This window comes from Vicugna pacos, chromosome 10, assembly GCF_048564905.1.
Source record: "Vicugna pacos chromosome 10, VicPac4, whole genome shotgun sequence".
NCBI lineage: Eukaryota > Metazoa > Chordata > Mammalia > Artiodactyla > Camelidae > Vicugna > Vicugna pacos.
This window is the reverse complement of record NC_132996.1, coordinates 61603202-61747380: the sequence shown is the minus strand read 5'-3', so window position 1 is coordinate 61747380 and position 144179 is coordinate 61603202. Positions and strand designations below refer to the sequence as shown.

General features: G+C 36.9%; 12 protein-coding genes and 3 pseudogenes across 15 annotated transcripts in view; 9 read left to right on the top strand and 6 right to left on the bottom strand.

Annotated features, from left to right (window-relative positions):
• Nucleotides 1–500, top strand: part of LOC102546097 (olfactory receptor 4A5-like) — a 948-nt gene extending 448 nt beyond the window's left edge. The window contains exon 1 of the mRNA XM_006212338.1: nucleotides 1–500. This exon is cut by the window's left edge and continues 448 nt beyond it. Coding sequence (XP_006212400.1) covers nucleotides 1–500 — 500 coding nt within the window.
• Nucleotides 501–10882: 10382 nt separating this feature from the next.
• LOC107034365 (olfactory receptor 4A15-like) lies at nucleotides 10883–11877 on the top strand (annotated as a pseudogene).
• Nucleotides 11878–18705: 6828 nt separating this feature from the next.
• Nucleotides 18706–19632, top strand: LOC102524711 (olfactory receptor 4C3D-like). Its single transcript, XM_015246121.3, has one exon. It carries the CDS (start codon nucleotides 18706–18708, stop codon nucleotides 19630–19632), a length of 927 nt encoding a protein of 308 aa, XP_015101607.1.
• Nucleotides 19633–29273: 9641 nt separating this feature from the next.
• On the top strand, nucleotides 29274–36807 carry LOC102524968 (olfactory receptor 4C6-like; annotated as a pseudogene).
• A 1882-nt stretch (nucleotides 36808–38689) lies between these two features.
• Nucleotides 38690–39576, top strand: LOC107034366 (olfactory receptor 4C11-like; annotated as a pseudogene).
• A 7519-nt stretch (nucleotides 39577–47095) lies between these two features.
• Nucleotides 47096–48025, top strand: LOC102544975 (olfactory receptor 4A47-like). Its single transcript, XM_006212236.1, has one exon. It carries the CDS (start codon nucleotides 47096–47098, stop codon nucleotides 48023–48025), a length of 930 nt encoding a protein of 309 aa, XP_006212298.1.
• A 10260-nt stretch (nucleotides 48026–58285) lies between these two features.
• Nucleotides 58286–59215, bottom strand: LOC102545235 (olfactory receptor 4A47-like). Its single transcript, XM_006212237.1, has one exon. It carries the CDS (start codon nucleotides 59213–59215, stop codon nucleotides 58286–58288), a length of 930 nt encoding a protein of 309 aa, XP_006212299.1.
• A 7975-nt stretch (nucleotides 59216–67190) lies between these two features.
• Nucleotides 67191–112646, bottom strand: LOC102545488 (olfactory receptor 4C12-like). 4 transcript variants are annotated; one of them, XM_072969961.1, is made up of 6 exons: nucleotides 77758–78008; nucleotides 76395–76516; nucleotides 75385–75441; nucleotides 72458–72648; nucleotides 71208–71257; nucleotides 67191–68268 (listed from the first exon to the last, which is right to left on the bottom strand). In XM_072969961.1, exon 6 carries the CDS (start codon nucleotides 68237–68239, stop codon nucleotides 67328–67330), a length of 912 nt encoding a protein of 303 aa, XP_072826062.1. In that variant the 5' UTR covers nucleotides 68240–68268; nucleotides 71208–71257; nucleotides 72458–72648; nucleotides 75385–75441; nucleotides 76395–76516; nucleotides 77758–78008; the 3' UTR covers nucleotides 67191–67327. The 4 variants fall into 4 exon arrangements, 2 of the variants coding, with proteins under 2 accessions (XP_072826062.1, XP_006212300.1); XM_006212238.3 differs by lacking the exons at nucleotides 72458–72648; nucleotides 75385–75441; nucleotides 76395–76516; nucleotides 77758–78008 and adding an exon at nucleotides 112510–112646; XR_012076736.1 differs by lacking the exons at nucleotides 67191–68268; nucleotides 71208–71257; nucleotides 72458–72648; ... (1 more) ...; nucleotides 76395–76516; nucleotides 77758–78008 and adding exons at nucleotides 106647–106828; nucleotides 112510–112646.
• LOC102525217 (olfactory receptor 4C46-like) lies at nucleotides 81740–82672 on the top strand. The gene is given in 1 exon segment (XM_072970806.1): nucleotides 81740–82672. A coding segment is annotated over 1 exon segment (912 nt). The 5' UTR covers nucleotides 81740–81760.
• On the bottom strand, nucleotides 87888–88956 carry OR4C12 (olfactory receptor family 4 subfamily C member 12). Its single transcript, XM_006212239.2, has one exon. It carries the CDS (start codon nucleotides 88922–88924, stop codon nucleotides 87995–87997), a length of 930 nt encoding a protein of 309 aa, XP_006212301.1. The 5' UTR covers nucleotides 88925–88956; the 3' UTR covers nucleotides 87888–87994.
• OR4C5 (olfactory receptor family 4 subfamily C member 5) lies at nucleotides 99711–100696 on the top strand. The gene has a single exon (XM_006212341.3). The coding sequence runs from the start codon at nucleotides 99773–99775 to the stop codon at nucleotides 100694–100696; it is 924 nt and encodes a 307-aa protein (XP_006212403.2). The 5' UTR covers nucleotides 99711–99772.
• Nucleotides 105677–106606, top strand: LOC102525717 (olfactory receptor 4C45-like). The gene has a single exon (XM_031690686.2). The coding sequence runs from the start codon at nucleotides 105677–105679 to the stop codon at nucleotides 106604–106606; it is 930 nt and encodes a 309-aa protein (XP_031546546.2).
• A 509-nt stretch (nucleotides 112647–113155) lies between the features above and the next one.
• LOC102525963 (olfactory receptor 4C3-like) lies at nucleotides 113156–114184 on the bottom strand. Its single transcript, XM_015246095.3, has one exon. The coding sequence runs from the start codon at nucleotides 114066–114068 to the stop codon at nucleotides 113181–113183; it is 888 nt and encodes a 295-aa protein (XP_015101581.3). The 5' UTR covers nucleotides 114069–114184; the 3' UTR covers nucleotides 113156–113180.
• Nucleotides 114185–121560: 7376 nt separating this feature from the next.
• Nucleotides 121561–122469, bottom strand: LOC102526209 (olfactory receptor 4C3D). The gene has a single exon (XM_015246140.3). The coding sequence runs from the start codon at nucleotides 122467–122469 to the stop codon at nucleotides 121561–121563; it is 909 nt and encodes a 302-aa protein (XP_015101626.1).
• A 20072-nt stretch (nucleotides 122470–142541) lies between these two features.
• Nucleotides 142542–143471, bottom strand: LOC116278500 (olfactory receptor 4X2-like). Its single transcript, XM_031673686.2, has one exon. The coding sequence runs from the start codon at nucleotides 143469–143471 to the stop codon at nucleotides 142542–142544; it is 930 nt and encodes a 309-aa protein (XP_031529546.2).
• Between the last annotated feature and the right edge of the window lie 708 nt (nucleotides 143472–144179).

Sequence of the window (144179 nt, the reverse complement as noted above, 5' to 3'; positions counted from 1 at the left end):
GTTTCCTGCATTCCATGGTTCAACTTCTCTTTGTGTACAACCTCCCTTTCTGTGGCCGCAATGTCATTAACCACTTCATCTGCGACATGTACCCACTGTTGGAACTTGCCTGTACTGACACTCACCTTGTGGGTTTCACTGTGGTTGCCAATGGTGGAGCAATCTGTATGGTCATATTCATCCTTCTACTAGCATCCTATGGGGTCATCCTAAATTCCCTTAAAACTCACAGTCAGGAAGGGAGGCGCAAAGGCCTGTCTACCTGCAGTTCCCACATCACGGTGGTGGTCCTCTTCTTCGTTCCCTGTATTTTCATGTATGTGAGACCTGTTTCCAACTTTCCCATTGATAAATCTGTAACTGTGGTTTACACTGTCATCACTCCCATGTTGAACCCTTTAATATACACCTTGAGAAATTCAGAGATGAAAAGTGCGATGACAAAACTCTGGGATAAAAAGTTAACTATGGGTAGAATTAGAATGTGCCACCCACACTGAACACATTTGTCACTAATCCTAAAGCAATGAACAGGCAGTAAATTCTAACCATGGATGATTTAGTCAATTCAATGGACTTCACAGAGATGCTTTTCTTTGTTTATACAAAATCATCCAAAAAGTAGAATAAATGGTCCTTTGAGGTTAGAATCAATCTAATAGAGAAGTTCTGCTGGATGAATAAGAGACACAGCTTTTTGTCCTATTACAAGAAAAAATAAACTAAGTTCACCCTGTAACTTTATTTTTCACAGTTTATACTAAAATGGGATTTTAGAAGGGAGAGTTGTGAAAAAAACAAGCTAACCTTTAAAATTCACTTTCACCCAAATTAATGGGAAAACAATTTGGCTAATATTTAGACAAATTTCTGAGGGCCAAAAAAGAGGTTTTTAAATTTTAAAGTGTTAATTTTTTTTTTTTTTTTGGCACAGCAACTTTCTGTAGCTGCATAATGCATTCATCTTTAAGATGACTTCTGTTCCTCAGGTCAATGTCTTTGAGTTTGTAGTGCAGGATATTCAGATGGGAGAGGTTACTGTGTTCATTTAAAGATACGATCAGTGAGCTATTTTGTTAGATGGGATGTGGCTGATGATGAAAACAGATTCTGGTTCTTGATTAGAGGATAGAAAACCACACTAATCCAAGTTATAATAATCAATATATTTTCACGCTCTTCTTCACTAGTTATTATGAACATCTTTGCCACTCTTCACATGGTAAACAGCATTTCTTATTTTGTCTTAAAGATACTGAAGATATGGGAAAGAGATGTGTTATTTTGCATAAGCAGTATATTCCCTAAAAGTCATATTCAACTTAAATACTTTTTACTTACAGACTTAATAATAATTTGTTTCTGTGTAAACAGAATTTTGTTTTTCAATTTTATGTAAAATTATCAGGTTTTTCTCGGTGTGTAGTCCCTTCTAGAATATCTCAAATTAGGAAGAAGATTATTTGGAGTTTCATATTCTTTATTAAAATTATGCTGTGCGGTATGTGGCTTTCTGGATCTTTTACTGACAATGTCAATTAACTTTTCTAAGATTTGATCATATGACTGCACATTTCTTTAGTCCCACAATTTCCCCTGCTGTATGTTATTCCACGTCTGAATAGACCATCCAGTCAGTGGTCATTTGGGTTGTTTCCAGTTTTTGATATTGCACATGGTGCTGCTATAAACATCCTGAAAGAATGTCTTTTGTGTTAAGTAGTGTTTACAAGTTCACAATCACAGATAGTTGCAATTTTCTTCTAAACCTGTATTATCAGGTGAATTCCTGTCAGCCATGTGAAGCAGATCCATTAGTCCACATCCCAACCAACACTTGATATTGTCAGATGTTTAATGTTTTTGCAAATCTAGTGAGCATAAGACTATGACTGTATTATGGTTTTATTTTTTAATCCTTGCTGCTACTGAATTTGAACATATTTGCATGTTTATTAAACATTCATTTTTTTCTCAGGTTCTACTCAACATGTATTCATGCTTTTGTCAATTTTTCTAGTAGGTTGTTTTTCTGTTATCATAAATTTATTGGAGTTCTTTATGAATTCTCTGTACTAATTCTTTTTTTGTTTGTATGCATTGCAAAAATCTTTTCCCAGTTTGTGGTTTTTCTTTTCTACATTTCTTTCATATATTTGGATGAATGGGAACTTCTAAATGTAATCAAATTTCTCAGTGTTTATGTGGATTTAAGTTAGCACTTCTATGTCTTTCTTATCATATCATTTCTACTGTATGGCCAGAAAAATGTCAATCTATATTGTCTTCTAAAGATTTCAAAAATTTTGCATTTTTTAGTTTCCAATTTTAATCCATTGAACATTGATTTTTATATATGCTGTAAAGTGCCCTTTTCATTTTTTTTCCAGTGACGATAGCCAATTGTCTAAGCATCACTTACTGAATAACCCATCCTTTCACATATTGAGTTTTCATTCATGTTTGATTCTAGTTCTGGTTTATTTATTACTGTCAACTGATTAATTTTTCTAAACTTGTGTTTATTTATCTAAGTTTATAATAATTTTTCATGTCTTATAGGACAAGTCTCTCAACCTTTTTTATGAAGTGAAAAAAGTCTTTGTTTTTCCACATACATTTTAATTCAGTTTGTCATGTTGAAAAAAAAGCCATTGGGATTTTTATACTGAAATTGCTCTTGAAGCCACTGACAGTTGAATCTTCCTACCCCATATATAACATAACTCTGCTCCCAATTAGGCCTTTGAAGTTCTTTAAATTTGAAAAAATTCACAAATATTCTTTCATATTTTTAATAAATGCCTTTCTATGTATTCTTGTTCTAGTCCACAGCATTACTGAACATAGATTTTTATAAATATTTCTAACTTTTTATAAGCAAAATTATATCTTATTTTAAGTCAACAATTTGCTTTATTTACTTAATAATGAAGTATTTTGCCATTGGTACATTTTTATGAATTGCTTTTTCATATATTTTATCTAATTTAATTGGCATGTTCAAAATGTTTTATTGGCTCAGGAAAGATCTTATATATTATAGCATAAAACAAAGAACTTCTAGACAGTGTTTTGGTAGTGTGAAAGTATTATACTTTAACTTTTAATGTTGTCGATCACTATTATCAGAGTTTGTGCCTTTTTAACATCAAGATTATACAACAATTTATAAATTTTTTTCTACTTTAATTATGTCTTTGTATTTTAAAGCATTAAGTACACATATATGCATCTATGTGTGTGGGAGATTTTACAGAAAGAAAATGTATGTGTATGTTTGTGTGTGTGTACATGTATAAAGAATTTAAATCTACTTTGCAAATGGTTATGTTACCTTAAAACAAAATTTTCAACAAGTTTTCAAAAATCTTACCTACTTACCTAATTTGATATGTCATGTTTACTATATTTAATGTCCAAATGCTTTTGTATTTATTTCTAGGATATTTTCCTTTGACCAGTTGCTTATTCCTAAGCCAATACTCCATTTTTTTTTAGTTCTTATAAGTAGGTTTTAATATCTGCTAAGAGGCTTAAAACTCAATACTCTTATTAAAGGCAAGTTTTTGTGTTTTGAACAATTATTTCTCATGTAAATGTTAGAATAATTTCAGAAGTTGTAGAAACTATGAAAATTTTGCCTGACAATATATTAAATGTCAAATTAATTAGGAAAATAACTGATGTCTTGTTCACATTGAATCATTCTCCATGGAAACATGAAAATATCTGTGTTTACTTAGGTCTTCTTTGATATTCTTCAATAATTCCTTTGTTTTCATCTTAAGGGTCTTTCACATCTTTCTTTTTTTACATATATTTTATAATTTGGATTACATTTATGAAAAACATTCTTTCCACTTTCTATTTTCTAAATAATTATAGCTAGCATTCAAGGAAATAACTAATAAATATTTATCAGTTTACTCTTGAAATCAGCCACTTTACTGAACTCTTATTTAGTATGAAAGATCTTCAGTTAACTCTTTTGGATTTGCTAGAAAGATAATGGTATCTTAATGATTTTTCTTTCTAATAACTTTCTTTAAATATTTTATATCACATTTCTCCTTAATATATTATTATATTACTTGATATAGGAAAACATGGGGTAATGACTGTGAATAGAGAAATCTTGATTAATTTTTAGCTTCAGTGGGGATGCCTTGGTATTTTCCCATAAAAAATTTGTTCATTAAAAATTATCATCCCCACCCTGTATGTCCGTGTCCTGACAGGAGCAGATAACACGCTTCAAAGGAACTACTGAAAACTATTTACAAAGAGTTTTCAAGATCAAAGAATTCTGGGTCTTTGATTTGCATTTTCCTAATATCTAATGATGTTGAGCATTTTTTTTAATGATTTAAAAGTTGTGTGTGATTTAATCTTTAGTAAATGTGAGTAGGGCTGTGCTCTACCTTCGTTGGGATTGTTACTTCCTTCTTCTCTTCCCCGCACCCATCTCAGGTTTACTTAATTCTCTCAGGCTTGGACCATAAGCTCCAGAGATCTCTCTGCTGGAATTTGATGTTTATTTCTTTCGGGTTAATTTGAAATTTGTGTATTCTCAGTGACTTATTTATGCTGTATGTGTTAGTTACGTGTGAACTTATGTGCCAATTCTATTGTATTGTATATTGTATTAGATTATGTATACAGAATATTGTCTATTCTGTTGTGTGTTTTGTTAGATAGTTTGTAGAGACATTCAGATTTAGGGACCTGCCATAGCTATATAAAAGACATCTAAATTTAGCTTTTAAGTTTTCCTTCTTTGATTAATTTATAATAATCTCTTTCAAATTATAAGTCCCAATTACTTGTTTCTGTATTTCTTTTTAAGAAAGATTGTTTTCTCTTGCACAAAGTTCTGAGTTGGAATTTTGTATGTGGACATTATCTGAGCTAAATTGAAATTTTATTATGTTGATTAGCCATAATCTCACTCAGTACATCTGTCATACACAAAGACTTCACCTTTTACTTCTCTCCAGTGCCATATTACATTTGAGAATTTCATGAATACACTGGTTAACTGAAAATAAAAATTCTTGTTTACACAACCTTATGTTTTTGCTCTTAATAAGTCACTTACTTTTTGGTATTAGAATGCAGTTTTTCCACTTAATTCCCCTAATGTGATTGGCAGGAGAAGCCTCTGAAGATATACAATGTGCTGGAAGGATCTTATGGAAGATCTCAGTTCTCTAGAGCATGAATCCTCAGTAAATTTAATCTTGAACAAGCAGCCTTGGGGACAAACTGTTTTGACAACTCTGAAGTGATTTACTGTTCATTGTTGATTAAGTGCCCAGTCATAGCTTCTCTTACTGGGGGGAAGATTACTCCTTGAGTAGTAATGTTACAGTCAAAATGTAAAACAAAAGCCATTAGTTTACTAGGCATGAATCATATTGAAATAATAGTATACATGCTTAAAAAATATCCAAAATAAAACTTATTTCTTTAATTATTCAGCTCTCTGCATTATTGACTGAAATAGTATTAAAGTTTTGTTCAATTAATTTGGTCAGTTCAACATAATAATGCTTTAAATTTGTTCTTGATATATATTTTCGGTGACAGCTTTCAAATTTGATGACTTATCAGTCATATCAACTATATATTCTTGAAGCCGGCTCTAAATAATTCTATAATTTAAATTGTAAAGTGTTTATAAAAGTTGAAGAACATGGTCATGCCTTGTTCAGGCAGAGAGTTATATGTTTATGTGACAAAGTGATTAAGCGTAGCCTGATCTCTCTGCAGTCACACCAGGGTTGATGTGGAAATCCTGCCTCACCTTCATCGAACTAAACCTTTATCTTCGAGGACCAAGGAGAATTGGTGAAGCCTGGATTTGGAACAACTGACTCAAGAGGAAATAGAAAACTCAGGTAACATATTCACAAAAGCTCTTCCCTTTGATAAGAATAGGGAAAACTGAGTTACTTGAAATAAATTTTGTATCTATCTTATGAAGCATGTTTTATCATTTAACCTTGAATATTTTATGCCAGAAGTTCCAGGAATAAAACAGTATGTATGTTTACTCCATTCTGTATAATGCTGTTGGAATAAATACAATGACAGTAATTTTCTCCAATACTTTGTATTACAATTGTTTAAATGCAAACTGAAATAGAGACTAAACATAGCCGAGCATAACAAAATATAATAGGACATATATATGATCTTCAGATAATCTTTTAGATTGCTTTATATAATTTAGAGAATCTGACATTTATTTTGTAACTTAATCTATTGAAGATAATAGTAAGGATTATGATAGCTCTTTACAAACTCTTGTCTTGAACATAGTGTTTTTGAATATTCTTGTGTTCAAGAATGTCTTGTGTAAACATTTTATTTCTTTTGGTAATGTTTTTTAGTTGTGGTAAAATATGCAAAACACGTTATTGTGCTTCCAACACCACTCTCCATCTTCAGAACTTTTTCATCATCTCAAACTGACACTCTGCATCCATTAAACTGTAACTCTGCATCTCCTCATCCCCCTAGTCCCCGGCAACCACTGCTGTACTTCCTGTCACTTAGAATGTGACTATTCCAGGTATCCCAGGAAAGGGAGATCATAAAATATTTGCCCCTTTGTTTCTGGCTTATTGCTCTTATTTCAATCTATTCAAGTTTTGTCCATGTGGTAACATATATAAGAATTTCCCTCCTATTTAAGGCTGACTGATATTCCATCATCTGTATATACCACAACTTGTTTATACATTCATTAGTTGATGGACATTTGGGTTGTTTCTACCTTTTGGCTATTGTGACTAGTGCTGCTATGAACATTGTTGTACAAATATCTGAGTCTCTGCTTCTTATTCCTTTGTGTTTATGCCCCAAATAACATTTTGATATATGAGTTAACAGCTTCTTATTATTAAAGGAAACTCAAAACTTAAAATGTGAAAGCTTGAGTTCAGAGACATTTACTTACCTGTTAGACTCATTGAGCTATACTTACACCTTATTGGAAAGTGAATTTTACTGTCCATGGAAATTCATGAATTGTGCTAGATACAGGATCTACAAAAATCTTAAGGAAAATACCAACATCTATTTCTGCCTGTGGGTTAATGACATGGATATTTTCTCATTTTTATAAATATTGTGAATAAAACAGGACACATTGCAGTACACAGACAGTTGATCTCTTAATTTATGGAAAGATTCCCTCAGATATAATTTAGTTTTAATGATACATTTCAGAGTGGAGAATGAGATATGGAGAAAGACACACAAGGGAATCTGGACACAGTAATGTGAGTGGTAAAACTGGATGGCTTCCATAATTGCTTATGATAATGACACACTCAATCCATTCATCCATCCCTCAGGAAATGCTCCTTTGGATAACTAGAAAAGAGAGGGGACATTGAGGAAACTCATGTAAAACTAATTGTAGAGGTGTGGCACCAAATTTATATGAGGAAACAAAAAGTAGTAAATCATATTTTTAATTTATTTAGTGCTTATTACTTATCCATGTTCGGAGAGCTTTATTTGCATTATCCTATTTAATCTCTAAAACCAGCCTATGTGTTGGATACTATTATGTTTCATTATAGAAATGCGGTTGAATGATTTTCCCAAGTCACACAGTTGGCATTTTGAGGCTCAAATTCCAAACTGGAATTTAGAACCTGAGTTCTCTTAAAATACACTGCAGCCATTAAGGGCCACCCCGGCAATATTTATAAAATAAAACAAAACAAAACAAAACAGACAAAGACTATGTGTGAGATAGGCAGTGTACCATCTCTGATAGGTATTTTTGAGTATTTGTTCCCAAAGTCTGTTCAATCACATTTAGGGTTTAGTGTTGGCATTTTTCTTTTACAATGAAGAAATTGACTTGGGAAATGTGATATTTCTTTAAAATTTATCTTTTTAAAATCTAATGAGCTAGTTAGGCATATATTAGAATCTCAAAATTTTTGCTACATCATTTTAATGGTCACTACTCACTCATTAAGAAAAAGCCATTGGTTACATGGGAAACAGGTTTTACTATATAAACAATTAAATATAAACATGGTTAGACAGGAACTGTGATCATATGTTTCAAAAGGATCTGCACTGAAACTCAAAATTTCAGTCTTTAACTTCCAATATCTGGCTGATTGTGTTTTCCACTATTGCGCACCTTACAAACCAAATGGTTTGCTTCCCCACCTTATGTTGTTGAATTTGGCATAGTGTAGATCTACTTGATATACCTTATTTTATTTGTCATTGTGGGATAGTTGTCATGATCTACATTTTGAGCATTCTTTAAAGAGTTACCATTTCTCATTGAAATTTGAAGAATCTCACAAATGTTTAAAGCAGATATATTAATTTTTTAACAACATCTGATATTGATAAAGTTTGGAATTTTGTATCATTCCCAGTCGAGATAATAGTTTTCAACAGTTTAGAGTAATAATTAGGTCACTTACATGCATAAGGCATGCACAGATTCTGGAGATACAATGATTAATAACACATGTTTACCGCCCCAATGGATCCAACAGATGATGGTGGAAAACCAGCTGTAAACACATAGGTGTTGTAAGTACTTACAGGTCCAAGGGTTAGGCTCTGCTACTAGACATTATCTATTGCATGCTCAGACAAATCCTATGGAAGGCGGGTATTTACTTTTCATCATAAATGCAGTTACAGCTTGGTAACTGTGAGTGGAGATATTTAGGTATATATGCACATCCACAGCCCTGAAGATGGAACTCCTCTAGGCAATTGGTTGCTCATACTCATGTATCTTAAAGTTGAGAATTTGATTTTCTCATTTTCCTTTGATCCGGAAGTATAAAGATTCTGAGAGGCAAATCCTGGAGCTAATGCTGAGTTACCCTCTAATCCATCTCCGAATCTATAGCTCAGGAAATCTGAAATTCCTCTACTCCCAGCTCAGCAAGCTCCCCAAACTCAAACTGTTGACCAGTTTCAAAGCATATTTTATTCAGCCTAAGATCTTTATCATTTCCGATCTGCCTATTCTCAGTCATCTCGCATTTTTTCTCTTCTACACTTTTATTCTCTCTCTGATGTTCGAGTACAAATTGGCTTGCCAGAGGCACAAATCTCCTGCTCTCCACAAATGACAGTCTATAAATTAACACTGAAAAGGGGCACATAATAATTTTGCCAAAATGAAGTAACCTACACATTATGTGTAAAATTGCCCTGGATCATATCTGAAAGACCCCAAAAGTTTTATTTTCCACAAGCAAGAATGAATGGCCTGTATTTCACACAGCCTCAGATAACCAAGAATTTACAATATGAACAAAATAACTAGTCTAATCTACTCATTACTTTAATAGCCAAATAACTTTTAATACATACTAATTCATTCTGGTTAATATAAAGGTGGACTACCAGCGAAAGTGTTCACATGCCACTTAGGATAAAGGTTTCAATGACAAGAATTCGGAAACTCACACATCTGGAAAGACTATCACCTTTCAGTAAGAATAGGAGTTGGGACATGATTTTTCCAGGATGCCTGCACAAAATTAAATAATATTTCTAGATTTTGGGTACAGAATTCTTTCCACTATACTGTGATTCTGCCTAAAATTTTTATTTTAGCACTCTTAATTGAGTTCTGGCTAGCAATAATTAATTCTAAGCAATTTTGGAAAGTAGGGAAAATGTCTGTGTAGTACCCATTCATTAAGACTTGTATTGTCTGTTTTTTCTTCCAATAACCTAAGTTGCAATTAATGTCAATTTAGTTGTGTGTGTGTGTGTGTGTGGTTTGTGTGTGTGTTGTTTGTGTGTGTGTATTTTTAAATAAAATATTGCTTTCATTGTACTTTATTGGGTAGGAAGAATTTTATACATTTATCTCTGCTCAGTTGCTCTCCTATAGCCTTGAAATTCATTTTACTTAAATAGAGTTTAATAAGCGTTTAATGAGCACTCATGATGTGCCTGGTTCCTTCACTGATGTGAGTGACTTACTCTGTTTCTGTAGCTCATAGTAATTCAGAAAGGCATCTATCTACACATTAGCCTGTGATTCTATGCTCCATGCCTGGGCATTGCTTTACATAAATATATAAGTAAAGATGTTAGGAATGGGATTGATCTCATGCTGGACCTCAGAGGCCAAAACACACTTAGGGAAAAAAGAAACAACATATAAAGTCAAAAAGGAGTCTTTGAATCGTGTTGCTTGTGGTGGAATCTAAAAAAAAATGACACAAATGAACTTATTTACAAAACAGAAACAAATTCACAGACATAGAAAACAAACTTATGGCTACCAAAGGGGAAAAGGGTTGAGGACGATAAATTAGAAGTTTGGGATTAGCAGCTACAAACTACTATATATATAAAATAGATGAACAACAAAGTCCTTATGCTGTACACCAGAAATTGATGCGATGCTGTAAACCAACTATACTTCTATTAAAAATTTAGATAAAAAAGGACTATATTCGTTAGCTTGCAATAACCTATAATGAAAAAGAACATGTGTATATTTATATATGTATGACTGAATCACTCTACTCTACACCAGAAACTAATACAACATTGTAAAATCACCAAACTTCAATTTAATAAAAGGAAAAAAATGTCATCTCTGTGAGAGAGATTCTGGAGAAAGCAGCTTTCTTATTGTGTGGTAGATCATCTCTCAGATATGCCTCCCAGTTAGAATATGGACATCTCATCGCTGTAGTTGAAGCAAGGAATTTGTGATATTGGATAGAGTGCTTGTGGGAGGAGATTCCAAAGTCTCATTGTGTGAGCCCTCGTGGAGCAAACACTGTGCAGTAAGACATCACAGTTTTGACAGAAAGCTTGCAATCCTCTCCAAGTCATTATTGGCCCTTTTGTTTGCAGACTCTGACACCTGATCAACACCTTCAGATCACCATGGAAAACAGGAACAATATGACTGAGTTTGTCCTGCTGGGGCTCACACAGAACCCTGAGATGCAGAAAGTTCTATTTGTCCCCTTCTTACTCATCTACCTCGTGACCATAGAGGGCAACCTGCTTATCATGGTGACCATCGCGGCCAGCCGGTCCCTGGGTTCCCCCATGTACTTTTTCTGGCTTATTTATCATTTGTAGATACTGTCTATTCTGCTGCCATTGCTCCCAGAATGATCACTGACTTGCTTCATGAGAAAAAGACTATTTCCTTCCAGGCTTGTCTGACTCAAGTCTTTATAGATCATCTGTTTGCTGGTGTTGAAGTCATTCTTCTGGTGGTGATGGCCTATGACCGATACATAGCCATCTGTAAGCCTCTTCATTATTTGGTCATCATGAATCGTGGGTATGTGTTCTCATGCTGCTGGTGGCCTGGACTGGAGGCTTCCTGCACTCATTGGTTCAATTTCTCTTCATTCATCAGCTCCTTTTCTGTGGCCCCAATGTCATTGACAACTTTGCGTGTGACATGTACCCCTTATTGAAACTTGCTTGCACCGACACCCACCTCATTGGACTCTCCATGATAGCTAATGGAGGCGCAATCTGCACTGTTGTGTCTTCTTCATTCTCTTAGTTTCCTGTGGGGTCATATTACACTCCCTTAAGATGCATGGTGTGGGAGGAAATCACAAAGCCTTCTACACCTGTGCATCGCACATGACGGTGGTCATTTTATTCTTTGTTCCTTGTATCTTCTTGTATGCAAGACCTAGTTCTACCCTTCCCATTGATAAATTCATGACTGTGGTTTTAACTTTCTTAACTCCCACGTTGAACCCCTTAGTCTACACCCTGAGAAAGGCAGAAATGAAGAATGCTATGAAGAAACTTTGGAGTAAAAATGTGACCTTAGCAGGAAGAGGGCTGTATCCTTCATGTAGGACATGATGTTCATTCTATTACAGAATCAATAAATGCTTTCATTATCAATGATTGCACTTAAAAAATCATTTCCTTTGGGTTATGTAGACTACTTATTGCTGAAACAGCTATAAAATCAATCTTTATCTAAGTGGAATGGTTTATAGTCCTTAGAGACCAAATGAATTGCATAGGTTTAATTCCTTGTAATATAATCCCTTGTATAAGTAATCATGCTGTATTTTTTTTCTGGTTGTTGTTATAATGTCCATTGAAAAAAATAGACTTTGTTCTTTTAAAGCAGTTTCAGGTTTACAACAGAATTGAGCAGAAAATATAGAGAGTTCACACATAGCCCTCTCCACGCACACATACACACTCCCCTACCCTCAACATCCCTCATCGGTGTGGCATATTTGGTACAATCGATAATCATACTGTATTAAGATTCTTTAGTGACAAAAGTTTTTCGGTTTTACTTCAACTTATTTTTCTGGAGCAATCACTGTCCTGGTATAGAAAAACATGACCTTATAGAACTTGTTGTATTTTTATCAAAGAGAATGAAATTTTAAAATTAAAAATTCTTATGGCTAAAAAATGTTAATCTAAAAATAAATGTCCTGGTCAAATTAAGTAATTTAAAATTTCACAGCACATGATCACAGCTGAGGATAAATCCTTAAGAAATAAACTTTGTTAAATGTAAACTGTGATGGTAGCATATAGTTGATTTTGTGCATTCTGATACAGTTTAGATTGAAAAATTAAATTATTCAACCCAGTTCTTTGCATCTGGATCAAATGGCCTCCACCAATTGATGAAATACATACTTAAGTCGTTCATATCACATATAGCTCCAGAGTCCGCCTAGATTAAATTAAACTGTCTGGGTTCAGGATTTCCTTTTTAAATGCAACAAATGTTTAACATTTGGGGTACAGATGATCTTGTTGTACACAAGGAATGCCTTTCTCATTCTCTGTAAACTATATGTTCTTGACTTCAGTGATGAATCAAAGGTGTCTTCTGTTTATAACTGCTCTATAGCAATTTGGGGGGATCAAATACTATATACATACATCAGTTTTTTAAGGCTCTGGCATTACATGTTTCTGAATAGAGTCAACCCACAACATAGATACTAAGGTAAAATATGTCTTCATCTTTTTCTCAATTTGTAACTGGATTCATTTAGTGTACTTAGCAATATTAATGCCTCCACATATTTGACACATATTAAATAAATGCCAGACACATATTGAATAAAGTTTCATTTATTTTTCAGTGAAGGAAATATAAAGTACTCTAGAAATTTAACCTGAGGGAAATCTGATATGGTAAATTAAGTATTTCAAAAATATTAGAACTGAAGGAGCTGACACCTGACTACTGGAGTGAACGAGGTTGGGATCAAGGACCTCCCCCCTACGCTATGATGCAGAGATGAGGAAGCTGGAATCACGATGAAAGATCTCTGCATCTACTTCTCAAAGTCCTTCCATGCTGTGCATTTAAAAAGATACTTCTCTTTAAATTTATAAAGTTTTTTCTTTTACATTCATGTTTCTAACTCACGTGAGATATGCATTTTCAGCTATGGTGTGAATTGGAAGTACACTTTCATTGTTATCATTAGAATAAATAAAACTTCCCAGAGTATTTATTGAATAGTCATTCTGTTTACAGTACCCTGCAATACCTAGATACCTATTATTCTATCTCTTAACTTTCTATTTTGTTCAGTTAGTATATCCATAAGCCAGTCCTACAATGTCTAATGTACCACAGTCTTTCAGATACTAGGGAGCTCCTTGTGCCTGGGTGTCCTCCAACAAAAGCTCGGGGACCAAATGTCAGAAGGTGTTGAAGAAGGATTTGAGTATCTTTGTAAGAAGCTGAAATAGATATCTTCAAAGGTTTACTTTTTTTATACAATAGAAAAAGTAGCATGTTTCTTCTCCTCTTATACACCATGAAAGAAAATATTTTATGTTATTAAAAAGCTATGGACTTATCTGAAATCCAAATACAAATTTCTCATCACCCATTCTATTGATATTGTCTTTACATGTTAATCAGAGGATTGATTATTCCACAGTTGATTAAGAAAATATTTCTCAGCTAAAAACTTACCTAAATTATAAGGCTTTGTTGTGAATTAATTTTGACTCTTTTCAAAAATGAAGTATGCTACCAAAATACAAACGTGTGTGTAGGTTGTAGACGTACTTACAGTTTCCTTTTTTAACAGAAAGATTCAGCCTCCCACTTCACAGGTACCATGTTCTGTTGAAGAAATCAATGGACTCCATGATGTAACAATATTTAGCAAACTTATTAGGGTTGTGAAAATATGATGGAGAATAAGAAAACTAGCTTCAGAATCAGGAGATATGGGTTTTATGTCACAGTATGCCCTCATCATATTCCATAACCTTTGCATGAGTTCTGCATTTCTATAAGTAGTTTACTTAGGTAAGTTGGAAGGTGCTCCCAGGTTCTGTGATTCTGCTCATGTCAATATTTACTTATCATAAATATCACCTCTCCAAACTTTTCTATTCCTGGTAAACAACTGCAGAGATATCCTTTTGGGGTAAAATTGCTCTGGGTTGGAATAAGGCAACGTGAGCTCTGCTCTTGAGTGCCTCTTTGTTTTGAGAACATATTCTTCTACCTAGTGAAATGCATTAAGCTGTTCTAAGAACACTTTGGTAGATATTTGGTTTTTGTGAAATTAGTCCCTGAAACTATCGAAGGTCAAACCATTCCTCACCTAATTTCTGATCAGCTGTGATAGGATTCATATATATTTTCTGATGCTTTCATTTGGATTTGCCCTTCTGCAAGTTTGAAAATCTGTGTTATTGTCTGTCTGGAGTTCTAAACCCTTCTGTACTTGGATTCGTATTTTGGAAAAGACTTTCCTGGCATGGCTCCAGGAACTCTTCTTTTGAAAAATTATTTTCATGAACAGCCTTCACTGATTTAGACCTAATTCTGTCCTCTTTCCATTTCATGCTACTCTCTGGAGCTTGGGGAGCTAGGCTAGACAGGGGTTGGGTTTCTAAAGCAATCTCTCTAGCCAGTACTGCAGCTGTTTAAGTGAGGCTGGATGACCACTTGATGGGCCATTATGAGTAGATTTCAAGCTTTTATCAGGTTGGGAATGATGGCTTTGTACATGCTAATTCTCCGATCTGATTCTGGGTTTCATTCCGGAGTTGAAAGACAAGTTCAAGACATTTTCATGATGACACTGAAGGAAAATCCATATTCCGTATAACCCTTTAGATAGTTTTAAATCTTCATTCAAACTATCTTTGGCATCTGCCATCACAGATATTATTATGGCACTATAATATTAAAGTGTCTAGTCAAAATAGGCTTAGTCATGTGGTTTCAGTTTTCTTAAATGCTTTTCCTTCATGACACATGCTGCTCATAATGACCACATTCTCTGTAGCCAATCCAGAGTTATGTTCAATTTGTTTTTCTTTATATTAAAGCAAGCATATTTGAACATGTGGTCATTGTGGTAAATGGGGAAATTAATGAATTGAATTGAATTTTTAAAATACTTTCAAAGATTGTTATTTATTTCTTTTGGTAAATAATTATAATATGCCTCACAGTTGGTGGCAGCATAAACATGTCATACCACTTTGGTTATAAAACAGTAACTTAAAGATAAGGATCTTGGCCCAGGATTTAGTGGCCTGGCTTCTTATTTTGCCTTGGCAAATGGCATTCTGATTCTGTCTTCTATTTCCTTGTAATAAATTGTGAATATTGATGCTTACTTTTTTTCAATTCCATAGGAATATTATGAGATCAAATTTAAATAACTGAAATAAATGCATTTTACCATCTCTGAATATAACTGGAGAATGGAATTATTTTTATCATTGTCATGAGAATCTAATTCCAGAATTGGCACATGAAACAACTACTTTGAAGAAATACTGTGAATTTTATCTGCTGTGAAGTGCTAGTATTATAATAGGGTTCATAATTTATCACTTAATCTGAAAATAATACTTAAAATTATGGTTACCATGAATGGTAGGTCACTTAAAAATTCAATATTATAATAAACATTTTAAAATCAGATTGTTATCCACCTAAGTGTTTAATTTATGTAATATTAAATATTTAGACTCCATATTTAAAATCATTTACTATCGAATAGCCAAGTTCAAAGTGATTAACTTGTTTTTCTCTTGTCATAGTGTTTTGTTTTCATGTAGACTTAAGGGTGAAATTCAAAATTAAAGAAGAATGCTATAAGAGTTCTCCACTGAAGTTCAGTTTCCTTTCTTGAGATAATTGTGTTTTTGGCAAGATCTACTAATGATGGTGAAATACTCCTGAGGTCCAATTAACCACAACTAATAGAATTTGACTACAAATGGGTTATGTGGTAGCACTTTTAAGGCTCAAGAGAAAGGTCTTATCCAGGTGCCACTTATAAATCAGGAAACACGCTTGGTAGAGATGAGCTAGTTGGCATTTTTGACTTCACAACTTTCTTGGTGAACTATCAGCTTCCTGGGGCCCTGGCCGTGGAGCTATGTCAGACAACATCATAGGTGAGATTTTTTTCCCCAGGAAATTGTATAATCATAGAGTTTTAGTGGATTTTACAAATCATATATCCCCCACCAGTCTAAGATATAAATCTCTTTTCAGCATATCAAGCATCAAGAAATTTAGAATCAACTATATTACCAACTTGGCAGAAAAAATATTTTGAGGTATTTTTTCTCATTGATATATATTTAACACCTGTGTTTAAAACTGCACATTATTCAAAAAGATGCAGGATACTTTATTAGCCATTTCTCCAATACTGAACATTCCATGTAGTTTCTAAATTTTCCACAGCTCCCAATAATTTTGTTGAACATATTTAAAAAAATAATTTTTCCATTTAAAATATGTTTTCCTTTAGGGTTTATTCCTAGAAAGAGTATTGTGGAGTCATAGAGAAAAGATGAATTAAATTCTGTTTTTTCATACTTATGTCTAAGTCAGTTTCACTAATTATGTCTAATTCTTACTTTATGTACACTCTTTTCTCGTCTGCTGGGGGAGTCAACCTGAGAACAAGGGAATGCAATGAATCTGCTGCCCTTTTTTCTAAATGTGTGTACAATTTTCATCTTGGATAATTTGAAAATAAAGCTCTTTATTCACTTAACTGTTTTTTTTTTAAAAAAAAAGGAATAGTTTTTGGAGAATATATTTTATTATATTTATGTTTTCTCTTTTCTTTGGGAAATTTATGTCCCTACATTTCTATTCTATTAGTAATGCAATGTCCTCTAACCAGGAATGACAGATGATGGATGCTATGGGAAGACAGGAGAAGAAGGCAGGAGAATGCCTGTAGCAGAAACATAAAGGGGTGGGAAGGTCATTCACATCATGAAGGGATGAGCTGCTGCTATTTGGTAATAAAATGTCAGGGAAGGGATTACTAAAGGCGCTTCACAGAGACACTTTCTGTAACTTTATGTGAACACACATACATTAATATACACAGTCAGGGTCCAAATAAGATTTGTTGAATGAATGAATTTGTAAAAAGGTATTTATAGTAAGTAATGGAGTTTATATGTGTTTGTCTATATATATATATATATATATATATATATATATATATATATATAGTACTTTATCTTATCTAGCAGACTATTCCTTCTATTTTCCACATTAAATTTCTATTTTTGCAACTTTGGAAATAGGGATTTCCTTTGCTTGATAGATCCTATTGTATTGAACACCTATGAAAGATGTTTTTTTCAATCTGGTTCTACAAAAGCTGTAAATTTACTGTATGTGACTATGTAAAGTTGTATGTGGAACAGAATTTTGAAGAATTAAAAAAATTAATTAACAAATACTATAATTACCTTGAAAGTAAAATGACCCAGTAATACACTCTTTCCTATAGGCAAGAGCATTTTGATACTTAGCTTATAAAGTATGTCAGAAATTAACCTGGAATGCAGCTTCCTTTCACAAGTTTATTTATGTTTCTCATAAAGTAGAGAGCAATGATAAACAGAGCAGGAGGATGAGAACACTTGAATTCCTGGTTCATTTAAGTTCTGGGGAAGCAGATGTATTCTCCCCCATGGAGAATGGCAATCCACCAAGAACTTCCTCATCAGCTAACAGGTTCCAGGCAGGGAGGACATTATGCCAGGCACTGTGGTAGGTGCAGTGGGGAAACACACCTGAACAGCTTATGTGTTCTGGTAGGTACCAGGGACAGCGTGTTGCCAACTACTTACATACATTTCCCTAAACTGCCTGCTTATGGGAGATACGTATTCATGGTGTCTTTCTTCCCACAGTTAGAGCTGAGGGTTCAAGTGTGAATTCTCATGGAAGAGGGAATACTTCTAATCTGTATGCCACATCTCTCAGCTTACAAGATCCATCTGAGAATAACAGTTTGTAACCTCACAGACACAGAGGAGGGCTCGGAATCATGGGACACAGACATGACTTAGCAGAGTCACATGGAGCTGGAGACAGAAGGGGAATCCAGATCTCACGAGGACAGCTTAGGGTTTTCTTAGTAAATGACTCATCAGATGTTGCCTTATAGATGTTATACAAGCGACAAGTACTGGGTGTCTGAAGAGATGGAAAGTATCATGGAGGAAGTAAGAGAGAATTGAAACAAGCACTGAGGCAAAGAAATGCTCCACAGGTACAGTGACTGCTCTGCTTTTGTGCCAAGAAATTCAAACCATGATCCTCTCATGATTAATGGGTATCATTCTTTATCTCTTGCTAGGTAGTTCAGGCCCCAAGAAGGGGCTGTCACTTGCTGAATGGCTCTTCTCACGCCTCCCAACAATGTGACTGAATTTGTTCTCTTGGGACTCACACAGGATCCACACTTGCAGAAAATACTCTTCTTTGTCTTTTTGCTCATTTTCCTATTTACCGTGTTGGCCAATCTGCTCATGGTCATCACCATCTTCCTCAGCCCTGCACTTTCAGCTCCCATGTACTTCTTTCTCACTTACTTGTCCTTCATAGATGCTTCCTACACATGTGTCACCACCCCCAAAATGCTCATTGACCTGCTGCATCAGAGGAAAACCATCTCCTGGGGTGGCTGCCTGACTCAGCTCTTTGTGGAACATTTCCTGGGAGGATCAGAAATTATCCTCCTCATTATCATGGCTTATGACCGCTATGTGGCCATCTGCAAGCCTCTGCACTACACAACCATCATGCGACAGGGGCTCTGCCAGCTCCTGGTGGTGGTGGACTGGATTGGGGGGATCCTACATGCCACTGTGCAGATTCTTCTCATGGTCAACTTGCCATTCTGTGGTCCCAATGTCATTGACCACTTCATGTGTGATCTCTTTCCACTGTTGAAGCTTGCCTGCAGTGACACCTACCTGCTTGGAGTGGTGGTGGCAGCTAACAGTGGGGACATGTGCTTACTCATTTTTTCCATGCTACTCATCTCCTACATAGTCATCCTGAGCTCCCTGAAGTCCCATGGCTCTGAAGGGCGACGCAAAGCCCTCTCTACCTGTGGCTCCCACTTTACAGTAGTGGTGCTTTTTTTTGTGCCTTGTATATTCACCTACATGCGTCCTGTGGCCACCTACTCTCTGGACAAATTAGTAACTGTCTTCTTTGCAATCCTCACTCCCATGTTAAATCCTATCATTTACACAGTGAGAAACACTGAGGTGAAAAATGCCATTAGGAGTTTGTTGAAGAGGAGGGTAACTTAGACTATTCATGATGCCAAGAAAGTGAGGATTTATATAAATATAGAGGATTATATCTATCATAAAACATGAAAGAAAATTAAACATTTTGCAGATCATTGACAGAAAAAGTAAAGCCCAGAAACTAACACTCACTGAGTATATAAAACATGGCTAGTCCCTTTGTTGATGCTTTTAATAATTTTTAATGTATTTTATTAAGGCTTCAACATTCAAGTGCCTAGATTCAGGGTATGCAATGGAAAGAACATCATAAATCCTTGGTTTGATGATTCTACAGTATGTATTTCTGCAGAGCCTCACCGCTACTTTACTAAATTCTTTATACATATGTTACTTGGATGAAACTGACTTTGCCATAGGTGTAGCGATCTATTTCAGCCGTACAGGATTTCCTCACTTTCCAAAAGTTGGCATTACACCACTTGTTTCTTTAACAAAAGACCTACATTTGGGCTTGTTTTCAGTAACTGAAATAAATCTGAAGAGGACTTCTGCCTTTGTGAAAACAAAAGCTATTACTACACTAATGTGGCATTTTTCCATGATACAATCTTTAGGAAAGCAGATGGCACCTGTAATGCTCCTCTACGCACGTGGGAAATACCAGGTCATTCTACATTATTACATAACTCTTCATAAGTCAAAGCTTCTCTGATTACAGCACGCCAACTTGTGTTACTTCAAACAGCTATCCCTTCCTCAAACTCACTGTTCCTCTGGGGCTATTTCTTCCATAATTTTACCATATGGTTATGATTGAGCATTGTACACCTGTTTTTGTGGTGACCATTTACTAGCTTATGTTTGTAAAAACTCATAATAAATAGAAGCTTTTCCCACAATGTCAAAGCTTGGAGGATGACATAATTAACATTTAATCTATTAAAATGATCACATTTGCAATGGATGGCAAGAATTAAACATAACAGAATCTAGACTAAATCATGTATGGTTCATTTTGCCTTATGCCTGTTAGATAAATGAGAGTAAACCAGAGGTAATGAGAGGAAAAGTATTAAGTTTCTACTCTAAGACAAAAGGGAGGATTTGAAGAGGGAAATTAAGGCCAATGGTTGTGTCTTAAGGGCTATGACAAGGGCTCAGTGGAGAGGTAAACAAATTAGCAAGGTACAAATTATAAATTGTCAACAGCAAACTTTGAAAGTGTAAGGACTGAAGAAGGAAATGTAAGGCATTCTGACCTTGGTGGATGAAGTTTTGCTGGTTTGTGAATAATTTAAAAGAATGTTAAGATGTTCCTTTGTATTCATCATCAAGAATCTCATGAGGATCTGCCACCTGATTATTTCTGATTCTTAAAAAATATATAAGGAAATATGTTTCTCCTAAAAATTAGTGAGATAAATAAAATTTGGTTTTGTTGTATAAGGATATTTTGGTTTAATCTGGACTTTTAATTCAGTGAAAACATTAGGCAATAAGTAAGGTGAGTGAGCTATTTTTGATGGTCGACTATGAGGCGTACATTTTGATACTCTCTTTAATACATTAACTCTTTTAAGGTAGCAGCGTTTATTATTAGATTTTTATTCCATGTTATACAAGAAGAAAATGAGACTTAATGAGATTAAACAACAATATCAAGTCTCTGAAACTCTACTTCCTCTACTTTTCACACTTCTTCACAATACATTTTCTTATCATGATGTGAAAATCCCAAAACACAGATCTGATTATTGGCTGTGTGAAGATTGTCATTGGGGCATTCTTCTTTTATTTTTGGCAACGGGGCACTTTCTCTCTTCAGTTCTTGCTTGACCTGCATTTCCCAGGCTCCTTGCTCTCTCTTGGTTCCCCTTGTGTCAGGGAAAAGCCATCTGATGATCTCTTTTCTGAGGATATATTACCCTCCATGGACATTATGAAAAGTCAAATGTCATGGGCTCAAGAAATGAAATTCATAGAAAGTGACACCTAGATGAAAGGTATTTGGAGGAAAAATAAACAACTCAATCACTAAGGAGATTAATATCCTGTTGATTCTGAGGACAGCACCTTGAAGAGCTAAATAGGTACTAATTCCACAGGGCTTTCTCATTGTTATCCCATAGTGTTAATTTTATTCCTGGAAAAATGGCTCCATAGTCAATTCAGTTTAGGAAATTTTGACTTACTTAATTTACTGAAAAAATACTGTTCAGTGCCCACAGTGGGTCATAGAGATAAGGGAGCTGTGTATTCAACATTGAATAATACAAACAGGATTGTGTTTGTGTGGAACTTACATTCCAGTGGGTAGCAGATGGATAATAAACTAGTAAACAAACAAATTATAAAATATAATTTTGTTAGTAATGGGTATGATGAAAAATATTTTGTAAGAAGATGATCCAGGAGACAATTGGATATAAATTTGTGTAATTGTTTGAGACACAGGTAGAATTTTATTTAGGATCAAATATAAATAACTACATTATTCCCCCTTCATTTAAAAAAAAAGTATGTTACTCTAACACATGTATTTTAAATGGGGACAGTATGGTCCCCAAGTAGGTAAAAATGGTTTCTTGAGGAGTGAAAATATCTTACTATTTTTTCTAAATAAATCTCTCTCTCACACACACACACACACACACACACACACACACACACATATAACACATAAAAAGTAGTGTAATTACAGTATTATTATTTTAAAGGGGGAGGTGATTAAGGGAGCAGAATGCCCAAGAAAGTGCCTTTGGAGGACAATAATATAAAAAGTTTAAGGCATACTGCCCCAACTACTGTCTAAATGGTTAGCTATGAGCACGGAGTAACTTTAGAATGTTAGTAAAGGTCATCCAAACACAGATGTTGGCCCATCACCTATGAGGATCATATTCAGTAAAATTGAGAGGTCTTCCTTCTCAGGAGACTTCCCAGAATGTATGGTCAATGATGCTAATGAATCAGCTGGAATCTGTGAAGTGTGTTGTAAATGTAGGAGATACATATATATATATATATACATATATATATATATATATATATATATATATACACATACATATATATATATATATTTTTTTTTTTTTTTTACTACTGAAAGCTGAAAAAGAATGAAGGCTATAACCCCAAATATTTCTAAATTGAAAACATGTCATTTGAGAACACTAATTGTTATGAAGTAAGAAAGACTTTAGTCCTTGATTTTTTCTGGCTGAGGAACATTTTTGAATTCTGTATAACGGCAACTCTCCTGCAGATACATGTGATACAACTTTAATAACAGCCTTAAAGGACGTGGAGAGCACCACATTAGGTGATAGAGAAATTGGGCCTGGAATGAGGTAGGTGGCCAAGAACAAGTCCTGTTGATTTTCTTCATGTATATTATCAGGCAGATAATCGTGTGGCCATTCTTGTATTGAAGAAGAACTTAGTTGTTGAACAAATTAATTGAACTGTTAATAGCATGACCTGGCTTTGTGAGGGTGGAGCTTCGGCTTGGCCTGGCTCCAGTGACGCTCTGCCCCTGGGAGAAGTGGATCGTTGCAGGGACAGATGGGATTTCACTGGCGTGGTGATTGGTGCCTCCGTCAGTACAGACACAGCCTCAAAGGGATGCCGTTGACATGATGCAAGTCTGCACATGATGAAATCCTGTGCCAATTAAAACTGGCACCGTGCCCTCTTTTAGCCCAAGTCTGCTACCCAAAGGAGAACATCTTAGTAATGATGTTTCTTGTAAGATGTGGACTGGAAAGTGTTTACAAAATAAACTCAAATACAGCTAACTGGCACAGTTCCATGATTTCGTAAACAGCTTATCTGTCTGCCTTTTTTGGGAGGGGGCAACCTTTCCTATTTTGATGAAATTTGAATTCCTTTGTCATCCACAAGAGTTGTTTCCTATATAAATCTTTGGACACTTAGAACATCTGTTTTAATTCTCTCTTTACAATCATTAGAAACTCTGGTCCTATCAAAATAACTCCTCATGTAGTGATTGAATGATCTGCTCCCACTGCAGGTCCTAATTTACCTGCCTCCAGGCTTAGATTTGCTGAGTTGATATCCTAATGTGTCATGATTCCCAGCTCTTTTGTAGGTGGAAGTCCGTGTAAGTATATCCTGGATGGGGCTGGAACTTCGGTTACCCGAGCATGATCCTAGAAAATTTAATTGCACAATGTCTGCCTTCTTCTTAGAGGGACCACCAGGTGACTGCCTTTCAGAGGTTACAGAGGTGACATGAGACTGAGTTTTGGAGTTGATGTTAACAACTTTTTTGAGTATATGAAACATGTTCTTTTTAATTTGAAGCACTATTTTGAAATCATTGAAATAGTCTTATTGAATCACTTACATGCATGCATGATAATGTTTAAAATGTGCCAGGAGTTCACCTGTTTTGTCTGTATAGGCAAATTGCAGCCTCAGGATGGACTGCCTTGAGCTATCAATAGATTTTAGCTTAACTTACTTTAATCTCTTTTGACATAACTGAAATTTAAATGTCTACCTTCTGGTTTCTATTCGGATCATGAGATTAGGAACTAAAATAGTGTGTTTACATTTCAGAGGCTGTGTCTTAGGAAAAGAAGGAACAGGAGCGTCTGGTCTGTACAGGTTAGTTTTAGACAGAGATTATATTTTTATGTATTTCTGTATGGAGTAAAACACATAAATGACTTTACATAAAGCTACACACAAATGCAGATCTGAAGAGCGTGCACTGAACTACTGATAGAGGGTCAAGTGAGCCCTTATGTTTGGGAGTGGTCCTTTGACTGAAAACTTTCTCTCATTCTATCTCTGTAAACTATTCTCCATTGACCATGTTTTACTTTTATAACTCTTAGAAATAAAATGTTTTTAATTAAACTATTCTACTTTGGTTAGAGCTGTGTTTTAGAAAATAGTTTTGGTAGATTTTTCTCTTTAAGTCAATTCAGGAACTTGCATCCTGCCAAGTGTTGAGGAGCCACTAAGCTGACCTCCTGCTCACTGGCTGAGCATTTGATTGGTGTGTATATAAACGCATGATTCAAAGGCTGGGGGCCTGTTTTTAAAATAGTGTGTGGTCAGTAGCAGTCTCCTCATGCTGGGATAAGAAATGAGGAGGCTGATCTAGGCCTTTTACATGTATAAAATCCTTTAATCTTTACAACAACCCTGTGGGGTAAGTGACATTACTTTCTGATCTTACATAGAATGAAACAAGCATGGAGAGGTTGTCTGGCGTAGCACGTGTCCTCAGAAGAAAGAACTAGCTTACTTCACTTAGAATGACACCCTCTAAGTCAGTCCATGTTGCTACAAATGGTGCTATTTTCTTCTTCTTTTTTTTTTTTTTTACAGCAGAGTAGTATTCTATTAAATAAATATACCACAACCTCTTTATCTAGTCACTGTTGATGGACATTTAGGCTGTTTCCATGTCTTGGCTATTGTGAATAGTGTTGCTAGGAACATTGGGATCCATGTATCTTTTCAAATTAGAGTTCCCTGCAGATGTATACTCAGAAGTGGGATTGCAGGATATGGTGAGTCTATTTTTAGTTTTTTTGAGGAATCTGCATACTGGTTTCCGTAATGGCCGCACCAAACAGCCTTCCCACCAGCAGTGTAAGAAGATTCCCTTTTCTCCACACCCTCTCAAGCATTTATTGTTCATGGACTTGAATGACAGCCATTCTGACTGATGTGACATGATACCTCATTGTTGATAATCATTCAAAGGGAGGTAAGCCAGAAAGAGAAAGAAAAAATAGCACATTATAACACTCATATGTGGAATCTGAAGGAAAAAAAAAGGAAAAAGAAGACATTACGAACTCATCTACAAAACAGAAACAGACTCACAGACATAGTGAAGAATCTTACAGTTACTGGGGAAAGGGGGTGGGAAGGGATAAATTTGGGAGTTTGAGATTTGCAAATGTTAGCCACTATATATAAAAACAGATTTAAAAAAGAAGAAAGAACTAACCTCTGTGAAAAATTAAGAATGTACACAGGTTTCTTTAACGATATAGTGCTTACTAATTACTTCCAACTGAACATTGGTCTGGCGAGATGCATCTATTCAAGACACCTCATACCTCAGGTTAATAGGGGTGAATATGACCAAGTTTTATGAGACACACAAAACATGCCAGGACATCGCAATGTTTAATAAACATTTCAGCTATAATTTAACATTTTAAATTACATTTCAATGTTTCTAAGGTTGAATATTAAATTTTAAACTCTAACACTAGGAACTTAATATAAATGCGCAACAACTCTGAAAAAGCAAGTGAGATTTAGACAGAATGTATGATTTCTAATTAAATATAACCCTGGAAGGTCTGTAATAAAATCCGGGTTTTTCTGATGTCAAAGTTCATAAATTTCAACCATATACACTAGGTCTCCCCTTCTTTCTTCTTGCCTTGTTCATACTCCTGTCCTTCTTGCTCACTTTCTAAATTTTAAATTTATAAGATTAGAATTGTCTGAATTCTTTTGTCAAGGGCTGGCTCATTTCATCTTTTTTGAAGTCTGTAAAGCATACTGACACTTCCCCTTCTGGAGCTTATTTTGCACATGCACTGTTTCAGGAGTGCTCGTTTGGACTCCCTCTTTATGGAGAGGGCATTGCCTTGAATCCCTTGTACTAACAGACATGCTATTAAATGAGACATACGTACAGTCTAGGTAATAATCAGGCAAATGAAGAAATGTAATTCCTCACTTCTTTATATGAGCAGTCTTTTGAGCAATGGCATTTCACAGGAACACTGGAAAGAAACAGACAACATCACAAAGAGGATCTGAAGGCAGTGATTCAACACTCAACTGGGAGTCCAGGTGTGGTCCAGCTCTTGGTTTTGGCTAAAGTGTGTCTAGGATTAAAAATGGTAAAGATGGAAGATGGTAAATGAGATTCTTGAGCCTGACTCTCAGAGGAAGAGCAGCCAGGCTCTGAGAACAGTGCTCTCTCAATTCTGGACGAAGAGGCTGGTGCTGGTTTGCCTGGGCCCATGTTCTAAGAAGTTTTCTTTGGATGAATTCAACTTCATGAATGTAATTAAATGAACTTAAATGACTAGTGTGTACACAGTACCACATTCAAAATTTGATGGAAAGAGAATCAATTAGCTCTCCCTAAGCATCCACATAGGAGTTAAAATTAACATGAAATTAAAAAAATTATCTAAGGAGCTAATTGAATGAAAACTGATTTGCAACCTATACACACACGTAGCAGTTATCCAGGACACCAGTTGAAGGGGGTCTTGGGGCATGAAGTGAGGCTGAAAGAGGAGTGGCAATGGATTTGTTTAACAGATGGCACAGGCATAGGAAGCAAGAAGTCAGGAGCTTATAGTAATAAAAAGATAATCATGATGAATTATTAGTGTTCTCCAAGCATTCTCATGCCTGCTACTTCCTTCAATCCCCAAGGAAGTGTTGTGAGGCAGGGCATACAATACTTGGAGGAGCTGAGAGGATACTGGTCAGTAGCCTGAGTGATGAACCTAATCCCACAGACACCAAGAGTCATTGGGCAGGTTACACAGGTTCTGCGAACCATATTCACTGCATTAGAAAACGCTAAATACAATGCTAGTTCATATCTCATATGGATTCTGTGGGAATTAAAAAAGAAAACCATGAAGATCTTAGCACAGAAACCTCAAATAATAACTCCTTGATACATACTGACTTTAACTGCTGCTGCATTATTTTATTTTCACAGGACTTGAAGACTCTGCAGTCAGTAAGTGGCCTGACTGCAGTGGAGAGCTAAGTCTGTTCACCCTCGAACCCATGGCCTTTCCCACCGTACAGAACAGACTGAGGTGTGTTCTGGCAGTAAGAGGTGGGCTTGACTGCACTGGGAGGGAATCATAAAAAAGTGTGAGTTTGACTACTCTGGGGGAGGGTCTTGAATTCAGACTGGGAAGTTGAGATGTGGACCAGCAGTCAATATAGTTCTGTGATGAGGTCACAGATTTTAATACAGAAGAGGTATTATTATCTATTGTGTTCTAGACTATTTTGCTTTTAAATATTTTAAGTCATGAGAAGGTGCAAAGGGAATCTTAATTTGAAGTGTAAACATTTAAAGCAGATAAGAGCCAAGTTGCTGTGTTTCAAAGGGACAGAGTCCCTAAAACAGCTCCTTCAAACTCCTCATTCTTGAAAACTCCACCACAATGGCCTGACTCTCCAGATGAGGAAACTGGGTTCCAGAGTGGTGAGCGATGTAACAACACATTCTAGGAGTTAGAAGGACAACCTGGAATGAAACCCCACCATCCTCATTTCCCAGAACGTGTCCCTTCTACTTCATTGGGGCTATTAAAGAATGTTTTAATTTCTTGGACTGGAAATGGGAGGGGTTCTGTTAAGCTATATTGTAGATTTGTGAAGAGCATCCTGGGAGCCATGTGCTTTATTTAGTAAGAGGAATGGTTCTAAGAATGAGCCTTTGTGTATTTAGAAGGGTTGTAGAGAATGAGTTGCTTACATCCCTGTTTAAAGCAATGGTCTCTATTATATTTTCACCAAGTGACAGACAGCCTCTGCTTAAGTACCTCAAGCAAAGAGAAGTTTGCCAATGATGTGGTTCTTTTACCACATCATTTGACTCTATTAACAATTGTATTTAGCCAGTTGAGGCCACTGCTCACTTCTTCAGCGGTAAAGTGTAACAGTGAAGGACTTGTATTTCAAAATGGGATTACCTCGATTCATAATCCCTGCTCAATATTATCATAGAAGAAACAACATACCTTGTTATCAGTATTGATTTTGATTCAGGAAAATCTGGATTTGCAATATTTACTAGCTGTGGTGACTTAGAGTCATTTTTTTTTTTTTGCCTCTTTATGTCCTAGTGTCTTATCTCTAAATGAAGAAAATAGAATACTCCATTGCCTGAAACAGTGTAGTGATTCATTGAATAGTCACAGTATGTAATAATAATCCACCTGGAGAAGAAGAAATGTAAATGGAAAAAGTATAGATTCTTAACAAGTGGAAAGTCTTTGGGATATGACCCTTCTGTCTTGTAGGCTCTTCAACTAGCACATTCTAGGTGCTCAATAAGTATATGGAATAAATGAAAGAGAATTTGAATGAGATGCTCTAAGTTCTTGGACTTGTGTGTGTCTAGTGATAGATTAAGGTCAGCTTCCCAGCTTGAGCTTCCTCAGGGGCAGTGGATGAGTGACAGGCTTGTGTGTAGGTAGTTTGTTGGGAAACAGAATGGAGGCAGTAGATGGGGTGAGTGAAACAGGGAAGAACAGAAAGTGAATCCAAGATTGTGTTAAGCTGGTTACCATTTATCCACTGGCTCCTGTCTACTAATGAACGAGGGTTTCCTGAAATTACATTAATTCTTCATAGAGCCAGGTGTATGTAAGTGATGAAGAAGGGTCTTCTAAGTGTCTCAAGCAGCAACTGTCTGGAAGGAAAGCAAGAGGTACACTGGAAAGAGATGTTGGGGGGATTAGTAGGATGAAGCTGCTCTTAGAATATAATTGTTAGCAGCTGGTTGCTGTATCCATAGCTGGAGAAAAAGTAGGTCAAGAGGGTATAAGATAGACTGCAAAAAATGTCCAACACACTCAATAATTACAAATCATATTTTTTGTAGATTTTCTAGCTCAGAGAGATAAGCTTATATCAGACCACAGTGAATGGAGAATCTCAACAATGTGACTGAATTCATTCTTTTGGGCATTACAAAGAATCCAGAGCTGAGGAAAATACTCTCTGCTGTGTTTCTAATCATGTATGTGTCCACCATCTTGGGAAACCTCCTCATTGTGGTAACCATGGTCACAGATCAGAGTCTGAGATCACCTATGTATTTTTTTCTTACCTCCTTTTCCCTCATGGATACAACCTTCTCTTCTGTCATTGCCCCCAAGTTGATTGTGGACTCCCTCTCTGAGAGCACTACCATCTCCTTCAAAGGCTGCATGGCCCAGCTCTTTGCAGATCATTTCTTTGGTGGAGTGGGGATCATCCTTCTCACTGTCATGGCCTATGACCGCTACGTGGCCATCTGTAAGCCGCTGCACTACATGACCACCATGAGGCCTCGGGTGTGCTGCCTGTTGCTGGGAGGGGCCTGGCTGGGGGGACTTTTCCATGCAGTTATACAACTTCTCTTCATGTATCAAATACCCTTCTGTGGCCCCAATGTCATTGATCACTTTATGTGTGATTTGTTCCCATTGTTGAAACTGGCCTGCATGGACACCCACATCCTGGGCCTCTTGGTCATCCTCAACAGTGGGGTGATGTGTCTGGCCATCTTCCTTATCCTCATCACCTCCTACGTGGTCATCCTCTGCTCCCTGAACTCCTGCAGCTCTGAAGGATGGCATAAAGCTCTCTCCACCTGTGGCTCCCACCTCACGGTAGTCATCTTGTTCTTTGTGCCGTGCATTTTCTTGTATGTGAGGCCTGTTGTTACCTACCCCATAGACAAGGCAATGGCCGTGTCTTCTGCTATCATCACACCCATGTTAAATCCCTTGATCTACACCTTGAGGAACACAGAGGTGAAAAACGCCATGAGGAAACTGTGGATGAAACAAGCAACCTTGTGTGGCCATTATCTTATATGCTAAGAACAAATCTTTCCTAAAGGACAATGAGGTTCTACACTCCCCATTCATTCTAATCCACTGGGGGCACAGCAACCAATTATGCAAATCTGGTTTAAGATGCAAATATGGTTAATATTCAAATCATGTTACTGTCTACCTCTCAAGTATATTTTATATTTTATCCTTTTTCTTGAGGCTCTGATAGCTCTCATTCTCTCCTCTCTGTCTCTCTTTCTTCCTCCATATTTAACTTATATTTTGAATAATTCAAACATTTCCCAGTTTAGGGCTTTTGTTTTTCTTACTCTGTGCACTGTTGGAATTCTCTTTCCCAGAGATTTTACTTCACAGATTCCATCTCATTGTTTTACACTTTCAGATGAACTCCCATCTTCTTCAGCAAGTCTTTCCTGATGACTTTCTGTAGTCATTCCCTCTCAGTTTTTCTCTAACTCTTCATCTGCTTATACCTCTAACATGAATGATTACAAGCTATACTTTAAAAATTATTTCTTGATTTTTATTTTCTCCATTTTCCCATAAAATCATAATCCTTGTAAGGCCAGGGAGTTTGTTTATTCAATCATGTTGTAATTAGAACACTGGTAGTCACCTAATAGGTGCTTAATAAATACTATTGAGTTAATATAAGTCTAAAAGAAACTTTTAAAAAATATTTGCAAATTCACAAGTTGGGTAAAAAGCAGGGGACAATAAATAAATATAAACTCTTGACGAGTCAGAATTTTCCCAGATTTCATGCTGCCAAATGTCCTTTGGGGAAGCTTTTGGAAGAAATGACAATTTCAAGTTAGTAGGTTGCTATTCAGTGTGGAAGACAACACTATCCAAATTTTCAACTTCCTCTTTTCTTCCTTTAGAGAAGTAGAGTAAAAATCACTCGTGTCAACGTAGTTACGAAGTGGTGTCTAAATCTTGAAACATATAGATGAGATACCTTGATGAGAAAAGAGCAGCTCTAAAGACCTCTATTTTTTAACAATGTGAGAAACAATTCCTGCTATTATGAAGTTGAATTTCTAAATCCAAACGATGCTTATTTTCTTCCATATTGTGCTTTTTCTGTCATTAGACAGACATTGATGCTCTTTAAAACTGCCTCCCTTGACTGGGTATATGGGAAGACTAGGGTTTTAGTCTAATTTAGTATGCTGTTCTGGTTTTCTTATTTTTTAAAATATATGATGTAAATGATAATAATTACAGTATCAGTTATAGTATTTCAAACAGTATAGCATGATATTTGAAAGAATATTTTTATCTGTAAATATAAGATGTGTATGTGTAATAAGTATTTCACATTAATTATCATCAACTCTTTTCAAGAACCAAGATATTCATTCATTTTTTTGAAGAATATCTGCTGAGTTTGTATGAAAAGCATCAAATAATCTTATAGGATTGGGGTATACTAGTGATGAATAAGGCAATAAATTTTTATTTTGTCCTGGAGTTGACTTTCTAGTGCAGGAGACAACATATAAAATGAAAATAAGGTCAAAGAATATGTAAAAATGAAAACAAGGCCATAGGATAACTGATTCTCTGAAAAGTGTAATGGAGTGGTGCATGGGTGACTGGGTAACCCTAGTTAGGTGGACAAAGGGGGCTTTTCTGAGAGGTTATTTCTAAACTGAGACCTGAAAGGTGAGATAGAACCATCCTTAAGCACATCAGTTGGAAAAGCATTCAAGGCAATAGAGAAAAAGTTGTGCAGAGACCCTCGGGTAGAAGTTCAGGGACGTCAGTGACAGGGGACTAGAGGGAATGTGGTGCAAGGTGACATGTGAAAGGTGTGCAGGGCCTTGAATAAGGAATCAATAATTTTTTAACCCTCAGGTTCAAAAAGTACTTGGGTATCAGAGTAACCCTTAGAATGAAAATGAAAAATCAATCCTTCATGAGCTTATAGATGACACAAATTGCTATCAAATATATTTGCACAGAGCTTTTTATAAAAACTTTTGCTATGTCAGTAGCAAAACATAATGTTTACTGCCTACAGCAGTTATCTTAAAGTTGAATTCCTGGATATGATGCAGGAAAACAGATATGGGGCATGAGAAGGGCTGTGTCCCAGGCTTCGGTTGAGCCCCTGGGATGTGCCCCACCAGGTGTGGGTCCTTGGCTTCATGCAGGAAGGAATTCAAGTGAGCCACAGTTGAGTAAAGGTAGATTTATTCAGAGAGATACATTGAAATGCAAGAGAATGGTCACAAGGTGTGGGGATTGGATGCTCAGATTAAAAGTAGGTACACACTCCATAGACAGAATGTGGGCCTTCTCTGAAGGGAGAGAGAGGGAAAGGCCACTGCCATAAGACACTGTGTTGCCAGTTTTTATGGGCTTTGGTAGCTTCATATGCTAATAAGTGGAAGGACCACTATAGCTAGCCTGGGAAAGGGGCTGGGATTCCCAGGAAGTCGGCCATTTCCCACTTTGACCTTTTGTGGTTAGCCTTGGGACTGCCATGGGCCTGTGGGCATGTTATTCACCATGTTAATATATTACAATAGGTGTATAATGAAGCTCAAGTTTTACTAGAAGTTAAATCTCCCATCATCTTGAGACTCAAGGCCCACTGGGGGTTGAATCTTCCACCGTTTTGATGTTAATTGCTGTAGCAATCCTTGAGTGGCTGTGCCCGCCCCCTTCCTGTCTCAGACTAACTTTACAACCCTTCACTCAGCTCCTGTCAAAGAAGATGAAAAAGCCCATGTAATAACTTTGATCTCTGTAAGAACCTTATGATAATTTTTTTTCAATTTTAATTATAGAATTTAAGAACTGGGAGGATCATAATGAGATCCCTAACCTTAAATATTTGTAATATTTTGGTAATTTTCCAGCATCAAAATTAGATATAGTATTCACCTCTTCCATTACACAGATTGTGAAGGAAAAGCTGGGCTGGTCTAACAAGACAACTCACAGATCTAGGAATGTGAAGGAGAGGCTGGGCTGGGCTAACAAGTCTAAGTATTGGAATACTGATCTGAGTTCTGCTGGACTAACTCGTAAATCTAAGTTAATTAGTGTTGGTTTGCTGTTCATGTTTTTTTTGCTAGCCAGCTGGATTTTCAAAGATACATATCTGGCTTTGGAATGTTGGTTTGCTGCCTCCCCGCCTCCACTTTTGTGATGATAATGCTGCTAAAGCTGTTCCATGCCTATTGGCCGAATACCCCAAGCTTGTACTTTACCCTATAAAACCTCATGTGCACGTCTTGAAGGTGCTCAGAGCTTCGGAGCAGAAGCCCCTCTGAGCCCGCTGTTGGAATACATCTGAGTACTCCAACCCTCCGAGTGGTGCTTGTTTCTTGACTGGCCTGTCATTTCCGTTACAAGATGAGAGCTGTTCTGGCCATTTATGCAGAATTTATCTTTCAGATTCCACAATTTTTTTCTCTGATCTGTTGCATAGGTCTCCCTAATTAGTACCTATGAAGTAGCTTTATTCATTAAACATATTACTTAGCAGCTCAAAGCCTGTCTTTATTTTTCTCTAACACTGTGATGTTTAAAATAAATCTTGATCTTACCTCTTTTTTATAGGAACTTGCTGTTGCTAATATTAGATTGTAATTCATATAATCTCTATATCAGAATTGAACTTATTCAATTCAATTACTGAATTAGTCAATACTATTCATGATACAAAGACATCGCAATATAAGAATATATGTGCAATGTATAAAGGAATACGTCTTTTAATTTGAGGGAGAGACTGGTCTAAAAATCATTTGCAAACTTCAAACTTATTGGAAAACATTGGATGAACTTGCTTCCTATTTCACTCAGAACTAGCTAACAGAAGAGAGAACTTATATTTACCAATTTGGCAGCACCCATTCAGTTATATGCTACCTCCCTCCTGAGTCTTATACATGCACTATCTGTACTCCAATCCAAAGGCAACCAACCTCGTATACACTGGACCTCATCTCCGTATATTTACATAAAGATGTGGGAGCCCATGACTCAGTTAACAAATTTGTAACTGACCCCAGCCACTTGTCACTTTTAAGAAGGACAAATGTGCTTAGTAACTGCTTTGCTAGCAGGTGCCTGTGCATCCACAATCCTGTCTCCTTGCAGTAAAAAGCAGGGACAATCCCTTATTTGCATATTTGAGGTTTTAGATAGCACCCTGCTCATTGCAAAGCAATGACCCAGGCCCTCAGCTATAAACGCTGGGAGTGCCTGCTGTTTAGATAGTCTGTTATGCTGGAGACAAGGACCTGGCTGGCCTGGTGGCCTGCTTTGCAATTAACATATCTAAAGAATGTACCTTGTTCCCCTCTCCCCATGACTTCCCTAAAGATACACTAAGCCTTTGTACTCATACAATCTCAGTCCCATCTTGTCTCCCTAAATTCCTGCATCCATCACACAACTGTTCGTTGTTTTTCCTTTGATTGTACAGGATATATGTGGGAGCATTTGAGAGGCTTGTGGAGTTGGTCCCTGACTCCCTCCGGCTCTCTTGACTTTCCAGAGAGTCTCGAGTAATTCCTTCCGTCCCAGTGGTGCTTCTGCTGGTCAGAACCCACATGAAGATATTGGTCAAAAATCTCTCCTATATCTCTTATTTCATCTACTTTTGCCTTTTCTCTGAATCGTTTTACATCAGCAAAAAGCAATCTGTTATCTCATTTATCCTTAAAATATAATCTTGCCTGGTTCCACTCCCTTTATCTTCTATGACTTCATTTCATCCTCTCTTCTTTGTAACAAAAATCAGGATGTTCTGTCATGCTTGTCTCCCATTTCTCTCCTTCCACTCTCTTTAACCCTATTCAGTCACACTTTAATTACTTACACTGAAAATGCTCTTTTCAATGTCACCAATGACCTCTGCATCACTAAATAGAGTTGTCATTGTTCACTTCTCATGTTACAGAATCCATCAGCAACATTTCACCCAACCTTCCTTGGCACACTCTCTTCAGATGATTTGATTCCCAAATTATTATCTCCAGCTCAGACTTTTTTCTTGGGTTTGAGACCTGGAAATCCATCTTCCTCCATGGTAGTTCCTCCCAAATGACTAATAGATTTCTTAACTAAGTCTGTGTCCTGGTTTTTACCTCATCCCCAAACTTACTCCACTCACAACATTCTCTGTCTTAGCTGATGGTACATTTGGTCTCTCCTTTTCATCCCACATCCAGTCTATTAGGAAATCCTTTTGGCTCAACCTTCAATATATATCCCAAATTCAATCACTTCTAATTTGGCATCCTCTGCCAAATAATACTCTATCCTCAACAGAACACTCACAATTATCTTTTAAACCCATTAGTCGGATCACATCACACCTCTGTTCAGTACTCGGCAAACAGTCTCCCTGTCACTCAGGGTAAAAGCGAAAACCCTCATAATTAGTAAAAATTGTTTCTCTTTTATTCCACTCTTTTGAGTGACCCCTTACTGACTGCTCTGGCACCATTCTGTGCCTCTGACTGGTCAGGTAGGTTGTTGCTGTAGTGCCTTTACGTAGGCTGTTCTCCCTACACAGCACACTTTCTCCCAGACATCTGTATGACTAACTCACTTCATATTGGTACATGGAAGTAACTAACTATGTTAGTTAGTCCTGACCTTGGACCTGGACAAGCAGAGACACTGTTCTTATCTCTACATCTTGAAGTGTCTTCTGAGAGATTTTCTAAGTTCTCTTTCAGCGTCAGGGGCTGGGAAGTGCCTTCTAGTGGGACACCCCAGCCAGGATTAGACTGCCTGGGTCTCGTCCCTGCTTTCCCCTCCAGGTGCTCTTCGCTGCTCTGTCCCTCGCCTGGGGTCCACCAGATACCCCTGGTTACTGGATCTGCCTCTGTGAGGTGATCTCTGTCCCTGAGGCCAGGACCTTGGTTCCAGGAGGGCCGTCTAGGAAGTAAATGGCTCCTGTGAGCTGGTTCATTATTTCTTTATAATATTGTACTAAGTTGATTACTAGACTGTTGTTTACATGCTGGTTTTGGGTGACATAGGACCTTTCAAGGATCTGGGTTATAAACGGTCCTCTGTTGACTCTGGCTTGGGTCAGGTGTCTGGGCCCTTCTTAGCTGTTACTTGTCTGAGACATCTTACATCCTGTGCATCTCTTCTGTGGATACCCAAGCAGGTCACCCCAGCCCTTCCACAAGCTCTATGCCGTGTGTCAGGCAGGTCTTCAGACGTGGCTGTGCTTAACTCTTGCAAGGCTTTGAAAGCATTTGTTCTTAATGAGGATTGTTCCTCTCTTGCCTCCACGGATGTGGTGGAATTGCGCTCTCTTGTGTTGGTTCTTGTTGCTCATCCCCAGTGAGTCACCTTGTTCTCTCTGAGAACCCATAGTCCTGAAGGGCAGTGGAAAGCCCTCTCTACCTGTGGATCTCACATGGCTGTTCTGGTTTTGTTCTTTGTCCCATGCATATTTGTGTATGCACGACCGCCATCTGCTTTCTCCTTTGACAAAATGGTAGCCATATTTTACACCGTCCTAACTCCCTTGCTCAATCCTTTGATTTACACTTTCAGGAATAAGGAAGTGAAAAATGCCATGAGGAAAGTATGGAACTGAATAATAGTAGTTTCTAATGAAAAATAAAGTGGTACACTTTGAGAAAAATTTTAAGTAAGAGTTTAAAAAGTCAAATTTTCTTAGACAGACACTTTATGTGGATGAGCCTCGTTTGATAAATCATAACACAATGCAATGACATTAACATGGGGCCCAACAAATAATGTTTTCACCCTGACATCTGGCAACTCAGTATCCTCACATGTAAATTAAAAAGAGTTGAATTTTATACTTATTTAAATTCTAAAAAAAAAAAAAAAGACATTACCTATTAGATCTCTTGCCACTCATTTGATGCTTTGATAAACTTTTGTTGGAGGGAAGACAAAAATTTCTTAGACATTAGAAAGAGAAACTTACTCAAACTGTTCCACCTGAAAAGAAGCTTATATTTAGGAGGCTGATCTCAGTGACTCATTAAAAAAACAAAAACAAAAACAATCAAGACTCAAAAATAGAAGAGATGAGAACATTCACACAACTTCCACTGTAGGGGTTCTTGTATCACATGTTTAGAAATAGCAAATCGTGTCTTGGATTTCAAGAAACTCTTCCCTGACTACTTTTTATTTTTGGACAGCACATCACTTTCTGGTATACTACATAAGTTATTTATTATTTTTAAATTATTATTGTTAGTACTTTTGTCTCCCTTCTCTTACAGGCAGTGAACTATGAGGCGGGGAATTTTCTTTTTTATCCATTGGTGTATCATTAGTGTCTAGACCAGCCTGATGTAGGAGCCGAGTAAATATGTGTTGAACAAATGAATAAATGAGACATCTTCCCATATTCAAATTTAAACCTGTCTGTTACATTAATTCACTAACATTTTAAGTTTGGCAAAGAAATGTAATTAACTATTGCTGATGTTAGACCTTAGATCTTAATGATAACTATAATTCATGCTTAGGTAGAATGCAAAGCACACTATTTAAAATAAACTCTATATTCCGGTTAATTTTCTCATATCTAAGTCTAAATATAATATATAAACATTCAAATTGACAATAAACCCATTGTTCTCTGTCTACATTTTTTGTCACTCTTTATATTTCATTCCTTTTCTCACAAAATTAAATCTGATGTATATTTTTAAAGCATTTCTGATCCCAATAAAATCATATACAGCTTCAAATTTAAATTTTATTAGTGGGATTAATCTGGCCAGAGTTGCCTAATTACTCACTGGAACTCTAACCTTTGGGACATATAACTCTCATGTATCCTAACTGGCAATGAAAGCCAAACTGTGGCCACCACAAGCCTAAAATTGGAGAAATTTTTTTTTTAACCATAACCCAAGCAAGATACTGAAGAGGTCAGGAATAATTGTGCAAACTGGTGTCCAAATCAAGAAATATTTTTGCTCAAGAGAGAATCTCCAGAAGCATTATTTCTAAATTATATAGGAGTATTATTTTTCAGTAATTGAGATGCACATACATTATGTGCATGTACATATCCTAACATATGCATGTGCTTAATGAAGTATCTTTAGAATGTCTAACTGTCATATGACGAAGGAGCTTCAAGACATTAAAGTGACCTGATTAAGATCATAAAGCAAAGTCAGTAGTGCTCACAACTTGGCAGAGAGAATAATCACTTGAGGGCTTTCCCCCACCAAAAAAAACATCTTAGTCCCCCTAGAAAGACCTTGAATCAGTGCCCATGGTTAAAGCATAAACATCAGCATTAAAAAATAAAAAAGCTTCCCAAGTGAGTGTAATATATGGGCAACTTTGAGAAACACTGAATTCTAGGTGTTAATGGAATTAGAAATCTGAAAGTTGTGATTCTGAGTCCAAATACACTGCTATTGCGAACTCACCATTTCCTCAGTTTTCTTTGCAGATGAACTATTTCTCAGCTGTGTCTGTCCTACATTCACCATAACAGCAGCATTATGAATAGCAGTGTGAATGAGTTTGTTCTGTATGGATTAACACAGGATGTTCTAAAGGACAAAGTAGTATGTGTGATCTTCTTGCTTCCATACCTCGCAACTCTGCTGGCAAACTTCCTTACTGTGATGAACATAAGACACGTGGGAGCCCATGTACTTCTTCCTTTTCTGTTTATCCTTTGCTGATGCCTGTTTGTCAACAACCACCGCTCCTAGGTTGATTGTAGATTCTGTATCTGAGAAGAAAGTCATCTCCCGTAATGAATGCCTGACCCAGATCTTTGTGGGTCACATCTTTGGGTGCATGGAGCTCTTAGTGCTTGTCCTCATGTCCTTTGATCACTATGTGGCCATTTGTAAGCCCCTGAGATACACAACCATCATGATCCAGTGCGTCTGTAGTGTATTGATGAATCTGACCTGGGTGGGGTCTTGTATCCATTCTTCAACACAGATCCTCTTGGCTCTGAAATTACCCTTCTGTGGTCCTAATGTTACCAATCACTATTTCTGTGATATGCAGCCTTTTTTAGAACTTGCCTGCATGGATTCTTATGTCATCAATCTACTCATTGTGTTTAACATGCATGGTGAGTTTCATAATGCTGCATATCTCCTATGTTTTCTTCTTACATTCTCTGAGTAATCAGAGTGCAGAAGGAAGAAGGAAAGCCCTCTCCACCTGCACCTCCCACATTATTGTTATCATCCTATTCTTTGTACCATGTATATTCACATACATTCACCCTCTAACTGTATTTCCAGTGGACAAGATGGTGGCTGTGATTCACACAATTGGGACACCCTTGCTCAACCCTCTGATTTATACTCTGAGGAATGCAGAAGTCAAAACTGCCAGGAGAAAGTTATGGTGCAACAAACTCTGACTTGAGGTGGCAAAGAGCAGAAGACACCAATTGCTAATTCTGTCACATTTTAAATAAAATTGGTTTTTTAGAAAAGGCAATGTTCTCATCTCAGTGTGGACAATATAATCCTCTTCCAGTGGGACATTGCGGGGAATAGGCAGACTGAGCACAGAGCAAAGATCTATATTATTTTAAGCCAATGTGTCATAGAGTGACAGACCATTGAGTACAGTCATATTTGTGGAAGCCCAAGCCTGTCCTCATGTCTGCTGTCTGTGTTGATACTTCTCCTCTTTTGAGGCTTGTGAGCCAGATCTTATTGTTTCTAAAGTTTACCTTCTTTATTTGTACATTATTTTGGTTTGGATTTTTCTTTTTCACGTTTCTTATCCAAATTTAACAATTTATCGCTGAGTTCTGCCATCCATTTTGTTGGCAAATCAGTTACTGTTGCCTAATGTTGCACATAATTTAAAAAGAAGAAACTTCTACACATAAAACATATAAATTATATGTTTGGAGAGAGAAGAGGTTTTTGACAGGAGACATTCATCCATAACTTGAAATTTGATGTTGTTATGGGTTGAATTGTTTCCCCCAAGAAAAAAAAATGTGTTGGTGTCCTGATCTGCAGTACCTCCAAATGTGACCTTTACTTAGAGGTAGGGTCTTGTGGTGTAAGAACCTGACAGCTTTCTGGAGTGTAATGTAAGCACCTGACATTAAGCTTTTGATTGTCCAGCCATTCATTTCAAAAATACTCATCTTAATAAATACATTGGCATGACTAGATGCAGAGCCAGGCCTCTCTGTCCATGAAGTCCCCTTTTACAAAGCCCTGGGTGACCTATAATTGACCATTTGCGTGACCTTACATTCCCCTTCCTATGATTTAGTCCTTCTCTTATGTTTTAAATCCACTAATAGGGAGTGAACCCAAGAAGATGAAGGCATTCCACCCTTAACTTCAGTGGAGGCAGAACCCCAGGTTCTCTTCTCTCTCTCTCTGAACCTGCAGCTTCCCTGTGTGACCTCAGGCATGCTGTGTACCCTTCATGACCTCTGAGGAATAAACCTTGTTTTTCCAAAGTTCCCTGCTGGGTGTCGTTGATCATAATAAAAAGCACAAGAGTCCATCTAGCGACAACATTGGTTCTGGTTGGGAAACTCTCTATAGGGATTCCCACAAGCAGTAGGCTCAGATGAGTGTGGCCAGGGATTCCTAGCTAACAACATTTCTCTCCGTAGACTGAGGCGGACACAAAACAGCTATTTAAAGAGATAATGAAGTTAAGTTTTTTCCTATCGGTGTGAAAAGATGACATCCTTTTAAGAACGGATACAAAAATTTTAGGAGAACCTTTGCTAGGCTTAAAGCAATGCATAAAAAAAGAAAAAGAAAAAACAGCACGCGGATGTCTCACAGAATCTCAGGTCAACTGGTCTGGCCATACAGACATAGTAAAATGAGAAGGGCTAAATAATCGAATGGTATTTTTCTATTTTGAAGTTAGTACAAAAACTTCCTTTTCTTCTCTGCTTTCTTCTTTGTTATATTCCTCTACCACTAACATATTTCAGAGGTTAAGGAATTGTAATGTGTATTTGATACCAAGTAGGGGTTTGTTCCCCTACTCACTGTTTTAAAAAGCTTCTTGCAATTCCTAAATATTTGTTTTTCCTGATAAACTTTAACATAGCTTTGCCAAGTTTGAAAACTTCCCATAAAATATATATTTAGAATGTCATTACTCTAAATATTTATTTTGAAGAAAATGCCATGTTTAATACCTTGTTTTCCCATGCAGAAAAAGACGCATATTATGAAGGATTGATTGATGTCTCAATAAAAATAATCTGTCTAGAGTATACATAACTCTTGCTTTTTGGTTTTCTTCTAAACATTCTCGTTTACATTTGGTTCACATGTTCAGTGAACTTATCCTAAAGGTCTTAATGTCTTGCTGGCATGAAATACAGTACACTTCCCCAAGCCATGGGGCATATGTCTTTATCCAAATATTCATAGGCCTGTATCCAACAATTCACAAGTATGTGTCTTACCACATATTTAGATCTGTATCCATTCTCATGTGAATCTGTATGAGCACCTATATGTGCATATTCGGTGACGGGTAAGACTGTATCCAACTGCACATATATGTCAACATGTGAACACACATGGGTCCGCATCTGACAACATATGGATCAGTATTTGACTGCTGATGTGAATGTATTTGCATATGTACAGGCATATGTATTTGCTATGGTCACACAGGCCTGGATCTGTCCGCCCACAGGGCTCTCTTGCCATTCACTGCTCTGTCTCTGACTGTACATGGATTTAGGCAGAACTTGACTGAACAATTCTTCTGTTCCATGTGGCATGAGCTGAGGTCACTCTCTGGTATTCAGCTTATTGCTGGACTTTTAAGGAGGGTCCAGGATAATTTCATGTGTATGAATCAAGCCTTGGCAGGAATGATGACAAGACCAGGCTCTTCTGGGTCTCTTTCTTCTCCGTGTAGATACAGGGCTGTGTAGGCATGGTGGGCCCCTGGTCCCATTGACAGGCTGCCTGCTGCTGGTGGGCAGAGCCAGGTCCTGGTGTGGCTGGTTGTATAACCCAGAAATCCAGGTCCTGGTGCAGGCCCACGGACGGGTGGGACTAGGTCACAAATTAGTTGCCTATGGAGCTCCAGGCTTGTGCTGGTTAACTGGTGGGCAGAGGCCAGTCTCAGGAAGGCTGGCTGAGGACCTCAGTGTGTCCTGGAGCCTGTGTCATTCTGCTAGTGACAAGGCTGGGCCAAGGTGTCTTGGTGTGGTACCAGTCTGATGCTAGGCAGGCCAGCTCTTGACAAGGCTGGCTGAAGGGCTATGGTGTTCCTAAGGCTGATGTCTGCTGCTGGTGAGTGGGGCTGTGGCTCAGTGAGTAGGACACAGATGGCTACCTGGCCAGGTCCTGGGGCTAGTGCCAGCCCACTGGTGGGCCAGGCCAGATCTTGGGGTCTCTAACTATGGGGCAGAAATCTCAGAGCTGGTGTTAATTCCCTGGTTGGGGGGCTAGGGCCCAGGTGGTCCTAGGGCTGGTGCTGTCTCACTCATGAGTGGGCTGCAATGGGACATGGCTAGCTGAAAGACCCTTCTGGTCCAAAGGCTAATGTCCACACACTGGTAGTCAGGGGCATGGCCCAGGGACCCTGGGGCAAGTATGAAGCCATTGGTGGGTAGAATTGTGTCCTGGTGTCTCTGGTTGCAGGATACAGGGACTCTGAAGCTGGTGTTGGCCCACAGGTAGATGGGGCCAGGGCCCAAGTGATCTTGGGTCTGGTAGCATTCTCTCCCCTTCTTGGTGGGTGCCTCTGGTTTTGGGACTGGTGCTGGCTAACTGATGGGTGAGCCTGAATCTCAGGAGAGTTGAGGGCTCAAGGGATCCTATGATAGGCAGCCCGATGGTGGATGGGGCTGTGTCTTTGCCCAGCTAACTGCTTGATCTGGGGCTTCTCAAGATTGGTGATGCCTTGCTGAAGCATGGGGTTGGGTCCCACCACTAAAAAGCTGAAAGGAGGATTTCAATATGGAGCTTGGCAACACCAGTGCCCTTGTTCTGGTATAACTGCCCAAAATGGCTGTTGCCTGCACATATGTCCCCAAGGTGGGTCCCAATTTCCTCCTACCTCTTTGGGAGGTTCTCCAAGATCAGCAAGTGGGTCTGACTCAGACTCCTTTCAAATTGTTTATCAATTTCAAGTTTTTGCCGTGGGTCTTGGACTGTGTGTGATTTTGCACTGACCTTGAAGGCTGGAGTCTCTATTTCCCACAGCCCTTTGGCTCTCCCAAAAGGATGCCCCACTGGCTTTCAAAGGCAAGTGTTTCAGGGGCTCATCTTCCCAGTGAAGGACACCTGTGGGTCTCAGACCTCTTTGCTCCTTTGGAAGAACCTCTGTACCTGGATTAACCTCCCATTTGTGTGCTGCTTACCCCATGGAAGTGACTAGACTATGTCCTGTATCCACCACTCCTACCTGTCTTGGTGTGGTTCTTTCCTTATATTTTTAGTAATAGAAGATATTTTCTGCTCATCTTCAGTTCACTCTCATCAATAGTTGCTCCGTAAATAGTTGTAATTTTGGTGTTCCCATGGGAAGATGTGGGCTCAGTGTCTCTCTTCTCCACCATCTTTGATCACTCCACCCTCTATGTCTCTGTTTATGCCAATACAACACTATTTTGAATGTCATAGCTTTATAGTATGTTTTAGAATTGAAGAGTTATGATTTTTTGACTCTTTAGACTCCCTTGAGATTTCATATTAATTTTAGGTTGGATTTTCCTCTTTATACAAAAGAACATCGTTGGGCTTTTGATAGGGATTCCATTGAATTTTTAGGTCATTTTAGGTGGTACTGATATCTTAACAATATTGAATATTTCAGCTCACAAATGCCTTTCCATATATGTGTGTGTTCTATAGTATCTTTCAGCAACGTTTTGTAGTTTTCAATATAGAAGACTTTTGCCTCCTCCTTGCTTAAGTTTATTTGAGTATTTTATTGTTTTTGATGCAATTGTAAATGGAATTGTATTCTTAATTTCCTCTTTTTGTTGTTCATTGATAGTACAGAAATTCAATGCACTTTCAGAGAGTAAAAAAAAAAAACAAAAAAACTCCCAGCAAATTGGGTCTAGAAGGAATGTACCTGAACATAACAAAGCTGCATATGAGATTTCCACAGCTCATATCGTACTTAACACTGAAAGGCTGAAATCTGGATCAAGACAAGTGCACGCTCTCACCACTTCTTTGTAACATGGTACTGCAATAAAATTTTATATTATATTTTTAGAGTTTTATACATATAGATCACATGATCTCTGGTGTGAGATCATTTTACTTCATTATTTTTTCCTTAACTTTACTGTCTGTAACAGTGCTTCAGTGGGAGCCACTTCCTGTCTTTTGGATCTCAGCTTAATCATCACCTTTTAAGAAACATCTTCCTTGATTACATTATCCATAGTAGCTTTTCCCCTCTTATTTCTGTCACAGCACCTTATTTCTGGTCTTATAATCCCTGAATAAAACTACAACTACTTTATTAAATTGTCTCCTTCTTTATTGTCTGACTCTATTATAAAAATATAAAATCCATGCAGAAAGAAACTTTTGTGTTTTTTCCCCTTTTATATTAATTCCTGTGTCCTCAACCATAGCATAGTTTGTGTATTAAAATAGATACACTAAGTTAAAAAAAGAATTAATAACTAGTTAAATAATTAGTTTTTATATCTAAGTAGGTGGTAAAAATTTATATATTTGACCAAACATCAAGATAGAATAAATTGAGTACTAAATAAAAAGAAAGAAAAACTTGTTTTGTCAAGTAGGAAAATATATGAGAAATTAATCTTCCCTGGAACAAAATGATTGTGCTAATAGTTTGTTCTTGACTGGCAGTAATTTGAATAAAGTTCTGAAGCTATTTTTTTCCTTTGTGTCACATCTCTGTGACCCTCATTCTGTGATGTGGTTTAATAGTATCTTTAAATATAGAGGTACTTTAACATTTAGTGGAAAATCCCAGTGAATTTAATTAAGCAAACATCAGTCTTGGACACATTCCAATTCTATGACTTAATGATAAATGTGGTTACAAGGCATAAATGTCCAGTGATCTTGGCCTCTATTGAGAAAAAAAGATGATATCCTTTTTAAGAGCTGATATGAATTCTTCAAGAGATCCTTTGTTAGGTTTAAAGTAATGCATTTAAAAAAGAAACAACAACAGAAGAATGTCTCGTGATCTCAAATCAGCTAATCTGGACACACCAACATGACAGAATTAGAACTAAACAATTGAAGGATATCTTTCTATTTTGAAGTTAGTAGGAAAAGAAGTTACTTGAGATGAATTTCCCTGGGAAAATGGCTAGTTGCTATCTTCCCATGTAAACAGGATTTTCTTGCATTTTTAATAAATTATCCTAACATAGTGAACTTTTGTTTTTTTGTGTGTGCACTGTGGAATTTCTTACAAAAAATTTATAGTGCAAATAAAAGTCTTTAAAATAATCCAGACTCCATGGAGAAATGAGCAAACAGGTGAATAAAATAAAATATTTCCTCAATAATGCAGCCTTTCACCCTCTGTTGCATGTTGGATGAAAGAATTCTAGAACTTTTTAAGTAACTTGAAAATTCTCCCTTCAGACTGTGAACAAGCCTCCACAAAGGTAAGACTAAGACTAAATAGTGAGAACCAGTTTTCACAATTGTGTGACTTTTTATATTATGTAAGAAATTGAGTCATTTTGGAATAAATAAAAGTTAGGTTCCAGTTCTAGTTTTATCACTTAAAAATATGCCCTTGGGAAAATTAATGAGATATTCTGATCTTCAGTTTCATCAACTATAGAAAGGTAATTACAGTCTGTTTATTGTAAAAGTGAATTGAAATGCAGTAATTTGTGAGAATATAATTGGAATTCACTGAAAGTTTTGAGCAGTTGAGTGATGTAATCATAACAACATTTAAAGAGTCTATTTTGATCTATTTCAGGGGAACAAATTGTTGTAGGCCAAAATAAAAGTGGAGAGACATGGCAAGAGGCTACTGCAGTGGGCCAGGAAGGAAATGGGAGGTAGGGAGGGAATGATCAAATTTGTGATACAATGTGAGAGTAGAGACAATAGAATTTGTTACAGATATGAATAAGAACTATGAGAGCAAAAAGGGAGTGAGTAACTAGGTGAGATTTTTAAAGGTAGCACTATTTAATGAGATGGGGAACACTTTATTTGTTGTGGAAAATTTTAAGAATTTTTATAATAGACACTACATTGATATACAACTGCAGATCTCTAAAATTGGAGATGTTGCTTACACGAGTGTTAAAATTAGAATAGAGATAGGAGCTAGAGACACTGCTTCAGTATGCATTGGTCAGGAAAAGGAGGAACATCTAACTACAGACCCTCAGTAAAAAGTCTCAGTGAGACTAAAGCAGTCCAGGACAGTGACCTTTTATTCATAGTTTGATCTACTCACACTGAATATGTAAGTTAATTTAACTGGGTCTCAATATTACACATTCATGGTTATAAATGGTATACATTTTCATGGAATTCCCCTCCCCATCTTTTTCATCTTTTTTGTTTTTTGTTCTTTCACTTTTCCTTTAAAGCTGACCTAAAGTGTTGGTTTTTCCAGGAAGCCTTCTCTGATTCTAGTTTGACTAATATATTCCTACACTGTGATCCTTAGCATTGTGTCAAAATTCTAATACTGCCCCTTATTACATGGATGTGGGACTTTCTGATCCTTCACCATGTATCATATCACTAAGGGCAAGAAGCTATATCTTATTCAGCTTGGTACAATATCTATGACATATTGAGCACAAATATATACTCCATATACGTTTTTTAATTGAATAGGTCAATAAAAGATGAAACGTACAACACGCTTAGAAGTTTTCCCTATTGTTTTTTAGGTAAACTGCTTCTAATAGTGACCTGAGCACCTGTACAGGCTAGATGGAACCAAGGAACAATGTAACTCACTTTGTCCTCCTGGGCCTCACACAGAATCCAAAGGAGCAGAAGGTCCTTTTTGTTATGTTCTTGCTCTTCTACATTTTGACCTTGGGAGGCAACCTTCTCATTGTCGTGACAATAACTGTCAGTAAGACCCTGAACTCACCAATGTACTTTTTTCTTGCTAGCTTATCATTTATGGACATGGCTTATTCCTCTTCTATTTCCCCCAGATTGCTTTCAGACTTGTTCTTTGGGGAAAATACCATATCCTTTGAATATTGCATGACTCAGCTGTTTATACAGCACTTTTTTGGTGGGTCAGAGGTCTTCCTTCTGTTGGTGATGGCCTATGACCGCTATGTGGCCATCTGTAAACCCTTGCATTACTTGGTTATCATGAGGCAGAGGGTGTGTGTTGTGCTGCTGGTGGTGTCCTGGGTTGGAGGATTTCTGCACTCAGTAATTCAACTTGGCACTATTTATGGGCTCCCATTCTGTGGCCCCAGTGTCATTGATCACTTTATGTGTGACATGTACCCCTTATTGAAACTGGTCTGCACTGACACCTATGTCACTGACCTCTTAGTGGCGGCAAATGGAGGACTGATCTGCACTATTGTGTTTCTGCTCTTACTCATCTCGTATGGAGTCATCTTGCACTCTCTAAAGAACCTGAGTCAGGAAGGGAGGCGGAAATCCCTCCAGACCTGTGGTTCCCACATCACTGTGGTTGTCTGCTTCTTTGTCCCTTGTATTTTCATGTATGCAAGACCTGCTAAGACCTTCTCCCTTGATAAATCACTGACTGTGTTTTATACAATCATCACCCCTATGCTGAACCCGTTAATCTACAGTCTAAGAAATTCTGAGATGACTAATGCTATGAAGAAGCTCTGGAGAAAGAAAAGCAGATCAAATATTAAGTAAGTTCTATATCAATCATGAGGAAACTCATTTGACATTAACTGGGCCAATCTCCCCAAACGTAAAATTCTTCATAAATCTGATACAACTTCCTTTTTCTCAAAAGAAATTATAATAATTAGAATATCAATGTACCTAGAAAGGTGGGAAGCATTTACAGTAGGGAATCCATAAATAATATGCAATTAATTAATTAATCAAATTTTTATAGTTATGCTAATCTTAAATTAATTCCTGTATTTACACTTATGACTTTTTCATCTTTAGTTTTATTTTGCAGTTGTACCTTTTATCTTCATTTTTTTGTACTAGTTGAATTATTTAATGCTATATAGGCTGTTCAATTTCACTTGCTTTATATATGAAAATTTTAGTCTAATATTTTAATTTTTAAAATAAAACTTGAAAGTATGATGGATAATAATAAATATTAGAAGTAGAACCCATGCAAAATGAAATACTGTAGAACAGAACTCCGTCCCAAATCATTGTCTCCCATTTCTCCCAGTTGCAGTCACTACTCTTTTCCTGAGATTTTTCAAGTAGTAATCCTTGCAAATACAAGCATGTTTTCATACCTGAATGTGTTTATTTCTCTGTGTATAAATGTTACATTTTACTACTGAGGCTCCTGAAGATCTTTGTGTACCTGTCTATATAGATCTAACTCATTCTGGTTTTCTCATACTGTTTAAAAATTCCTTACAAAGATTCACTCAAATTTAGGTGCCCAGTCCTCTTCAGGTTTTTCCGATCTTTTTCTAGGGTAAATATATCAGCAAGGTAATGTTTTTGAAATTTTATGAGTCCTAGAGGTGAAATTTTTGCATCAGTTGGTTTATGTATTTATAATGTTGATGTTCACAGTTACTGTCAAAATACCATACATGAGCTTGTACTAAACTCACTACTCTCTTCATTCTGGAAAATACACATTTGATGACATTCTCAAAAAACAGTGCTTGGTAAACATTTGTGGTATTTAACAATCTCATTAAAGAAACTATGTTTCACTTGTATACTTTAATTATAAATAAATAAATATAATTGAATTTGGACATCTATTGGCATGTTTAAAGTGATAAGTATTTCTTTTTGATGAACTGCTTATTAATGAATTTGATGTGTTTTATTTGATTGCTGACACTTCCAGTACTGATTTTATGATTTAATTATACATTAAGGAACTTATCCCACTTACCATATATGTGGAGTTATAGATTTTTCAGCTTGTGATTTGTTTTGATATATTTATACTGTGTAGATTTTTGACCATGTAGAAATAATTTTGCATATACATAATTAAATATATCAATATTTTCTCTAGATTTTGTCTTTCTTAGAAAGAAGTCTTTTATTTTAATGCCTATACTATTTTCTATAGTGGTTGAATCAATTTATATTCCAACCAAGACTGTACAAGGGGTCCAAAGTTTCTACATCTTTGCCAACATTACTTTTTTATAAGGATATTACTTTCACTCACTAGGGTTCTGCTCTCATTATCTGATCATTTCCCAAAGGCTCCATTTCAAAATATTACCTCTAACATACTTCAGTGATCAAGGAAGTTTAATGCATGTTTATACTTACTAGGAATAGACTCCACTAAATATTCACATTATTCAGAAGGTTCTTGCCTTTCCTAAATATTTGCATTTTATGATAAACTTTAGGGTTATTTTTCAAAGTTTGAAAACTTCCCATAAAATATATTAAGAATGTCATAACTCACATATTTGTTTAGAGGAAAATGACAGGTTTTAGTATCTTGTTTTCTCATTCTGCCTTAAGAGATATATTCTGAAGAACTGATTGATGTCTCAAAAAATATGTAACTATTTCCATAGAGTATAAGTGAAATTTGCCTTTTGGTTTTTTTATTTAAACAGAGGTCTCTCTGATGTACATCTGATTAACATTTTTAGTGAGTTGGTCAGAAAAGCTTTAGTGTCTTTTGCTGGCATTCTGAATTACGCACAGTCCCCAAAGTCATGGATATATGTCTTTATTTGAACATTCGTAGATATTGGCACATTGTAACTGATGGTACTTCAATTAAAAAATAAAAGAGAAAAAGAGGAAATAGATCATTTGAACAGACCAACCGCTAGAAGTAAAATAGAATTAACAATAAAAAAAAAACTTCCCTGCAAACAAAAATCTAGGACCAGATGGCTTCACTGAGGAAATCTACCAAGCATAGAAAGAAGAACTTATACTGAACCTTCCCAAACTCTTCCAGGAGGCTGGAAAGGATGGAACACTCCCAAAGTCAATCTATGAAGCCACCAACACCCTGATATTAAAGCCAGACAAACACACTGCCAAAAAGGAAAATTATAGGCCAATATCACTGATGAACATAGATGTAAAAATTCTCACCAAAATATTAGCAAACAGAATCCAACAACACATAAAAAAGCTTGTACACTATGATCAAGTTAGATTCATCCCAGGGACACAAAGATGGCTCAACATAAGCAAATCAATCAGTATGATTCACCACATCAATAGATGAATGGACAAAAATTACATGATTATCTCAATAGATGCAGAAAAATGCATTTGATAAATTCAATACTCAGTTGTGATAAAAACTCCTACTAAAGTGGTAGAGAGGGAACATGTCTCAACGTAATAAAAGTATTTATGGCAAACCCACAGCCAGCATAATACTAAAAAGTGAAAAGTTGAAAGCCTTCCCACTAAAATCTGGAACAAGACAAGGATGCCCACTCTCACCACTTCTATTCTGCATCATATAAGATGTCCTAGCTATAGCAACCAGATTACAAAAAAATGAATTTTAGGGTGTATTTTTCTTTTTCTGTGAAGGAAGCTTTGGGCATTTTGATACAGGTTGCACTGAATGTGTGAATCAGTTTAGGTAGCATTGACATCTTAACAATATTAAAAATCTAGCTCAATGTCTCAATAAACGGTCCTGGGATTATTGTTCACAGTTTCTATTGAACCATTGCCAGCAGCATATAAATAGACTCTATTATATCCTTTTCTAAAACAAAATAAAACAAAACACAAGACAAAAATTTTAATTTAAAAAATAAATAAATAAAAATCTAGCTCATAAATGTCTTTCCATTTACATGTGTCTTCTCTAATGTCTTTCAGCAACATTTTGCAGCTTTCAGTGTATAAGACTTTCATCTCCTTGCTTACATTTACTCAAGTATTTTATTCTTATTGATGCTGTTGCAAATGGAATTGTTTTCTTAATTTTCTCTTCACGTTATTCCTTGATAGTATAAAAATTCAACATCCTTTCATGATAAAAAGTCTCATTAAATTGGGTATAGAAGGAAAGTACCTCAACACAATTAGGGTCATACATGACAGAGCCACACCACACGTCACATTCAACATTAAAGTTTGAAAGCCTTTACAGTAAAATCAGGAGCAAAACAAGACTCTCATCTCTCCTTTGCAACATAGTACTGTAATAAAAATTCCTATTAAATTTTTGTTTTCTACATGTAGACCAGGTCACCTCTGAAATGAGATAATTTTGCTTGATTTTTATTTAATATAACTCTCTGTGAGAGTGCTTTGACTGGTAGTCATGTCCTATCCTTTAGAGCTCAGCTTGAACATCACTTTTTAAGAAAGGTATTTTCTGATTCCATTTTCCACAGTAAGTTTCTTCCTCTTTTCTCTGTAACAGCACTTTATTTGCTGTCCTATAAGAATGGCATTGGACTACAACTATTTTATTGTCTCTTTCTTTATCGTCTGACTGCATTATAAAAATATAAAATCCATGCAGATAGGAACTTTTATATGGCTGTATTTCCCTGTGTTATTCATTGATTATTAATTCTCACCCATAGCACAGTTGGTATATTAAAATAGGTACCCTAAAGTTTATATAAAAAACAATTCATAATTGTATAAATAATTAATAATTATTCTTGATTTGGTTATAGAATTTTAACATATTTGACCAAACATCAAGACATAATAGATCGAGTACTAAATAAAAAGAAAGAAGTCAACAAGAGAAAGGACAAAAACCACATGATCATCTCAATTGATGCAGAAAAAGCATTTGATAAAATTCAACACCCATTTATGATAAAAACTCTCACCAAAGTGGGTATAGAGGGAACATATCTCAACATAATAAAAGCTATATATGACAAACCTACAGCCAGCAGAGTTCTCAACGGTGAAAAACTCAAAAGCTTCCCACTAAAATCTGGGAAAAGACAAGGATGCCCACTATCACCACTCCTATTCAACATAGTCCTGGAAGTCCTAGCCACAGCAATCAGGCAAGAGAAAGAAATAAAAGGGATCCAAATTGGAAAAGAAGAGGTAAAAGTGTCATTATATGCTGATGACATGTTACTATATATAGAAAACCCTAAAAGGTCCACACAAAAGCTACTAGAGCTGATTGAAGAATTCAGCAAGATAGCAGGTTACAAAATTAATGTTCAAAAATCAGTTGCATTTCTTTACACTAACAATAAATCAACAGAAAAAGAAAGTAAAGAAACAATCCCCTTTAAAATAGCACCCAAAGTAATAAAATATCTGGGAATAAATCTAACCAAGGAGGTGAAAGAATTATACACAGAAAACTATAAACCATTGATGAAGGAAATTAAAGAAGACTTTTAAAAATGGAAAGATATTCCATGCTCTTGGATTGGAAGAATCAATATTGTTAAAATGGTCACACTGCCCAAGGCAATCTACAGATTTAATGCAATCCCTATCCAATTACCCAGGACATATTTCACAGAACTAGAACAAATCATAATAGAATTTATACGGAACCATCAAAGACCTAGAATTGCCAAAGCATTACTGAAGAGAAAGAAAGAGGCTGGAGGAATAACTCTCCCAGACTTCAGACAATAGTATAGAGCTACAGTCATCAAGACAGCATGGTATTGGTACCAAAACAGACATATAGACCAATGGAACAGAATAGAGAGCCCAGAAGTGAACCCACAAACTTTTGGTCAACTCATCTTCGATAAAGGAGGCAAGAATATACAATGGAATAAAGACAGTCTCTTCAGCAAATGGTGTTGGGAAAACTGGACAGCAGCATGTAAAACAATGAAGCTAGAACACTCCCTTACACCATATACAAAAATCAACTCAAAATGGATTAAAGACTTAAACATAAGACAAGATACAATAAACCTCCTAGAGGAAAACATAGGCAAAACATTATCTGACATACATTTCAAAAATTTTCTCCTAGAAGAAAGAAAAGCAAGAATAAACAAATGGGACCTAATGAAACTTACAAGCTTCTGCAGAGCAAAGGAAACCAGAAATAAAACAAGAAGAAAACCTACGGAATGGGAGAAAATTTTTGCAAGTGAAACCGACAAAGGCTTGATCTCCAGAATATATAAGCAGCTCATACGACTAAATAAGAAAAAAATAAACAACCCAATCCAAAAATGGGCAGAAGACCTAAACAAGCAATTCTCCAAGGAAGACATACAAATGATCAAAAAGCACATGAAAAAATGCTCAATATCACTAATTATCAGAGAAATGCAAATCAAAACTACAATGAGGTATCACCTCACACCAGTCAGAATGGCCGTCATTTAAAAATCCACAAATGACAAATGCTGGAGAGGCTGTGGAGAAAGGGGAACCCTCCTACACTGCTGGTGGGAATGCAGTTTGGTGCAGCCACTATGGAAAACAGTGTGGAGATTCCTCAAAAGACTAGGAATAGACTTGCCATATGACCCAGGAATCCCACTCCTGGGCTTGTATCCAGAAGGAAATCTACTTCAGGATGACACCTGCACTCCAGTGTTCATAGCAGCACTATTTACAATAGCCAAGACATGGAAACAGCCTAAATGTCCATCAACAGGTGACTGGATAAAGAAGAGGTGGTATATTTATACAATGGAATACTATTCAGCCATAAAAACTGACAACATAATGCCATATGCAGCACCATGGATGTTCCTGGAGAATGTCATTCTAAGTGAAGTAAGCCAGAAAGAGAAAGAAAAATAATATATGAGATCGCTCATATGTGGAATCTAAGAAAAAAACATAAATACAAAACAGAAACAGACTCATAGACATAGAATACAAACTTGTGGTTGCCAAAGGGGCAGGGGGTGGGAAGGGACAGACCGGGATTTTAAAATGTAGAATAGATAAACAAGATTATACCGTGTAGCACAGGGAAATATATACAAGATCTTTGTGGTAGCTCACAGCGAAAAAAAAATGTGACAAATAATATATGTATGTTCATGTATAACTGAAAAATTGTGCTCTACACTGGAATTTGACAAACATTTTAAAATGACTATTATTCAATAAAAAATGTTAAAAAGAAAGAAACAAAGAAAAGGTAACATTTTACCTGAAATCCAAAAAATGAAAAGAAGCTACCAGGTGAAGCTCTGTTACTTGTGTTAAGCTCCAACATTGGAAAGAGCTCAGCAAGTTCAAGACGCTGAAAGGTCATTGTGCCTGAAGGGAAATAGAAAAGGGAGTGGATAGAACAGTCTGAGGTCAAAGAGGAGAACAAGACTACAGATCTTGGTAAAGAATCTGAATTTCACTTAATGCTCCTTTAAGATTAGAGTAAGTAAAGTAAAGTAAGACAAGCAAATTTTTTTAGTTAAGGAAAACATCCATCTCATAAATAGACATTTTGCCAAAGTTTACATTGTAAGTGGCAAAGCTAAGATTTGAACTCAGAATTATCTTTTTAAACACTATGCTGTTTACCATCATAGTGTACTAAATTTTATCACCTATTCCTCAGCAACATATATATGATACATAAAATCCCAATCAATGAAGCAAAACTGGAAAAAGAGGTTTTTAATTCAAATATCTGTTTAAGATTATAATAACAATGAATTTTCCACAAATAATACAAGAAAAATACATGGTATACTTTATCTTTTGGAGGAAGAAATAGAAAAATAGAGAACCAGACAAGATGTGCCAGAGTATTAGAAAGTATCAAAAGAGAAATTGGAAAATAAATGCCCTAAAATTCCTATTTTCCCAAAATGCTTTATTTTGCCTTGCAATTTCATAGATAGTGAACAACTGCATTTTAACAAGAAACCAAGCTGGTTCTGACAATACTTTAACATTCGACCAACAAATGGGCAATAAATACATCTAAATAGGCTATTTTTATAATGATGATTTCCTGTTAAGGTCTCCTCAGATTGCCTAATGCCAACATCCACATACATTTGACAAATAGTGTGCCCTTGGCCCTGAAAATTAGGAATTATCTTCTTTAACCTGTAACCATTTAAGGAATAAAGTTATTTTACATTGTTTTCATTATTTCCCTGATGAAGTCATCTTTTGACTTGGAACTCCTCCATAGCATTTTTAACCTCTGCATTTCTGAGGATATAATAGAGTTTAACACAAAATTTAGCACAGTATAAAATATAGTCGTGGCTTAATTAATTGAAAAGATAATAATTTGAGGCAGATACATACATATGCAAGGCACAAAGAATAAAATGACCAGAGTAATGTGAGAGACCCAGGTGAAGAGGGCTTTGCACCTACCATCCAAGCTATGAGATTTCAAAGTGTATAGGGTCACGATTTAGGAGACCATCAAAAGGAGTAAGTTTAACAGGAAGATGACCCCTTTGTTGGTAGCAACAAAGAGACCAAAAGTATGAGTGTCCATGTTGATAAGTTTCAACAGAGTTCATGTCACACACAAAGTGATCTATGTCACTGGGGCCAAAACAGGGCAGCCAGACTGTGAAGAGGATTTAAACTGCTGGATGGATAAGTCTTCAGTCCTGGTGACTCCCAGAGATGACCATGTCTCTATCAGCTTTTGGTGGTCAGGTAGTACAGATGGACACATAGTAGTCACAGGTCGTACCCATCAGCAGAATGATCTCAGCAGCACCAAAAGATGTTCAGCAAAGTTTTAAGTCATGCACTTCCTAAACGATGGTTTTTCTTACAGCAAGAGTGTTAGGACCTTGAAGGGGTCAGGGAAGAAGAACAGCCGCTATCTATGAGGAATAAGTAACACAGAGTGAATACGTAAAGCATTACCGAAGAGCGTAAAAAGGACTAAATGAAAACACCTAACTCTCTTCATGGAGAGGAATTCTCAAATCTCTAAAAATATAAACCCTTCCTAAATTAGTCATCCTAAATCAAAATGCATTGAAAATAACAGAAATTTTTGTGACTAGCCTGGCTTATTATAAATTTAATTTGACATCATAAATATGCAAGAACAGACATAATGCTGGAAAAGAAGAGCAATGAGGGAGTGTTAGCTTATTATTCTAAATGTATTATAGATGAATTGCAACTATATCATAAATTAAATGGTACATCACTGAAAAGACCAATGGAACTGAGTCCTGAACTGCATTCAAATACTTATGGAAATTTAGAATACAGTAAAATGAGGGTTTCAAATTAGTAGTGAAAGATAATTAAGCAACTACAAAAAAAAGTCATTTAGAAAACAATAAAACACAATCCTCTTTAACTACATATAAAAATAAATACCTTATGTACCAAATTTTTGATGAGTCAAAATTTTCATGTAAAATATAAAACCACAAAAGTGCTATAAATATTAACTTCTTAAAAATGTAGAATATTATGGTTAGAGTGAAAAATCTTTTAAGATTGATGCAAAAAAAATCAGTATTCATAAACCAGGCTAGATGAATAACAAAAAAAAAATCTACATAGCCAAAAAAATTCCTCATAGCATAATCAAAATCAAATCACAGGCCAGGAAATTAAGTACATAAACAATGGTTTAAAAAAGATTGTTTTCTTAGTATATAATTCCTCATAAAAATAAGTATGGAAAAGACTTAGAAATCAAAGAAAATAGGTTAAAAATCATTAGACAATTCAGAGAGAAATATATACAACTTTACCTGTGAAAAGATGCTTAAATCAATTATATTTAGGGAATTTCAATTAAAGTTTGAAAGTGAATTATAATTTCTTCAATGAACCATTTTGTTATATACCAAAAAATATTCACTGGTTGTTGAGAATGTGGACAAGCTGACAGTCTCAGACTATGGGCAGAAGTGTAGGTACAACTTCATGAATGGCATTTTGGCAATGGCTATGAATATCAACATTTTAAATACATATTCCCTGTTGACCCAAAAATTCTACTTATAGCAACTGACATTTCTAGGAACACATACTCAAGAAGATATATACTTATTGCAGAATTATGTATCATATAAAAAGATTGAAATGACATGAAAAGTACTGGGTACATTAATTCAGGAATATTATGAGGGAACATCACATATTATACAAATAACTGAGAATGAGTTCAATCTGTATAGACTGGTATGGAAAGATGCTCAAGATGTTGAATAGTAAAATGTAAGTGTTTACATGCAGGCATATATCCACATACACATATGTAAATGTGCTTGTATGTGCAAAGATTGATACTTGAAACATCATAAGAAAGAGGCTTTGTAACAACAACTCTAGGTAAGAACACTGGGAAACACTAAAAAAGGATGAAAAAGAAGTTTGGTTCGGTTTGGTTTTATAGGATGTTTTACTAAGCTTTCAAGGCATAAATCACCCCAATTTTATATGAATACTTTCTCAATTCAGTTTGTAACTTGCCTTTTTGCTTTCTTTCAGAAGTTTTTGTTGAACGAAGGTTCTTACTGTGGTCAAATTTATCATTCTTTTCTTCTTACTTGCACCATTTCATACAGTTTCTATTTTTATATTCATTATTATTGTGTTTTCTTTTCATTTTAAACAGAAGTGTCATATTAAATATTTTATATGTTATGCAACTGAAACTGAATACAGAGGACACTATATATACAATTAAATATTTTCACTAGTAAAATTAAAAGAATGGACAAAATAAAAAGAACCTAACTAAAAAGATAAGACTAAGTCTCAGGAAAATATTTAAACATAAATACATTAATTGATTACAAATCACCGAAACTGTAAAAATTTCATATATTATATATTTTTATCAACTCCCCCTTTATGTGTATTACACCTTTCTAGGCAAAGAGATACACAAGACACTATATAGAGAGTTGACATTATAGTAGAGAAATATATTAATAACCCAATCACACAGATAATTACTTATTATAATTATGATAAATGCTTTAAAGGATAGAGATAGATGCATCAGTTTTGAGACTTTTGGTTTCCAAGGAGATAAGCCCTCACGTCATATGGCCCTCTTCACAGTGAATGTCAAATTTATTTACTATGAGATACAATGTTTCTTCTCCAGAGCTTCTTCATGGCATTAGTCATCTCTGAATTTCTCAGAGTGTAGATTAGTGGGTTCAGCATGGGGGTGATGACTGTATAAAACACGCTTAATGATTTATCAATAGGAAAGGTCCTAGCAGGTCTTGCATACATGAAAATACAGGGGACAAAGAAGCAGACCACCACAGTGATGTGGGAACCACAGGTCTGGAGGGCTTTCCACCTCCTTTCCTGACTCAGGTTCTTTAGAGAGTGCAAGATGACTCCATAAGAGATGAGTAAGAGCAGAAACACAATAGTGCAGATCAGTCCTCCATTGGCCACCACTAAGATGCCAATGACATAGGTGTCAGTGCACATGAGTTTCAATAGGGGGTACATGTCACAGATAAAGTGATCAATGACATTGGGGCCACAGAATGGGAGCCCATAAATAGTGCTAAGTTGAACCACTGAGTGCATAAAACCTCCAGTAAAGGACACCAGCAGTAGCACAACACACACCCTTTGCTTCATGACAATCAAATAATGCAAGGGTTTACAGATGGCCACGTAGCGGTCATAGGCCATCACCAGCAGAAGGAAGACCTCTGACCCCCCAAAAAAGTGTTCTGCAAAAAGTTGAGCCATACAAAATTTGAAAGATATGGTGTTTTCCCCAAAGAACAGATCTGAAATCAATTTTGGGGAAATGACTGAAGAATAAATGGCATCCATAAGTGACAAGCTAGCAAGAAAAAAGTACATTGGACAGCCCAGAGTCTTACTGAAAGTGACAGTCACAACAATGAGTGTGTTGCCCACCAAGGTCAAAATGTAGAAGAGCAAAAACATGACAGAAAGGACTTTCTGTTCATTTGGATTCTGTGTGAGACCCAAGAGGACAAAGTGAGTCACATTGTTCCTTGGTTCCATCTATTCGTTTTTAAGTACTGATTTCAGATGTTAGAAATAGTGTACCTATAAAACAAGGAAAAATATTTTAGCTTAGTATTTTCTTTATTCATTCAATCAAAAATGCCCATGGAAATTCTGTTATATCACACAACCTTCCGTGGAAATTGAATGTTGAATAAGATTGTTTCCATACTCATCAGTGATTTGTCATATAATGATGGGATCATACAATTTAAGATCAATTTAATAAGTGCCATTATAATTATATTTAAACAGTGCTGAGGAACATCTAAATCAAAGTGGGATCAGGCAATGCTTCCCAGAGAAAGCAATGCTTTAGTTGAATTTAGAGAACTGAGAAAACAAAAGAGGGTATGAAGGGAGTAACATGAAAAGATGCACCATGTGTAAAGTCACAAAAGTGTGATACTGAAGAGTCACTTAAAATAACCTACATATTCAAAGTCAGTAGAACAAATCTGAAAGTAAGGCCGTAGACTAGAGGTCACTGTATTAGTTGCTAGGGCTGCTTCTTTAGAACAATAATCACCCCTCTTCCAGTTTCCAGTAACATGTCCTTCATTCCATTTGAGACCTCAATCTTAACATCATATTTCTAGCAACGTTCTGTTCATGATGATATATATATATTCTCTCAGATGATAGATGCTTTCTCTACAGCCATACTTGTTCCCCTCTGGGTCCTCACCAAGATCACCTTTTATTATTCATATTTCTACAAACAGCCTTTTAAAGGCAGTTTAGGCTTTTTCTATCACACACCTCAAAACTCTCTCAGCATCTACCCACTACCCAATCCCAAAGCCACTTGCACATTTTTTGGTATTCATTGCAGCAACAGCCCCTTTCTCAGTATCCAAATCTTAATTAATTTGCCAGAGCTTGTATAACAAAGTAGCACAATTGGGTGGATTAAACAATAGAATTTTATCATCACACTACTCTCAATGTTGGAGATTCAAAATCAAGGTGTTGACAGTGTTGATTGTTTTTAAAGACTGTGAGGAAAGGAGCTGTTCCATGCCTCCTTCCTTGGCTTAAAGATAGCCATATTAAAGTTCTCATGATGTTCTCCACGTAAATGTGTCTACATCCAAATTCTTCTTTTACTAAGAATGTCAGTCAAATTGGAGCAAGATTTACTCTATTTTAACTCAATTACCTTTGTAAAGAAGCTATCTCCAAATAAGGTCACATTCTGAAGTTTGAGGATAAGGACACCAACATATGGATTTTAAGAGGACACAATGGAACCATAATTATGTCATCTGACATATCAGATAACCCATAACAATCACTGTCTTGGATATCCTGAGAACATACTAAAACCTCTTTTGTAGTTGGTGCCTTTACTTGGAGCCTCTCCTTTTTTGTAAACTGTAAATGCTAAACCACTCTAAAATTGTGCCTTCAGTCCCTCTCTCTCCCATAATTTTTAAACTTGAATATGCAACTATCTAATTGATATCTCCAATTAAATATCAACTTAGTATTTATAAAACTAAATATTTAATTTTCCACAATAAGCTTAATCCTTCCTAGATATTCCCTAATTAAATGGTACCACCTTACATATTATTATTCAGAATTTGTATCTGACAGCACCCGTCCCTCCTTTATTCCTCTCGCATTATTTATTGGACATTTTAATAAGTCCTATTGACTCTCCCTTTAAAATATATTGCATATTTGGTCATTAAACCTCCCTTGTCTATCGCAGTAGCCTCCTGCAAGTTCTTTCTGTTTTGGTTCTGGCCTTCAATAATCTATTCTCATGAAGCAACCCAAGTGATCTTCTTTAAATCTTACTCAGATTATGTTATTCCCCTGTTGAAAATCTCTACAGTAGATTTCTATCACAGTCAGTAAAATCCAATTCCCTGGTATACGTTGGCCTAAGAGACCCTAGATGTCTTAGAAGCTGGCCGCCACCCCAAACTGCCTCCCTAAACCCATACCCGTGTAAACTTATGTCTTATAATTCTCCATGTTCACTCTGCTCAGAACTTTATACTAATCCTCAAATATTCAAAGTGCTTTTCCATCTCTTTAGTTCCATTAATTCTTTTGTAGATGCTAATTTCAGAGATAGAAAGCACATTACCTCTGAAATAATGGGAAGTGTTGTAGAATGGTATATTGAAAGTTTAATCTTTACTTATTTATTCAGTTGACAAATATTTATCAGATACTTAACATTGTGGCACATCTTTTAGATAACACAGGCTCCCAGCCATCTCAGCGTGTCCACTGTCCATTAGCGGTTAGGGTCTCTGCTGGGAGTGACACCATCAGAGGACAGAAAAGGTGGTGGTGACTGAGGAAGCATCTTTTCACATCACTCTCTTACTTTCCCAGATAAGTAACCACTTGAGGTTGTAGAATGGCTGCTGATGTCATTTAATTTTTTTAATCTATTCACAACAAACGTCACACAAGTCCTGAACAGCCACTTTCACATCTTGTTCCATTTATTACTCAGTGATACTGAACTTCCCTGAGGAAGTTTCCATTTAGCTAATTGACTATCACATCTGATTATATATGCCTCTTCCTACTCAAGACACTTAGTTTATTTGCCATGAAAGCCAAAAATCCTTATGACACAAGGTTTCACATAAATCTTATATTAATATATACACAGAAACAGTTTTATATTACTCAAATGTCTATAAAATTAATTTTTTAGAAAACTAGTAAATTATATTTTTATAAATCTAACTGTAATATCTTGAATAACTGGCAGTCACCACGCTGGGTCATAATTTACATATTTATAAAATGAGATTATGATAGATAACGAGTTTTTGTGAGTATCTACTGGGCTAAAATATATAAACATATGTAACACAGCTCTTGGACCAACATGGATAATCAATCTTCATTTTTTTACAAAATATCAGAAGCTTCAAATTAAGCATATCAGCATGAATCACAGGTTATAACCCTCTGAAATGCAAAATAACATGGTGAGAAAACAAATATTTGTATTCTGTTATTTCCATTGAAATAGATCAAAAAATTTTAATGAAAGGAAATACTAACATTATAAGAACATCTATGTTTCATTTTCTATGAAAAATTATGTTCAGATGTTATTCTCTTGCATAAATACATGTTATAAATACACAATCAGATATATATGTGCATACATACACACATATAAATATATATAAAATTATATTTAATGTATCACAATTTATGTTCACAATAGCAAGAATTATTATATCCATTTTATAGTTGAAAAACTGAGTCTCATAATATTAAATGAACTTTCCCAAAGTTACCTGTTTTTAAGTGACAGACCTGGAATTGGAATCTAAGTTTGATTTACTTAAAAGTCTCTTCACGGCCAGAAGTTTTTTAAACTTATCAGTTCTTATAAACTCAAGTGATATCATTTCCTATGTATTATAATAAAGAAATTTACACAACTGCAAAGCCTGGTTTCCACTATTAACTATTAAAAGTCTTACCTTTTGGAAACTTTCTCATAATTTGAAAGACAAATTTTTTCTCACTCATAAAGATCTGGAAGTCTCTCTTCCATCCACTGTCCCCACAGAGGGCAAAAAGCTGCCTTATTATTTGAGTGTATATTTGATTTCATTTGCCTGTGTCTGTCCATTTTCTCCACAGTCTTCTCAATATTCCAGAAAATTATTACTTGCATTGTAGCTCTCTTTCAAAGGAATCATGATACAAAAAAATTAAAAATTTCTCATTAGAAAAATTTAACAGAAATGAAAAGAAAAAATCTTACATCTGCATGTGAAGATAACAACTAGCCATTTTACCAGGAAACTTTTTACCTAGTCAATTCTTTGACAGCAACATCAATAAAGAATAGTTACCATTCAGATGTTTAGCCTATCTCATTTTGTTGTACCGATATGGCCAAATATTTGTACTTGAGATTCAGAAAGGGCATTCTTTTGCCTCTTTTATATCATGATTTTAGCCTAGTAAAGCACTCCTGAAATTATTATATTAGCTCTTAGAAGGAAAGACAGCATCTCCTACCTAACACAAGAGAAGAGCATGAAGATTTTATACCTTGTGATGATGTGAATCATGGAGTCCTTCATTTGGAATGTGTCCAAAACTGACTGTTGCTTAATTAAATTCACTGGGATTTTCCACCAAATTTTAAAAGAATACCTATATTTTTAAAAAAAATGCCTGTTAGACCAATCATGTAACTAAGGTTAAGGAAAATGTAACAAGGGGAAAAACATAGCCTCAGGACCTTAATGGAACTACTGTCAGCTGAAAATATATACCCGCCCTGCCATTTATTTCTCCCATAGCAAGACATTTTTTCCTTTTATCTAATACTCAAAAGTTTTTTCTGTATAAGTGTGAAGTTGAATATGTAACAATTTTATTTCTAATGTAGCTATAATAACTAATTATTTATCAAATAACTTATTTTTTTAAATGTTTGAGCATCTGTTTTGTTCCAGGTTCCATGCTATGAATGATGGATATCATAGTTATTAAAACAGAAAAAAATCAGGATAAAAACTCTGCTTGCATTGACATTATACTCTCATATTAGAGTCAGACAATAAAAAATGGAATCACTTAGTAAGGTAATTATAGTTAGAGGCTTCAAAAATCCACTATCAGAAATGGACAAATCTAGAAGACACAAAATCAGTTAAGGACAGAGCTAAACTCAACAGCAATGTCAATCTATTGTATATAATTGACATCTGTAGACTACTTCCTTCAACAGCAGCAGAATGCACATTCTTCCAAACTCACATGGAATATTCACCAAGCTAGACCACATTCTGGGCCATAAAACACACCTTAACAAATTTTAAAGAATAGAAATTGTACAATGTTTTCTCTCAGACTACAATGGAATTAAATTAGAAATCAATTATGATAGCTGAGAAATCCCAAAACATTTGAGGAATAGACGAAACAATTCTAAATGACATGGGGTCAGGGAATAAACCTCAAGAAAAATTTTTAAATATTTTAAACTCAATGAAAGTGAAAACAAAACTTCTCAAAATTTGTAGGATGCACTGAAACGTAGAGATGATGGCCTTTTATTCATTAAATAGTTGTTAAGCATTTACTCTGTTCCAAGTCTATTCTCTGTACTTGGAAATGCATCAGTGAACAAAACAGACACTGCCTCTAACACATAGAATTTATGTTCTAATTAGAAGAGACAAAGAATAAACAAGCAAATTGGATAATCAGATAATGAAGATACTGAAAGAAAATGTAACAGAGTAATGTGATTGAGAGTAATTCAAGGAGATAGAGAATGGCTTAATATCGGTGGTTAAAGAAGACAGTGGGGATAGTGGCCCAGCCATAGGAAGATCTAGAGGAAAAGTATTTGGGGAATAAAGAAGAACTAGTTCAAAGGCTCATGGGCAAAAAGGAGGGCTTTGCAAATGGAGCTAGTGAACATGAGAAGGAATGATGTAGGATAATTCAAAAAGGCACATGTTTGAGAAGGGGTACAACTGGGCAGAGCCTGGTAAGCCAAGAAAAGGCCAATCATAATTTAATGTAAATTTGGTTAAACAGATAGCTTTCTTTCTACTGATCAGTTTAGCTTAGTTCCTCTAATGAATGCTTTTACCTGAGAAAAAAATTGTAGAAATTAAAATCTAAAAAGCCATGAAGAGGCGAAGTGGAGGTCAATGCTGTTGACGACACCAGAGTTCACCAAAGAGAGCAACCTGCCAGGAAGCAAATGCAAGCTCCGAGGAAAGAGGATTGCTTGAGTAGACATGTTTTATTTTGCTTTGTCCTGATTTTAATTGGAGCTTAATCACTTGTAAGTTTAAGGTTGCTTGGTGATCTTCGAGTTAGAAAGAAGAGAGTCGTTAATGATACTCATCCAAGTCAGATAAAAATCCCCTTCCCCTGTATGAGAACTCCCCTCTGGTGAGTTTACGCATAACCTTTAGCTCAGTGTCTCCTATGCTGGACATAGTTAAGTAAATGCTGTAAATTCGTGCTTTTGGGTCTTCCTTGAGCACATAATCTAGAGTGGCCCCCTGCCATCTAAGTCACCATCACATCACACCTTTCACTTTTTTCAGCACTTTTTTCTCTCAGTGTGGCTTGTTTATATGTTTACTGATTTGTTGCCTGTCTCCCTCCACTAGAAAGTGCTACGTGATATGTGTCATTTTAAGATGTGTACTGATACTGTAGTGTTTAAGAGTGCAAGTTCTAAAGCCAAACTACATGGGTTCAAGTCCGACCCCAGGCATTTTCTAGTTTTGTGACCTCTGGTAAGTTATTTACATTTTCCAAGCTTCAGTTAATTCTTCCGGAAAGCATGAGTAACATTATCTATTTTGTAAGGTTCTTATGGGTGTTAAATAATAACTTGCTTTTGTAGCACCAGCGAAGTTGTAATAAGTGGCAACAGTTCTACTACAATTACCAATTATTGTACTGCAGATTTATTCTTATTTGTCATAAAAATTTTATCAAATGTTGGGGGGCTTCCTGAACCTGATTTTAACTTTGGAGGCATTCACATTTTTAAGGTGAATTGTTTAGAGAGTGAATCTCATTCATCTTGTATTAATTTGGGGGCTTTACTCTCCGATTTCTGAAAGTTCCTCACGACCTCCTAATATAATAGCTATGTAGGGGTGAGTAACAAGTATATATTATAGAGTTTTTTTAAGTCAGAGAGAATGGAATACTGATGGAGAAATGAGGGAAGCAGCAAAGACAGGGACATTTGTTAAATACCCACTGTGTGACAAGCACTGTCCTGGATACTTTCCATGCAATGTCTCATCTGGTGCTTAAAACAACCCTATGAAATAGGGGCTACTATTTCATCGTACATATGAGCTAAGATTAATATAAGATCTTGAGACCTTATGAAATACATCCAATGTTACATAACCTAATGAGGTAGAATTTAACACTAGTTCTGTTAGTTCCAGGGAAAAGTTATCTGACACAGTATTGGTCATACAGGGAGCTGCCTTTTTCATCCAAGGGACCAAGGCAAGATCCACAGAGGTCCTGACCCAGACAGAATGAAGCTCTTGCTAGTTCCAGAAAAGATATAAGCCAAAATAATTGGTAATAAAAGATCTACAAGGATTATTTATTTAATCCTGATAACATCTCTATTATTCCCCTTTAACTCGAACTTAAAGAGGCATGGTTTGCCAAAGCTCACACTCTAATGACAAAACTAAGTTTGGATCTCAGAACTATCTTAAACAGTGACTGTTCTCTTAACCATTATTGTATATTAAACCCTACCACCCATTCCTCCAAAACATACATATAAAAATAATACATAAAGCCTCTTTCACACCGTAAAATCACAAAAAAAAATGTTCTCAATATGAATGACTAGGTAATATTACAATAACAATGAATTTTAGTGCAAATAATTCAACAAGAACAGACGTTAGATCTTCCCCTTCGAAGTACAGAAAGAAAAAAAGAGACCAGATGGAGCAAAAGATTAAAAAGTATAGACAGAGAAGATGGAGAATAAATACCAAAAACATCTTTATTTTCCCAGAATACTATAATTTTGTTTTGTAATTGCAAAGGTAGTAAGCTTGCATTGCATGATTTATGAAGAAATGAGTTTCATGATTCTCATAGCATCTGCTATGCAAGATAATCCCTAGGAAATGCCTTAATAAGGTGATCCATTCTTAGGCTGAGGACACAAACGTAATCTGTAGCACTGTTATTCTGAGCGTCTGCATAAATCACCTGCTTAGAAACATCCCGATAATTTGTTTAGAACGCAGAGATGCCAATCCAATAACAGTCCTGTTGAATTAGAATCTCTAGAGCTGTATCCTGGGAATGTGCATTTTTAACAAGAATTCCAAATAATTCTGAAAGTACACCAAAGTCTGACAACTAAATGGGCACTCGGTAAATCTAAATGGTATATTTTTAAATAATAAGTAATTTTCTGCCTGGGATTTTTCTCAAAGGGCTTGTATGCCAACATCAACATACTTTTACATATAGTGTTCACTTGTCCCTGAACCATAGAAATTATGTGGTTTTCTCTTTGCCATTTAAAAAACAAAGTCATTGTATACTGCTGTGATTATTTCTCTGTTGAAGTCACCTTTTGATCCAGAGCTTCTTCATAGCATTTTTCACCTCTGCGTTTCGGAGGGTGTAGATTAAAGGGTTTAACATGGGAGTTATCATGGCATAAAACACAGCCACAGCTTTATCAATGGAAAAGTTGATCGCTGGGCGCAGGTACACAAATATGCAAGGCACAAAGAATAGAATGACCACGGTGATGTGGGAGACACAGGTGGAGAGGGCTTTGCGTCTCCCCTCCAAGCTATAGGCCCTTAGGGAGTGTAAGATGACCACATAGGAGACCATCAAAAGGAGGAAGTTTAACAAGCAAATGAACCCACTATTGGCAGCAACAAAAAGACCAAGGGTATGAGTGTCCATGCAGACGAGTTTCAACAAAGGGTTCAAGTCGCACATGAAGTGATCTATGACATTGGGGCCACAGAAGGGCAGCCAGACTGTGAAGAGGATCTGAATGGTCGCGTGGACAAAGGCTCCAGCCCAGGCCACTCCCACAAGAAGGCTGCACACCTGTCGACTCATGATGGTTGTGTAGTGCAGGGGTTTGCAGATGGCCACATAGCGGTCATAGGCCATGACCGTGAGAAGGATGATCTCAGCAGCACCAAAAAGATGCTCAGCAAAGATTTGAGTCATGCATCCCCTAAAAGAGATGTTTTTTCTCACAGTGAGGGTGTCAGCTAGCATTTTAGGGGTCATGGAGGAAGAACAGCAGCCATCTATAAGGGATAGGTAAGACAGGAAGAAGTACATGGGGCATCCCAGGGCCCTGCTGGTGCTGACGGTGATCATGATGAGCAGGTTGCCTGCCAAGGTGACCAAGTAGACCATTAAGAACACAACAAATGAAAATTTCTGAAGCTCCATATTTTGAGACAGGCCCAGGAGGATGAAGTCTGTCACGTTATTCATTCTCTCCATCAATTCAATTCAGGTGACAAGTGACTTCCCTGAAAAGACAGTCACAGTCATCCTCAGTAATGACACCTCTACTTAAGGAATAAATATGTTCATGGAGTGCCTTATTTTCTTTTCTTCTACAAAAGGCAAAAGCAAGCACAAAACCATAACAGTTGTGGGGTTTTGGTATATTCGTACAAGTAACAGTATAAGTGGTCTTTATTTTGTTCTTTATAATTCACTCATTTGCTTTTAATTTTTGATGATAAAAATGCATAACTTTTAAAATCAGAAAAGAAAAATATCATACATCAAGCTTTAAGAGCCAATCCATGATATGACCATATAGGTGGCACATTCATAAATACACAAATATGCGTGTATTTTATCCCCAAAATGGCTGGGCATATTTACCAGTGAAAAATCTAATTTGTTCTATTCACTGAAGTCATACGAAAAGGCTCAAAGACATAAAGATTCTTGCATGAGTGATACCTGTTCCAACCTGGCCCGTCTGGAAGCTTCTCCACTTCCTCAAAACTGAAAAGTGATGCTGCTACCTCCCCCCAACCTCAGAGGATGTGGCAAATGTCCACTATACCACCTGCCACATTGTCTCGCATGCATATCTCTTTATTCATCAACGTGGGCCCCTGAAGACAAAAATATGCTTTACTACAATTGTAATCTTATTCATATCTGTATCCCCAGTGCTGGCCAAAAAGGAAACACTCATCAAACACTGACTGAGAGAGGGAGAAGAAAAAAAAGAGAGAAAGCAAATGGGAGAGAAAGAAAGGGAGAATTAGAAATGCATTAAAAAGCAAAGAAAGAAAAATGGGCTTAAAATCCCAAGACTTAGTCTGGAGTTCAGGATCTACCCCTTATTAACTATATAATATTAATTCATTTTATCTCCCTTTGCTTCAATTTTTTCATCTGTTAGAAGGATAAGTACGCCTATATTTAAGATTGTTGTAAAGATTAAATCATTTTAGACATTATTATTATTGTTGTTGAATGGTTTTTTTTCTCATGGCTTTATCACTAGAGAAAACCTTCAAAATTCTCTCCAAACATCTCCAAAAGGCAAGGATTCTGAAATTGTAAGCTAAGAAGAGAACAAGGTTAAATGTCAAAAAGGTAGGTCCTCAGATTTTTTTAAAGGTTTTTGAAGCAAGCTATTGTAAGAATCTTTAACATAAAGATTTAATTATTGTTCAGTTTGCTTACTTTTATGGGAATTCATTTCATTATTCATTTCATTAATTCACTTGCTAGTATTTCATATTCCAAAACATAAAAAAAAGTAGTCCTTCTAATTTCAACTCTTACGATTAAATGTGGAGTTTTCTGGGAAACAGGAAACTTTAAGCTCAGCTCATTATTCAAATAAAGGCTTTGTAGATCTATTCATTTTTGTATCTGCAGTGCTGGCCAATATGAAGCATTTTAAAGCATTTGGCAAGAGAGTGAGAAAAGAGATGTGGCGAGAGAAAGAGAGGAGAAGAGAAGAAAAAGAAAAAGGAGAAAAGGTTAAACAAAGAAAGGAAAAGAGGAAAAGGAGGAGGAAAATGGGCACATTACACCTACAGAGCCATCTAAGAAAGACATTTTTCAGGCAGATGTGTTGTAACATTTCCAACAAGTGTTGCCCTTAAATTCCGAACTTTTTATCAAACACCTTTGTTGATTGTGGCCCTTAGGATCGACATCACAAAAAATACTGACATATAAGAATCAGGTTGCTCTTACATACAAATTGGTCAGAAAAAAAGTTTCTATTGCCCAGCTCGGTACTGAGGATTTTAAACTACTGACTTGTCATCAGTTGGTCCTTTACAGGCTCAGCAATACTTAAAATAAACCCCATCAGGGTTTTCTTCAGTCTAAGTTGTGTGCAGCCGGAATCATGATCATGGTAATTTACTGTTAAAAAGAAAAGTGTTTCCAGAAAAGAAAGCCCTGAAGTAAAATCAAAAAGAAGGTCGTGTCTCTCCTATATACCAGTGCTCACCACATCCTGTCTAGGACTTCTCATCCTGGCCTGCCTTGTTCAAATAATAAACTAGACCAGAAAGAAGACGCATTCACTTTGCATTTGAAAGGAATTTGGGTTTAGGGGGAGGGGGGAGATTTCAGCAGCTCTTTCACATTTCTATTTCTATGGGATTCATAGATGTCTATAATTTTTTTTAATATATATATATAGAATTTAGTCTGCTAGGCCCTAAGAACATGGTTGCCATTTCTAACACTAGGAAAGTAAATCCAATTATGAAAATCAGCAGTGGATTAAAGATCCTCTTGATGAGAAATGTCCTGAAGCCAGTTCTCCCAGGCCTTTTTTCAGAGATTCTAGGCTCAGCGCAAAGTTAGATATTTTGGTCTTGGGGACTCATCCTTCCTCTTCCCATCTTTTCACTAAACTCCCCGGCTTTACCCAGAGGAGGTCAGGGAGAGACACTGCCTTTGTGGTTTACTCACCAAAATGTCCTCACAGCCCTGCCTTCTCAAATCCTTCAGTTCTCACCGTATAGAGACACCAGTTTTACGCAAGTGGGTGACTTACTTCTGTGCGATTTCCTCAAGGGAAGAGTAATTAACTTTAGTAGATTTTGCCAAAATAGCAACCAAATGCTTCTCCCTTCTGGCTACAGCCCTTCCAACTAGAGAATGACACTTTTGACAATGATTAGAATTCATCTACAAGAATGAGAGAAGCATCAGGCTACAGTCAGAGCGTGGATTCTTCATTTCTTTTTTTTTTTTAATGGAATATCTGAAATGTACCAGGCAGCTTTGTTCAATAATAAAAATGACAGCAACTAACTATCAAGTGCTATAGGCCAGGCCCTACGTTAAACACATATATGTGAGGTATGCTTCGTGATGGGCACCATTATTATTCCCATTTACATTGAGGAAAATGAGAAATTTACATGGGATCAGAATTGAGTAGTGGCAGAACTGAAATTTAAATACAAACCTGTCTCCAAAGCCTGGATAATATCTTTGCCCTCATGATGCAAGAATCAACTATTAAAAAAAAAAAAAGAACAGTGAGCACTGTGAAAAGGGGCATACATATCTTTGCATAATTGGGACATGGCTTAAAGTAGGGTGGAGGTGGAAATGCTCAGGTAAAGTATTCTTTAAAAAGTGATGTTAAAATTGAAGGCCTACACAAGGCCTAGATTAGATAAATTAAGCGAGAGCTTGGGAAGGTTAACAGGTTTCAGAATGAATCTGGACTGTATCATTTGGTGAATAGTGAAGAGGGTACCTGTGTGAGCCCACCAATGCACTGGTAATTCCATCCTCTTATGAGCTAACTCCAATCAATTGCACTTTTGCAAATATCATCTTCAAGTATACTATATGCTTTCCTTGTCACTGTCAGTTAGCTGGAAATTACTGCAGCCGAAGAGTTAAAATGCACTAAGCAACTGAAAAACCCAGTTATAACTGATTCACTCAAATGTGAACAAAGACAGCTTAAAGCACACAGCTGTCCAGGAAGCACAGACCCGCTCTCTATTCTAAGCTGGGCTATCATATTTTCCTACCTTGAATGAGCTATTTAAGCTTTCTTAGCCTGTTTTTATCATCCTCGTTGTTTTAAAGAATAAATAAAAATAATTTTTTAATATTAATAAAGGCACCCATATTTTCACTTTTTTAGTTTTATTAGGTAGAATTATGACAGTTTGCACATACACATTATATTGCATATAAATACATATACACAGTATAATGCACATTATTTTAGTTTACATATATGTACTGATTATTGTTTCTAGGAACAGATTAGAGCTTTCACTTTTTAAACTTATATAGTTATCAAAGGAATAAAGCCAACTACAAAATGAGAATCAACAGAATGTAGTAATCCAATCATAAAGGACAGTCAAATGTGCTTACACATATTCAAGAGATCAATCATCTTAGTTATAAATAATAAGTAGCTCATCTGTGTCCTTATTATTATTTTTTTTTTTAGATTCCTCATATAAATGATGTCATATGGCATTTTTCTTTCTCTTTCCAACCCACTTCAATTAGAATGACAATCTTCAGGTCCATCTATATTGCTGCAAATGGCATTATTTTATTCTTTTTTATGAAGGCAGCTATATTTTTACAAACTTAAAAAAAAAAAAAACAAGATCTCAAACTCAAGATGAAATTTCCACTAACATTTTGAGAATCTGTTTTCAAGTGACTGAAGAAACGTACCTTGTCAAACACTCTTCAGGAATGATTTCCCATCACACAACAACTAGCATGGTCGTCCTGTCTCCCAGGAGCTGCTTGCTCTGCAAGGCTCCAGTACTGAAGTCTGCAGTTGATGTATCTTGGGGTACAATTTTGGGGGTTCAAACAATGCTTGTGGTGGTGCTTCAGAGCTGATGTTGGTTGGTAGATTTCTAGGTAATTCCACATTTCAGTGTTACTGACAGGCTGTTGTAAAGACTAGAACACAAATCTAGACATACACATGCCAACTATTTTCTGACTAGAATCGAGGTTATGTGGTGTTCAGGATTACTAGATAGCGCCAAATTTGTTTCCAAAGTAGCTGTATCAATATATACTTCCAGCAGCAATGTGAAAGACATCTATTGGTTCCTATTCTCTACATTACATGGTAATCTCAAACTTCCTAATTTCTGCAAATTACATGGATACAGAGTGTTATCTCATTGTGGGTTTGATAGGCATTTCTATACTTATGAATTGATTATCACGTCACATGTTTATTCTTCACATCAGTCTTTCGCTGAAATGCCTGCTCATGTCTTTGGGCTATTTTCCACTTGTCTTTTTATTCTCAGTTGGTAGAAGTTTGCTAAGCATGCTAAACAGTAATCCTTTATGATTTAAAGTCTTGCAAATATTTTCTAGTTGAGGCTTGTCTTTTCACTTATTTTAAGGTTTTCTTACTAACAGCAGTTCATAATTTAAATATTGATGTTTATATGCTTTTTCTTTATGAAAAAAAGTATTTTGTGTTTCCTTTAAAAAATGCATATACTTCAAAGTCACAAACATATTCACCTATATTTTCTTTCAAAGTATTTGATGTTTGGCTTTTGATATTTAAATGCTAAAACTAACACAAACTATGAAATCTTTGTCAAGCTAAAGTCTTCAAAAATATACTCCAGGTTTCTTCTAGAAAATTTATACTTTTTACTCTTTTCTTTTGGTGTATAATTCATCTCAAATTAATTTTTATGTAATTTGAATTACAAGCTCAGGTTTATTATTATCAGTATGATTATCCACTATTACGGCATGTTTTGTTGAAAGGATATTCCTTTCCCCATAGTTGCATTGGCAGCTTTTTGTGCAAATCAATTAACCATATATGTGCCGGCCTATTTCTGGACTCTATATTCTGTTCCATGTATCTGTCTGCTTACTTCATGTTGATATCACACTGTCTTGGTTACTGCATATTTATATTAAGTCTTAAAATTAGATAGTGTAAAATTTCAAGGTGGAGCTCTTGTACATAATCCATTACATTTTTTCTTAAGTATTTTCATTTTTATCTAATGTGAACAGTGTTTGTCAATTTAATTTTTCAATATTTTTATTCTTGATGTAGAGGCATGGTTTACTTTTATATGTTGAACTTTTATACAGCAATATAGCTACATTCACTCATTAGTAATGATTTCTCTACATACAAAACCATAAATTTTCCAAATATACAGTTTAATTCTTCCTTTTCAAACTCTGTCATTTTTCCATCTTTACTGCACTTTCTACAAACTCCAGTTTTTGCAAAAATCATTTAGAAAAGTCAATAGACCAACAAACAACTACAGCCCACTAAAAAGTTTTCCTCATACAGTCAGAACAATACAAGAGTATCCACTCCTAATCCTTCCTATTTAACATTTTATTATAGGTTTCTATCCTAAAAAATTAGGTTTAAAGAAAAGAATAAAAGTCATCCAAATTGAACAGGAGAAAAGTAAAACTATTTTTATTTTCATATGAATGATCTCACATATAGATAACCGTAAAGAACCCACACCAAAAAAACACAAAAACAAAAACAAAAAACCTCTTAGAGTTAATAAACAAGTTCAGCAAAATTGCAGGATACAAAAATCAACATACAAAAAACACTTGTATTTCTATACACTAGTGATGAACAATCTGAAAACGAAATTGAGAAAAATTACTTACAATAGCATCAGAAAGAATAAAATACAGAAGAATAAATTTAACCAATAGGTAGAAGGCTTTCACACTGAAAATGTAAAATGTTTTTTAAAGAAATTAAATACCTAAATCTTCATGGATTGAAAGATTTAATATAATTAAGATCACTCTTCAAACTAATTTACAGATGCACTGAATCACTGTCAAGATCCCAATACCTTTTTCTGCAGAAATAGAAAAGCTGATCCTAAAATTCATATGGCATTGCAAGAAACTCCAAATAACCAAATGATGGCACATTTTTCACTCTCTGAACTTACCAAAAGTTCTAGTAATTAAAGCACTATAGTATTGGCATGAGGAGACACATACAGACTAAAGGAACAGAATTGAGAGTCCAGAAAAAAACCCGTACGTGCATAGTCAAAAGAAATTTTACAAGGTAGTCAAAACCATTCATTAGAGAATGAACATTATCTTCAACAAATGGTGCTGGAGCACCTGGATATTTAAATACAAAAGAATGAATTAAGACCCCAACCTCATACCATATACAAAAATTAACTCAAAATGGATACAGGACCAAAGTGTAACCTAAAATTATAAAATTCTTAGAACACATAAGAGCAAATCTTTATGGCCTTATGATTAGGTAGTGGTTTATTAAATATGGCAGAAAACACAAGCAACAAAAGAAAATTAGAAATTAGACTTTATCAAAATTTTAAATCTTCCCCCTATCAAATGTCAACATTTTTAAAAATGAAAAGGCAATACATGGGCTAGGAGAAAACTATATATACACATATAATTTTATAAGTTTTATATACATGAATTTTTAGAACTCTATTTTTAAATGTACAAAGGACATGAATAGAAATATCACAAAAGAAGATACGTAAATGGTCAATAAGAACATGAAGAACAGAGTACTCAACATCATTAGCAATAGGGAAGTAAAAACTAAAATCACAATAATTTACCATTCTTGGTGGGAATGTAAATTGGCATCACATTTATGGAAAACAGAATGGAGATTCCTGAAAAAATTAAAAATAAGATTTTTGATCCATCACCCCCACTTCTGGGTATGTGTCCAAAGGAACTGAAATCATTTATCTTTAAGAGATATCTGCTCATGTTCATTATGGCATAATTTACAAGAGCTGGGATATGGAAACAACATATATGTCCACTGATAGATGAATGGATAATGTGGTGTATATATATACAATAGGGACAACCAAGGGAAAATGGTCATCTGTGACAACATGGAGTGAACCTGGAGAACTTAATGCCAAGTAGAATAAGGCAGAGAAGAGAAACACTGCATGATCTTACTTATATGTGGAATCTGAAATAGTCAAACTTATAGCAGAGAGTAGAATGGTGGTTGCCAGAGACTGGGGGAAGGAGAAATAGGGAAATGTTCACCAGGGAGAACAAAGTTCCAGCTATGCAAGATGAATGATTTCTGGAAATCTGTTGTACAGCAATGTGACCATAGTTAACAATACTGCATTGTACACTTGAAATTTGCTATGAGGGTGGATCATAAGTACTAATGTCACACACAAAAAAATAGTTATAATGTGAGTGATAAATGTTAATAGCTTGATCGCAGAGATTATTTCACAATGTATGCTTATATCAAAATACAAAGTTATACACCTTAAATACACCCAATTTTATTTGTCCTTGATACTTCAATAAATCTGGGGAGTGGGAAGAAATACAAAAAGCTTTTAGAGTCAAGAACTTTCAAAACTCTGCCTTTGATTTTATGTCTCACTGATCTAGCTCTCAAGCAATTAACAGTGATTTCCAATGAAGGTTTAATATTGATAAGAAAATTAAACTCCCCTCTGGCACGAGTCAACAACAGAGAAACTACATCACAGGTCCACACGCTCGAATTATGCCACCTGGCTATTCACATGACATTCAGTTTTCGTAACAACCCCAGGGGCAGACAGAGAAAGGTAACTCTCACATGTTTACGTTCTAAGTGTAGGGAATACTGCTACTCATTGAAGAATGGGTGTTTCTCCAACATATCTCTCCAGAATACCAGCTTCTGGACAAAGTCTTTCCATCAAAGGAGACAATTAATTCCTAGGAGAGAAAGCAATTACTATAAGACAAGTAAGTTCTCTGAGCCTTATAGAATCTACTTTAAGTATCTATACAAGGGCAAGATGAATATGATTTTTGTTGCTGTTTACATGTCCAGAGCAAGATTCATGGGCAGAGTGAACCATCTGAATGTGCTTTCTCCACACTGTCTGCCTCTTGTGCTACAGGACCAGAGATATCTTATTTAAGATCATTTCTCCGTAGTGCTTCAAGTCAACCCATTCTAAATTCAGAATCAGAAAACATTTCAGATTTTCTGTGAAAAGCATTTGTCAGGCTATGTGGAAAGATTTAGATATGTTAGAACACTTTCTTTTTTTTAACAGGTTTATTGAGATATAATTGATATACCCAAAAAAGTGTACATGTTCAACGTATACAATTTTTTAACAATTGTTCATTTGATAGTTAATAAGCTCTTCTCAAGTGTGACATGTTTCATACTGCAAGTTGCTTACTGTAAGAAGTGGTCACTTTGAACATGGAACTGCTTCTGAACATACCCAGACATCACTTAAGATCATCTAAGACAGTCAAGGTAAGAGTTCAATAGTGCTGATGCTTATTTTAGATTGCTACTTTCCCTACACAGTAATCAGTATTTTTTAACATTTTTAAGATATAGTAATAGAATATTTCATCTTCATTCTAATTTTTCAAGAGATATGCATAAATATCATTAATCTAATTTGACAGTTGAATATTTTGAGGCTCATACAGGTTAAGTAAATTGTGGGAGCCAGCTCTCTGACGCCAGGCACCATGTTTGCCATGAAACACCTCCTTTAGCAATCAAAACTATTGATGAGGGTGAAAATAAAATTGAAATACACTTCACATACACAGGGAAGAAATTAAGAATATTGGTGACAAACCATCAGCTGTTTCATCAAGCACAAATATGGAGAAAACTGGGGAAACTGCTAAGCATAACATGAGTTTCCGTGGCTTCTTTGAGAGTAAAGTTGGTGGTGATTCTTCTGCAGCCTGTTCCAAGGTTAATTATCTCTCTGTATTGCTGCCCCAACTGGTCGTTCTTCCTATCCCACAAGTGCATACACAGTCATAAAAACCATGCAGAGTCCTTCCTGTGTCCACAGCAGTGTGGTGACTGTGTTCATACATATTCCCTCAATCGTCACAACAATCTCTGAGGTGGAGATTATTATTCTAACTTTACAGATGAGAAAACAAGGTTGTAAGGTGCCAAAGAGACGTACCTCAGGGGAAGGAAGTTGCAGCTGGAAGAACCATGATTCTAATCTGGTCTTTCTGGTTCTCAAACCAATCCATTTAATCACTTGGGATAGTCTTTTTCAACATTCTGCAGAGAAATCTGTGGTCCCATTCTTTGGAGTGGTATCGGAGAAGGGAGAGTGAGTTGTGAGGGAGAAGTCGAGATGAAAGGGCCATTCAGTGAATGCAATACCGCATTTTAATTACACTTTGAAAGTCCAAAGATGTCACTGTGTGTGTCAGTGTGTGTGAGAGAGAGAGAGACCTAATGAAATTGCTTCATATAAACTTGCCTCTAAAGTAATATTGAAGTAATTAGAACAATTTTGGTCATTTCAAAAAGAGATTACTAGTTCAATATTGTTTATCATAACAATGTTGGGTATAGGTTAAGAAGTAGGAGGAGAAAATTAATAAATAAGGATAACCTGAAACCTAGTCTTGACCCTGCCCTTCATTAGCTGCTTGGTCTTAGGCAGCATTCTTAACCTCTATGCTTCTATTTCCTAATGTGTAAAATAAGTATAAAAGTGATAGTAGTAACCGTCTCTGAGATTTATACTGAGAGTTAATTACCAAATGTCTCCATAAACACTTAAGCTGCGGTAAGTGTTCAGTTTTAGTTAATAGTAGCATTTTCATTCAACTATTAACATTAGTCTCTGAGGTTGTTTCCTCATCTGCAAAATGGGTGATACAATACCAACCACACAGAGTGTTACCACAATGAAAAGGAAGCGTGCGTGTGAAACATTTACTACCACGCCATGCACATGGCAACCAGTCATTGAAAAGTATATGTTATGGTGTATTACAATGATTAGATTTAGTCAACATACATTATAAATACTTTTAAAGGGGGGGATATAGCTCAGTGGGTAGAGTGCATGCCTAGCATACACAAGGTTCTGGGTTCTATTCCCAGTATCTCCATTAAAAATAAAAAATAAAAACCTAACTACCTCTTCTCCCATGCTTAGGTTCCAAGTGTAGAGAATATAGTTTCCCCACTCAAGAACGGGTGTTTCTCAAACACGTCTCTCCAGAATATCTGTTTCTAAGACAAAGCCTTTGACACAAAAGAGATAATTAATTCCTGGGAGAGAAAGTAGCAGCTTTGAGACACAGTCCCTGAACCTTTTGGAGACCTCTTTAAATATCCGTACAAGGGCAAGGTGAAAATGATTCTTGTTGCTGTTCACCACTCCAGAGCAAGCTTCATTATGGGCAGAATGAACCATTTGACCTCTGCACTGTCTGCTTCTTGCCCTGTGAAACCAGAGTCATATACTTCAGATCATTTCTCCGTAGCATGTTAAAAGAATCTGTTCTAAATTTAAAACCAGAAAACCCAAAGAATTTTTGAGGCTTCAAGATAGATGGAAAGATTTAGGTTTATAAGAACATTTCCCTTTTTAACAAGCTTATTGAAGTATACATGACATCCACAAAAAAACTGGACATAATGTATACAATTTCTTAAGAATTGTTCATTTGATATGAATTATCTGAATAGGCCCTTCCCAAGTGTGACGTATATTTCATATTGAGAATTACTTATTAAAAGAAGCAGTCAATTTGAAAGGAGGATTGTTTCTCAGCACCCAGCAGCGTCATTAAGACCATCTAAGACAGCTAAGGTAAGTGTTTCAGTAGTGCTGATGCTTATCAAAGATTGTTACTTACCATATATATAGGACTCACTATTTTCCAACACTTTTCAGATACAGTGATAGAGGATTTCATCCTCACCCCAGTTCTTGAAAAGACCATTTATAATTGTCATTAACCTAATTCGACAACTGAAAAATTTGAAGCTCATAGAAATTAAGCAGATTGTAGGACCCAACTCTCTGGTACCACGCTTTTGCCATTAGATGTCTCCTTTGATAATGAAGACTAATTGTAAATGAAAACAAAATTTGACTACACTTCACAGACACAAAAGACAGAAATATGAATATTAAATGACATAAATCATCAGCTATTTAGTGCAAGCACAAGCATAGAGAATCCTTCCAGGGATCGACTGTTATGGATAGTATGAGTCTCTGTGGATTCCTTGGGAGTGAAATTGGTAATGATTCTTCCTGAGATCATTGCATAGTTAAATGTTTCTCTGTATTGTTACTAAAACTATCAATTCTTCTTATTTCCTAGGTGCACACACAGAGTTTAAAATAAATAAAAGTACTCTGTGCGTCTCAAACACTATGGTGGATGTGTTCTATATGTTATCTCAAGTCATCCTCATAGCAACCTGTGAGGTAGGCACTATTCTCACCTCATAGGTGAGGAAACAAGGATGTAAGGTGCCAAAATAATGTAGCCGGATTTTTTTAAAAAGTGCATGTGGAAGAACTAGGATTCTAATCTGGTTTTGCTAACTCTCAAACCAATACACTTAACCAGTGGGATATTCTTTTTAGATATTCTTCAGGAGAGTCTGGAGGCCCATATTTTGGAGGATGATGGAGGAAATATTTGGGGCTGAGAGAGAGGCCAAGATAAAAGGGCTGTTCAGTGAAAGCAGCCCCACAGGTTTCCTCCACATTGGGGAGCTCCAGTATGTTATTGTGTGTTGTGTGCATGAGAGAAAGCGGATTAAATTGCTCCACATGGACTTGCCTCTGAAGCAGGAGTAAAGTCATTATAATTATCATGATCATCTCAAAACAAAAAAGATTACTAGTTCAATGCCATTTATTATAACACAGCAAAATGGGTCATGGGTTAAGAATTTGGAGGGAGAATTTAACAAGTATAAATCTGACCTAATCTTGGCTCTGCCTTTTATTGGCTGCTTGATCTTGGGCAGGATCCTTGACTTCTTTATGCATCTATTTCCTAAGGTTTAAAATAAGCATAGACATGATAGCAGTCACGTCCTGAGGTTTGTACTGAGGACTGAATACCAAATGTCTGCCAAATCACTTACAGCACACTAAGTGTTCAGTAAGTTAATATTATCATTGTTATTACAACTACTAACATCAGCCTGTGAGACTGTTTTCCTCAGCTGCAAAGTAGATGATATAAAACCGACCACATAGGTTGTTATCAGATGAAAAGGGATCATATCTGCAAAACATTTGCTATTATACCAGCCATATAGCAATCAATTATTTTAAAATATATAGCATTAGCTATTGTAAAGTTACTGGATTTAGGAAACGTGCATTATGATACTTTTAAGTGCCTCCTGTATCCATTCTTTACATTCCCATCACCAGTGCCCTGTTGCTCCTTATTCAACTCTTGTAAGTAGTCTACTACTGGGGTTCTTGTGCCTGCCTCCCACCCCTCACTGAACCTCAGTCCATTTCATTCAAGTCATACAAAGATCTTTACTAGAATAACATCTAAGATTCCCCCTGCTTCAGATTCCTTTCATTCCTAGTCATTCTTTCATTCATATTTTCAGTAACCTTTCATGGCTTTCTAGTTCCTAAATAGTAAAGCAAAAATTCTGTAGCTTTGCATTTACCGATTTTATGCCCAACTTGTACCTCTTTTTAAGAGTTCGTGTGTGACTGAAGCATTATGCTGTACACTAGAAATTGACACAACATTGTAAACTGACTATACTTCAATAAAAATATATATATATACAAAACAAGAGCTGGGTACACTATGTGTGCAATGTATAATGTCAAATTAGACTCATTCAACTAGGATGATTGCATGTGCACAAGTGGTCTCTTGCCTGTGTGTTTACAAAAGTTACTTTTATCTATAATCTTAACAAAGACTGCACCTGGGAGGTAATTTGAATAGTCTTTATAATCTCACAATCTCTTATTTCCAGTGTGCAGGCACATACACACACACATAAGTCAAAAGAATTCAAAATTCTATGGAATTTTGGAGTGTATTATATAGTATAACAGGAAGTTCAATAAATTCAAAGTTGCATTCATAAAAATTGTTTTCTTTTCAGGTAACGCAATTAACCATCGCATAAAATACACGGAGAATAGAAACCACATGACAGACTTTGTTCTACTGGGGCTCACAGCGAATTCGAAGATGCAGAGAATCGTATTTGCTGTATTTTTTGTCATCTAGTCCATCACTGTAGTAGGAAACGTGCTCATTGTGGTCTCCATCAATGCCAGCCCATCACTGGGGTCCCCCATGTACTTTTCCCTGGCTTATCTCTCCTTTATTGATGCCTGCTATTCCTCTGTCAATACTCCCAAACCGATCATAGATTCACTCCATGAAAAAAAGACCATTCTATTCAATGGATGCATGAGCCAAATCTTTGGGGAACATCTCTTTGGAGGTGCTGAGGGCATCCTGCTTACTGCGATGGCCTATGACCGCTACGTGGCCATCTGCAGGCCCCTGCGCTACACGGCCATCATGAATCGGCGGGTGTGCTGGCTGCCAGTGGGAGTGGCATGGGCGGGAGGCTTTCTTCATGCAACCATGCAGATCCTCTTCATCGCCCATTTACCGTTCTGTGGCCCTAACGTCATAGACCACTTTATGTGTGATCTGAATCCTTTGCTCAATCTCGCCTGCACTGACACCCACACTCTGGGACTCTTTGTTGCTGCCAACAGTGGGTTCATCTGTCTGTTAAACTTCCTTCTTTTGATGGTCTCCCATGTGGTCATTCTGCACTCTCTAAGAACCCACAGCTTGGAGGCAAGACGCAAGGCCCTCTCCACCTGCATCTCCCACATCACAGTGGTCGTCTTATTCTTTGTGCCCTGCGTATTTGTGTACATGAGACCCGCAGCTACTTTATCGATGGACAAAGCAGCTGCTGTGTTCTACACAATCATAACTCCCATGTTAAATCCCTTCATCTATACCTTGAGAAACGCCCAGATGAAAAATGCCATTGGGAAACTGTGTAGTAGCAAAGCTATTTTAGGTGATAAATAAATGTGCCTGTAGCGCAACATTGATTCAACTGAAGCAGTGGTCAAAAAGACATTGTGGATAATCTCAGAAAGGAATACTTAAGGGATGAATAAAAAATTAACTGCAATGAATCTTAGAGTGTGTTGTGTCGACTAAAGCAGAAATGGGTGCAAGAAAAGAGAGAAAAATGCCACCCAGGACCACTCTTTCCACATTTAGAAAATTGTTTTACTAGCTTCAACCACATATATGGATTTACATGCTACCCTTCTAATCACAAATTAAAGAAAATAATGGAGTTTATTGTTATTGGGCAGTAATCTCTATAGTAATCCAAGGAGATAAGCACTGTTTTCACTGCCATTTTTCAGATGGGAAAACTGACATAAAGGAGAAGGTATCAAAACAGATGTATTGGAAAGCCAATAACCAGAAGAGACTGATTTCCCAGATCAGGCTCTGAACTGCTATGAACTTCCCAGCAATGACAATAAAAAGATCAGAAAACTATACTAGTTACCATTAACTGAGCTAGGACCTTTGCTGGGCAGTGTATATATTAGTTCATTATCACTAAAAATCTAATGATTTTTCATTAATAACTGTGCTTATTTTCATATATCACAATTGATTGTCCTTGTTATAGTATGTAACTATTTTAGTAGTGATTTAGATACAAACTACTATATATAAAATAGATAAACAATAAGGTCTTACTGTATTGTACAGGGAATTATACTCAATATCTTGTAATAACCCATAATGAAAAAGAATATGAAAATATATATATGAATCACTATGCTGTACATCAGAAACTAAGACAACATTGTAAATCAACTACACTTCAAGAAAAATTTTTAAAAATAAAAAAATTTTTAAATAAAAATATGTGGCTCTTTCTACACATAAACAATGTTAGGATAAATATATTTATTTTTTCCCTTTGTCTTTAATTAATTAATAGCAAATATTTTTGAGCAAAAGGAAAGTATCAAGCATGTTGACAGTTGCTGGGGCTTCAGTGGTGAATAGAGAGACCTGGATTCTGCCTTCATAGAGCTTAAGAAAATGAAACACAAGCAAACTGAATTCAGTACATCTGAAAGATTATACACCATGACCAAGTGGGATTATGGGATGCAAGATTGATTTAAAATATGCAAATCAATTAATGTGATACACCACACTCACAGAATGAAAACCAAAACCCCATGATTATGTCAATAGATCCAGGAAAAATGCATATGATGAAGTTCAAAAACATTTCATGATTAAAAACTCTCAACAAAATAGATTTAGAAGGAAGTTTCCTTAACATAATAAAAGCCACTCATGAATAACCCATGGCTAGCATGATAATCAATGAGAGAAAACTGACAGCTTTTCCTCTAAGATCCAGTACAAAGTAAGGATTCCCACTCTCTCCTTCTATTCAACATGTTATTAGAAACAGTAGCAAAAGAGACAAGAAAATGTAGTAATGGGCACCCAAATTGGAAAGTCTGCAGGTGATATGATTATATATGTAGAAAACCCTTAAAACTCCACAAAAATACTGTTGAAACTAATAAATGAACTCAGTAAAAACATAGAATACATTATCAAAATACAAAAATTATTTGCATTTTTACAGCAAATTATATGAAAAGGAAATCAAGAAAACAATCCCATTTATGATAGCATTAAAAAGAATTAAATACCTAGAAAGAAATTCAACTGATGAGATAAAAGATCTCTACACTGAAAACTATTAGACATTAACAAAAGAAATTTTAAGTCACAATAAATGGAAAGATATCTATGTTTATGGGTCAGAATTAATATTTTTAAATTGCCCATATGACCCCAAACCATCAAAGATCCAATGAAATTCATATAAGAATTTCAGAACATTTTTTATAGAATTAGAACACAAAATCCTAAAATATATATGGAACCACCAAAGACCTTGAATAAGCTGGAGGCATCACATGTCCTGTTTTCAAAGCACACTTCAAAGATATAGTAACCAAAACAGTGTGGCACTGGCATAAAAACAGACACCTAGAACAGTGGAACAGAATTGAGAGCCCAGAAATAAACCCTTGCATATACAGTCAATTAATATTTGACCAGGGTGCCAAGACAACTCAATGGGAAAATGACAGTTTCTTCAATAAATAGTGATGGGTAAACTGTACATTCACATGTAAATGAATGACATTTGACCCATATCTTATACCCATATACAAAAATAAACACAAAATAAAGACTTAAATGTAAAACCTGAAACTGTAAAACTGCTAGAAGAAAACATAGAGAAAAAGCTTATTGGCATTTGTCTGTAATGATTCTTGAAAATTACACTAAAAGCCCAAGCAACAAATGTAACAATAAACAAGTGAGACTACTTGCTTATCAAACTAAAAAATCATCTGCACATCAAAAGAAGCAACCAAAAAAAGAAAATGCAATCAAAAAATGGAAGCAAATATTTGCAAACTGTGTATAATAATAAAGGGTTAAAATCAAAAATATATAAGAAATTCATACAATTAATTCAGTAGCAAAAAGTAAATAATTGAATTTTTAAATGGTTAAAGGACATGAATAGATATTTTTTGAAAGAAGACATAAAAATAGCCAACAGGCGTGTGAAAAGTTGCTCAACATCACTAATCATCAGGGAAATGCAAATCAAAACCACGATCAATATCAACTCATACCTGTTAGGATGGCCATGATCAAAAAAAGAGTAAATATTAGTGAGAATGTCTAAAAACTGGAATCCATGTGCACTGTTGGTAAGAATGTAAATTTGTCCAACCATAATGAAAAAAAGTATGGAGACTCTTCAAACAACTAAAAATATGTGAAACTTAAACAATGAAGTACAATGTGAGTAAATATCATCCTTTATCAAGGCTACTTAACTAATGATCATCTCTGGCAACATCTGAACATAAGTCAACAGAAACCTATTTGAACATTTTTAAACCAATAACACGAGCTTCACTGACCTAGTTCCTGTCCAAAATGCCTGTACATATTCATTATTTTTCTTACAACTCTAGATTGAGTCAAAAAAAAAAAAAAAACCCAGAGTTTTGTCCCAGGAATGTCTTCCAGGTTCCACTTTCTTACCACCACTCTAAAATGTCTTGGGTATCTTCATATCAGATATCTGTCTTGTGGCCTTTCTGCCAGATTGGAGTTTCATTTGTCCTAGGATGCTTATCTACTTTCAGATTTTTCCATAGCTTCACCTTCTGTAGACATTCCTGCCCCCATTCTGGTGCCAAAGTTTATCTCCCACAACCCCATCATAAACTCTTTTGATAAAGACTAGACCCTTCATTCATTTGTAAAGAGTGTTATACTTACTGAACCATGAAAATTTAAAGTTTAAATAACAAGGATGTTTAAATCTGTTGTACAATACCACCTACAGGTGATTGTTTATCTCTGTTTATGCATCTCCAGTGAAAGGATTGATGAGATAACAGAACATATCTAACAGTGAAGTTATATGAAATTATGGCAAATTAGTTGTACAGAATAATTCAATAAATTAGACTTTTACTTATTTCCAGACTTTACAATAAAAAAAAATTGCAGCTAATTACTACCAACAAAGAAAGGGAATTCTTACTTAAAGCTGTGAATTATATCTGACATGGAGTCATTTCTCATTTATAGTGCATTTCTAACACGAACTTGAGATTTCGTCAAATCAAGCCATCTGTCTGAGCCTCAGTACACTATAAAATGGGTTGTAAGAATTAAGGATAAAAGCTGTATGCCAGTTATCAATTAATTGTCTCTCAGGTGCAAATAAACCCTTTATTGCCTGCTCCATATTAATGAAAATGGACCCTGTAAGCATTCCTCCCCTGTGCTTTGCCTAACGATGTTAGACTTTGTCAGTAGGGGGCATTGAAAAGAGGCACCTCTTTCAGCTTTGAATGTGCTTATCTTTTTGTCTTGCTCTGCCTGTGTAGCTTCCAACATTGTGTATGCTGTGGAGGGTGGAGAAGGGAGACATCTACTGGTGTTTACTGCCACTGAGTTTCACTGACACCTCCATAGACAGTTTCCCATTGAGGTTCAGTGGCACCTTTGCAGGAAGATTCCAGTGAATTTCACAGGTCTATCTGCACCAGAGAGGGGTGTTTTCTGCCAGCCTTGCTCCACTGGCACCCAAGAGGGGTTTTTCAGGGCCGCAGTTCCTTTTCATGAGCCTGAGCCAACCAGCACTCCAGTGGGAGACTCCCATCTTGCCAGTCCCAGAGACCTTTAATGCCTACCAGCCTCTGTCTAGCCACCATGAACCAGCTCTGGCTCAAGGCAACCCAGTAAACTTCTTCACCCTTCAATGCACACAACCACACCCTATCCAAAAGATTGGAATTCCAGCCTCGGGGAGGATGCCCACATCTAAATGTGCTCCTCCCAAGAATGCTCATCACTCTGTCCCAGGGCCACCTTTAGAGTGCCCTTGACCCCTTTTTATAGTTAATTTCCCAATATTATTAATAATCTTATGTGAAGTTTTTCTGTTCAAATTATTCTGTGGTCTGTCTCCTGGCTGGATCCCGATCTATACAATATGGAAAATACCTAATGCAATGCCAGTCTTATAGGCATTTCATAAATAGCATCTCTTTTCATTGTACAACCAAGATTTAATGAACAAGAAGATTCACAAAAGAATTTATATTGAAACAGAGTTCAAAGTAAAAAAAAAAATTAAACTTGTTATTTTCAATAACCAGTAGTAACTAACATATCAATGTTACATAAGACAATGTTAATACCAATCCAATATTCTAGATTCATACTTTTTAGCTTCTGATTTCATATTACCAGGTAATAGATATTTATTTATTAAGAAGTTTTAATTTTTTCTTTTTATTGAAGTATAGTCAGTTTACAATGTTGTGTCAATTTCTGTGTACAGCATAATATGTCAGTCATCCATAAACATACATATATTCCTTTTCATATTCTTTTTTCATTGCAGGGTACTATAAGATATTGAAAGTATTTCCCTCTGCTACACAGTAGAAACTTGTATATCTATATTATATATAGTAGTTAGCATCTGCAATTCTCAAACTCTCAATTTATCCCTTTCCCCCAATAACTATGAGTTTGTTTTAAAAAGTTTTTATATTTGATGACAAGATTGTGGGATGGGAGACAGTAAGTCTGGATTCCAGTCCAAGATTTAGATCTGTGCTTAAGTGGCTACCTGCAAGTATTATTCATTCTCTTGTTAGAATTAACATCTTCACCTATAGATCAAGAGGCTTGGACAAGTTTACCTCCGTTACTTTTGTCTGTAATGCTCAGTGATTCTGTTTAATCACTATCTGAAGTCACTCTCTTCCTCCAGAGTTTCCTTATAGCGTTTTTTACCTCAGCATTTCTGAGGGTATAGATTAAAGGATTTAACATAGGGGCCACCTGAGTATAAAAGACAGCAACAGCTTTATCAACGGACAGAATGGTCACTGGGCGCAGATACACAAATATGCAGGGCACAAAGGATAAGACCACTACTGTGATGTGGGAGACACAGGTGGAGAGGGCTTTGCGCCTCGCCTCCACGCTGTAGCTCTTTAGGGAGTGCAGGATGACGACATAGGAGACCAACAAGAGGAGGAAGTTTAACAGGCAGATGAGCCCACTGTTGGCTGCAACAAAGAGACCAAGTGTATGAGTGTCCATGCAGACAAGTTTCAACAGAGGGTACAAGTCACACATGAAGTGATCTATGACATTGGGGCCACAGAAGGGCAGCCAGACTGTAAAGAGGATCTGAATGGTTGCATGGAGAAATCCTCCAGTCCAGGCCACTCCCATCAGGAGAACGCACAGCCTGTGGCTCATGATGGTTGTATAGTGCAGAGGTCGGCAGATGGCCACGTAGCGGTCATAGGCCATTATCATCAGCAGGATGATCTCAGTAGCACCAAAAATGTGTTCTGCATAGACTTGAGCCATACACCCATTAAAGGAGATAATTTTCTTCTCGTGAAGGGAGTCCACAATCAGCTTAGGCGCTGAAGAAGAAGAATAAATTGTGTCTATCAAGGAAAGGTGGGTCAGGAAGAAGTACATGGGGGAGTCCAGAGCCTGGCTGGTGGTAATGGTAACCACGATGAGCAGGTTGCCTGAGAGGGTTACCATGTACAAAACCAGAAACACTGCAAACACTGCTTTTTGCATTTGGGGGTTCTGTGTAAGACCTATTAAAATGAATTCAGTCACATTCCTTTCCTCCTCCATCTATGTGGTGTGGATGATAAAAACTCCAGGAATGAATGTTTTACCTTTAAAAAAGAGAGAGAGAGAGAAAAGAAAAAGAGGGAAGAAAGGGGAAAAAAGAACCAAAAAAATGAAATGCATTAAAACTCTGCTTTTTAAGAGTACTCTGTTATCTCACGGATGATTCCTTCTTTCCCAAAACTCTCTGAGAATAGGTAACTTAAAGCTTCCATTAGTTGACTTAGTCATTTATTATTCTGCCCTCAAAACTATTTCTATGAGACATAGGATAACCAGAAGAAAGAATTCAATTTCCTTGGCTATGGTAGTCTGCAAAACTTCACTGACACAGCAATATAATGAAATAATTTTGTCATTAGAAGTAATTTGGGAAAAAAAAAAGAAGTAACTTGGAGACTAACAAGACTTAAAAATTTATGTACATGAACTTTAAAAAACACAAAATAATCTGTTTACATGAATTATAATCAGGTAAATATAGATAAAAAGTTAGTGAATGATACTTACTCAGTATTTAAAGATTATAGGTTTTATACATTTTTAAATAATATTCAAATTCAAATATTTCACTTATAAAATTTTATATAGGTTTTTTTAATCTATGCTAAAACATATATATAGAAAATTTGGTGAGGAAATAATTTAATACACTGAGGACATTTACACCTAAATGTGAGATTATGGTTGATATTTTATTTCCTAATGGTTTTTAGTATTTTCCAAATCTCTATACCTTATATTACTAATTTTATGATTGGAAAATAAAAACAATTTCCATGTTTTGTCTTAGAGTCCTAAAGTTGAAACTGAATTTTTTAATTGATTGGCATATATATGGGAAAACAAACATATGAAATTGTACATTGGCACATCATGGGACTCCAAGAAATAGTATCTGAATGTAATTGAAGTAGCTGCTCTAACGTACCATGAAGTTGTTATCAGTTCACCAAATGGACACAGCATGAGGGCCTGACTGGGCACCAACTGCTTTGAGAAGATCAGAGTAGAAGGTGAGTCTGCCCTGACTACCCCATGGATCATTTATTAATCATGCTAAACCCCATCTTTTGTCTGTCAACCAATATTATTGATATCTGATCTTAACTTATACCATTGATATTGATAATCAATAAGTCATGTCTGATAATCAACCAGATCATTTCAATGCAAAATCTCTTTCCATTTACTTAGTGAGAAATACACATATTACTCAATTAAACTTTAAGATAGTATATAACACTAAGTTTTGTCATTACTAATTTTCACTTTTGCCTAGACTTCAGATTCCATTATTCTCTTTATCTTTTTTTTTATTCTCTTTATCTTGATGTATTCTTTTAAAAAAAAAAAGATAGTGAAAAATAAAGTGAATTATCCCTGTTACATGTGGACAAGGTATGTAATGAAGCACATGGAAAGGAAACCTCCTCCAGATGATCCCACAAAGGCTTCATTGAGAGACTAGCTTTAGAGCTCCAAGCTCCAGGATAATGCTCTCCCTTCTGGATAGCCTGACGCATCAGAGAATCCTTCCAACAACAAGAGCACTTGAGAAGGAAGTTGAGTGCACTTCTAATTGCCAACTCTTCTCTAGAGGAGATGGCCCTTGGGAGAACCAACAACCAAATAATATGTTTTTATAATTTCCTGAAGATCTGTACCAAAGGGTGGATTTTGTGATCAAAATCAGACAGAAAACCCCAAACTTGACTCACTCGTCCTCATTATCTCATTACTTGAATTTCTTGCAAACCTTGAAGTAATTAGAATAGATTTTAAAAAGAGTTCTCTTATAGATGTCTTTGATATTCTCTGTTAATTGACAAGCTCAAAAACAGGATCATTTTCTTTCTCTGTTCTAGATCTGGTTCATGCTTATTAATACTCAAATCTTCTAATACCCATATTTTTGGAGAAATGAGAAATGGAGTAAAGTGTTAATCTCACAAAATAATTCTGATCTTCCATAAAAGGGCACTCAGACTGCAACTGAGAGGCAAGAACTTAAGCAGACAAACTTCTTCCCAAGCAGAGATACCTTTGTAACTTATTTAAATTCCATACACTCAAACATTATGAAATACAAACTGTTGCTATAAATCTGCTTTTTCTCCGTCTTAATAGAATGCAGGGATTAATTTTTATACTATGTAGTTCCTATAATTATCATTAACTTTTGTTGAGTTTTGCTATGTTCTAGGCACCATAGTAAGTACTTTATATGCATTATTTCATTTACATCTTCGCAACAATCCTACTAGGTTGGTACACTATTATCTATATTTTAAAGGAAAGGAAAATGTGGCTAGCAGAAGGTAAATGGCTTGCCCAAGTCATGACAAAAAAAAATAAACAATAGAGGAGCTTGTATTCAAAATCAGGAAGTCTGTCTCTAGCTCTTTATAATACTTCTCCAGTACAGATCCAATTTACTTCTGGGAATCAGCAATGTCAGAGTTTGGACAAAGCTACCACCTAGGACCGCATGTAATTCGTGGCAGTTATTTTGCGAACCTATGAAGTGTAAAGTCAGATTTAATGAATTCAAGGGTCTATTTGACAGACCCAGAATTTTTGTACACTACAATTCTTCCAGCACCCTGAATTATATCAACTCATATGCTCTTTAAAGATGAGGAAACTGAAGCCCAGAGAGGAAGCACAATTAATGAATTAGTAGTAGATAAGAATCCAAGTCTTCTAATGCCCAGCACAGAGATTTTTCCCCCCACAACTATATCTTACTTTCCTTAAGCTACATTAAGGTGAGAGTATACAAGGGGAAAATCGCCATACGGTGACAAAGGGAATTAACATTTATATCTTATCTTCAACAATTCCTGTTTTGATTCTCTAAGAAAAAGGATCATATTGCTAGGACCACATGCATTGCAGCACAAATAAAGTCTTGCCTGGTTAGAACAAGATCTAGAAAAGCTTGAATATAATCAGAATTTAAAATGCCCATGAGATTAGAGTTTAATATATGTTCCCAACCACAGCAAAGGGTACTTTGTTTCATCGCAAATGCTTTATTTTACTATATTCTCCTTTTGGATCTAAATTTGTGAGCTGATGATTTCTTTCAAAATATAGAGTCCAAATGCTTTGTCTTCAATCCCATGCTGACCTAAAAACAGACTTAGGAATGCATAAATTGTAAACCTCTTCTTCATAAACTATAGCTAAATCCATATACAGTGAGGAGAACAAATGTTTCTGCAAAATATCCTAAAACATCTAAAGGTAATCTGCCACAAAATATCAGAAAGTAAAGCTTTAATGATTTAAATTATAAACCCCTTGGGAGAAAATGGAAATGTAGAAACTGGTTTATAAATCAGCAATTCTAGTTCACTCACCGTGGTTGCCTCTGTAGTTAAGGAGTATGCCCAGTGTATTCAGGAACAAGAAATAACCATTACATGTAATGTCATATCATGTGTATTGCTTAAGTCCCCATTGACTGGACAATTCCATAGGAAGCAGATATGTCAAGATGATGCAAATTTATTCAAATGAATTCAGCAAGCATTTTTAAAGTTCCAATGCCTTAGAAATTTAAGTTAAAGGGAAAACAAATGAATGCTATGTTGAATTTGAAACCCCAAATCCTTAGGTATTAATGGGAATCTTCTGATCTTCAACACCTGCTCTATGGTGTCAGAACAAGAGATATAAATGTTTCTATTACTTAATAAGCCTCTCAATCTGCTCTTGAAACAAGAAAACAGCTTAGTGAATCTGAGTGTTTAGAGAGGATGCTGAGAACGTCAAAGGATCTGTCTTTCTATCTAGACCTTTGCCCTCCCAGGAGTTAATTATCTCTGGGTTTGTTTTCTTTCTTTTTTTTTTTTTCTTTCTTTCTTTCTTTTTTTTTTTTTTTTTTTTTTTTTTTAGATTTTGCCTAGAAGCAGATATTTAGGAGAACTCATCCATGAACACATCTCCACCTCATTGGTTCTTTTTCCTGCACTTTAAACTAATATATTAACAGCCTACATTCCTGGTCTGGACATTTATGTGATAAAGCATTCCTCAAACAAGCCCTTGGGTATCATGAACTGGGACATGAAGGACTCTAAATGCTGTGTAGACAACCCCAAGGGGTTCCATCCAGGTGGCATACCCCTGAGAAAATTTCCACACTGCCTGAGGTCACCAGAGGAGGTTGAGATACTGAGTCAGTCTCTCTACTGTACTATAAACACATCAGGACACACTCTGTCTTACAGGAATCTTGGGACTTGCCAAATTTTCAGGGGAAGTAATATCTAGACTTGGAAGCCAAACAGAGGCAAAATTCTAGTGCCAACACTTTCAGTGCAGAAATATAAAAAGATTTATTTTTATGCCTTCCCATTGACTTTTTTTTTTTAGGAGTTTGGGATTTCCACTGGCCATTCAATGAAAGAAGTCTACCTAGGCAAACAGATTTCTTCAAAATTTCTTCACACATACTACCCTCAGGACAGTAGAGAATGGAGAAGCCAAATATGTTCTGCCATCTTGAAGTACTCTGAAGCCTAGAAGAGAGATTGTTGTTTTAAATCACATACTTAAAGCAGCTAAAGCAGTTATTATATTTAAATGTATGGCTAGGCAGTGGATGGAGAATTGGAAAGGACTAATAATAGCAGCTATCATCACTGAATAGTGTGTCCTTTTTCCAATCAATATAGTGTATTACACTGATTGATTTTCATATATTGAATCAACTCTGCGTTCCCAGGATAAATTCCACCTGCACTTGGTATATAATATATTTTATAAGATACTGAATTCAGTTTGCTAGTATTTTGTTGAAGATTTTATGTATATATTCACAAGAGATATTGGTTATAATTATATTTTATTAGTCAAAGTTTAATGTTTATATAAATATTTATAAAGTATTTTACTTTACTTATAGTTTTATTTTCTTTGATATCTTTGTCTAGTTTTGATATCAGGATAATACTGGTCTTATAGAATTGGGAAGTGTTGGGAAGTGTTCCCTACTCTTTTATTTTTGGAAGGGTTTGTGAAGGATTGGTGTATTGGTGTTAATTTTTCCTTAAATGTTTGGTAAAATACTCAGGTGAAGACATCCTGGCTAGCATTTTTCTTTGTGGGAAGTTTTAAATTACTGATTCAATCTTTTTACCTGTTAAAAGTATATTCTGATCATTTATTCCACTTAAATCTGTTTCAGCAGTTTGTGTCTTAAATAATTTGTTCACTTCATCTATGGTATATAAATTGTTGGCATACAACTGTTCATGGTACCCCTTTATGTCTTTTTTATTTTCGTAATTTTGGTAGTAATGTCTCCACATTCACTCCTCATTTCTTATTTGAGACTTCTATCTTTTTTCCTAGTCACACTACCTAAAGTTTTGTCATTTTGATGATCTTTTCAAAGAACCCACTTTATGTCTTGTTTTCTTTTTTATATTCTCTACTCTTTTCTCTAATTTATTTGTTTCTGCTCTAAACTTTGTTCCTCCCTTCCTGTTTCCTTTGGTTTTAGTTTGTCCTTTTTTCCTAATGTCTTCAGGGGAAAAGTTAGGTTACTGATTTGAAGTCTGTGGGAAAACAAGTCAACATGATGTCTCCATGAGAATAAGAATACAAAAAGTTTCCTTGTGTGTGGCCTGGGGTGCGGCTCGGAACTAAGATGTTTCCTCAGGGCAAACAGTGCTGGTCTGGAACATGGAGCCATATATGAGCGAAACACTGCTCCGGCATATACACATGCCGTGTGCCTAAGGGAGTCACTGAAGTTTCTGTGACGTTCATCGGCCCCCTCACAAGGGAAACAGATGGAGTCATAAAGATGATTAATACTGCTTCGCTGTTCTTAGAGTATTGGGGTTTTGTAGATTGTTATTCCTGCTTTGAATTACTCAGAGTTATTTCTGCAACACTATTAATAAATACGATGTGAACCAGCCATTCAGGGCCCTTAATCCTTGAGATCTTGAGTCCCCTTGTCCCATCTTTGATTCTCTATCTGTCTGTGTGTTTCTTAAGTTCTGCGGCACCCGTCCATAAGCAAGAACCTTTGTTGTGCTGGATGCAACAGAAATCTTTCTTCTTCTATTAAAATGAATATTTATAGCTATAAATTTCCCACTAAGCACTGATTTACATGTATCCAATAGGTTATAGTACATTGTGTTTTCATTTTTATTTATTTCAATTAATTTTCTAATTTTATTATGATTCCTGCTTTGACCAGTTGATTATTTAGGAGTATGTTGTTTAATTTCCACATATTTGTGGATTTCCCAAATTTCCTCCTGTTATGATTTTCAATTTCATTACATTGTGGTCAGAGAACATACTTTGTGAGATAAAGTATTTAAATTTGTTGAGTCTTGTTTTATGGCCTAACGTGTGGTCTAACCTGAAGAATATCCATGTTTACTAGAGAAGAGTTTTTATTCTGCTGTTGTTGAATGGGGTGCTTTAAGAATATCTGTTAAGTGTAGTTGGTTTATAGCATTGTTTAAGTCTTCTATTTGCTTGTTGAACTTCTGACTTGCTTTCTATTTCTATTTATTATTGAAAGTGGGTTTTTAAAATCTCCCACTTTTGTTGTTGAATTGTTTATTCATCCTGACTATTGTGCCAGTATTATATGTGTATTTATGTATTCTAGGGACCTCTTAGATACATATATGTCTATGATTATTCTATCTTGATTAATTGACTATTTTATTATTATAAAATGTCCTCTTTATTCTCTAGTGACAACTTATGGCTTAAAGTCTGTTTTTCTTATATTAGTATTATTCAGTCTTTCACCTCTCCTTTTGTTATGATTTCCATGATAAACATTTTTTCACTTTTTCACTTTCTGCTTATTTGTGTCTTTGAATCTAAAGTATGAATCTTGTAGACAAAATATATATGGATCATGTTTTTATCTGTTCTGCCAATCTCTGCCTTTTAATTGAGATGCTAAACCATTTATATTTTATTTAATTATTGGTAAGGTAGGGTTTACATCTTACATCCACTCCTACTAGTCTCTCCCCTTCATTCTTTCCCCTACCCCCAGGTCCATAAAACCATGAGAACCTTATGTTCAGGGCTCCCTCAGCAATGAGATGACTCCCACACCTCTACCAGTCCACCTGACTCTTGGCTGGTGCAATGTTCCATGAGGGATAATGGAGCAAGATGCTTACACTAGTTTTAGCCTCTTCATTATATTATCTCAGCCATTGATTAAGGCTTGACTTTTATTTTCATTTCTGGCTTATTAATTTATTAACTACTCTGTCATCTGACAGCTCAACTCTCTCTTCAGCTCAGCTGAGCCCGTGAGTATATACATAAAATTATGTTATCTGTGAATAATGATAGTTTTATACATTCTTTTTCAATCTTCATATCTTTCATTTTATTTTCCTGTCATAATGCACTGGATAAGACCTCCAGTATTATATTGAATTGTAGTGCTTGTAGTGGGCATTCTTAACTTGTTTCCAATCTCAAGGGGAAAAAAAGTGTTTAATTTTCCCTGTGAAATACATTGAAATTTATTGAACTTTTGTAGTTCTTTCCAGCAAAGATAATCTTTACCAGCAAAGAATTTCTGGTATTAGTATTTGCTGAGAGTTCTAATATGAACAGCTATTGATTTTATCATGTTTTTCTGCATATATTGAGGTAACCCTGCAGATTTTCTCCTTTATTCTACTAAAGTGATATATTATATTGAATTAATTGCTAATGCTAAAATAATCTTGCATTCTTGGAACAAACACAATCTGAATAAGGCATATTACTCCTTTTTATACATTGCTGAATTAACTTTACTGATATTTACTTTGGATCTTTTATTTACGTTCGTATGAAAATCATTTGCAATTCTTTGTCAGATTTTAACATCATGCTTATTTAGCTCTCACTTCTTTGAGAAAAAAATTTGTACAATGAGTATTCTTTTTTCATAAATATTTTGTAGAATTCACTGGAGAAGCTATCAGGGCCTAAGTTCTTCTTTGAGGCAAGGTTTTAATTACAGGTTCTAGTTAATATATAGAGAAATGTTCGTATTTTAATTTAAGTTCATTTGTATCATTTTTTTAGATTCCACATAGAAGTGATATCACATTATTTGTCTTTCTTGGTCTGACTTAGATCACTTCTTAAACACAGTCAGAAAAGTACTGCAAACCCAACCCAGATGGCTCTCCCCTGCCCCCTTGGTCACAGATGCCTTGGCCACAAGAAAGGATAAACTGGCTTGGCTACCATTTTGGTTGAAGCTGCTAATTCTAATCCTCTGGGAGTTGAGAGATCAAAGACTCCCTACCTCCTTGCACTTGAAAAATACCTATTTAAATATTTCCTTGTAACCACACTTGAAAATGTTGATATTCTTCAATTCCTCTATGCCATTTGTAGTTTTTCCTAATTTGTGTATGAGAAAGTTTACTTGCAGTAAGACTACTGTATTATTATATATATATATGTCATTTTGTACAATTTGGATCATAATATATAAGCTGTTTAACATCTTCTGTTTTACACTCAATATTATGTTGGAAGAATCTTTCCACACAATTAATTCTCCTTGCAAATAACCTCAGCATTCACCTAATATTTCATAACTATAATTTATTTAATTGTTCCTCTTTATGGAGACATTTGGATTGTTGTAACTTTTTCATTATCACAAAAATGTGAAATATAAACTGCATGCACAATTTTTGTTCATATTCTTTATCTGGAATACATCCCTAAGCAAAAGGAGTACTGAATCAAGGGTCGTGATCAGTTATTAAGCCCTTATTATTATATGGAGTTAAACTTCTTTCCAGAATATTTTGTATCAACACACTCTCACCAACACTAAGTAATATAACTGTCATAAATCTTTGTTAATTTGCCAGTTTAAAGTATTTCACTGTCTTTAAATTGTATTCTTCTTTGATGATTTATGAAACAGAAGATTTTTTTAGACATCTAATGTTTTCTCTAAGCATCTTTTTATATTAGTTTTGTCTTTGTTTTTAAAACAGTTAGTTTTAAAACCTATTTCTATAATGGTTACCTGTGATATTTGTTGCAAGTATTTTTCCATTGTATTCTATATTTTTATGTAGTTGAACTCATTAGCTTTGCCTTGGTTTTTATACCATCACATTTGCTTAATGCTCTTTCCCATCCAGAGATTATGTATATATTGATTTATTTATTTTTCTGTTTTTGAAAAAATTTGTGTTCTACTTTAAGTCTTTAATGCATTCTATTCTTTTCCCTCTTTTTCTTTTTTATTTTATTTTATTTTATTTTACTTATTTTTGGTGATGGCATAAAGAGAATATTTACTGTATTTTGAAAGATGCCTATCCAGTTGTTTAAAAAAGTCTTCTATGAACTATACATAATATTCCTTTAAACTTTCTTTAAAAATGATGGCCTTTTGCCCTTTGATCATACTTGCTTTTTGTTGAGCTTATCTGTGCTCATTAGTTTTATCTGTACTTTTAAAATACTAAAAAGCCTTTGAATTCATTTATAAATTCCAGTATTTTTCTATTACCTGATGTATTGATTTCTGCATTCAACCTTTTTCCTGAATATAATTGGTTGTTCTTCTAACCTCTTGAGTTGAGTACTTAATTTTCTCTCTTCATTTATGTTTTTCCTTAATATTATAACAATCATATATTTCAAAGATAATAATAATAGTATGTGGGGGGGGTTATTTTTTTATCAGGAATTTAGGGTATGTGGAAAGCTATGCATTTTACTTTTAAGATAAAATCTTGGCCTACATAATAATGATATTCTTCAATTCCTCTATGCCATTTGTAGTTTTTCCTAATTTGCGTATGAGAAAGTTTACTTGCAGTAAGACTAAGGTCTGTACCTAACATCACATAGCTGCTAATCAATGCAAACAGAATGAAAAAAATAGTCTATCTGACTACACAGAGCCCACTCCATCCAGCAAATTATTATGCTTTAGTTTCCTACCTTAAAAGTTCTTGTTTTCTAAATAGATCTAGAGAATTTTTCATAGTCTTCCCTAAGTTGAGTTTGATTTGCAAGATTCCTCTGAAACCTAAACATGACAGAAGTTCTGCAAATAGTTTCAGATAAATCTGGGGGACACGGCATTGCATCAAGCTGATTTATCCTCTTCAGAATATTCTTTCTTCCTGTTTGATGGCATCCTTAGATCATTTTATTTGAATGTAATGTAAGTTCACAAATCTAACTGCCAGTTACACCTTACTAAAGCCTTAAACACTCACTCAGTTCAGTTTTTTCCTGAAATGTGACTGTATTATCCCTAATTTCAAATTGGATGCACCTGATGTTTTATATTCACCCTGAAACAAATTAAAACTGAGAAAAATAACAAACTGCAGCTTAGCCTCATCAGCACAAGTGACTAGAGAAGAGACGCAAGAGAGTAAATTCTCAGGAATTCAAGCCACTGCCCCTCCTTCCAAGTCCTCTTTTTATTACTGTTTTGCTATGGGAGAAAATACTACGGCAATTGTTGGGAGAATATCAATCCATGTACAGTTACAGAAAGGTGCCGAGAATGTTAACAGTCATAAAACCATGTTTGTGTATATGAATGTGTGTGTGTGTGTGTGTGAGAGAGAGAGAGAGAGAGAGAGAAGAGGGCTGTGTGTCCATTATGTAACTAATAACGTGGCCTAACTTTAAGTCTCGGGTTTATCTTCTTGGGTTTCTTGTCAGTTTTACAGAAAATAATCCTAACAGAAATTACTATGCTTGATCAAAATTTATCCTCCACAGTTGTAATCCCTGAGCTATTTACAGAGAAATCCGTTATCCAAATGCCGAACTGGATTCACGGAGCGAATGAACAACGTGACGGAATTCCTCCTGCTCGGCCTGACGCAGACCCCAGATGTGCAGAAGCTCCCTTTTGCTGTGTTTACAGTCATCTACTTTCTTACTGTAGCAGGCAACCTACTCATTGTTGTGACAGTCACCACTAGCAGAGCCCTGGGGGAGCCCATATACTTTTTCCTGTCTTTCTTATCCTTCATAGACTGCTGCTGCTCAACTACCATGGCCCCCAAAATGATATTTGACTTACTTGCTGAAAAGAAAACTATCTCCTTCAGTGGGTGCATGACTCAGCTCTTTGCAGAGCACTTCTTTGGGGGAGTTGAGATCATCCTGCTCACGGTGATGGCCTATGACCGCTACGTGGCCATCCGCAAGCCCCTGCACTACGTGATCACAATGAATAGGCACATGTGTGGCCTCCTGGTGGCCCTGGCCTGGGCCGGAGGATTTCTTCATGCTCTGATTCAAATTCTTTTTATAGTCTGGTTGCCCTTCTGTGGCCCCAATGTCATTGACCACTTCATCTGTGACCTTTTCCCTCTGCTAAAGCTCTCCTGCACTGATACTCACATCTTTGGACTTTTTGTTGCTGCCAACAGTGGGCTGATGTGTATGCTTATCTTTTCCATTCTTATCACCTCCTACATTCTCATCCTTTGCTCTCTAGGAACGCACAGCACTGAGGGACAACGGAAGGCTCTCTCCACGTGTGCCTCCCATGTTACTGTAGTCGCCCTGTTCTTTGTACCCTGTATATTCGTGTACCTTCGGCCCATGGTCACCTTCCCTACTGATAAAGCGGTGGCTGTGTTTTATACCATAGTAACACCCATGTTAAACCCTTTAATCTACACCCTCAGAAACTCAGAGGTGAAAAATGCCATGAGGAGACTCTGGGGCCAAAGAGTAACCTTGGGTAACAATTCATAAGAGTAGACAAGATAAAAACAAAATCTATTCATATTATAGGAGCAAGGGTGACTAATAGAAAGGATAATGGTTTGCAAGTCAAAATATGTGACTTTAAGTATATTTTGCTCCACCTGCTTTCTGAAATCTTTAATGTTCCTCTGAGTTGATTCAATGATGACTAAAGCCTCTTCCAGTTAGAAACTTCTTTGCATCTACAAATTACTATGAATCAAAGGGGCATTGCTAATCAACATAAAAATCACAGGGTATGGGAAATCTTTATTGATGTATTCAGCAAAAACAATTTTCTTAAAGCTTCAGGTTTAGATTGTATAACCAATAGGCCAAATAATTAAAACATCTAAATAATAATTCCTAATGGCTATTTTGTTTAAAATGCATACTTTTAATTCCAACTATTGTAGTCAAGGTAGATTTACTATTGTGAGAGATAGAAATCAGTCAGAAATGAATGAATTTTAAGTAATGAGAGAGTCATTAAAGAAGGACTTTTCCCAAAATTAGCACCACAGTGCTGCACAATTCCAGGGGGCTCCATTTATGTTGTAATCTGGACTCTTAGAATAAACTATTTTCTATGCCTAAAGCCAAAGAAGGATATAAAATTCTTTCAGGTACAACTGTAGAGCAATCTTGCACATGCTTTCTCAGGCAGAAGATATTTTGTGGAGCACTTTTTTTGTAAAAGACATTCAAAGTAGCTTTCATTGGATGGATTTGTGCCTTAGCTAATAGAATCAAAAGAATCTGGTACAAAAAAAAAAAGTTGATGATACCTGAGTAATCAAGACAGAAAGTGTACAATTCAAATTTGAACAGAAAATTGCAGACCAATTGCAGACCAAAGAGATGGGAAATAATTTGAGATATAGACACAGTGCAGTTTTAAGAAGAAGAATGCAGATAAAAGAAGGGGATCCAGATCTGGACCAGGACAGAAGTCCTGCAAATCCTAGCAGTTTTACTTCTACCTTCATAAGGACTGAATCAACCCAAATGACTCCATAGGCATGCCTAGATCTTATGTTAATTATTTATTACATACACATTAATATTCAACAGTTTAGTAAACAATTCATTCTAAATGGGAGTTCGGGGAAAGGGATGTGGGGAAAAGGGAACCCTTGAGCACTATTGGTGGGAAAGTAAATTGATGCAGCCCCTATGGAAAATGGTATGGAGGTTCCTCAAAAAAAATAAATAAATAAAAGTAGTATATTATCCAGTAATCCCTCTTCTGGGTATTTATCTAAAAGGACTGAAATTTGGATCTCAAGGAAGTATTTGCACTCTTATGTTTGTATCAGCATTATCCACAATAGCCAAGATGTGGAAACAACCTAAATGTCCATCAATGGATAAATCAATTATTTAATGTGGTACATGCATGCATGGAATATTATTCAGCCTTTAAAAAGAAGGAAATCGTGCCATTTGTGACAACACGGATGAAACTTGAGGTCATTATTCAAAGTGAAATGTAGGTAATAGAAGACCAAATACTGCATAATTTCAAGTACATGAATTATATAAAATAGTCAAACTCATAGAAAGAGTAAAATAATGTTTTCTAGGGGCTAGGGAAAGGTAGGAAAGAGAAGTGATTATTCAATAGATACGGAGTTTCAGTCTGAGAAGATTTAAAAAGTTGCGGTGAGGGTGGAGTCATTTGCACAACAATGTGAATGTATTTAATGCCACTGAACTGTGCATTTAAAATACTTAAAATGATAAGTTTAATGTTGTGTGTATTTTGCCACAATAAAAAAGTCAAGAGAAAGGGACAGACTATGAGTAACAAACAGAGGAGCAGAACTGTTAACTGTGGAGGATAGGGCTGCAAGTGTTGCTTCCCTCTCTGTTTTGAACTTCAGGAGTGTGTCAATTTAGTCTTAAGGTAAAGGCTGATGACAAAGAAAGGTGATTCTGTGCAGGGTTCCAGTCAGCTCTTCGTCACCTCAGAAGCTGAGGGAGAGAAGATTACAGTGGAGCCTCCTTTCTATACTGTTTCTATTCTCTACCTCTGGATGTCTTTGTACATCAGTGTTTGCCTGAGTGTGATTTTCTCAGTGGCTACTGTGTGAAAGCATAGCACTTTACTGTAAGTCCCCGGGATTCTCTCCCTGTGGGGCAGAGAGAAAAGCTACATAATACATCACAAGAATCTGTCGCCTAGGTTCTCACCCTAAAAGAAGCTGATATGTCTATGACTTTTAAATCACTCGATCTTTGGGAGCTGGGAATTCTGCCATCTAAGTCTCCTTAGTCAGTCACTGATAAAAACGTCACACTCCCTCAGGGTAATCTGGCACATAGCTTTGAAGATTGGCATTTCCATTCTCAGGGTAACCATACCATTTAGGACAGTCACGTTCTCAGAAAGAAATCCATTCTCTGAACTCTGACCTATGCCTAAAACCACCCCATACATCCTATGTCAGGCTCACCAATGTCAAAATGAGTGACGAAGCCCTATCATGAAGTTTTCCACTTACCTTAACCAAGTCTCACCCTAAACTATAGCCGGAGGTATGTGTTTAACCAAAGTTCAACTGCATTTCTAAAACTGGACTCTAATGATGTTTGTGGGTGCCAAGCAGGAGTAAATGAATGGCTGTGGCTGATGCTTCAGCTATGATTCCAACAGGACCAATTACTAATCCTCTGAGGACTTGAGAGGTCAATGCACTACCATGCATTGGAAATCCTGCACTTCATGAAAGTCTATTTAAACATTTTCTAGAGTCAGTGAAGAAAGAATTACAAACAAGGACCTTCAAGCAAATAATAGCTACATAGTCGTGCATCAACATACTGAAGACCTGTTTGGGAGACACTGCTCCCAAGCTTCTTATGGGTTAGAAAGAGGGCTTAAATCAGGAGTGAAAGGAATTCTCTCCACATTGCTCATAGACTTTTGGGGAAACAAACATTTGGCAGAATTGGTTTGAGAAAATCATGTCCTATCAAATGGATTTGACTTACATTTTATAATTCCATATACTAACTTTACCTGATTTGAAGAATTTTTCATGATATATGTTTTGAAGATGCATTTATACTTTCATAAGAAACCAAGAAAATGAGTCAAAATTAAATCCTAGAACTATCAAGTTTTCCAAATCCAGACTGATAATGGGGAACAAAATAAACTAAAATGTCCAAGACTTGGAGAGTTGTCTAGAGAGATATAAGAGTTCCAGCATCTCACTGGTTAGTTCATGGAGTCTATTTGCAGATGTGGGGCAAATGCCTGAGAGGAAGAAAGCAATGACTGGGCTTAATCTAAAAACTGAAGAATCCACAATCAACTAGTCCAGGTTAGTGATAACTACTTCTTTTGCCCAAAATTTAAGCAGATTGTCTTAATTTAACCAACTTAGTTTCACCAAAATAATTTTTAGAGTTAAGTTCTGTTCATTGGAAGTTAACTTTTCTCTCTAAAAATGAATTTGGACACAATGATATGAAAATATCAACAGAAAACACTGGCTGTAATGTTCCCAGACAAGACGCTGTTGAGAACTACAAAAGTTACTTTAACAGGACTGTGGTTAATGCTTATGTCTCACTGAGTAGATTGATTCTGTAGACTTCTGTTTGTAGTTACTAGAAATTCTTTTCCCTTGTCATGACTTCCATGTCCCACACTGAAGTTAGAATTTGTGAATTAAATCTTTTAAGAGTGATTAACCACATAGTCACCATCTGTAGGAGCCATGGATACAGAAGAAACAACTCAAAGACTTAAGCTTTCCTGGAAGCTAAAGGTATCTTTCTTCACCTTTATTGAAAACTGAGAGATCATGATGCTGACTTCCGTGCCCAGAAAGTTTTGAAGAAAAATATGTGGTTATGTTTTTGGCAGGGACTGGGGAAAGAAGAAAAAGAGGGATAAAAAATAAAATATCTTATGAACTTTTGTAACAACATGTACTCACTCTTGATAATCCATGTGCAGATCATTCCAAAAAAAAAGACTAAATTCTCACATATATTCAATATTTCCTCCAGTTAGCAATGAAAACTTCAAGTTCATTTTAATTGATTAAACTTATGCCAAAAGGAAACATTGTATTATCTCAGGTGACCTTAACCTTTCTGTCTTGTCAATAGGAAACTCAGGGAAACTTCATGATTCATTTAATTCCATTTGTAAAATGTGAGTAGGGTAATATACCTACTCCAGAGCATTATTCTATATGTGATGAAAGACCAAATAAACAGAAAATTCATTTCAGAAATATTGAGAAAATTTCACAGAACTTTGCACCACTTACATGTTGACATTCAAAGATGTGGAAAGAGTGAATATGAAAAGGTCATGCCGAGCCAGACACAACATTCGGGGCTGTTGAGTGAATGCTGCTCAGTGAGCTGTCATAAAGGTTAATTCCTTGCCACTTGTCATCTGCAGCTCTGTCTGTGTGTGTGCATGTGCATCCATTTGACAGAATGGAATAACAGCTCACAGAGCACAGCTGGTGTACATACAGTAAAGCTTGGTTGGCACTTCCATATCTGATATGCAGTTGACTTTTAGAAGAATATTGTGTCCATATACATGTAAATATTCATGCCAATAGACAAATATAACTTTAAAATAACTGTTGTTGATGGAATTTGTCCCCCAAAGTGAAAGAAAGCTATCTGTGAGACTTTTAGAACTAGGAAGAAAGTCTAGAAGTCAACCGTAAGTCAACATTCATTATAACATCTTTCTCTATTGCGGTGTTTGTAAGGTATTGTCACCATATATTCAATTAATATGAATAAGGAGAAATTTAGCCTCCTTTTATTTGTTTTTACAACTATCGGCAAAATGTCAGAGGTGAGTTTAAGGTGTAGCTTCACAAATCCCAGAGCCCAGGACTAAAGAGGTGATGAACTATTTTGGCATTGAATTTAAAATTTCATCACTCAGAAATACTGTGATCTTTCCAGATGGACCATGTGCTCACAACCCAAGATGAACTGATGGAAAGGATGGGCAATGTAACAGAATTCATCCTGCTGGGCCTGACCCAGAATCCAGAACTGCAGGCATTCTTATTTGCTGTGGTTTTAATTACCTACTTGGCCACATTGGCAGGTAACCTGCTCATCTCAGTCGCCATCTTCGTCAGTCCAGCCCCGGGTTCTCCCATGTACTTTTTTCTATCCTGCTTATCCATTGTAGACGGCTTCTACTCTTCTTCCATAGCACCCAAAATGATCTTTGACTTGATCTCTGGAAAGAACACCATATCCTTCGATGGTTGCATGACTCAGCTCTTTGCTGAACATTTCTTTGCTGCAGCTGAGATTATCTTGTTAATTGCCATGGCCTATGACCGCTATGTAGCTATCTGTAAGCCTTTGCACTATATGACCACCATGAGCAGACCTGTGTGTGGATTCCTGGTTGGAATGGCTGGAGTTTTAGGGTTTCTTCATGGAGGGATCCAGGTTTTATTCATGGTCCAGTTACCATTCTGTGGCCCCAATGTCATTGACCACTTTATGTGCGATTTAATACCTCTCCTGGAGCTAGCCTGCACAGACACTCACACACTGGGGCCCCTGATTGCTGCCAACAGTGGGTCACTGTGTTTGCTAACTTTCTCAATGCTGGTTGCCTCCTATGTTGTCATCCTGCGCTCCCTGAGGACTCACAGCTCTGAAGGGCGTCACAAAGCTCTGTCAACTTGTGCCTCTCATGTCACTGTTGTCATCTTATTCTTTCTACCGTGTTCACTCCTGTACCTAAGACCCATGACCTCCTTCCCCACTGACAAAGCTGTGACTGTGTTTTGCACCATAGTAACTCCTATGTTGAACCCTTTAATCTACACCCTGAGAAATGCAGAAGTGAAAAATGTCATGAAGAAACTCTGCGGGCAAATAATGAAAACTGGCGATAAATAAATCTTGGGTGGAGTATGTAGGCAAAAAAAAAAAAATCTAGTGATATTTCATAGAGCTTTATTCCTCTTCATAGCTAATTAAACTTGGAAAAAATTATCCTGTCTGGATCAGTTTTCTTCAGGAGCCCATATATTGTGAGCAGGGCTGATATCCATGAAGGCATAGTAGATGCGGTGCCTGGAGCCCACGATGGTTTTAGGATCCCCTGAAATGTTTTAGTTTCTTTTAAAACAAGAAAAAATTAATATACTCCAAATGCAACTTGGATTATAGACATCTATACATCAGTGCAGTCATAAAATATAACTTTTCATATTTTTATGGAGAAGGGGCCCCATGAAGGCAGAAGTACCAAGGGCCCACAAAAGTCAAAATGTTGCCCTGATTGTGGGTATGAAATAGATCAACAGCAATATCTTGAACACTCATTATACCCAGCACTATAGCTAGAACTAAGTTTTATTTTAAAAGAGGAAAAACAATTATACATTTTAAAGGTGTAGAACAATAGGGAAAGAGTCTTCAAAGTGCATTTATCAAAATATACTTTTTCTGACCTTTCTAAGTGTTAGAGGCTTATAAATGTTCTCCCACCACAGCAAGTAAAAACTTTTACTTATCACAGTCCCAAGAAGAGAGCATTTGCACACAAAAGTGCTTTCCAACAATTATATTTCCATCATTCCCTGTAGTATACAGTAGTCTACAAAAAGAATTGGAAATAGAATCAGCTGGCATAAAAGAAACATAATTGATAAAGACTGCAGAGGTAAGGCAGAAATTAACTGTGCCTTAAAATCTGGGTTTAGACACGGACAAAGAAATCTTCTGAAAATGAAACAGCTGTTATAGGAAATTACCCATGATTTAAGAACAAGTGTGTGTCATGGAACCAGACAACAATCACAAATCTGAATTATAGAAAAGAACCCATACCATGAACATAATGAAGTTTTAAGAGATTCAGAAATAGTCCAATGCTTTGAAGTCAGAGATTAAGAACTTTGGATCAAAAGACCTTAATTTCTCATTTTGTCTCCAGCATTAATCAGTCTTGTCAATGTTAGCAAATTGCTTCCCCTCTCTACCTGTGTTTTTCATCTGTAAAAAGGAAATGACATTGCATACTTCCTTAAGTTGTGAGAATTAAATGACTTAAATTGGAAAAATGAGTCAGCTGAAAATTGGTGAAAATTGCTCAGGCACTGTTACAGACTTCAGAGACACCACCAGAGCATGCGGTATGCTGGGGCCTGCTGTTCCTGACAGAGGAGCTCAAGAACACTGCTACTGCCATTTACTAACCATGGTCACAGTAAAACCAAATGTCTGTCCCAGACTCACTTTGCTTCAAAATAGGTCATAAATGCCATCCACTTATGAGTTCAGACAGCGTGGCAGTGAGTTATCTCAGCTGGAGAGCAGGTCTCTGGATACTAAGAGCTAGCCAACACCAACTCCCTCTTCTGGAATAAAAATGCCATTAAATATCTCTGCAGTTACTAATGGGAGAGCTGGTTGGATCAACTGTGAGACACTTGAGCAGAGCTTCTATCAAAAGCTCTAATGATGGCTCCTGTCCCATTCTGGTCCTCCAGAAGAAATAGGAGAAATAGAGAAATAGGTCTCTGGGCCAGAGACCAAAAGGACAATCTCTGTACAGTGCTTGTGATTTGGGGGGAAGAGCTCAGAACTTGTTTTCAGGAGATTTCTCAACCAAGGTCTTGAGTATCATGTGATGCTGTCATTTCTCATGTTTTCAGGACTTTATATCAGGCTAGATATTACTGTACACATAAAGAACTTTGAAAAATAGATGTTTTGCTATAATTTCTTATGAGAAACCATTTTGTAAACATATACAAGCAACGATAAGTTTTTCCCTCTTTTTATTGATGGACAGTTGATTGATAATATTATATTAGTTTCAGGTGTACAGCATAGTGATTCAGTTCTTTTTTCTGGTTGTATTCCATTATAGGTTATCATAAGATATTGAATATAATTCCCTGTGCTATACAATAAAGCCTTGTTGCTTCTGTATTTAATGTATGGTAGTTTTTATCTGTGAATCCTATAACCCTAATTCATTCCTCCCTGACTCCTTCACCTCCCTGGTAACCATAAGTTTGTCTTCTATGTCTGTGAGTTTGTTTCTGTTTTGTATATAGATTCATTTGTGTTAATTTTTAGATTCCACATGTAAGTGATACCCTATGATACTTGTCTTTCTCTGTCTGACTTAACTCACTTAGTATAATATTCTCTAGGTCCATCCATGTTGCTGCAAATGGCATTATTTCATTCTTTTTTGTGGCTGAGTAATACTCCATTGTATATGTATACCGTATCTTTTTAAGCCAGTCATCTTTTGATGGACACTTGGGCTGTTTCCATGTCTTGGCAATTGTAAATAGTGCTGCTATGAACATTGGGATGCATGTGTCTTTTTTAATTAGAGTTTTCATTTTTTTTACAGATATATGCCCAGGAGTGGAGGTGCTGGATCACATAGTAGTTCTGTTTCCAGTTTTTAAGAAATCTCCATACTGTCCTCCATAGTGGCTGAACCAATCTACATTCCTACCAACAGTGTAGGAGGGTTCTCTTTTCTCCACATCTTCTCTAGCATTTATTATTTGTAGACTTTTTGATGATGGCCATTCTGATTGGTGTGAGGTAATACCTCGTTGTGGTTTTAACTTGCATTTCTCTGATGATTAGCGATGCTGATCACTTTTTCATGTGCCTGCTGGCCATCTGTATGTCTTCCTTGGAAAAATGTCTATTTAGAGCTTCCGTGCATTTTTCCATTGGGTTGTTTGAAAAAGCAAAAGTATGTTTAAAAAATCAAACTTATATTTTAAACATCTACTTGTAGTTCCCAAGAAAGATGGAATGAGAGATAATGTAAAAATAAAAATGGTGGTGATGATAGCTAACGTTTACTGAGCACTTTCTGTGAATAAAATCTTGACCTAAGCACTCATTTTGTATGTTTCAGAAGCAGCAAATTTCTGATCTTAGTTTATGTCTTATTTTAATTTTAATTTAAATTGTTTTAAACCTCAAACTGTGGAACTTACTTCTGCCTAAAATATCTCCTTATTTGAGCATAATGGTGAACCTACCTTTAAGACGCTAGTGCAGATAATCACGGCATCTCTTATTTGTGCGTTTACTATGTGCGGTGCCTGATAATCCGTTTTGTTATTCAGTCCTCACTACAGCCTGCAGTAATATTGATTTTCCCACTTCATAAGTTAGTAAACAAAGGGCCAGAGAGGTTAGTTATATTGTTCAAGATCAATTAGCTAAAATTCGGCTGAATCAGAATTCAAATCTAAGTCCATCTGACCCAAAGCCTGTGTGCTTCCCTAAACTCATTTTGCTTTCCCTTAAAACAGATGACAAACTAAACTTCTTACAATTTTCTTCTTGAAACCCTTTGGCCTTAATTGTTTAAGCCAATTTGAAGGTGAATTTCTCTCATCGATAGCCCTGAAGTGTGCGAGTCTGCAAAGAACCAGCTAGTCCATAATTTATAGCTCCGTGAATGTTTTGATTCCCATGTAACAGGAAATTCCTTCAAAACTATTTTCTTCTTTATCTGCACTAGTTCATATATAAAGGAATATCCTATGGCTTTTATAGTAGTACTTCCTCTGATAAATTTTTTAATTAGTAAATATGTTTGATATGAATATGTGTTCATCCTGCCTTTGTCCTAAAAAAGAAAAAACTTGAGGGAGGGGAATGTAAGCAAGATAGAAAATTATTTTTTAAGAAGCTCTCTCTAGTAACCACGTAACAAGAAGCTATGGAATAAAAATTCCAAATACAGGTCTTCTTTCTTTATTCCACAAGTGTATTTTCAACAGTACTTAACATTCAGAGGCTTACATTATCTCTAGTCTTTATACTTCTGTTTCCCGCTGGGAGGAAGAGACACTAACATTCATCAGGCTCCTATCACCTGTCAGACATGAGGCTCTTCCCACACGTTCTCCTTTCATAAGGCATGAGGATTAAATTGCCCATTTTTGGACAAGCGAACTGAGGATCAGAAAGGTTTGTTTGCCTAAGATAACTTGTAAGTTGAACAAAGAAATAATTTAGCCCCAGAGAGTAATTTTTAGGATGGTAGAGGCTTAACCAAGTTTACGGAAGAGTTTGAAGGAGGAAGTGAAGGAGGAGAAAAAGAGGATGATGACTAGAAGGGTGTCTATCAAACTGTTGATGGTGATTATCTCTAGGTAATGGGCTTATAAGAGGATTTATACACATGCATGCATGTGTTGCCAATCTTTATTTCTTATTTTCTAAATTTTAAAATAGATTTGTGTTTGGGAGGAAAGATGTCTTACAGAGCCTCCAAAATGGAGACACCACTTCCTTTGTAAACAAGATTAGTATAATTTTTAAATCATCTAGAAAACTTCTGGTGATATTTACTCATGTATTTATTCTAGCAGGTTGCAGTTTTTCAAAAATAAGCAGCATTCATAAGTTGTTGGGCCATTGTTAATCATGATTTGAACTACAAAACACAAGAGTGCACTTGGAGCCAATCTTTATGCTGTTTGATATTTTAACTGTACTAAAAATAAAAGTGTGTTCAAATTGGTGGGGGGGGTAATTAGATTTATTTATTCTTTTTTAAATGGAGGTACTGGGGATTGAACCCAGGACCTTGTACATACTAAGCATGCACTTTACCACTGAGCTATACCCTCCCCCCTTTCAAATTTCTAACTAAAGTAAGTATGCTTTTCTAGAAAGCCTCTTGAGATAAAATTGTGGCAAGCTGGCAAAAATAGGCTATTTATAGTAAGCCTCACCATGATTTCATATTTCTTAGCTAATTGAAAAATTGGCTCAATTATATTTTTATTATCTAACATCAGAAATGAATAGATACAGAATTTTAGATCTGTTATACAAAGCTATTATAAAATAAACTATCAAAATGTGACAAAGTGAAAGAAGACAATATTTATTTTGCCTAATAACTCTGCATGAGTTCTGCAAAGAACCAGCTAGTCGTTTTTTGTTAGGCATGGAAGTTTGAGGCTAAAACAGTATTTCCTGATGATCTCCTGAACTTATCAGTTGCTGGAGGCTAATTTTGAATACTTAGAGTAGAAAAATTGCTCTTCATACCAATTTCTAGTTTGTTTTTTCTTAGTGCAAAAAGTAGATATTTGCAATATGGTGAATTACAGATTATTTGTCAAACAAAGAATAAGTTTATAATACATTATGGGAGCCTGCACTGTTAAAGGGTGAAGCCTGGGATGGGATGTGGTCACAGTGTGTAAAGTCAGGAAAGTAATGGAATGAACATGGTTGTATGTCTCAGATTCCAGAACACTAGAATCACTCAGAGTTTGAAACAGAGTGAGTTAGGAGAAATGAAAGGAAATGCCATTTTGCTTCACTGGCTAAAATATAAGCCATTCTGTTCTAAGTGAAGCATATATTTCAAGCATAGTAGAGATAGAAAACAAAAGACAGCAGCGTCTTTAGAAAAGGTTACAAAAGGACTGAAGTAGAATAATAACATCAGATAAAATTTGGGGGGAATGGGTAATATATGCCATAAATTGGATTAAGAACTTTACATGAAATGAATTTCTACTTCATACCATACAGAAAAATCAACTCCAAATGGATTACGAATTCAAATACTAAAAGAAAAACTTTAATTCTTTATAAGAAATAATAGGTCAATATCTCCCTAATTCTGGGATAGGAGAGGATTTCTTAAACAAAACCTAAAAAGCATAATGTTAAGAAAAAGTAAATAAATTAATTTACATTTAAAAAAAAGAAGAACTTTACATGGGTTATCTAATTTAATTCTCAGGATAAAATATACTTTAGACATGTATTATCATTACCTTTATTTTAAAGACAAGCATTGAGGCTTGTAGAAGTTTGGTCACTCAGCCAAGGTCATGCCATGAGGAAGCGTGGGATATAAGACTCAAACGCAGGTTGATCTGTCTCCAGAACCAAGATCTCGCCGTGTGCTGTAGTGTACTCCTGTACTGCTGATGTCATAAAGGTGATGAGAAGGAATAGGAGCCAAGCCTGTGTGCACACAGACTGCTGTATGTGGCTAAGTGTGAAGTTGTTTGCCTTAAGTTGTGTTTTGTCTCTCATTTCTACAGCTCAGTCAACTATCACACAGACTCAAATAATGTTAACATAAATTTCTATTTAAATATCAGGATGATGGATCAAAAATAACTGACTTTAAGTTTTGGCTTAGGCATTTCAAAGCTAGATAACATTGATCAATTAACTACATCAGGAGACACTGTTTCCTTATTTCTGAAACAGGAATAATAATCATTCATGCCATGTACATTTCACACAGTTGTTTTATAATCAAATCATGCAGTTCAAATGAAAGACTAAGAACACTATAAAGTTTCTGAAGACGAACAAATGGATATGATGGATTAGGATGGTATATGGTAATAAAAAACAAGTTTTAGTTTGCTTCTCTTTCAGAAATAGTCATTTTTATTTCCTGCTTTACCACTCCTTATCCACCTGCAGTTTCTTACTGTGTGAAGAATCTTCTCATGGCATTTTTTACCTCTTCATTTCTCAGGGTGTAAATGAGTGGATTCAACATGGGTGTTAGGATACCATAAAATACTGCCATGTTTTTGTCTATAGATAAAGTAGATGATGGACGCATGTACGTAAATACACAGGGCACAAAGAACAAGGCAACAACAGTGAAGTGGGCCCCGCAGGTGGAGAGGGCTTTGCGCCTCCCGTCTGCACTGTGAGATCTCAAGGAGCGAAGGATGACGATGTAGGAGGCAGCCAGCATGAGGAAGCTCAACAGGCAGATCACACCACTGTTGGCCACCACCAGCAGACCAATGACATATGTGTTGGTGCAGGCAAGCTCCAGCAAAGGGTACAAATCACAGACAAAGTGATTGATCATGTTAGGTCCACAAAAGGGTAACTGAAGGACTAGCAAGAGCTGAATCAATGAATGAAAGAAGCCCCCAAGCCAAGCCATCCCCACCAGCATAGCACAGAGGTGCCTGGTCATGATGGTCGTGTAGTGCAGGGGCTTGCAGATGGCCACATAGCGGTCATAGGCCATCACTGTGAGCAAAATGATCCCAACACCTCCAAAAAAATGGGCTCCAAAGAGCTGAGCCATGCAGCCATCATAAGAGATGGCTCTCCCCTCATACAAGGAGTCAGCAATGAGTCTAGGGGCCATAGAGGAAGAATAACAGGTGCCAATAAAGGACAGATTGGCCAGGAAAAAATACATGGGGGAAGCCAGGGCAGGACTGGAGGTGATGGTGGCCACAATGAGAATGTGGCCACAAACTGTGACCACATGGATGACCAAAAAGATCACAAAGAGAATTCTCTGTACTTCCGGGTTCTGTGAGAGTGATGAAAAATTCTGTGACATTATGTAGTATTTCCATAAAGTCCAAGGACACTGAGGATGCAGTACAGTATTGCCTATAAAGTCAAGGGAGAAACATGATTATAGCAGAACTCATCATAGGGGGAATGTATTACAAGATTTCTTTTAGCCACAGTGACTTCCCTTCTTCCCTCTTAACCCTTTCTGTTCCAAAATTCTTGTACCAATTCATCCTGGTAACCAGAAAATGTGAGCATGTCTGTTCACTTTAATATCACTGGGCACTAGATATCTAACTCATTATGTGAAAGTAATTATTTAATTATCTAAACTTTAATTTGTTTTGTTTCTACTGAAATTGAGCTTTTGGCAGACACTGATTTTCTGTCAGCTGGAGTGCATATCTGACAATTTTCAGCAGGGCTCCGTACATATGCAGTGGCACTTGAGACCTCCATGAATATTTAGGATCTCCTGAAATCTCTGCACGTATAGTCCTTACCTTTTGAGTTAAATCTTTCTTCCTGGGCTTTGCAATGAAGTTCGCTACACTTTCTGTTGTGTTTCCAATAAGTAACATAGGTGGGTGCAAAGCAAACTGAAGTAAGACTGGGAGAAACTGATGTGGTTGCAGCTGGAGACTTGCCCAACTTCTCTATTTCTCTCCATGTTCATTTACTCCCACTTCATGCCTGTGCTGTGGACAGTATCACATCTAAGAAGTTCAATTACTCTTCCCCCTTTGCTTTAGACATCATACAGACTTCAGGGCTATGCTTTCCCTGGACTTGGTGAAATCCTTCTAGTTAATGGCTACCAGTCCTTCCACAGTCTACAGGGATGAGTCAAAGTAAAAAGATTTTTTTTTTAAGTTTTGTGATCATCAGCGAAAACTCTGATATGGTTATCTGCCTGTTCAGGACACAAAGGAAGGTACAGGAGCAGGGAGAACAGATGCCCTGTCTCAGCCATCTATAAATCAGAATCTCATCTGGCAGAACATTCCTACTTACCCTTTCTTCTCCTAACTATATTAAGGAAATGCCTATGCCTATATTAGTTCTGATTAAACAAAAAACTGTCACTCATCTATTATTACACCAACCATCTATTATTTTCCTGGAAACATAGGCCTTCTTAAAGTAGCTAAATCACCCAACTTGCTGAAAATCTGATGCCCGATATAAGAATTAAAGGAGAATCTCTGAGTGTCAAAGGAAGAAACAGCCACCAAGATACAAGAAATGCTGGAGAGAAGATTCCTGTACTGATCAGGAAACTGCACCCTTTTTCTCTTTCCAAGCTTTGTCGCAAGAAGGCAAATGCAGCTTCTGCGAGTGACGAGGCTGATGGGGACCTTTTCAGAGAAGAACACTATGGCCAAGAGCACAGACGGCAGTAATAGGAGCCAACAGCTGTGTAGAACTTACCCTGTGCCAAGCACTGTCCTAATTGCTTTCGGTAGATCAGCTCAGTTTAATCCTCAGGTCACCCCCCATGATTACTCAGCCAAGCACCGGAGCTGGGGCTCGCGCCCAGGCAGCCTTGCGATGAGAGTCTGTGGGCTTCATCATACGAGACTGTCACTTAAATTCAGTCGGGTTTGAATACTTCCTCTGCCGTTTATTTTCCATGTGATCATGGACAACTTCTCCAAGCCTCAATGTTCTTAGCTATAAAATGAAAATAAGTACTGTTGCACCCTGAGTTTGCAAAGTGCAGTAAACAAAAACAGTGCATGTCAAGCATTTGCACAGAGGTCCGATGTGATAAACATTCAATAAACAGAATCTCTGAAGTCACCGTCATCAATGCCAGGAGCAATGAATTCTTCATGTGGCTTAAGGCGCCAAGGACCTAAGAGCATGCAGGTATTGCAATGGATATAATTTTATTACAAATATGAAAAATTCCCTAAAACTGATCCCCAAAACAGAACAAAAGAGTAAATGCAATCAATATGAACAATAGACAATTTAGTCCTACAATGAATTTGTATGCCCCAAAAGAAAACTGTTAAGCTAGTTCATCTCTGTGATTCAAGTTTGTGGGAGTACAAAATAAATTATTTGTTAAAAATTAGTAAAAAAAAAAAAAAAAAAAAAAAGGAAGTCTCTTGTTTGAGTTATCCATGAGAAACAAAATTATTTTGTGGAAACAGAACTTTAGTAAAGTTATCCCGTGGCGTTTTTATTTGAGTTGCATTTTTCTTTTATTTAATTTTTTAAATAGATTATAGAAAACTTACACTGACTGGATCTGAGGACACAAACAGGTCACCAGGGGTTTTGATTTTGGTTTTGATTTTTTACATCCTAACATCGTGGAATAGTGGACCTGAGAGAGTTCTTAAAGGGTCATCTAGACCAGCTCCAAACATATCATCCCAAAGTTCGCTGTTTCACGTGATTAAACTCCTGGATGGGATTAAAATTGTTTTTCTCATTTAGGCAAACTCTCAGACTGAGCAGGTGTATTGATTGCAGGAAGGCATCAGAGCTGAAAGTTTCTCAGAATAGTACGAGGTGAGAACTCAAAAGGAAGTCATTCATTTACAAGCAGCTGGGAATTTGCTCCATTATCCATTTGCTGAAGAACACTACGGCCTTTAAAATCATCTTTTCCAATTGTTTTGGTTTTAAAGATGGTGGATTTAAGACTCAGGGAGGTGAGATGCAGCTTGGCCAAAGTCGCACTGGTGCCTCATGACGGAGGCACAGAAGGTACCCAGGTCACTCATCGCTCCAGCCTGTGACCTTTCCAACATCACGACCACCTTCCACTATCTGTTTTCTCTATCTGTGACAAGCCAAAAAAAGAAAGAAAGAAAGAAAGAAAGAAAGAAAGAAAGAAAGAAAGAAAGAAAGAAAGAAAGAAAGAAAGAAAGAAAGAAAGAAAGAAAGAAAGAAAGAAAAAGTGCTGCTGCAAACATTAGGGAGAAAAGCCCCATAAAAGGTGTAGCTGGCTTGTTAGCTCTGGTCTCTGCTAAGAAGACTCACGAACAGAGTCTCAGAGAAAGTCTTTCTCTTTCCGCTGAAAAGGGTTGTTTATAAGGTAGGAGTGATAACACAGAGATTATCAGTGCTATGTCTCTGAGAGAGACTAATTCTCTGCTCACAGGATCACTTGCTGAAAAAGTTCTGCAGCGAGCTTTTGCCTCATTCTCAGGTTAGAGCAATGGGATGCCATCATTTAATTAGTCCCTTTGAATAGAGTTTTGGTCTCACAAGGAAGAGACTTATATTCTGCCTCCCAGAAGTGCCCAGTGCCCTTCTAGGATCTGGAGAAGGTTCACAAGTTGTCCGGAGGGAAAGGGAGTTAGGATGTTTTCAGAACAGATATTGGAGAGTCAACACCTTTAGGGAAATTGTTGACTGAACAACAGCAACAATTAGCAGCATTTATTGAACATCTTCTGTGTTCTAGGCACAAGTCCTTTCACTCCTCTGAAGCTGAGAGGAGAGCATCACTGTCCTTCATCCACACCTCTCCTCTGTGGTGGGCTGAACGACCAAGGAAACTAGAGTCAGTGTGACTGGATTGGAATTGCACTTCCACCCTTTCAGTCATTCAGTAAGGACTTTTTCATGCCTATCTAATAAAAGAAAACACTTTGCTAAAAGCCAAGAATATCAGTGTGAATAAGACAGACACGCTCCCTGGCAGCAAGGACTTCATATTCTAACGGGTACAGTAGTCACTTCCAAAACAAAGCAGGGGCAAAAACAAACAGAATAATTATAAAATCAAAAATATGGAATTGCTGGGTTCATTTTATATTTTTAATATTAATCAATAATGTCAAGGATATACATGTTTAATACTTATTGGTGTATGCAGCAAATTTTCCTCCACAAAATTTGTGACTGTTCACATTTCCAACACTCTTGCCTGCTCAGCACATGTGTACAGCTGTTCCCCTGGCTGAATGAATCCTATTCTGAGCTTTCTCCAAACCTATTTCCTGAAAGCTTCTGGAAAATAGGGAAGATTTAGTTCTCTATAAATTCATGCCACCAACTTCAAAAGGCCCATCAACACTGACCAGCAATTCTGCTATATTTCTTTAAACAGCACATTTTCCCAATTCTCTTCAAGGACCACGTAAAATCTACACTTTGTTCAAAATTCCCTTCTGCAAATTTTACTCTCTGAAAGTTCTGGGCCATTATTTTTTTATATTTTTTGAACCACATTCTTTTAACGCAAGAACTCCCTGAGTCCTGAAAAAACTTTGTTAGAACTACACAGCAGTCTATGAGTCTTCCTTTCTTCTTTCTCTGTCTCATTTCTGAAAGTCAGACCTGCATCATCCTTGGGGACTCTTCCCACCTTCCCTCACCAGTGTTTTCCCCCATAAATCATTTGCACATCTACTCTATCTTAACTTCTGCTTCTCAGAAAACTGGGACTGATACAGAATATATCTTACAAATCAGTAAGATAAAGACAGACGGCCACATGGGATCTGAAGAGCACTTCAGCAAAAAAGACATCTAATGACCAGTAAACATATAAAGGGGGGAGTGCTCACCTCTTTAATCATCTGAGAAATATGATCAGAACAATAAAATACTATGGCATTGCTCCCCCTACAAGGCTAAAATTAAAAGGATGATCAAAACCAAGTGTTTGTTATCAATATGGAGGAATGGTATCTCTCATATACTACTGTTGGAAATGTATAATGGTTTTCCAAGTATACACTGGATATGTATAAATATACATGTAACATATGACCCAGAAACTCCACTCTTAGATATAAATCTGAGAGAAAGATGTGCACCTATTCTTTGGAAGACACATCATTCAGAGTCTTAATAGAACTATTCATGATAGCACAAAACTGGTAACAAACTAAATGTCCACCGTCAATAGAATGGATGAAGATGCTGGTGTATTTATACGGTGGTCTAACATAACAATGAAAATAAGAAAATTATAGATATATATATAACAACATGAATTAATCTCACAGACACAATGCTGAGCCAAAGAATTCAGACATACTACATGATAGTATTTATTTAAAATTTAAAATAGGTCAACCTAGGGAAGTGTTTTTAGGTGATAAGCGTATGAAACTATAAAGAAAAACAAAGAAGTTTTATCATAAAAGTCATGTTAGTGTTGACTTTTAAGGGAAGAGAAAGAGGTGTAATTGCGAAGAGATATGATGGGTCCTGCACGAGCTAAAAATCCACTTCTTGAACTGATTTATAGTTATATAGGTGTTCCACTTTATAATTCAAAGATTTTTTCCTTTGTCTTGATTTTTAATTGTTTGATTATGATGGGTCTTGGGTCGATTTATTTAAGTTCATCCACTGAGAGATTTGGTGAGATTCTTGAACCTGTAAGTCTGTCTATTTCACCAAATTTTGAAAGTTTTCAACCATTGTTCTTTTAACATTTTTCTGAACAACTGTTTCTCCTCTTTCTGAGACTCTGATCACATGAATGTTGTATATTTTGGTTTTGTTTCATGAGTCCTTCAGTTTTTTTTAATTTTTTTAATCTTTTTCTCCTCTGTTCTTGTTCAGAATGGATCATCTTTGTTGACCTTTCTTCAAGTTCACTGACTCTTTCTTTTGTAGTTCCACTGTGCCTTTGAGAGCCCATTCAATGAATTTTTAATTTTGGTTATTGTAGCTTTCAGTTCTCAGTTTTCAACTTTTTTCTTCTTTATAATTTCTGTTTCTTTTCTGACACTTTCTATCTTTCCATTTGTTTCAGTTGTGCTTGCCCTTACTTATAGGATCACGGTTATAATGGTTGCTTTAAAGTTTTTGTCTGAAAACTCCAACATCTGCGTCATTGCAGAATTGGCATCTGCTGATTTTTTTTTCATTTGCAGGTTGAGATTTCCTGCTTCTTTATATAATGAGTAGTGTTGGATTGTATCTGGATATTTTGAATATTATGATACTCTGAATATTTTTAAATCAAGGAGAATATTGAATTTTTAGTTGTAGCAGGCAGTTAACCTTGTTAGTTTCAGGTTGCAATTTCCAACCCACATTCTGTGAGCTGTGTTGCCAATGTCAATTCAGTTATCCAATCCTTTGCAGCATTGTTCACACCTGTATCACAGGTACGCCCCCAAGTGGCCAGCCTAGGACTTGGATGGTGAGCGCCTCTATACCATTCTGACTTCAGTACGCTGTTTACTTTCAGATCCACGTATCTGCAGCTCAGAGGCAAGCCCTGGAATTCATACACTACTTAAGGGGATGACTCTCTTGAACACCCTCCTCTCTTTGATCTCCGTGATGCTTTCTGGCTCTGAAAACTTGACTTTGGTTTTCTCATTGTTCCACACACTTCCCACTACTAAGTCTGCGTCAGTGGCCAAGATTCAGGACAGAGAAAGAATAAAGCAATGAGGACTTGTCTCGTGCTCTTGAGATCACATCTGCTATGGTCAAGTAGAAGGATCCTCCTCCTTAAGAGTTTCAGACACCACTGTCGCCCTAGTCACTGCTCCTCTGCAACAGGATTGACTGAGGTCCAGAACAGGAAGGAACAGGAGAAAAGAAAAAGGAAGAAATCCACACCCTTACCCTCTGGCTTACTTGTCTGACTAAGAGCGGTTCTCTTGAAGCTCTTTTTGTATGTACCCAGCACACACTTCCTCTGGGAAAGTGCACATCAGAGATTGAAAATAAGGGCATTAATAACAGGAGCTCACAAGCAGGAAACACGAACAAAATAAAACCATTCAAAGGCAGATCAGCAGATAGTAAAGCACTTGCATTTCAGCAAGAACAGACTTGAAGGCAGAAAGATCGGGATTTTAAATTCTGTCTCAACCTTGGCTAACTAGATCAACATCTGCAAATCAGATTTCTTCATTTTTAAAAAGAAAACCAAGCCAACTTCTCATGAGGACAATATGAGATCTTGCTTATCAATTGGTTAGCTCCATGCCTAATACCAAAGACACCAAAGCATGGCTCAGTAAACTATACACCATGTATGTGTGTATGTGTGCATGTGTGTGTAGTCAGATGCGCACAGTAGTTAGACATTCATTTCAGAATTTCACTCCACGTTTTAGTTTGTGTGTAATCATGCTTGCATCAGTTTTAGAGTGAATCTGTTCTATATACTTCCATGATTTGCGTTCTGTCATTCCTAATTGTATTCTCTGTGTTCTCAAAGTCCCAAGTCATAGATTCTCTCTGATTTTAGTGTTGATAGAACTAAGTGCAGCTGACCCATCGGTGCCTATTGTGAGCAATATTCTGGGTGCAGAGTTGGAGGACCAGGTTAGTAACGTTTCAGCCAGGGGATTCTACTCCTTACAGACTGTCAGTGGGCGATGGCAGCATCTCAGAAAAATGAATTAAATCACTTTCCTGGTTAATAATATGGGACATGGATTTTTTAGACATGATTTCAAATATTCGAATCGGTTTGATTCCAAATGCTTTTATGGTTTCTCAGCTTTTGTCGTGACAATAAGGATTCCTACTGAAAATGACTGGTTATTGATTTCCCTCCAGGAACTGTATCTTCCTTCCACAATTGCTCATTTGTTCCACAGACTTTTCATGGCATTTTTCACCTCTGCATTCCTTAGTGTATAAATCAGGGGGTTGAACATGGGTGTCAAGATACAATAAAACACAGCCACTATTTTGTCTACGGGCAAAGTAGATGATGGACGCATGTACGTAAATACACAGGGCACAAAGAACAAGGCAACAACAGTGAAGTGGGCCCCGCAGGTGGAGAGGGCTTTGTGCCTCCCCTCCGCACTGTGGGACCTCAAGGAGCGAAGGATGACGATGTAGGAGGCAGCCAGCATGAGGAAGCTCAACAGGCAGATCACACCACTGTTGGCCACCACCAGCAGACCAATGACATATGTGTTGGTGCAGGCAAGCTCCAGCAAGGGGTACAAGTCACAAACAAAGTGATTGATCATGTTAGGTCCACAGAAGGGCAACTGAAGGACCAGCAGAAGCTGAACCAATGAATGCAGGAAGCCTCCCAGCCAAGCCATCCCCACCAGCATGGCACAGAGGTGCCTGGTCATGATGGTCGTGTAGTGCAGGGGCTTGCAGATGGCCACGTAGCGGTCATAGGCCATCACTGTGAGCAGAATGATCTCGGTTCCTCCCAACAAATGGGCAACAAAGAATTGAGCCAGGCAGCCCTCATAAGAGATGGCTCTCCCCTCATACAAGGAGTCAGCAATCAGTTTGGGGGTCATACATGAGGAGTAGCAAGTATCAATAAAGGACAAATATGAGAGGAAAAAGTACATAGGAGAGCCCAAGGTGGGGCTGCAGATAATGGTGATCATGATAAGCAGGTTGCCCCCAACAGAGATCAGGTAGACAATTAAAAAGAGCACGAATAAAATTCTCTGCACCTTGGGGTTTTGTGAGAGTCCCAGCATGAAAAACTCCGTGATGTTTCTTGGACTATCCATGAATCCTGAGCTGCAACAAGAACTTGGTTGAAAAGAGATTTACCAGGGAAAAAAAAAAAACTGCTATTACTTCTTAACAAGGTGTTTCAAAGAAATGTGGGAAGTCAGTGTTTGTGGAATACAATTAACCCAAATCCTGAATCCCAAAACAAGGACCTGCAAATCATCTTATGCACGTCAAATTAGTAATTTTGACAAAGTTAAATAGCAGGCAAAATAAACAGCTCTTCAAAACATTACATCTCTTGCATTTTAACCACTAAAAACAAATCTTTTAGACTGCAAATATCTTCATGGAATTTTTTGTAATAAAAATTATAACATGTAAGCAAGTACCAACTTTAGTTCATTAAAAAACAACAACATGGGAAAATAATTTCTCTAAATATTTTTAGAGCCTCACTTCCAACTCCCAGTTGCACTTCTCAATGCATCTGAACATCTCCTCAAAACATCTTCTTTATCTCATCCATTCTCAGCTTGCTCCCCCTTCTATATTTCCTCCACCACAAATATGGGAGTCACCCTTGACTGCTCCCTTTACTAGTCCATCTCATAATTCCAAAATTAATCACAACTTCTTATCAAATCTTGTACCTTAAACTTCCATCCAACCATCCATTCATGTGTTTATTCCAAAGACATTTTTGAGTACCTACCATACCCCAACCATAGTTGGTGGCACTAGATTTAGATTAATTAGCAAAATGAGCTGATGACTGCTCCAACAACATCATAGCTGCTCTCCCTTCATATCTCACCCAGACACCTGCTCAATCGTCCACACTGCAACCACAGTGATATGTATAAAACTCAATCATTCTATCATGTTTAACCAGTTTAAAACCTCCAAAGACTTCTCCTTACCTTTAAGATAAAATCCAGGCATTTCAGTCTCATTACAAGTCCCTGAATCCTGCAGACCCATCCATGTTATCCTTCAGCTCCCATCCCTGTCCACTACTATGTGCTGTAGCCATATTGAACTACCCTAAACTCCTGACCAAGTCATGGTCATGCATACTTCACTGCCTTCCACATGTAATTCCACTACCCCTCCACCCACTCCATCCTACATACCTGTTCCCAATTCTACTGACCTACTCTTGTGCATCCTTCAAAACTAGGCTGAGATGTCATCTCCACAAGGAAGATAATCTCTTCCCTCACCCTAAGCTAGATTATACGGACTTCCACTGAATTCCTATAGTAGCTTCATCCTAGCTTTTTGCATGCTGTGTGATATTGTCTTCTTCCACCCTCCTACCCTATGCTTGGGGCACCTTGAAAGCAGGAATTTTTGTGCTCAGTATCCTCATTGCCAGACCTGGAGCAGTGCACAATGAGTATTTGTTGAATGAATGAAAAATTAAAACCGTAAAATATAGGGAACTTACAACACCTGGCTATAAGGAAGTTGATGGCGTCTTATGTGAATTTTTATTACATTCTGACATGGAGAGTGATAGAACCAATAGGATCCTTAACAGTTCATCTGGTTTATCCTTCTGCATCATCTGGTCTTCCTTCCCCTACTTTGAAAAGCGTGTGTGTTAAATACCTAGACAGGATTAAATAAAGTTCCTGCAGAGAGAAGAAAATGCAATGAGAAACTACGGTTTCATAATCTCTTCCTTAACTTGGAAATCTCCTACAGTCCTAAGCAACCTGAGTTGAAAAACTGAATAAGGCATCTCATCCATTTATGGGCTACAGAGGATCTTTTAAACCATCATATTCTTTTAACCCACTTTCTTTGCTAAAAACCCATTAAAAATAGTGATAGTTGTAACAATTTGATGCAAACATCTTTGGTTTAAAAATGCTAACATTTTGACCTACAGATGTTAAGTAGGCAGCCCAAGTTACAGGAGCTAGGATGTAGGAGATTGAATACACACTCATGTCTTTTGACTCCTCACCCCATACCCCCTCCTGCACCATGTTGTGTCCTCTCAGAACCCAGATTACTCAGCCCATGGAAAGAGCAGAAGGAACAGAAGAAAGACAAAGTTGTTAGCAGGTTGGGTATCAGCAGATTTTCTAAGGAAAGGGTGGAAAAAAGTAATTACAAAGATGATTAGACAAAGTTTCAAAAATATTTAAAGGAGATGAAAACAATTACTCTCAGTACTGCCATCCAAAAAGGAAAACTATAAATTTTCTTCTATATTTTTCTTCCATTCTTTCTTCCATACGCAGGTTTTTGTTCACTTCTCATTTATACCACATATTTAATGTATTATCCTGATTCATATTATAATTTAAACATTTCCCTGATCATTATAAACTCTTTAAAAAGTGTTACTTTTAATGATTGCATATTATTCTATCAAGTGGATTTATCTAATAATAAGTCATTGTAATACCACAAACACCTCATCATGCATTAAGTTATTTCTGGGTCCATGGAATAAGTCGCCCAGTCTGGATTTTAACTGAAGCCATTTGAATACACATCAGGGGTTTGAACGGAAATGATCCAGAGGTATTAAATGATCAGCTGTAATTAGCTGGAAATAATAATTGGGCAGATTTTGCCAAAAGGAACAGATACTCACTGGATAAATAGGAGATTTGTGGGCCAAAACATCATTAATTCAGAACATTTATAGCTGGGATCCAGGACTCAAAAATGTGTTACGTTGGGAAATTCAATCAGTTCCAAAGAGCATCCTGTCCTCGTCTAAGAATCAAGATAGAGAAGCGTCAGTGCTGAGCTTCAGTTACCCCATTATGCTTTGTTGTAGAAAGGACTGAGGCACAGGGTCAGACACAAAAACAAAACTGAAATAAAAAAAAAATCACTCTGGCATCCTAACATATATGGGTGATCCAAAGAATATGTTTATTTCAAAAAGAAAGAAAATATTAGACTGTTAAACCAGTAAAGATGCAGTTTGTATTCTTAAAACCCCTGATAATGGTCTTAGTACCCCTGGTCCTTTTTGGTTTTCATATTAATGGAGATCCACAACTTAGTGGCTCGGCCAATAACACTTCCTAGAATAAATCAAATCCATTTAAAGTAGAACTGAGCTGTGGGAAAGAGCCTTAGATCCTCTATTCATTTTCTTATTCATTCAGCAGGTATCGGGCTAGTTGTTGAGGAAACAGCAAATGAAATCACCTTGATCCCTCTTCTCACAGACAGCATGGTACTCAGTGCTATGATGCAAATCTGCCCAAGGACCCATATGAGCATGAGGATGAGTCCCACCCAAACTGGATGTAAAGAGTGGGAAACCCATCTTCAATTACTCATGAATGCCAAACTTAGCTTCCTCAGCACCAAGCGCTCTCAGTTTCACACTGCACAGATATGCTCAGCTCTCAACTCTCACGTTCCCTGGATGATATGGATGATAGCCCCTCGATTTCCTGTGCTTCACCCTAGGACCCCTTAATCTGAGGTTCTGCAATGCCCTTCAATATAACTAAGCTCCAATTCCTGACATCCAAATTGTTCATTAGGTCTCATCTGTTTCAACACACTGACCATTGTTGATGCTTAGAGGCTCCATCCATAATTGTGAGAGTCATAAACAAAGACAGTCAAAAGAATCAAAACAATTTCCTTTACAGAATGCTGCAAAATCTCAGAAGAAGGTGCTAGAGAACGGCCGGGTAAACCCATCAGTCCTCACAGATAAGGGTTGCTGAAAATATATTTTACATTGAAAAGAAGCTGAGTCTCTTTAGGAAAGAGCTCGAGAGAATTTTGTATTGTCTGACTTCTTGCATCCTTATCAAATAAAGGGGGATAACAAAGGACAGGTAAAGAAATCATGCAAAAGAAGTTTATAATAATTCCAAATGGGTGGGAGACTCACTAAACTGGATTGGAGTGTTCCATGTCTGGTTCTGATGACATGTCCTTAATACTATTAGATCCTGAGATTCTGAAATAACCATTAAATCATGGAGGTCCCAGATCCTCCCTTCAGCCAGTTTGAGCCTCAGTTTCTTCATTTGTAAAATTTGCCAATAATTATTTTACCTGCCTTTGAAGCGTACTGAGGATATCAGATGAAAAAATAAATGAACAGATTGTAGACACTACAAAGTTCAAAAAAGAAAGTACATTGTTGATTGTTATTATTTATGTGTCTTTTTTCCCAATTCAAACCCTAAAAACAGGTATAAGATAGGACTTTGGAAAGTTGAATTAAAATTCATAAAAGACAAAAATGAACTTAGGATCCTTACAAAGAGCCAAATGACTTACTCCATTCCCTTTTTCACGGGAAATGATAGGAAATTTAAATTTAATAGAAAAGATATCAGCAATGAAGGAAAACTTACTTGTACAACAAAAATTGAAAGACTTGATTAGCGAAGAGTTCATTCTCTTGCTTGGATATTTCTCTAGAAAAAAGTCTTGAGGATTGAAATTTTCTGAAATGAATGCCAGTTAAAATTTTAGATTCTGCATATAAAGGTGTTTCCCAACATGTTGCTTGTGACAACCACCATAGCACTGAACTCACCTAAGGCTGGTCCTGAGTCCCTGCTGGTTCTCTGGAATCAGAGTGAGGAGAAGAGAGACGCGGAGAGATGGCTGCTTCGTGACCCAGCTGACCCCAGCTCTAAAGCCCTAGTGTCTGGCTTCTGGATGAAATCATTAAATACATGATCCCACCAGACAGGGGACACCTTAATCCCATTGTCTTTCTTGCAATGAAACCTGGAACAATTTGAAAGCATCTTCCCCCGAGTATCTGAGCTGGGGCATTAGCTCCTGGAAGAACGGACTCCCTCCTCCCAGCCAGTCGGAAGAAGTTGGCAATGGACCAAGAGTTTAAACATCATAGTCCAGTGAGACCCAGTCTCAGAGGCTACCAAGTCTGCTGAGTGTGGCCCAGGGTCAGAGTGTGGAAATATAAAGAAGTAGACGAAGTTTGTCCCAAATGCTGAAGCTGTGGCCCCAGGTTTTCCAGCCTTCCCTGGTCACACTCTATGTTACTATCCCAGTGAAACAGCATACCTGCAGTCTTGGGTGCCTGCAGGAAATCTCTCTGGAGAGTCTAGGTTTCTACTTCAGGTTTTCCCCTCTAGGTAAATTATTTAACTTTTAACCTTCTGTGCCTCAGTTTCCTCACCTGTAAAATGGGGCTAAAAATAGTGTCTACTTGGATATCAATAGCATAACATGGTAACTATAACTAACAATACATATTACACACTTGAAAGTTGTTAAGAGAGTAGATTTTAAGTGTTGTCACCACACACACACACACACACAAAGTGATGATTATGTGAGGAGATGGAGGTGGTAATTAACTTTATTGCAGTTATCACTCCACAATACATACATATAGCAAATCATCACATTGTACACCTTATAATTACATATGTCATATGTCAGTAATATCTCAGTGAAGCTGGAAAAAGTGATGCCTACCTCATAAGCTCATTATGAGGATAAAATTAAAGCATTTACATAAAATGCTTAGAACAAAGCTTGGTGCATAGTAATTGCTATGTAAGTATTTGCTATCACTACTACTACTATTAACACTGTCATCATTATTATTATCAAGGTTGCTATTCCCAATCATGTGCCACTTCTGTGCCACTCCAGCGCCTACCCTCCTCCATCTCAGCATAAGGACACTCGGCTGAATGATATGACCTGGGGATAGCATAAAGAAAGCAGAGTAATACAAAGGAAATCCTAAATGTTAGCATCAGGCATCAGTGCTCCCAATGCTCCTAGTGGCCACCAGCCAAACCGCATGCTAGGGAGTCTAAAACCCGCTTGCCTCTGTCTCTTGAGATCTGCTTCCACTCAGGCCTCATCACATTTGCTGGATCTTCCCCCTATCCAGACCCTCAAATGTCCACCTCTAGGCTTTGGGAGAAAGCCAAAATCAGATAGCATTATTAAAACTTCTTCACCCATAAGAGTCACCTTTTTATTTTCATTATTTCATACCTTTATTATTGTATTGCATATTAAATTTATCATTTTTACATATTATTTATTATTTTATTACATATTACTAAACTAAGCAGAGCAGCTTAGTTTTTGCCTCAACTTCTCTTCTCCAGAGATTCAGGACCTTGCCTTTATAAAGGTCAAATGATAATGCAAATGTTTTTCTTAAAAAGCAGTAGTACTCACCCCAAACATGAATTCTGCCATTATCTTTAGTTCATTGAAAGACTCAAGTGTCATTTTTTTGAAGTATAAATCTAAAAATCTTGTAAAATATTCCCTTCACCTCCCGTGGCCCCAGATCACCCAGTGGCCCTCCTGCTCTGTGACTTTTTCAGCATCCCCACTCTCAAATGGTGCTCTGTAAGGTTTGGCTCTAAACTTTAGCATGCCATCACACGGCATCACCTGCTTCATGCATTTGTCTGTTTTCTCCTCCTAGTGGGCATTTATCACCCAGAGCATACATAAGGGAACCATAAAAATGAAACTATAAGCAATCTGTTAAATTTTTCTTAGAATTTTGGGGTATGAATTCTAGCAGGGACAGTTGAAATTTTATAAATCTAATGTCTCATTTTAAAGAAAATAGAAGAGCAGCTCAGAAAAATTTATAAAAGAATGGGGAAATAGTGGAAATTAAGAGCGAGGAGCCATCTCAGAAAATCTACAGCCTTGTCAAAGTCTCTGCCTTTCGCTCATCTGTTTATCCTTCCATCCAAGAGGAACTGATACCTTTGAGCTGGACGTTGTGCACATTGGGGTTTCAGGTTAAGGAGGGCCAGATAGAAACACACATGCACGTGCGCGCGCACACACACACACACACACACACACACACACTATGGCTTCTTCCTCATGGCATGGTCAATCAAGTAGACATAATGACTCATTTGAGGGGATGTAATTTGGGATTGAGAAATTTTCTCTGTATTGCAACAATGTAAACCAGAGGCAGCCTAGAGTTGGGAACTGTTAATAGCAAGACTTGTGCTTTCTTTCATGTGTGCATTAAATGTTGCAAAGGATTTTCACATTCATTAACACATTTGTTCATCAGGAAGTTGTGCAGACGGCAGGGCAGATGTGATTATCAGCATGTTACATTCATTTATTCTGTAATGCAGTGCTGCTTCACGAATGACTCACCAGCTCAGGGGTCTCAAGTTTGCTCAGTTCAGAAACGCCTCCAAGTGAAGTTGTGCTGCTCCTCCACCCCTAACACAGTAGTAGTTGTGCCGAGTTCACCCCCTGAGCTCCAGGTGGCTGGGGGCGTTGTGGGGGGATGTCCGCGGTGTTGGAAGGATGGCGGTCTGAGTGTGGTACTGCGGTGCAGCATGACAAGGGCTCTACCCAGGACTGGCTCCTGCTCCCGTGAGCAGTGCTCCTCAGAATGACCCATTCATCCAGCCCTTCCTAAGTGCCCTCAACCCTACCTCTTCAACTCCTCATGTTTTGGATAAATTCATTAGTAACCTTATCTGTTAGGCCCTTGCATATTAATTGACATGGTTTAGAAATGCCGCTATAATACAGAATCTCAGTGACTAATCACGATAAGCACTTATTTCTCATTCACACTATGTCCCCCGCAGACTTACCTAATCAGGCTGGTCTCATGGGCCAGCTCACCACCGAGATGTGATTCCTGGACACAGGCCCGTTTCCACCTGTGATGCCTCAAGTCTCCTGGGGCTTCAGGACTATCTGTTGGGTCATCTGCACCCAGCTAGCCAATGACCAAAGATAGATTAAGGATCACTGGGGACATTTTATGGACCAAGCCCAAATGGGTACATCATTTCCACCCATTAGTGACAAGACCCCATATGGATATAAGGGGCTAGGAAATGCAGTTTGTGTGCCCAGAAGGAAAAGATGAAGTGATCTGGTGAACACATTGCATTGTTTGAACCATACTTCCTCATTTGCTGGCCTCTATCCCTCCCTTTTTCCCTTCAAAGTTTATTAGTCTATTCTAGAAGCTTCTGACATGCAATAGAACTTCTTGGTTTCTAACTGAAACCAGAGTCCAAATCATTACCACACAAAAAGGAAGCTTAACTTCCAAATTTTGTTCTATGCTTTGAATACTTATCAAGCACATACTAGTAACAGCATAGTAAGTATCCCATGGTCTGGATCCAGGGCCTACTGTCTGTGGCTCAGTGTTTTTGGACCAGTAACTTATCCTCTCTATTTACACATCTATAAAATGAAGATAATATTAATATCTACCTTAGAGAGTTATGATTGTAAGAGGCAGTGGAGGAGTGGTATCACTGAAGATAGCACAGGAGGGAGCTCTAGGCTCCATTCCCTGCACAGAGAAAATTCACTTTTGCAGAACCTAAGATTCTAGTCAAAAACTAACAACAGTCAGTGGAAGGCTTGGTAAAGAATGACGCAGCTCCTTTGCAGTGAGAGTGCTACGGAATTTTAAATTGCCTGCTTACCATACCCCACACCACCAGAAACTGTCACAGCCAAGGGAAGAGCAACTCTCATTCCTGGTTCAAGTTTCTGGGTCATTAGGGAAATGCAAATCAAAATCTTAGTGAGATACCACTTCGCACCCACTAGGATGGCTATAATCAAAAACAAAGAAAGAGGTGGGGAGGAAGGAAGGGAGGGAGGCAGGCAGGCAGACCTCAGAAATTCAGTTTACTCATTTCAGATGGCGATAATAATACATATCACCAAAGATGGCCATGTACTGTAAAAGTATTCAACACAGTTCTTGGCACTTTGTAGGTACTCAGTAAATATCAAGTATTATTAGATCTCAGTGGTTGTATATTAGACTCAGGGGGCAGATTGGTTTACAAGGGCAATGCCATAGGATTTCATTCTAAGGGTTTTTTTTATTTCAGAATATTTTATTAAATTTCAAGTACAAAGAATCATAAAACTTGAGATACCTCATGGGCAAGGTGGTCAACCTACAAGATACTTCTAGTTCTCTACAACTCACAAACTGAAAAAGAAAAGGATGATGAAGAAGACTCTGAATGTTACAAGTCCCATGGACCAGTCTGCAGTCTTAATAGAAAGATGCAATGGTGGCATCATCCCAAGAGGTGAGGCAGTTTCAGAGCAGGCTGAGTCAGCATTGCATGGAGTGTCCACCACAATTGGATATGATACATTTTCCGAGGCATGCCTTGACTGTCATTGATGAAGTTCTTGCCCTGACTCTCTGGAGTCTCATACAGACATAACACAGGGTGCGCCTCCACCCCCAGGACTTGTGACTGATTGATTTATTGATTGATTGATTGGTTGGTTGGTTGATTAACAACTCCACTTCCCTGCACTCTGGTTGATTGAGAGCTCGGGTTTCTTGTGTTCTGGATTTTCCCTTTCCCCTTCCCCTGCCTTTGCCCAATGCTCCTTTCTATCTAAGCTACCTAAGATTCCCCCTTCTTGTCATAAGACCCCAAATCTGGGGGATGTAGAGAGTGAGCACCACTCTAGCTACTTCCTACTGATCTGGGGTGATGATGGAGCTCTTTGGGGTCCCAGACTAGCTGGCTGTCCTTGGGCAGGATGTGAGCAAAGGGTCGGTGTTCATGGAGGGCCTTGTATATAAGTGGTCTTGGCTAATTGGTTGATTACCTTGTTATATAATCATTTGAAGTTTATCTCTAGATGAGAAGAAACACTTTTCATAAGAAGGTTGAATAGATAGAGGTCAAATATATAGAGCCAATCCTAGCCAAAGGATGAAAGGGGCAAACAAGGGTCTTAAAAAGTAATTGATTTCTGTGCTTTCTGTTGGTTTAGGTTTTAGAAAGCAGATGTTGGAGTGTTAGCCCAGTAACTAAAGGAGGAGTAAAAAGAGGGACCCTAATGTCAGAGACATTTTAAATTAGTATTAAAACAGCTTGGTGGGGGCCCTCAAAGAGAAACGATCTGAACCAGGAGACATTTAAGAAAGAGGTTTATCTAACAGGGATCCATAGGCCCATAGGGCAATGGAAAAGTTTCACTGGAGTGTTGCTTAAAAAGCAGTTGCAGATCACTAAGAGGTTCACAAGAATATGTAGCTCCCAATGGCGAATCAGATTTCATCAGGGTTTTCCAGGGGTTGGTTGATAAGATCTGTTCTAGCTCCTTGAGAAATGGATAGGGTCTCATGACATAGGTGAAAAGAAACAGACTCGTCTGGTGATGGTAAGAGTGTAGCAGGATTGAGTGTCCCACAAACAGAGACAGTGACATCTGGGTTTTCCAGTAATAATGCCTGATATTTAAGAAGCTGAGCATCTGAGAGCCAGAAATGTTTCTTGCCTTTTAAAAGGTCAGAAACTTGATGGTTATTTTATGCTTGTATGGGGGCCTCTGGCGTTAGCTTAAAAGCTTCCTCCAGGAGAGTGGAGAGGGCTCCCAGCACTCTTAGGCAGGAAGGCCAGCCTCAAGCAGTGGGATCTAGCCACTTGAAGAAGTACCCCATAGGCTGTTGGGTAGGACCCAGCCATTGGGTGAGGACCCCCAAGGCTATTCCTCCTCTCATGAACACATAACAGGAAGGGCCTTGTGGCATCTGGAAGCCCCAAGGCTGGGGATCTTACTAGGAGATTTTTTAATTCTTCCATTGCTTCCTGTTGGGAAGGACACCACTGGAGAGGTCTTCCCAAATCATCTACCCCTAAGGCACCCTCCAGGCAGCTGGGGACCCCAGATCCCCATGAATCAGCTCATGGATCTGGCATTTAAAGTATTGAACAATAGAGACAGGGCTAAAGAGGCAAAAAGGATTCAGGAACAACAGCAAAAGGTGCAATTCTTAGCAGCAGCCTTCATCTCTGCACCACCTCAGAGTTACCCTCCACCAAGACCCATGGCGAGGACAGGATCCAGGATGCCTGCATCAGAGCCACTGTCTCATCAAAAAGGGACCTCTTTTAAGTACAGCCAGGAGGGCCACTGGAAAGACAAATGCCCCATGCATGGGAAAAGTCCACCAGGACCCTGACCCCTATACAAACAAAAAGGCCACTGGAAGTGGGACTGGCCCCAGTCCTGAAGGGGGCTTGGGGCTCCCAAACCAATGATGGCTAAGATGACTAAAGACTGATGGGGCCCGGGACCCTCCCTGGCTCCCACAGGACACCAGGTCATTTCTCAGGTGGAGGCTTGGGTAACCCTTGACGTGGCAGGGAGAAAAGTTGTCTTCTTATTAGATGAGGGAGCCACCTACTCTGTGCTGACTGATTTCCCTGGACCCTTGTCCGCTCAATCCTATGTAATAACAGGGATCAATAGATGGCCCCCAACAAGGTGCTTACTAAAAATTTACTTTCACACATGAGTTTCTGCTGGTGGCTGAGTGTCCCATCCCCTCATTGGGAAGGGACCTACTTGCTCAGTAAATCCCAAGAAATAATCCAATTCAAAGACCCTTACATGAAAGACACACACCCAAAAAAATGTCTACTCTTGGCTTTGGGAGCCTGCCTCAGTCCCAAGCCAGAAGCGGTCTCCCTTCCACCCCATATTGATTCTCAAGTAGACCCTGCTGTCTAGAAACGTGAGGTCCCTGACAGAGCTACTATTGTCAGGTTGTCACCAGAAATGGGACCACGTGAGGCTACAGGCAAGCCTCTTCAGATCAAAGGCTGAACCAAGAGCCTTAATTTAAAAAATTCTCAAACCCAGGAAGGCTCCTCAAAAGTGTTCATAAATAGATGGCCATATGGGAGGCCATCGGTTGGACTAAACTGACCATAGCTAATATTCGGAGCCTAATAAAAAGTTTTGGGAAAAGTCTCCCCTAAGCTAAATGAGAAAAAACAGAACTGTCTTTGTTTTACAAATCTAGCCTTTACAGGACCAGAGGTGTGGCTCCAAAACTGATGCAAAGCCCACCAACCCTTCTACCACTCCCCAAACCTCCCCTATGTAGTTATCTTAAGAGACAAGTATTAAAAAAAAAAAAAAAAAAACTTTTTTTCTGGCATTTAAAAAACAAAGTCTTTCTAGGAGAAACTTGCCTTCCTATGCCTTTGAGATACAAATATTCTACCTTGTCTTCTCCAGGAATTCTGATCTTACCATCTTTTTAAAATGCAAATTTCAAAAAAAGTGGGGGATAAATAATTTGGAACTTAATTTGTGAAGGACAAGTAAAAATTTTATCTCTTTTTCATAAATATTAGTAAAAAGGCTTAGCCATCTAGATGGGCAACTTTGATTTGTTCTATCTGCCAGAAAATACAGTTTAAATCCAACCTACTTGGGGTTTTACTTTGTTAAACCTGACTCATGACTAAAATTTTAAAATGAAAATTATAAGGTGTCTGGCTTGTATGTCACAGATGTATGGTATTGTTATGGAAACGACAGGCCAGCCAAGAAACAAGCACCACTCGGAGGGTTGGAGTACTCAGATGTATTACACCAGCGGGCTCAGAGGGGCTTCTGCCCCGAAGCTCTGAGCACCTCCAAGACGTGTGCAACAGGTTTTATAGGGTAAAGTACAAGCTTGGGGTATTCGGCCAATGGGCATGGAACAGCTTTAGCCGCATTATCATCACAAAAGTGGAGGCGGGGAGGCAGCAAACCAACATTCCAAAGCCAGATATGTATCTTTGAAAACCCAGCGGGCTAGCAAAAAACATGAACAGCAAACCAACACTAATTAACTTAGATTTACAAGTTAGTCCAGCAGAACTCAGATCAGTATTCCGATACTTAGATTTGTGAATTATCTTGTTAGCCCAGCCGGGCTTTTCCTTCACAGTATTGACACAATTAAATGGTAAAAGAGCTCTTTAATTGGCTGAAAGGAAATTAAGTACTTAACATAAACACAAACATAGAGTAAACTGGCCAAAATAAATTTCAGATTCACATTACCTAAAAAGGATACAGCTGGTATTGGTATTGAAGCTAGCTTAAGCTTGTTGGTTTAATTCATAGAAAATGTCTCTTTAGAAACATCAGTGTTAAGTATAATAGTTTGGTTGTGCCTAAGCTTTGTCAACTGAAATAAATGCACAGCCTAAAAGTTAAGAGTCATGTTTTATTTGGCGGGAGGACTCGAGCCAGGATGACAGCCTCTTAGATGGTTCTGAGGGGCTGCTCCGAAGAGGTTGGGGAGAAGCTAGGATATATAGGAGCTTTACAGCAAAGACCAGGTAGTTGGAACAATAAAAGATTACTTGTTATCTAAAGAAAACCAGGCATCTCAAGTTAAAGAATTTAGTGCTTTTCTATGTATGGGAGGAAGCAAACATTTGGACTCACTGACGTCATTTCTTTGACAAGCACCTGGCTATCTAGGGCCAGTATCCTGTCCTTTCTTATTCTGAGTCCCCTCAGGGTGCACCCTTGTGAGTGGCTGCAGAGGCCGGGCTGCAGGCCTGTCCCCACTAGGGCGTGGCAGCAGCCGCTGATGACTTGGTTTCAGCATTCTTTGTTTACTGATATGGTTGCAGTATTTTCACTCACATTGCAGTATTTTTGTTCACAGCTTACTAGAGGTCAAGCAAAACTTTATTATATGTTACAAATTTGTCAACAAAAAAAGTAACTCAATGAAAAAAAAACTTTAAAAAATAAACAAAATAAGAGACTTGCGGTAAACCCTATAGAAGTTTTCTTTTGAAACTATCTACTTAAAATTGTCTCTCTAAATTTTGGTACTTAAAACTAAACTAAAAAGTTCACTGACTATCTGTGTCATTTATAAAATATTGAAACATTAATTACTGGGCAGATCTAAGGTTATCTACCCTTGCCTTAGGGAAAAAAAAAAGAAAAACCAAAACATTAGTTTTTAGTCAGGAAATGGCTATATGACAACCAATTCACAGTTGCTTGCTTCTTGGTTTTTGCCAGGGATTTAAGATTTTTGAGGGTTAAAATGATAATATATGTAATTAAAACTCCTAAAGTAAGTATTTCAGTATACTATGGAAAAGTAAGATGTATGTTTTCAGTAAGAGTTTCTGTAAAAAAAAACTGCAAAAAAAAAAAGGTTTCATACATAATCAGGATTTTAAATATCTAACAAATTCAAAAAGTTCTTTGTAGCCCCATCTAACTTTAAGATGCTTTAAAGAAAACCTGAGACATCTCAGATATTAAGTTAACTAGGATTATTTAAAATGTTAAGTTAAATATAATCAGTCATAATTCTAGTAATTACAAACAAATCTTTTATCAATTACAGCTGTTTAACCATGCCTTTTAAATCTTTTTGTTGTTACACTGTCAAGTTGTCACAAGGTGCTTCATCTTTAAAAAAATTCATCAGAAGTCAATGGATACAGTGGGTTACAACAGTCCCACATCAAATGATGGCCCATCCCCTCAGCACCCTGGACATGAAAACAAATGACTGTTCTGCCCCTAGATAAGGCATTTGGAAATTCTTTTACTCCCTGGTAGGCAGGGTCAATGCCCCTACTCAGCCTGGAAGTTGTTTCAGAAGATGGACGTCATCCCTCTACAACCCCTGAAGAAGATGATGGGAGTAAAATCTCTGAGAGGGAAGTGAGACAGGAAGGGGGCAGGGCACAACCATTCAAGGAATAACACAGCAATTAACACTAGAATGGTGAAAGATTCAACCCCCAGGAGTCCTTGAGGCTCAAAATGGTGGGAGATTTGACTTCTAGTAGACCTTGACCTTCATTATACAACCATTGTAATATGTTAGCATGGTGAATAACATGCCTGCAGGCACCAAGACAGTCCCAAGGCCACAGCTCCCTCTCTCTCCCTCTTCGGGCACGGCGTGCACTGTCTGTGGAGTGCGCACCTACTTTGACACTACTCTGAGCACCCAAACCCCACACCTTGTGGCCTTTCCCTTGCCTCTTGATGCATCTCTAAATAACCCTACTATACTGAAACAAACAAGCAAAAAAGATGGTTGGTCCCCAATATGAGCTGAGGTCTCAGTTAGACAGGCCTGGGGGTGGATGTACACCAAGATAATATATATAGTTTATATGTATATATATCATATGATATATGTATCATAATATATGCATCTATTATATTATATGTGTATATAGTTTACACTATATATGTGCATATATTATATGATGTACATATTATATATACATATCCATACACAGACATGTGTATATATAATATATACATTATATATATATCTCTCTCTCTCAATACACTGACATGTGTATGGATATACACATATATAATATACATATGTAATGTATATATACATATACATACATACATATCCATGCACAAACATGTGTATATATAATATATGTGTTATATAAATATCCATACAATGACGTGTGTATGGATATACACATAAAATATAACAATAAATAAATACATACTATATATGTATTTATTATATTAAATATGTATATACACACATATATAATATAGTATACATATTATATATACATATCCATTCACAGACATAAGTATATATAATAGATATATATATTAATACACTGACATGTATATGGATATACACACATATAAGCATATTACATATGTATATATATTATATTATATATGTATATATAAATATATACTGCATACTATACATATTATATATATACATATTCATACACAGACCTGTGCAATTATGTACCCTCATATAATAAACACATGATACGAGTGTACTTCCATTCCCAGAACTGTTATGGATGTACACCCATTTAGGACATATGATAAGGGTGCACAGACCTTCCACAACCAGGCCTGGGGTTGGAGGGGCATCCAGTCTCAGAGACACATGATAAGGGTGAACTTTAGAAGATTAATACTTGGCTCTGCTTCCCCTGCATCGAATGGAGGTCATTTCCTAAAGTCTGCCATTTCGTAACTGAGCCACAGAATGCAAGGCTAACGACCAATCGAGAAAGATGTGTAGACAGAGCATATTGGAGTGGTTTTTAAACTTTTTAAAGATTTAAATATCTTTTATCAACATAAATCTTATATATAAAACAGATTTTTCAAAAAGAGATAATTAGCTGCTGTAATTGAAATCCCACAAGTGCCTGTTTGACTGTCTCCTGTCCTCTTCTGCTCCACACCTGCACCAATCCCTGAGGTACATGAAGAGATCTGGATTCTAAATCACAATTCACAAACAACTTGGGCAGAAAAAACATCAAGGGCTTTGAACTGCAGTTTCCTCAACTGCAAAGTGAGCGTTGTGCCATTTACGGGGCAGTGCTCACCTGAGATCTAATTTAAGGAAAATTATTGGTGGATGCTCAATGTATATGTCTTATGACTTTTATTTCCCATTTTCTGAAATGTGTGGTATTCAATAATGCTGACTTTCTCAGCATTACCAGAAAAAAATCTCTTCTTAGCAAACACAGTGATTTTGCTCCCCTGCATTAGGTACCCTGCAGCTCAGTGACCAGGTTTTTCTTTCCTGAGAACAGAAGTCTGAGCTGATCAAAGTATCATACCTTCCTGCTTTCCTGCCCTCCACTTCCAGATCTTGGTCTCGGGTTCTAGTTTTCTATGGACCGAGGAACATTTGTGAACATCATAAACTACTTCATGCTATATTTCTAAGAAAAATTTTTTATTTACACTGATGTGATTCCAGAGGGAAACATCTGACAATAAAGAGATGATGAGATCTCCGATTTGGGATTCAGAGACTTAGATGTCTTTATGTTCTGGTGATCTTTAAAGAGAAGCAGAGGAATGCACAGAGAGAGCAAGAGCTTAGAAATTAGACAGTCTTAGGTTTGAATTCAGGCTCTGGGAGTTAGTAACCCTATGACCTTGATCAAGAAATTTAACCCCCTAAAGCTTCTGTCTTTTCATCTGTAAAACATGGGAATCATACCTGCATCACCAGAGTGTTTTAGGATGAAATCAGATAGAATATATGAAATCTCTTGGTTAATAGTAAAACATACACACAATATATGATTTTTTTTGTATTTAAATGTTATTCTCAGAAACAATTAAGGAGCCATTATTGGTTTGCCTTAAGTGGCATGATATTGGTATATTACTTAGATAATTGAGATGAAAATAGAGATGAAACAATTGTTCGCTTATAATCTGAAGCATTACTGACTTCCAGAATTTTAACTGATCAAACATTTATTGAGTTTTACTATGTATCATTCAGAGCAAAAAATAAAAATGAGTAAGATTCACGCCATATTCCCAAAGGAGTGACAGTGAGGGGAGGGGAGGAATAAGGAAATAAACACTGAACTAAATGTAGTAAAAGCTTTAAAGAATTCTAGCTGAGTGCTGTGGGAATTCAAAGAAGGAAAAATTCATATTGTGATAGGATAGCCATGGAAGCCTCCTAAAGGCAGCAGCATTTCAGTTGAGCGTTGAAAGGTGGATGGGATGTTAAGAGAGAGAAATGTCTGGATGACTTGTCCATCACGTAAGTGGGGCATTAAAGTCCCCTACTACTATTGTATTATTGTCACTTTCTCCACTGATGTATATTAATATTTGCATTGTATATTTAGGTGTTCTTATTTAGGTACATATATGTTTATGAATGACATATCTTCTTCTTGTATTGATCCCTTTATCATAATATAATGTCCGTCTTAATTATAAATTTAGTTTTAAAGTCTACTTTTTCTGATATGAGTATTGCTACTCCAGCTTTCTTTTCATTTCCAATTTCAAGGAATATCTTTTCCATCCCATCACTTTCACTCTGTGTGTCTTTAACTCTGGAATGAGTCTCTTGGCTGCAGCACATAGATGAATCTTGTCTTTTATCCAATCAGCCGCCCTAAGTCTTTTAATTGGAGCATTTAGTCCATTGACATTTAAAGTGATTACTGTTAGATATGAACTTATAGTGATTTTGTTATTAGTTTTCTGGTTGTTCTTGTAGTTCTCTGTTCTTTTCTTCTTCTTTCACTCTCTTCCCTTGTGGTTTGATGATTTTCTTTAGTGTTACGTTTGTGTTCCTTTCCCTCTAGTGTTTATATATCTATTATAGGTTTTTTGATTTGTGGTTACCATGGAGTTCATATGTTGACCTCTAACTATATCTACTTGTTTTAAATTGATAGTCATTTACGTTCAAACACATTTTTTAAACTTTGCACATTTCAGTCCTCCTCCCACACTTTTTGATTTTATATGTTACATCTTCGTGTCTGCCCCTTAACTGTTTATTGAAGTTATAGTTGATTTTACAATTTTTGTCCTTTAAATTTCATATGAGCTTATTTAAATGGTTGGTCCACGGGCTTTACTATATATTCACATGTACCAGCAGAATTTTCCCTTCCTATAATTTCTTATTTCTTGTTGTAGCCTTCTTTTTTTCCCCTGAAAGAAGACCTTTTAACATCACTTGTAAGGTCAGCTTGGTATTAATAAACTCTTGCACCTTTTGCTTGTCTGAGAAGCTCTATATCTTCTCTTTCAATTCTGAATGATAAACTTGCCGGCAGAGTATCCAAGGTTGCAGGTTTTTTTCCTTTTGCTACTTTAATTATGACACTCTTTTCTAGTTTGCAAAGTTTCCAGTGAAAAATCTGAAAAATTCTACTGATAGACGTATAGGGATTCCCTTGTATGGGATTCTTTGCTATTCTCTTGCTGAATTTAGAATTTTATCTTATCTTTTGCCATTTTAATTATGATACATTTCATATGGGTCTCTGAGTTTATCTTGCTTAGGATTCTCTCTGCTTTCTGTACCTGGATATCTGTTTCCTGCTTTACGTTCAGTTTTCAGCAATAATTTCATCAAATACATTTTCTACTCCTTGTTCTCTCTCCTCTCCTTGAGGCCCCTATATTGTGAATATTGATATGCTTGATAGTATCACAGAGGTCCCTTAAACTATTCTCATTTTTTAAATTTTTCTTTTTCCTTCTCTGTTTCAGTGAATTCCATTATTCTATACTCTAGGTGGCTTATGCATTCTCCTGTATCACCTAATCTGCTGTTAACTCACTCAAGTGTGTTTTTCATTTCAGCTACTGTATTCCTCAGCTCTCACTGGTTCTTTTTTTTATTCTCTAAAGCTTTGTTAAAATTCTCACTATGACCACCTATTCTTTTCCCACATTAAGTAAGCATTCTTACTGCAAATGCTTTGAACTCTTTCCTAGTAAATTATTTATCTCTATTTCATGAGGGTTTTTTCAGAGATTTTTTTCTTGTTCTTTTATTTAAAATTTATTCCTCTATCTTCTCATTCTTTTAAATTTCCCTCTATGAAATTAAGTGAAACAGTCACCTATCTTTGTCTCAAAGGCATGTCATTTTGTAGACACAGCCCTATGCAATTTATGTGTGCCCTGTGGCATGCTGGGAGAGCTTCTCTTATGTCCAGTGGCCCTCGCTGCTCTGTCAGGGGTGAGGTCTTCCCTGAGGATCTGGAACAGGAGCCCCGAGGGAGTTGGGTTTCTCGCAGGTGTGATGGTAGTCTCCACCTTCATTTGGGAAATGGCTGAGGTGTGAGGGCTTGGTGCTGCACTTCTGGCTGGGGTCGCTTTTTCACTCAGTGTGCATACCTTGGTAATAGCCTGGGTTGGAGTTGAAAGGGTTGATGCCACAAAACTGAGCTGGCCCTCCTTCCTCACATGTGCATAGGGACACAATGTCCACTGATGGAGGTATCCACCCAAGAGCTAGCCTCAGCCCTTCTGAGACTGTACACAGGGCTGCGTGCTATAGCAGTGGCAGTCTCCACCCTGGAGATGGTCTGGCTCCCCACCGAGTGTGTGCACCAAAGCAAGCACTGGCAATGGCAGTCTCTGCCCTAGTCATAAGCAGAGCCCGGGTCCAGGCCAGCTCTGATTTCCCCAAGTGTGCACATCCTCCAAGTGTTTGCACCTTCATTGGCAGTGGAAAGAGCACTGCAGCAAAAGGGGCTATGGAGCAGTCTTTAATATCAGAGTGTAGTTAAAGATGTCTATCCAAGAAACTTAGCACATTTTTATTTATAGTAGTAAAAAATTTAAAATAATCTAAACATCTAAAAAGAAAATGGCTGGTTAAGTAATATTAAAAGAAAATAATTGACATGATTACAATGAACTTAGAAACAAAACAAAATAATTCTACAACTAATACATCCAGGAGACTATCCTCCCTCCCACTCTATTCCTTCACTTGGGACATAGCATCATTCTCCAACTAAGGATCAGTATCAAAACACAGATTTTATTTCTCATCTAGTTTCATTGTCCTGATCCACAGCCTCCTCATGGCCTTCTTCACTTCACCATTTCTGAAGGAGTAGATGACAGGGTTGAGGAGTGGGGTGATCACTGTATAAAACACAGCCACCATCCTGTCCGCAGGCAGAGTGGTAGAGGTCCTCAGATAGATGAAGATGCAGGGCCCAAAGAACAAGGTGACCACAGCGATATGGGACCCACAGGTGGAGAGGGCCTTGCACCGTCCCTCAGAGCTTCGGTTCCTCAGATGGAGCAAAATGACCACATACGAGGCTACAAGAACAATGAAGCTGATCACAGACAGGGTCCCGCCATTGGCAACAATCAGCAGACCAATGAAGAAGGTGTCAGAACAGGCAAGTTTGAGTAGAGGAAGCAGGTCACAGAAATAGTGATCAATCACATTGGGGCCACAGAAGGGCAAGCGGAAGATGAGAAGGACTTGGGCCAAGGAATGCACAACGCCCCCCGCCCACGCTACTCCCGCCAGGACAGCACACACCTGCCGGTTCATGATGGCGGTGTAGTGCAGGGGCTTGCAGATGGCCGCGTAGCGGTCATAGGCCATCACAGTGAGCAGGAAAATCTCAGTGCCACCAAACAAGTGGACAAAGGAAAGCTGTGTCATGCAGCCCCAGAAAGATATGGCTTTCCTTTCAGCCAGCAAATCTGAGATGAGCTTGGGGGCTGTGGTAGAGCAGTAGCAGATCTCCACAAAGGACAGGTGGCTGAGGAAGAAGTACATGGGGGAGCCGAGGCTTCTGCTGGTCATGACAGTGAGGACAATGAGCAAATTGCCCAGCACAACTGCTGTGTACAAGAGCAGAAATATCACAAAGCAAACTTTCTGCACGTCCCGATTGGGAGAAAGTCCCAGGAAAATAAATTCTGTCACATTGCGTGTGTCAGCCATGAAGTTACCTCCACAAGGAAATATTTTGGATAGGGTGATCTGAAATGATAGAAAAGATTACTATATTAAGTGGATAAATTACATAATAATTCCTTAGATATCTGACAGGCTTGTGAGCTGCATATTGAAAAGTGAGTAGGAGTTAGTTCTGTGTAGGAGACAGGAAGAGAATTCCAGGAAAGGAGAAGAGAAAGTGCAAAGCTATGAAAATTCATTACGTGAGGCTGGAGTAAAGAGGAGAAGAGCGAAGATAAAGCAGAAGATAGAACGTAGTACCACCTCATAAAGGACTATTATGGACCTTGGGGTTTACTCAGCAGGCAACAGGGGCTCATCAAGAAGGCTAGTCAACTGGAAAGTAAAGTCACTTTGTATGTAGAGGCTGGAATAGTGGAACTATATCAGAGGACAGGAAAACTATTATGAGATTGATTGCCACATTGAAATATTTCGGGCAGCAAGGATGGTGTTGCGATCTCCATGACAACTGTCTCTCTGTTGCCTTTGAATGCTTTTGTCTTTTGCCTGCAGCTTTCCTTCATCCCACTTCCTTTTAATCCTTTTTCATTATCGGTTTGCAGAATAAGATTTTCACCTCTCTATATACTCTTTAGAGTCTTCAGAAGAGCTGTTCCTTGACACCCAGAGCCCCTCTTATTTATGCTTCTCCTCTTAATTATCTCCTTCCTTGGTCACTAAGTGACCTAG

What these genes read in the sequence shown, in the direction of transcription:
- LOC102525963 (XM_015246095.3), bottom strand. Translation starts at nt 114,068, where the DNA reads ATGTCACAGAATTTTTCATCACTCTCACAGAACCCGGAAGTACAGAGA.
- LOC102524711 (XM_015246121.3), top strand. Translation starts at nt 18,706, where the DNA reads ATGGCTCTTCTCACGCCTCCCAACAATGTGACTGAATTTGTTCTCTTG.
- LOC102526209 (XM_015246140.3), bottom strand. Translation starts at nt 122,469, where the DNA reads ATGGATAGTCCAAGAAACATCACGGAGTTTTTCATGCTGGGACTCTCA.
- OR4C12 (XM_006212239.2), bottom strand. Translation starts at nt 88,924, where the DNA reads ATGGAGGAGGAAAGGAATGTGACTGAATTCATTTTAATAGGTCTTACA.
- OR4C5 (XM_006212341.3), top strand. Translation starts at nt 99,773, where the DNA reads ATGAACAACGTGACGGAATTCCTCCTGCTCGGCCTGACGCAGACCCCA.
- LOC102545488 (XM_006212238.3), bottom strand. Translation starts at nt 68,239, where the DNA reads ATGGAGAGAATGAATAACGTGACAGACTTCATCCTCCTGGGCCTGTCT.
- LOC102545235 (XM_006212237.1), bottom strand. Translation starts at nt 59,215, where the DNA reads ATGGAACCAAGGAACAATGTGACTCACTTTGTCCTCTTGGGTCTCACA.
- LOC102525717 (XM_031690686.2), top strand. Translation starts at nt 105,677, where the DNA reads ATGGAAAGGATGGGCAATGTAACAGAATTCATCCTGCTGGGCCTGACC.
- LOC102544975 (XM_006212236.1), top strand. Translation starts at nt 47,096, where the DNA reads ATGGAACCAAGGAACAATGTAACTCACTTTGTCCTCCTGGGCCTCACA.
- LOC116278500 (XM_031673686.2), bottom strand. Translation starts at nt 143,471, where the DNA reads ATGGCTGACACACGCAATGTGACAGAATTTATTTTCCTGGGACTTTCT.